Raw genomic sequence first — 144,179 nt, 5'->3', positions numbered from 1 at the left:
ACACAAAACGAAAAGTCGATTTCATGTTCTTAAACCTAGCACCAATTACATGCAAATCCTATAAGTGTCGACCCAAATAAGATAAACATATAAAAGTTTTCTGTAAAGCAAATTCAATCGAACAATCACACATAAGCAACTTTGGAATCACAACATAAGAATCGAAATTCTTATTTAAACATAGAAATTGGGCTTAAACTTTGCCCTAAACATTATTGTTAACTAGAAACAAGTTCATACGAAATCAAACAAGGAAACCAAAAAGGTTACAAGGAAAAGGAACGAATTACACCGTGAGTGGAGATGGAGATGGAGAGCGAGATGGTTGGATCTTGAATCTTGGAAGCAAGCCTTCAAGGTGGATGATGGAGGATATGATCTTCACGGCTCCTTCTTCTTCTTCCTCTCCTTGCTTGAAAATGCAGAACTTTGCAACTAGAGAATGGAGAAGAAAACTAGAGAATGAAAAAGAAATATGGAGAGGAAATGGAGAGACAAAGAAGATGAGATGGATGAAGGAATGTTTTAGAATGAGAGGAGAAGGTGTTTATATAGGGAAGAAAAAGAAGAGTGAAATGATGAGATGAAGAAAAATAATGAAAGTGGAGTATGAAAGTGGTTTGTAAAATATGTAAAAGATGAGGTAATGATGAAAGCAAAGCATGAAGGTGAAGAAATGTGGAAGTGATGATGATGTTTTAGAGTAGAAAAAATGTATCCAAGGAAAAAGAAATGCTTTCTTCATATGGGTGGGAAACATGAATATGTGGTGTTGAGCTGTTTTCAGGTCAGTTTCTTCCCCTTTATTCCTTCAATTATTTCTCCATCAAAACTTCAGAATGAGCCTTCGACTTCTTCATAAAAACTGTTCCACTATGAGTGTAGATCATCCTGAAAAATTTTCAGAGCTTTATACCATGTGGTTGGGCCGGAAATGCTGCTGGACCTCTTACAGGTCCAGTTTTCCGGTTTTACTTCTGTAGAAAATTGGGCTGATTGTTTGAAGGCCTTCCACTCATATTTTTCTCTGGAACTCTTCATAAGAAATGATCATTTGGGTGTCTAGAATGGATCTGCAGAGTTTCAGCTCATTTCGAGTTCATTTGGTTAGGTGGCCGCTCCTTCTTCCTTGCTTGGCTCTGATTCTCCTAGCCGGAGTAAGAAAATATTCAAGGTTGACTTTTTAGTGCATTTTCATTCTTCTCCATCATTTCTAGGTAATTATGGACGTAACACTCATTTCTTCTTCATCTACTCCAATGTACCTAAAAAATAGAAATTGAGTTAAAAAAACGATTCGTTAAGGAATTAACTAAGCAAAATGTGAGGAATTAACTATTAAAATACCGCATTAAAATGCTCCTATCAAATTCCCCCACACTTAGCTTTTGCTAGTCCCTTAGCAAAACAAAACAAAAAAAATCCAAAACAGAACAAAGACTTGACAAAAAGCAAGTAAATGACTCTATTACTCCTAACTGTTGTCTCAGAGACTCCAAACTCATGGCTTTCACGTTAAACACTTAATCAAAGTCACAAAGATAATTTCATGGTTAATAAACCTGTGACATTCATATGACTAAGCAAGATATGGAGAACTTAAGTTATACAGTGAATGATAGCATGTTTCGAACAAGTCCAATCCAAACTCACAGGGCATACTCTCGATTTTTCTCTCAGAAATGGCTATGCTTAAAAGCTTCACACTCAAGTATATGTAAGAGAACAAATTGTAAGGCAACAAACAGCTTGCATATTTCATCAATAAACACATTTTGTGAAGAATTTTTAAAGACCTCATGAAATGACTAAGTGCACAAATGGACCTAAACCATAAGCTCGACTGCGTAACTGACTCCACTAACCAAAGACTGCCCATCTCAAGGATCAAGTCAGCACTTAAAACAGGTTGTAATGGGGCTAAGCTAGGGTTTTTGAAATGAAGATTAAGGATACAAAAAATCCTAAGGACCTAGCAGAGTATATAAGGACCACCTTATGTCATCATTTTTGTAGACCAAATATCATTGTTTTGGGCCAAACCTTCACTCTAACCAACATGGGAATGGACAAAGGCATAATTTTCAACTTTGAGCCTTCTACAAATTTGCAAGTCCAAAACCACACTTCAACATTTTCCCAAGAGTTTTCTTTTCAATTTTTCTTCTCTTTTGCCGCTTTTCTTTCTTTCTTTCTTTCTCTTTTTTTTTTTTCAAGGCAAAATTTTTTTTTTCTTGGATTTTTCCCACCCCATACTTGTCTTTCATCGTCACCCCTACATACTATGTCATGCTCTACTAAGTCCTTAAGACAAGGGTAGAGATATCCTGTACTAAGCTCATGGTAGGGTAGTGAGGGTGATGAAATAAAGGTTTTCAACGTAGGCTCAAAGGGGTTCATTCTAAGGAGTCCCACGACGGGCACAATTGGGGACACATGCTTGTTTGGCTTTGGTGGTTACCCTAATGCCTTCTATCCTATCCAGGATCAGTGCATATTATGGCATACAAGTTTTGACAGTCACAACAGCCGAGTTCTAGTACTCTCTAGTCCATTAAAATCTATGGCACATGATCATTGGATTTTCAAAGAAAGATGAGGTTTTGCAAATACAGCCATGAAATTCTGAAATTATCAGTAAGCACTCAAAAAGAAAGTATTTTAGCTCAACAGCTCACTTGGGTCAAATGAATCAGACTTAATCCTAGCATGCTTAATGAACCAAGTTACAATCCTATCTCAAATCTTCATACAAGCATCACAATGTCGATTAACCACATAATTCAATTAAGTCCTATTTTGATTGTGAAAACCTTCAGCCATGAATTCGGAGACATGTTCATCCTAGACGTTAGGAGCATCCTAAGACTCAAACACACAAAAACACTCTAAAACCAACATTTTTTTTTTTTTTACAATTTAATTAATTTCAACACTTAGGTACGGGAACAGGGAGTCTCGATGTGCAATGGGACTGAAACAGCTACCCTTTTTCAAGACTATGTTTAATCCAATATACCTTAGTGTATCACAACATCAACTAAAAACACAATAAAAACACAATCCAACATCAACTTTTTTTTTTTTTTTTTTTATACTAACTATTATATACTAACCACTAAAAACACAATAAAGCAATAATCCTTCCCCATACTTAATTCATGCATTGTCCTCAATGTATAACAAATATAAATCATGCAAAGCATAAATCAAGCATAGAAGAGAAAGTTAACACAACGAAACCTAAAACAACTTAAAATTCATGAAAATAAAATAGAAGGAAGAGTTCAAGAAAGCAAATCTGCGTTTGATGGCTCCTCCACAGATACGGTTGAAATGGGTTGCCTCCCATGCAGCGCTTAATGTTTAAAGTCTTTCAGCCTAGACTTGTACCTCCATTTACTCCTTTGGAGGAGCGGTATGCGGGCGAGTGGCAGCCCTCTTGCTGGTTTCAGCCTTCGGAGGCGGGTCCTCATGTTGTGATGCAGTAGCGTCCTTGCGAGGAAACCCAGGAGGATAACTCTGCAAGTTATTGACTTCCTGAGCAAGCTTGTTTATTGCAGTGTGACAGCGGATCAAAGAGCAGTTCATCTCAGAGATGTAATCGATCATGCAATTGACTCTCCAATCTGTCACCATAATACCATCGCGGAGAGAGGAGCGCAAATCATCAATCGAATCCGACAAGCTTTCCAGGGTGGCCATAGGCCGAGGAGCACTAGCAGCTGGTGAGGAAGAAGACTCTCCGGGATGCAGTCTGGGAGAGCGACGAGGCAGAGGAGGGGGACTGCGGGTACGCTCACGGATAGGACGATGGTCCCATGGACGAGTAAGCCCAGCTCTAGTGGCCGCTTGACGACCTTCTTCTTCCAAAGAGAGAACACGGCGTTGATTGACGCCCCTGCGAGGGGTAACCTTGGTTCGAGCCATGAGGAAGTAGAAGGAATTTGAAACTGCACGCTTAGACAAACCTTAGTAAAATCTGGAGGAGACAAAAAAGGATGTATATGTAAAGCACAAAATAGGGTAGAAATCTCAACAGGCACACGGTTTTAACAAAGCTTCTCCGGGAAGGAGAAGTGTTATGACAGTTCACGGCCCAAGAAACTCCCCACGTGTAAATATTCCTTTCTTTTCCTGGATTTATGGCATGCTTTCGGCTATAGCTTGTCTGTCACGGATCCTCGAGATTCGTTTGATTCCCCCACGCGTCCTTTCTTTTCCTTGATTCACGGCAATTAAACCTGCTTTCTGCTGTAGCTTGTCTGTCACAGCTCCTCGAGATTCGTTTGGTTCCCCCACGTGTCTTCCACGCGGCAACAGCTTTTCCGTGTTTGCGGGTGACTTTAATCCAACGCCTAGATTTAATCTCAGAGGTCGTCCATCCAACGGTGGAGATCTGCTCACTCGTTCTATAATTAGGTGCATTCTGAGGGAGCGACTATTCACTCCAAAAGAAAATTCTTCCGAGTTCCATCATTTCTCTCTCAACCCTTCAGCCTTTCTTTCGAAACTCCAATCCTTTCTTCATCAACATGGAACCACGAACTCTGCAACTAATGGAGTTACAAACCCAGCAACAAATGGAATTACAAGCCCAGCAACCAACCGAGGAGGGAGGAAGCATCCAAGCAGCCGGGAGTAGTAACCGGTGGGCTCCCACACCGCCTCAACTAAGAATCCTCAAGGGCCTTTACTATGATAAGGGTTTTAAGTACCCAACTCCAGAGCAGATTCAAGAGATCTGCCTTCATCTGAAACAGTATGGGCAGATCGAGGACAAGAACGTCTTCTTTTGGTTCCAGAACCTCAAGGCTCGTGAGAGGCAGAAGTTGAAGGAATTTCGGAACGTTCCGGTTGGTGGATCTCTCAATCTCAATTTTGGATCCACTAGTTCTACTGATGATGGTAGATCCATTGATCTAAACTTTGGCTCACGTGTCGGCTATGGTGTTGATGGATCGATCATGGAACAACGAGGAGAATATCACCAGGAGATTGAAACCCTTCCACTGTTCCCCATGCATGGTGAGGACATCTTTGGCAACATGAAGACTACTTCCGAGGGAGGTAGCGGCTATGGCGGTGACTCTCGCATTTCCCTTGAGCTCAGCCTCAACTCCTACGGAGATGCAGACATGGCTTAGTATAGTGTATGAAATTTTTTTTTTTTTTTTTTTTTTTGTAAATAGCTAAATTTAATAAGACTGAATGAATGCAGTTTTTTTTTTTTTTTTTAATATATAGGACTCAAAAATAAAAGACAAAAATATATATAGGACTCAAAATGAAAGACAAAAATATAAATCCCTTCCCCCACACTTAAATATTGCATTATCCTCAATGTAATCAATTAAAAGCATGCAATGAAATAAGTAAGCATAGATAGAAGACATTTACGAAAAAAAATCCTAAAATAAAAACTAAAGAGAAAAATTGAAAAATAAAAAGAAATAGGGAAAGAGAAAGCAAATCTGATTATATTTTGAATTGGGTTGCCTCCCAAGTAGCGCTTGTATTTTACGTCTTGCAGCCAGACGGTACCTACGTTAAATAAAGTTAGTAACTATAATTAACAAAGAAATACAAAATAAAAACAAGTATAACTATTAATTACAAACTACAAGTATAATTAACAAGTATATTGTACAAAAGACACAAGTTAAGTACTCAAGTGAGTATAAAACGTGAAAAGTATTTTTACAAGTTTAAAGTGTGAAACAACAAAATAATTTACACGTATAGAGTATTCACAAGTATTTCTTTTATTATAAACATTATTAATATCGAATCAAATTCCAAGTGGTAAATCAAGTGAACGTGCGGCCCAAGTATAGTCGCCTAGACACAAACTCCCTTTCAAATCGTTTGGGCAACCTTACTGAAATGGCCAGGTGGGGGAGGGCGAACACGAGAGGAAAAATCCATTTTGGCATGAGCTACTCCCACATTGTGGTTTATGCCCATTTGCAAGCACTTCTGGATTCAAAAACCCGTCATGAACGTTGTCCCCTTCCTAGACACCATTCCACATAGGCTATACTTACTAAGATGAAAAAGTTCATAAGTGTGAAGACAGTTCAACAAGTGTTAATAAAGGCCGCCCTCAACCTTAAGGGACCTGAGCTAGGTACCAATAAGGGGTTTAGGCCAATATTAACAAAAGAGACTTCACCTATTCCTCTCAATTTACAACCTACAATTAAAATTCGCGTTCAATAATATAAATAATAATTTAAACTAAGTTTTAAACAATTTATATACAATAAATATATACAATAAATGACACAATTTAACAAGTGATTTTTCAATCCCCGGCAACGGCGCCAAAAATTGACGCGCGCAATTTAACCCTGAAATATCGTTAGTAGTATAAGCAAATAGGGATCGTTCTATTCCGGGGATTGAGGGTACACTTGTAATTGTGAAACAAATAAAGAAAAGTATTATTTACAAAAATAAAATAAAGAATATAAATATATACAATTGTATAAACAAATGAAGAATTAAAATAACAAAGTATTATTTACAAAAATAAAATAAAGAATAGAAATATATACAAGTAACAAAAATAAAGGGGGGGGGTTTAAGAATTATAGAATTGAAAATTAAAATAAAGAAAATATAAAAACACATGTACAAGAATGAAACATAAGAAACAAAGATTAAACCCAAGTTTATCATTGAATTCGAATTAACCCTACATTGTTCTTCCAAGTCATGAGAGAGGAGTTGATCATGTGAAACATTCGAAAGCAAATGATTTCCCATATTTTACTTTTCAATGCTAATTAACCTAAGCGAAAGCACCTAGATTAATCCTATCAAACATGCAATCAAGCCCTAGAAAGCTAGTCAATCATGACATGTTCAACGCATTAGACATAGAGAAAGGCTATCAACTCAAGTGTACAACTTAGTTATGGAAAAGTCCACCTAATTGCAATCCTCTTCAATTAAATTCGATTCTTGTCCAGAACCTTTACTACTTTTGATTCAAGTTACACAAAACGAAAAGTCGATTTCATGTTCTTAAACCTAGCACCAATTACATGCAAATCCTATAAGTGTCGACCCAAATAAGATAAACATATAAAAGTTTTCTGTAAAGCAAATTCAATCGAACAATCACACATAAGCAACTTTGGAATCACAACATAAGAATCGAAATTCTTATTTAAACATAGAAATTGGGCTTAAACTTTGCCCTAAACATTATTGTTAACTAGAAACAAGTTCATACGAAATCAAACAAGGAAACCAAAAAGGTTACAAGGAAAAGGAACGAATTACACCGTGAGTGGAGATGGAGATGGAGAGCGAGATGGTTGGATCTTGAATCTTGGAAGCAAGCCTTCAAGGTGGATGATGGAGGATATGATCTTCACGGCTCCTTCTTCTTCTTCCTCTCCTTGCTTGAAAATGCAGAACTTTGCAACTAGAGAATGGAGAAGAAAACTAGAGAATGAAAAAGAAATATGGAGAGGAAATGGAGAGACAAAGAAGATGAGATGGATGAAGGAATGTTTTAGAATGAGAGGAGAAGGTGTTTATATAGGGAAGAAAAAGAAGAGTGAAATGATGAGATGAAGAAAAATAATGAAAGTGGAGTATGAAAGTGGTTTGTAAAATATGTAAAAGATGAGGTAATGATGAAAGCAAAGCATGAAGGTGAAGAAATGTGGAAGTGATGATGATGTTTTAGAGTAGAAAAAATGTATCCAAGGAAAAAGAAATGCTTTCTTCATATGGGTGGGAAACATGAATATGTGGTGTTGAGCTGTTTTCAGGTCAGTTTCTTACCCTTTATTCCTTCAATTATTTCTCCATCAAAACTTCAGAATGAGCCTTCGACTTCTTCATAAAAACTGTTCCACTATGAGTGTAGATCATCCTGCCAAATTTTTAGAGCTTTATACCATGTGGTTGGGCCGGAAATGCTGCTGGACCTCTTACAGGTCCAGTTTTCCGGTTTTACTTCTGTAGAAAATTGGGCTGATTGTTTGAAGGCCTTCCACTCATATTTTTCTCTGGAACTCTTCATAAGAAATGATCATTTGGGTGTCTAGAATGGATCTGCAGAGTTTCAGCTCATTTCGAGTTCATTTGGTTAGGTGGCCGCTCCTTCTTCCTTGCTTGGCTCTGATTCTCCTAGCCGGAGTAAGAAAATATTCAAGGTTGACTTTTTAGTGCATTTTCATTCTTCTCCATCATTTCTAGGTAATTATGGATGTAACACTCATTTCTTCTTCATCTACTCCAATGTACCTAAAAAATAGAAATTGAGTTAAAAAAACGATTCGTTAAGGAATTAACTAAGCAAAATGTGAGGAATTAACTATTAAAATACCGCATTAAAATGCTCCTATCAGTAAGTTTAGGACATGACATGCTAGCACCACCCATTAGACAATCAGTGCTCACAAATGAGAGCAAGCTTATAACTATAAGAAATCTAGAACCCAATACAGAGGCATAGTTCAACAAAAAACAAAAATCTCTCCTTGCTATCCAAGTTAGGCCTAGGAGGATTGGCTAATTCCAGCCTCCTGGATCCCAAATTCGAAACCCCATAGAACCAGATTTCAAAACATTGGGCTTTAAATCAGGATTTAACTGCCGCATCCAACTCTGTTTGGGCACCGAAAAGAAATCGGACACCTTAACACAATTGGGCTTCCAAAGTGATTTAGGTGCCCGAATGGATCTGAACACCCAAAACTTACGCCATTCAACAAATTTGGGCCTCCAATTCAAATTGGGCCTCAACCAAGATCTGGGCACCCAACTCAAATTGTGCACACCTAATCTTGCATTGATCGTTGTCACGGCCATCATGGCCGCCGCACCTACGAGATGTAGGCGCTCACATCTCCACCCTGGATCATAAGACATTTCTCTCCACATTCTCACAGACTGAAGAGCAGTAAGCCGCCAAGCACCAACAATCTTCTCTATTCTTGCCGAACCAGCCGCAATTCGAAACCCGTGCCCCAACATCAATGCCCAACTCAAATCCACCGCCAAACCAGCAATTCGGGGCATGATATCGCCCACACCCTCAGATCTGATCATCTTCCTTTGCTTCCAGCATGTATCAAAGACAAACAGGATCCACCCTTTCTTCCCTGGTCTGCAATTGTCAGAAGCCATTACGGGCCCCCTCTGTGGTTACATCCGACCTAATTCCATCCTTGACTGCCACCTTGAGAGGCCAGCAGCAGCGACATCATTAGCCTCTTGGAGTTTGACCCGGTGAGATGCATTGAAGGGGAAGACCGATGATTCCTTTGTTGCAGAGAGACGTTGGATAACTATGCTAAGGCAGCGAGAGGCAGATGATGTTCGTCTGCTTAGTGTCGGCGCCGTGTGCCTGTGATGGAGTCCTAGGCCATGGCTGCTAGTTGCAAGCAATCTTAACCCCCACAGCAAGGGCGAGAGTTTGAGAGCCATTTTTTTACTTATATACTTTTGTGATTTAATTTATTCACAAAGTCTTTTAATCTTTCAGGTTAAATTTGTCAAAATTTTTAGTTTTGGCTAACAAAACCTCTTCTCTTAATACTAGTATAAATTAGTTATTTATTCACATTTTTACTAAAAAAATATTATTTACTCACTACGCAAACTTTTTGTGTAAGTAGGGTTAGGTTGGGTTAAGATGCATATAATGATTGGTTTCCTAGCGAAGAAGAAAATGATGGATTTGGATTTGAATCTACAGGAGTTCAGTTGTTCGTTTTTGAAGGAGAAGTATTGCAGAAATATATGCATTTTGACTCTATTTTTTATCTGAAAAATGAATAGAGAACAAATTATAACTAAAAATCTCTTGCACATTCTAGGTTAAAGCAATCAAAATTAAAGATAAAAACCACTTCTCTCTCTCTGACCTAGAGTGCCGCTCCTCTCAATTTCTACAGTAAAGGCTTATGCCCTGTTCGACTGCACGCCCTTGCGGCGGCAGCAACGGACTGGCCAAAGGGGACCTCGTGTCCTATGATTCGCCCAGTCAATGGAAAGGCAGTGTGGGAGATGTTTCGCTGGTTAGATCGCTTGGGGTTTTTGTCAGGGAGAGGAAGCGATGGCTGGTGGTGTGGAGAACGGAGTCTGGCAGGTGGACTGATTGGATGACGCGTGATGTGATGTCGCCGATTGGCGATGAGCGTGTGGCGGCATTGTCGGGATCTGCGGTGCGTAGATCAGATCGGAAGACAGAGATCTGGTTTGGGTTGCTAGGGTTTGATCCGAGGATGGGGGATGGTGGTAAGGATGGCGCTCCTAGCTGGCGGTCCGAGAATGATGGTGGGATGGAGGGATCTCGGCGCAAGGCAGGGGAGGCCGGTGATGCTACCAATGGTGGGACGACAAGGGATCTGTAGGCAGGCTGGTGATGCGGCAAAACTCACGTTGTTCACTTTAGACTTGGGCTTGGTAGTTTTTGGCCCTAGGTCTTGGATTTGGGCCCATGTTATTCTTTTGTTATATTTTATTATCATTTACTTATAGTAAGTTGTGGCTTTATACCGGCAATAATATCCTACTACGCTTTGGTATGCACACTCACTGTGCCTTGTTTGGCCTAGAGAGGCGGTGAGCTATTTGCTTGGTCAAATGAACTCAACCTCCTAGTGGCAGGATGAAATTGAGTGCCGCCAGATTTATTTATGTGCGTCAACATAGTGAAAAAGCTGTGCTATTTGTAATAATACTTCTTTGTTATAGAGTTATCTTTCTGGTATGTCATCGCTATGTCAAAACAAATGGAGTAAGGTTTCGTGCACTCTTTGCTAATTGGTGCTTGTTAGAATACATAGATTTTGTGGAGAGTTCTGGTATTATTTCCGAATATTCTCTTTATGTTTATTGTAATCTGGGGTTCAGACTCTATGTCCCCTCTTGTATTCTGCAATTTCATTAATCAAGTCTTGAGGGCTGCCGCACCAGCCCTATTTTCAAAAAAAAAAAAAAAAAGCAATCAAAATTAAAGGTCGAAAGTGCACTAAGGCCTCGTTTGGTTGATAAGAATGTCAAAATAGGAAAATGATTTATTTTCCTTTTCAGATCGATATGGAATGGTTTTGGTATTTCCTTGTAGGTGTTTGGAACATTACTGGAAATTAAATTCTGGAATTAATTTCTCATTCTTATACGTAGTGTTTGGTAAGTCATAAGAATAAAATATAAAATTATATTAATGCCCTTTTACTAATTAAAGTACAAATATGACATCAACTTATAAACATCAACTTATAAGGAATATTGGTGGGGGAATATAAATTTTTTAGAGGAATAATTTATGTAATTTTGCCTTTGATTGTGGAAAATGGAATTAAAATATCACCCCTGATTTCCAGTTAAATCTCATTTTTTATTTCATTTCCAATATCTAATTACAACCAAACACCACATCTAAATGGAAAATGAAATTAATTCCAATTCCATATCATGATTTCCTGCTATCTAAACAAGGCATAAGTGGAAGACCTCATTTTTTAGTTCTAAGATCTACTTTCTATTATGGTACTACAAACAGTTCCTTTATTTTATTTTATTTATTATTATTATTATTATTTTATGTTTCCTTATCTAATGGTTTTGCATGTGAAAGCACGACTAAGGCAATGACTTTGGATTAAAACTCAACTTTCCGTCACTGGTATAACATGCAAAGCGATTTTGGATTCATCGAAAACGGGCAATTTCAGTCGTGTCATTGATCACTTTTTATACCCAATTACATATACCCTTGCCCATCAAGACAGTAACAAATCCTTTTCAAACTTGACCAATTCAAAAACCTCCACTTGACAGAGAAAGTGACATTTATTAATATTGAAAATTAATATTCTCAAGCTACTTGCTTCCCAAGATAATAATTCACAAGTTATGTACCAAAAACAGATATACAGGTTGATAATTGTTTTTCTTGAGTGGAATTGATGAAGTATCATTGAAACATTTCTAAATGTCCTTAGGATTAGGACGTGAAGAAATAAAGGCTGATGAATCTGGTCCGTAGGCCTTGAGTTTTGGAGAAAAGCTAAACATACAAACTTACAAAGGTCTAGAGTTCAAACTTTCAAATATTTCATGTTACATTTTTAAGATATAGTTTACTCGGTTTCCCACTCATATTTAGCGAAATTGCTAATTCTCAATTTGTATTTGTTCGATCAAGAATAAAATGCAAATAACCTATGAACCAATCTCATCCTATCACCTCTACTGATTAGTTTTACATTGGATACCTGCATGATTTCGATGGCCATAGTTAGTACCTCTTTTCATGCCGTTTAATATGTGTATTGCAAGACTTATGCTTATATAGGAATTGATTGGCTTTGTGAGAATTTGTTGGAGAATTGAATCTCAATTTCAATTTCATAAAATCTAAGCCTTTAACAATGTAATTCTAAACTTCTCCATCGCCCTATTACTAATTGGATTGGTATTGAAAGCCTAGATAATCACCCTATAAACAATTTTTTGTTTTTTATAGCCGGTAAACTGTGACATGTTGGTAAATTATAATTTTTTTTTTTTTTTTTAGATTGAAAGGACCATTTATTCCATAAATCAAAATTACATAAGACGGGAATGACCGGTGGTGGACATAAGTTCCCCACTCTCCTCCCTATTAACAACCTCAGTTACGGGTCCGTCATCACCAATGACATCCATGAGCCAAACGGGCCCAACCCCTAACCAACCTAATCGCCCAATTAATTGAGCTACACAACAATACCAATCCCAAGAGTTACGATAATTCTTTGTCACCAACACATACCGTGTCCCAAACCAACCAGACCACGTATAAGGATAAATTGCCGCCATGTTGACCACAAGAAGACACCGATAATATAACATATAGTCCTCGAGAATAACGCCATAACAATAGCTCATCAGACAACTTGACCCAGAAATCTTCATACCTCCTCATAGCCAATCTCAAGAAGAAAAAAACTCTCTTCAACACCGTAACCCAAAATTGCCAGATCACGTGCAAGAGCTCTTCCCCAATACCTCGACCATAAGAGGATACCAAGAATAAAGCCATCAGTCCCTAGGAGCGACACCGTAACAATGGCACAATCGTAACACCAAGATCCCCAAACCCTAGCTCAAATGAGTAGGGACTACATTGCCCTAACCAAACAACTAAGAAGAAAAACCTAAATAAACATAAAAAACAAAAACAATAAAAAGAGATACCGCCGTCAAATTTCCTCTTCCACATCAAATGCTCTGACTCCGGCTAAAGAGAAAGGAACGCAGTGAGGTTGGTGCCCATAAGAAAAGGCTGCAGCTGTTATACAAAACCCCTTCGCACATCCCCTCTAGCAGACCGTGATACGTGCAAAAGCAATCGCCAATTTAAACCCTGAAAAATGTAGTTGTTAGTATAGAATAAGCAGGGATCGTTCAAGCCGGGGATTGAGGGTGCTAACATGTGAGAAACATATAAAGAAAAGAATTTACAATTGATACGAAAATTAGAATTCAACAAGTTACAAGCATGCATAAAATTAGAACAACAAGAGTTAGAGAAAGAGCACATACATGTTACGAATTAGAGAACAAAGGAATGAGAGAAAGAAACGAAATTCACAAGTATATATATATAGGCAAGGACGAAATTAGAGAGAAAACAAGTTAGAAAAGGTTTTGGAATCCTACTCCTATTTATACACAATTTACAAGTCCATATCACATTGGGAATCCATATACAACAAGGATTACTAGTTATATACTAATTAGAATTACTTAATTATTAAGAAAACAAATTATTTACCAAGTCAAACACAAAATACTAAGTCAAAACTAACTCTAACTACTTTCCCTAAAATTTAGGAACTAATCCCTAAAAAATAGGAGCACATAACAAACTCCTAAAAACCACCAAATTAATTCCTAGAAAACACCAACACATATTTACTATTCACGGAGACACTATTCACGAATTAAAAACATTTTTTTTTATTTTTATTTTATTTTTTTATTATCTAAGTTAACATGCTACCTAAAAATCTAAGTTAATTTTATTTATTTACACAAACAAGAAAACATAAAGATGGGGGGTTTTTGAAGATTGAAAACATAAATTTCCAGAAAATAATAAAAGATTAAAACGTTTTATTTACATAGGTGAGAAAAGAAGAATCTTTGAAGAACAATTTTTCAAGAACAAATCAAGATCAACATATTCATGCATCCCTTAATCTTTATTAATTGCCAAGAACACCATCAACCAAGAAACAAAGATCAACGCAACCAATGTCCCTTATTTTACTTCCCTTTACTTAGTCAATTAAGCAACGCACTTAATCCAACTTATTTCGAAAACAAGTATCACACAATCAACGCAACTCATGATCTCATGCATTCGAATCATTAAGAACAAGTAAAAGTTTGGTCAATGAACATGCAAATCCAAGTACATCCACGCAAGTCAATTCATCACATGCATAATCTGATTTCGACTCAAAGCAAGCCTTTACTACTTATTTCGAATTAAGGTTCACAAAGCATCAACCCTAATTACTAGCAAGTTACATGCAAGTCATACTAATTGTTTGTCAGACTTAGAAAATCGTTGACATGTAATGAAGCATAAAACCAGATTATTATTCTTTAATTTCGGCAACTAAACAAGATCAAGAACACATAAACACATCAAACATGAAAAGAACCATCTAAATTGCATCCAAAAATCAGAAAGTTACTCATGGTTTCGGTTTTACACAAAGAAAATCAAAACAGAAAAATACAACTACAAGAACACTAAACCGTGAAGAAAACATGATGAAGATGGTAAGAACAACCCTTAGACACGTCCCAAGGTCCAACGCAGATCCAAGGCGGCGGCACAAAGTGAAGATCACGGCAAAGATGGAGGATGGCACGGCTAGGAACTTGTAGAAGGGAAAACCTGAAACTCAAGAGCAAACCGGTGAGAAACGAAGTTGTGGAGAATAAAAATTGTCACCCCTGAACGTCTAATACACAAGGTATATATAGTAGAACGTCTCAAGGCACTCCCAATTCGTTTCTACTTGGTTTCTCTTAGTTCGTGTTGATTTAGGACTTCTTTGGCTCAAAACAGATTTCCGGCAGGATTGACCTCAGTCCACTAAAACGGCCATAACTTCCTCTAGAAAATAGATATTGATGAGATGTAAACATTTCTGGAAACTAGACATCCGTAGCTTTCCAACCATATAAAGATCATAATTTTCTGAGCTCTGAGAGATTTTTGACACTCCGTTGAAGTTGACTGATATGCACAGGCAGATTTCCGAATCTGTAATGGATTTGACTTTTAATGCACAAGTTGAGTCCAATTCGGTTTTCCTTCACATCACATGCCTCTCACATGTCTTCCACGCCTATTATGAAGTAGAAACATCAAGAACTCCCTAGAACCTTCAAGAATCTCACGGCAATTCCAATCCTTACTCAACAAGAAGTCCAAATTCCACATTGCTTTGTAATTCGAATTCCTTGTTGCTCCCAGTCCATGTGCACGGCATATGACCTTCTTGAGACTCTAGATACTTCATGATCGTTCCATGGCTCTCCTAGTATGAGTAGAACTCCATATGCAAGTAGGTTTCCTAGTTGAATACTGCTTCCTTTTCCGAGATGCTTCTACACTCTTCCGGAACCTTCTTGAGTAATCCTTATCCAACAGGGACTCCTTGTCACACTAGGATTCCTTATCTGAGTAGAATTGGGTTTCCTTGTCCAAGTAGAACTTCTAATTTCCGCGACTTAAGAGTTTGAATCCAAGTCAGCTTCTGATTCCTACTCCAACTAGGATTCCTTTTCCTAGTCAAACTGGGAGAACTTCCATTTCCGTATTTCTTTCCATTTCTGCGCCCTTTGTGCATTCCTTAGCCATTTTCGGACCTTGAGACTCCATTTTACCTGAAAAACACTAACTAAGTTAAATTGATCAAGATAAAGGAAATAACTTAGCAAAATATAGGGTTTAAACATTATAAACGTCGCATTTTATGCTCCTATCAGACCGCCACTCAATTCGCTCAAAAATCCAGCCAGTCCCCAACATTCCAGACCTGGATCTGTACAAACCCGTATAGGTTGAACAGACCAAACCCAGAAGCTGGTGAACTCCCAACCATGACTCACCAGTCCGCAGTAGAACACCAGACCACCACCACGACCTCCCTAAATCCGTCTGAGAAGAAAAGAAAACCAAAGGAAGCATCTCCCACCGACGACCACCACCTGACAACACTATAGCCTGTCCGGCCACACCATTCTCACGCCGCCTAGGCAAGGAGCCGTAGTGGTCGTGGGGGTGCCGCCGGACAAGCGAAGAGGCAGCCTCTGTTTTACCCAAACCCTAGAGTGCTCCGACTTATACGGAGCGAAATATGAGAGTATTCCTACTTGTTAAAGAATGAGAAGGATTGGTAAATTATAATTCCAACATTATAATGTCACGATTCATGAGTTCGATTCTCACTAACATATATAAAGGTTAGGTGGGTTAAAAGGTTTTTTTTTTAAAAAAAAATCTTATTTTTTATAAGTTTCTTTATCTAAAGGTTTTGTATGTGAATGCACGACCAAGGCAATGGCTTTCGTGGTCTAAAGGTTTTGTTTGTGTAACTTTGTTTTTGGATTCATCGAAAACGGGCAATTTCAGTTGCGTCTTTCAAGGTAATTACTTTTTAGGGGAATGCTATATACACACGCAACACTCAGCCATCTGTCACTTTTTCATTATAAAGCAGTCACAAAACTTCTCTCTCCCCATGTGCTTTTTTTTTTGGGTCAATTTTACCCTCTGTGTCTCAGAGCCAACTCTACCTCCACCACCACTCCCTCCGACTTCATCAAACCTCATGCAGCACCACCACCTACCCCGCCCCCATACGCCTGGTCGTTCGTCAACAAGCCTTCTCCCCTAAAAGTTATTCTGATTTTTTTCTTCAAAAAGAAAACAAAATTATATGAAAAGGAAAACCCGGCACTCGTCTCGATCTCATTCAAAGTTTCACTCTGATTTCCATTTTTGATCCAAAGAATTCCACCATGAATTCCGATCTGGATCTCGGATCCAACCACCCCAGATCACTCAAACGACAATTTTTAAAATTTGAGCTCTACTTCATACTTGCGTGGTTGGTTCAGGCTTGTTAGCCTTATGACAGAGATTTAATCTTGCTGAAAGAGAAGGCACAAAATTAGAATTTAGAAGAGAGAAGGCAATGAAAGATGAAAATTTGTTGAGGATTTCGTTCTGGGTAGGAAGAGAGAGAGAGAAAATTTGCTGAGGATTTCGTTCTGGGTAGGGAGAGAGAGAGAGAGAGAGAGAGAGAGAGAGAGAGAGAGAGAATTTGCTGAGGATTTCGTTCTGGGTAGGAAGAGAGAGAGAGAGAGAGAAGAGAGAATTGGGCCGAAGAAAGGAAAGAACTTGGCTGACCAGCCCTGGTCAGCCCATCCTGACCACAACCACTAATAACTTGACACCTGTTCCCCCCCCCTCCTTCTTCAGTTCTTCCTCCTCTGTTCTCCTTCCTCTTCTCCACTCCCATGGTTGCCCATCGACTCTGCTTCGATCTCATCTCCGCCGTCGCTCTCTCAGTTCGGCGTCTTGGTAGCGTAATGAAGTCCATGGTCGCCTCCGCAGCCTAGAAGCCATCTGAGCCGCTCCACTGCTTCGATCTCATCTCCGCCATCGCCGAAGAGCCCAAGGTCCCGCTCCTCTGTTATTGTGGAGATGGTGAACTGTAGGAGTCGAAGAAGGAGAACGGGGGGAAGAACTGAAGAAGGAGAAGAGAAAGGGAAAGAGCCCAAAAAATAAAAGACAGATGTCAAGTTATTAGTGGCTGTGGTCAGGATGGGCTGACCCGGGCTGGTCAGCCAAGTTCTTTCCCCGAAGAAATTTTGACACATAAGGGAGACAAATGGTAAAATAGACCGAAAGAATATGGTATATGAGGAGAGAGAAATCTGTTGCTGCTTTATTTCTTTATCAAATGAAAAAATGACAGATGGCTAACACACACTCAGCTGCGTGTGTATATACCATATAGCACTTCCCTACTTTTTATACCCAACCCTTGCCCATCAAGACAGTACTTTAACAAATTCTTTTGAAACTTGACCAATTCAAAAACTCCACTTGACAGAGAAAGTGACATTTATTAATATTGAAAATATTGTACCAGCTACTTAGAGCATCTCCAACAGAGTAGTTAAATTTAATTTTTAGCTATATTTAACTATTTTTGAAGCAAAATTCAGCTCCAACAGACTAGCTATAGCTTAGCTATATTTAACTTTAGCTAAATTGGCTAGCTATATTTAGCTAGAAAATCCTACATAGCTAAAACAAAAGTTATATTTCTCTCTCATCTTTTGTCCACATGTCAGTTTACGATTCGATAAAACATAATATATCACTTACAAATAGCTATCATTGATGGAGCAACATTGTTAAATCAATAGCTATAATTCACAAGTTTAGCTAAATTTAACTAAAAAATAAATTCTACTGTTGGAGATGCTCTTACTTCCCAAGATAATATTTCACGAGTTCCGTGTTGATAATTGTTTTCCTTGAAAGTATCATTGAAACATTTCCATTTTTAAACGTCCTTAGGATTAGGATTCGGTTAAGATTAGGACGTGTAGAAATATATGCTGATGACTTTGGTCCGTTGGCTTTTGAGAAAATCTAAAAATGCAGAGGTCTACAGTTCAAACTTTCAAATAATATTACTATAAAATCATACAAGCTTTCGTTTACTAAATCTTACACCGCAGGAAACCCTAGGTCTAGATAGCAGTATATTTTTAAGATTTAGTTTACTGCGGTGTAGGACTTAAAGCCTACAAGCTTTCGTTTTGCCATAAAATATGCGAATTAAACAACAAAACAAAAACAAAAACTGCTGCAAAGAGGTACTAGCTAGTTTTTCAACTTTGAGGTGCCGCCCACAGATGCCAGAAAACAAATATATCACAGTGGTTTTATTAGTTACAAAGAGCTTTCGACAAACAAGGGGAAACTCAGACCAGTATTGGCCTCTGCGGAAATCGAAGTAATTGAGCAAAACTGCATTAAGAATTAAATTTACGACAGCTAAAGCACTTGACAATCCACAAGGTTAATACCGTGGTCGATTCGACGAGTATGGCAAGACTTTATAGAAATTGCCAATGAACCCTTGCCATCGGGATCCATGACTTTTTGGGTATCCACCTCAAACTTCAAGCAATGAAGATGAGACTGTTGAGATTGAGCGGTGGCTCCAACACTGATTTCAGTATCAGCCCAGATCAAGCAAAATAGATTCGATTCGACATGTACCAAACCAGGTGTGAAGCGATATGTTCCCAGAATTTCACCATCCCAACTCCCGTCCACCATTCCTTGGTACCACATCTTCTTATTTAGATCGTAGGCCTTAAGATAGCCAAGCGTAGTGAACCAGTAAAGAATCCGATCAACAACCACAGCTTGACCAGAACAAGAAGGATCTAGCTTATGACCTCTCAATATACTCCATGAATTACCTGTATTTGGGCTATAGCTGTAGAGAACATTGTCTTTGGCTGAACCGACGAGGATCACCCTGTCAACCTCTAGAACTGCACATATAAAACCAGAACCATAACCTTCAGAAAGAGTGTTTGGAGGCTCCGGCAAGCCTTCCCAGGTCTGCCTCTGAGGGTTAAAGACCTCGGCCCACGGTTGTGCCTTTGTTACTACTACTTCTCCGTTCATATAATTTTCGTCCAGATGCTTCTTCTTGATAATCATCCAGGATTCTTGCATCCACGATTCTTGCAGTAGTCCATCATCGCCGATAGCAGACATAGCAGAAGCATCCCATGGAAGTGAATCTGTTACCTCCATTGGTCCTACGCCGGGAACCTTACCCCTTGCTTGCGGCTCATTATCGTCATCAACACAATGTTCATGGCTGGAAGAAAACGACGAAAGCGGCCCTGATGCTAGTATCGCCTTTTGTTGTTCATCATCATCATCAGCTCTAGCTTCCTCTAGATCTATTGATAAATGGAGCTTGGAAACCTCATGACTTGCTTCTAATGTCTGCCGCTCATCCTCATCAACAACGCCGTCATCAATAGCAATACTAGTGTCATCTCCATCATAATTGTCATTGTCATCATCAGCAAGATAAACTCCACCTACCACATATAAAAGTCCGCCAAGAACCAGCGTATGAGGTGCCTTCCTACAAGTCAACGTGTCCGGAAGAGCCTCCGAGCAAGGGAGACCACCCGGCGACGTGGCCTTCAAGTTAAAGAAGAAAACTTTATTTTTAGCCTTCCCTGCATCGTCATCGATGTGCAATTCACGACCTTTATCGATAGAAGGACTAGAAGGACGCTCATAACAGCCTACACAGTACAAATGGGAATCCGGGAGCACCGCCCAGCTTGCGAATCTGGTCACTTGACAAGACACCTCAGGCATGAGCTTCACTTGATCATCGCTACTTCCGTGGTGGCAATACTGATCACCGTGTAAGCAACTACCACAATAATCTCCTCTTCCTCTACTTTTTCGTCCATCTTTTTTTCGTTTGCTGTAGATCATGTCATATTTGGTGTCCATTGCATCAAAGATGAACCACTCTGTGGCGTCTCCCTCATTGGTAAACACCCGAACGCATATGATCTTGGGATTAACCTTTATCTTCTTTATCGTTCTCAATGATTTGAATGAATAATCCATGGCTTGGATCATGTAAAACTCACAAGCAATCCAAGATTTGAAGTTACCTAGGATGGGGCAGTCAATGGTGTAAGTGAACAATCCATATATAATATATATGGAAATATATGAAAGAATGCTTGGATCGGAGATTACAATATGGAAATATATGAAAGAATGCTTAGATCGGAGATTACAATTACAAGGGGCCGGGAGCTATGACTTTAAAATGATATTATAAATTAAAAAAAAATATATGAAAAACATGGTGCAGTAATGCAGTATACAACTGGCGACCATTTCAGGTCTAGAAGACAATAAATAAATGCTGGAAATTTTTTTATCAAGCAACGACAAAACTAGTTTGGTGTGGGATTGCGACGTTTCAGAGGATGTGCAAGCAATGTCTAAATTTACTCACTTAATTTGGAGTTTGGTATGAAGTTTTTCTATTAGAACTTTCAAATTCACTCACTTGATCTCTATACTTTTTACACCTCTTATCAAATTTTCAAAGACTAAATTTACTCACTAAACTTCCTCAAATAACCTCACGCATATAATTTGCAAATAAATTATTATCTTTAAAATAAAAAATTTAGTTATTTCAATGATTTAATCAATCTATAAATCTTAACTAAATATACATTTCTTAATCAAACTTGAGTTTCATAAATTAATGTCCAATCAATAAGAAAATGTCATGAACTATTATGTTTTGTTTTTTTGTTTTTTCTATTTGATCAGTACAAAAAAAAATTTAAGAAATCATTGTTGTAGAGAAACTGAAATTAAGAGAAATTCGCTGTGTATTCTCATTGATAATAGGGGCCTCTTTATATAGAGGATTACAATGCATAGAATCTCAATCATACAAGGAAAGTAATCGTACATTGAATGGGAATCTAGATCCTTCTAATTTAACCCTATTACCACTAGGTCAAGTAACCTAGAGTTTGGGCCAAACACAGAAAAGAGATTTCCTTAAACACTCCCCCTTGTGTTGCCCAAACGACGTGCTTCTCTCGTTGCCTCGTTAAAAACCTTGCCGAGTAACAAAAACCCAGTGAGACAAAAATAACCTCGGTCGAAAGGGAAAAAGAGCACAACACACCCTTCACGTTTCGAGATGAACATGTAGACATCTCCCCCTGATGTCTGCGTCTCCCCTTGATGACTATGATCATGGGAGTTCAGATAATTTCCGCAAACGATGCATGTTTCTCGAAAGTGGAATTTAGGCAATGACTTAGTGAGCAAGTCTACCATACTGTTCTCAGATTGAATCTAGTTCAAATTGATCTTGAGGAGAGTCTGTTGTTGCTGATTATCCTTGGTGTTGTCGCTTTTGATGTAACCTTTGCTTCATTTGTTCAAAGCAAGCAGCATTATCCTACATGCTCATAGGCTCATCTGTGGTAGACTTCATACCACAATTAAACGAACATGCGTAATTATGGATTCAATCCATATACATTCACGAATCTCTTCGTGAAGAGCAATAGTCCCTGCATGGTCCGAAGACATAGCGACTATGGTCTATTCTGTAGACCTCCAAGATATCGCAGTCTTTACCCATGGTGAACACTTAACCAGTTTGGGAATGACCTTTGTGTGGGTCAGAGAGATACCCAGCATCAGCAAAACCTTCCAAAACGCTAACTTCGTTTTCGGATGGGGAGAGGGGACGCAGACCAGTGTTGGCGGGGTTCCTGGTGTGTGATGGGTCCGAATCCATCATCTCTCTGCAGGGATAAAGCATGCCCATATCAATTGTACCTCTCAAGTCCGAAAGATATCTTTTACACTAATCCAATGATATCGCGTTGGCACATAGCTATACCTTAGCTAACAAGTTCACAACATATGAGATGTCCGCACTACACCAATTTCGAAATCAGACAACACATATCAGACGACAGCAAACATTTTAACTGTCGTCTGAAATAATCAGACGACAGCAAGAAATATTATGTCGTCTAAGTTTTTGAATCCAACAATAGTTTTTTCTTGGCTCTTGTGCAAAAGCATTTCAGACAATGGTCGATTTTTTTGATGTTGTCTGAATGAGTCAATTCAGACAACAGTTATTATGTGATGTTGTCTAAGGTTCATTTATACAATGGTTTATTTTTGCTGTTGTCTGATTATTTTCAGTCACACAACTGTTTTATTTTACTTTAGGTGTCTGTTGTCTGATATCTTTTAAGTCAATGCCTGGTGAAAGATGTTGTCTGATTGATCTGATTCACACAACAGTTTTTTAGTTGTCTATTGTGCTACTCTCTTTCAGACAATGTACTGAAATTGATGTTGTCTGAGTTTTAGGGTTCAATATGCTGGCGCGCTGGTTAATTGACTCAAATTTTTAGCCAAATTCTAATTTCTCTCCTAGAAACTGACGCCAAATTCTAACATATCTTTCTAGAGTCCAGATCAACTCTCCATTCTTCTCTTCTTCTGAGTTTTAGGGTTCAATATGCTGGCGCGCTGGTTAATTGACTCAAATTTTTAGCCAAATTCTAATTTCTCTCCTAGAAACTGACGCCAAATTCTAACATATCTCTCTAGAGTCCAGATCAACTCTCCATTCTTCTCTTCTTCTGTGTTTTTTTTTTTTTTGCTTCTCAGTCTCCACTAAAGATAGAGAAAAAAAAACCAAACCCTCACCCCCTGCCTTCGATTAACTATGCAAAAGCCAAGCCGGTGTCTTTTCCAGATTTGAATATATGCAAGTCGACGATAACCTAAACCGGCTTCAATCTCTTCTCTTCAGAACCGAACTTGCTGCCGAGAGAAAAGACTTCTCCTCCGCTCAGATCTGCAGTCTTCGTCCCACAGTCCCACTCGATCTCAGCTCGACCATGCTTTCGTCAGCCTTATTCTCTGCAAAGCCGTCTCCAAGCTCGGTGAGGCTCGTTGTCCGCGCATTTCTGATTCCGATTGGTACGCCTATTTCTCTTCCCCTCTCAAAGCTTCGACTCTCTTCACGGTACTATTTTTCAAGTTGTTTTTTCCTTCGCTCGCTTAATTATTGCTACTGATAGTGGGTTTGGCTTGGAATCCTTGGATTGTTGATTATGGATTTTGGGTTCTGTAATTTCATACCAGTGAGTTCTTGTTTCCCCTAAAATTGTTAATTTTTGATATGATCTTTATTTATTGTTTAATCGTGTATATTAGGTTTATATTGATCTTGTTAGGGATTTGAGTGTGGAATTTTGGGGAGCGGATTCAGTTTACGACTGAATGTGGAATTTTGTTAGGTACGACTGAATGTCAGCATAGGAGACTCGAGTCCCCGACATCTTCCCCCTCATGGCATCAACAGCTTCAATTAACTTGAGTGTCTCGGTGATAGTCACCATTTCAAAAAAAACAGCAGTCCACACCACCTCTTGGTGACCCAACCCGGAGATGAGTTCCGGCACCCACCGACCTCCTTCACCAACTCGATCATTCAAGCAACAGACACTCCGAGATTCAAAAAAAAAAAAAAAAAAAAAGATGATTTGCTCAGGACACCTTGTATCTCAGCACCTTCTTTAAGTACCCTGGACAATCATCTCGGTGACTTCCTGCAAGTCCACTAGTGACACCAACTTCGCTTGCAATTGCCTGGAAACTGGGAACACAACAACTAAAACAAAGCTAAGCTATCTCAGCTTCTCAGTCTTACTTATACCATGAAACTAACTTATTCCTTCGGCATATATATACATTATGACAGCTCACCAAGCATGAAGTGTATGTACTACACCACACATCATTGCATGCACAATTATAAATAGACATGTGTTCTTTGCTAGTCCCTTATGCTCATGGTCATCATTATAGTCAACTTCCTTTAAAAGTAGAGTTACAACACATTTCGTATGCCTGTGATCTATATATGCCACTGCCAATACGTGTTGCAATAGGATACTTTGGCTCTTAATTGATATTATGTTCAACATGCACACGTCCAACTTAGGCTCTATGGCACAGTTCATAGATGTCAAGTGTACATCTTACCATTATATAATTAAATATGATACATGGTATTGGCAGAGCACATCTAGTGCACATCAATATAGCATATTTTCTATATCTACATTTTACTTCTTCAATTCCACATTAAATTTGTTGCTACTTACCTTGCCATGGCTACCCATGATTATTATGAACTTGTGATCAGTATATATCTCCCATGCACCAAAGCCTGACACCCCAAGGCGCAACTTCTTATTCTTAACAACTGCACCAGCATGCTAATTAAAGCATTTTCAATTAAACATCTTTTGAAAGTGGCATGACCTAGCTAGTGTGGAACTTCACTACCACTTGAAACATCATGAGTGTTGCGGGTATACACATGCTAGCATACTACCGGTACCACGCATCTACATGCATGGTCAAATATGGCTACTATTTGCTAGCTCGGGTACATGCCATGCATGTATGTGTTACATTTAATCCTCACCACATGGGAGCTGCATTGCTCACCACGTACTCTTCAAGTATAGTGTACATATTGCTTTCCTGCTAGTATGCAGACACTTATCATAGAGGTCTATATCTCATTCATTTTAAGGTAACCACCATCATGTGTTGCACACAAATTTAATTGTTTTCACATGTTCTTTTGGGCGAGGGAATTGATATATTCATTCTAACGTGCATACCGTTCACACCACTCTGATCGAATTCATAATTCGCCGATCACATAATAACTTAATTTGTGCCTATTCCATGCTACTTATGTTCCAAGCAACAGACACAAGAACTTCATGAGGCCTTTGTTGGAGCTGTCAAACAGCTAAAATAATTGTCTTCTTTATTTCTTTTGTTTCTGTTTTCGCATGTTTCTGTGCTCTGTTTTCTTTCTCTGTTTTCTTTTAATTAACTAGAATAGCAAATGATCTCCACAATCCCTAAAAATTTACCAGTATCCAGTTTAGTGTGTTAGCTTAGTGTTTATAAAATTTCATTGAAATCGGAGTAGTTTAAGTTAGGTTTTAAGTCTTAATTTTGGTTTATGGTCATAGTGTTAGTTAATCTGTTATTTAATAGAAGATTTGTTGATGGATGAATTGTAGCTTCATTATGCAAGCGAAAACTCGAGCATTTCTTTAGAACAGATTATTTACCATAATGCAATTTTTACTCCTTTGGTTTCAGGGGCAATGACGGCTTAATTTTCTTCGAAATCTTGATCATTGCCTCTCAAGCTATTCATCTGTAAGTTCAATTCATCTCTTGGAGTTTGAGAATAAACCGTTGTTGATATGTATGGATCAAAACAGAAAATATAACTAGATCTTAGAAATGTTGATGAAATGAATTATCTCACGTGTTTGTAGGTTATACGAAAATCCGAGATAGAGGATGCAGAGGAGTGCTTCAAACTATTTTCTTTGGAAGAGGCGGCTAAATTTGACGAAGTGACCCTTGCCAATGTGAACAACTTCAAAAAGCGCTCAAAAAGCCAGTCACCTAATGCAATCCACAAAGAATATGTAGTGGTAAGATCCAGATCAGTCTGCATCATTTCTATTGTTTTGATTTGAGTTGGCTAGTTCTAGGATGGTTCAGCACAGAGGCTTGGAAATGTTATTCTTTTCTCTGTCGTTGAATTTTGATGATCAGGTTACAATTCTGGTGGCTACTGAAGGAGAACAGAAGTTGCCCACCATCAGTGGCACTCGTGACTTGAAGAAAGCATTACATAAACTTGGAGCCATTTCCTCGAACAAAATAATGGTAAGAACACAATTACTTCTAGTGGTAACTTGCAAGTTTCTCCTTTAGATAGGTTTTTATTCTCATTTTGGTTTCTGCTCAAGAAGAATTGTCAATTGCAAATAAACTAGAAAAAAACATAACTGGATACACCTTTCATTTGTCAAATCTAGCTCATGTTTCACTCCCTGTTACACTCTTTCTTTTAGTTTTCTCATTGCAAAAGTTAACAGAGTAGAAATTTCTTGTTTCCATGAATAACACAATTCTGGTTATTGTTGCTGGCAGATGATTTCTTCCAAGGAAGCAAGTTGCTTGTCATAGAGGAAAAGCAAGCCCTGCAAGCTGACTGCTTCCCATATATGGAAGAATTGTTATATTTATACAAGTCCAAATGTTGTTCATCGTAGTTTCATTGTCTTTTTTTTTTTTCGATGCTATTGCATCACCCCATGTACTCTTTACTTTCATTTAATAAAGATTGATGTTCTTCCATACAAGAAAAAAAATGTCATAAGAATCACTTTCATACCACTCTTAACTAAGTAGAAACAGTTGTTAGAGAGAGCTAAACACAACTAAAAGGATAACAAAAACTGTTGTTGGAGTCATTTTAGCACAATAAGACTACGTCAAAAACCATTGTCTAATAAAAACTCAAACAACAGCTATTTAGAGAAACCTATAGTATCAAAAGTGGATAGCCAACGCCATTTTTAGCAGTCTGCTGTCTTGTTTAAATTCCATCAATAGAAAAAAGCTAGTCTTTTGATGTGGAAGCTTCGTAGAGACAACAGCAAGCATATATGGTGCTGTTGTTCTTTCTGGTGCTCAGACAACAGACAGTTTAGTAGTCGCTGTTGTAGTAAACTTTATCAGACGACAGTTTTCTGGTATTGTCTGATTCATGTATCAAACAGCATTGAGATAGACAACAGCAGACTCTATACTCAGATGACAGTGAAAAACTGTCGTCTGATTGAAAAATTGGTGTAGTGCCGGTCTATGCATTGGGATAATTACAATAATGCGCCTATTGTACTAAGTAAGGCACTTCTGCCTCTAGCACATCTTCGTCATCATCCTTTCGATGAAGATGATCATTTTCAGGATCAAGACTATGGACGATCATGGGGGTGCTTGAAGGCTTGACCTTATCAAAATGCCTAAGCATTTATCGACACGATGCTCAAGTTCCAAACCAAGACATAATCGTGTTTTCCCAAAATCCTTCATCTCAAACTCGGATTTCAAATGTTCAACGGTTTCTCTTAACTCTTTAAGGACTTCCAATGAGGATGTCCATCATGAACCGTTATAGAATCCGAAACTTGTTATAGAAACGTGTGGGTATATCCCTTCCCAATCAAGTAGTCACTTTAGTGAGCGTTTCAATCTTATTGTAAACGCGCTCCGTGGTCTAGAGCCTCTTGATTTGGGTAAATGAAGTTCACCATGAACCTTCATGTATATTCTGTAACTAGATCCCCATAGAGATACGTAGTGACCACATTTGTAAGCTACATGTTCAGTTATTTAGAAACTACCAAACTGACAAGGTAGTGGAGTGCAATGACATCCATTACGAGAGAATATGTCTCATCGTAGTCGATTCCAGGGCGTTTTGTGAGAAGCCTTGAACCATAAGGCGAGATTTCCATCTCTTTTTCTCATCAAGCTTTCTAACAAAGACCCATTAATCAATAGGTTTTATGTTAGGAGGTGTTGGCATCACTGGCTCAAAAATCTTCCTCTTCGTTAGAGAATCCAACTTAACCTGGATCACATCTTTCCATTTAAACCAAATCTCTCTACGTTGGCATTCATTCATCAACGGAGCGTGGTTCGATATCATCTGACTCAATAAACTCATGCGCAACGAAATGAGCAACTACATCATCAATTATGATGGAGTTTCTATCCCACATCTCATGTACACTAGTGTAATTATCATAGAGCTCTATATTCTCAAGAATAGATTCTGACGTTGAGGCGTCCCCCAACGATAACCATAACCCCAAAGATTCTCATGAGACGGATTCTGGATCTTAATGATCAAAGGATTGGAATGTGCCAAAGTATCCATCGAACCCACGGGCCTCCCACGCATCCTAGCTGGGGCCATGGCCTATAACGCCAGAGTGCCACTCTCTTTGGCATTGGCGCCATGCCTACCTCCATGTAGGATGGCGCTACGTCCTCTCGTAGGGACGTATTTCCTTGCAGGCATGTTTGTAGCATATTTGTGTGATCTTGTCACTTTAACAGGGATAGAGATGAGACATAGTGAGGACAGGCCACGACAATTCCTGTTGTTCCTACTGAACATTCATGTTCTTATCTCCCCCTAACGATGGGAAGATTGTCTTATCAAAGTGACAACCCGCAAATCTAGCGGTAATGAGATCGCCTTGTAAGGGCATTAAATGGGGGACGATTGTCGGATCTCAAATCCAACATAGTTGCTTCCAAGAAATTAAGAATTTCCGAGCGTAGTCGCTTCTAAGAAATTCAATTCCAAGAGGGGTTGGATTAGATCGAAACAATGATGTTTGTGGTCGATCGTTTTATCTCAACAAACTCTAATTTTGGAGAACTCTACAAGCTCCAAGCTTGGAGTGAGCACGAACCCCCACAATTCGGCTTTATTTGGTCTCCCTTATGATAAAGAAAGGGGGGTAGAAGAAGGGAGGTTGCAAGTCCCCGAGAAAAAGAAGAGAAATTGAAATAAAAACTCAAAAACGGGAACTTTTAGTAAACCATACCTCTTAGGATTGCGGATCATATTCGATCCTCATTGTAGGATTGCAAACAAGCTTCAGTCCTAGGCGAATCAAACTTGTTGAAATTCGGAGCAGATTCGCTTCTGAACAGCTCCCACTCTGATTGGCGTGTAGGTCACAAAATGACCCCAATAGGGCTATTTGGAAGTCAGATAGAAGAGACAGAGACAAACAACTTTAATGAAGGAATAATTTTGATCTGAAGTTCCGAAATATAATTTTCGGTTTTCGGGGCTTGCAAACTAACTGATATGCACATGAACGAACATGCTGAACAGCTCCCACCTTGAATACTGTAAAAGTCTCAAAATGATTCCAATAGGGCTGAAATTTGGAGTTCAGATAGAAGAGACAGAGATGAACAACTTTGATGAAGAAAGTATTTTAATAAGATGTCCAGAACAAGACGTTTCGGGGCGTGCAAGCAGGCTGATCTGCACACGAACGAGCGAGCTGCTATGCTGCAGGGGCAGCAGGAGTGCCGCAATGCTACATGGGCAGTAGGTGGCACATGGGTGCGCAAGGGCTGCAGGGGCAGCTTACGGCATGGTTAGCAAGAGCTAGGAGCTTGCGGCTGTTTTGGTGAGAAGAGTTTTGATTTTTAAGGCTAAGGTTAGGGCTCGTGCTGATAACGTGTTATAGAGAAACTGAAATTGAGAGAAATTCGCTGTGTATTCTCATTGATAATAGGGGCCTCTTTATATAGAGGATTACAATGCATAGAATCTCAATCATACAAGGAAAGTAATAGTACATTGAATAGGAATCTAGATCCTTCTAATTTAATCCTATTACTATTAGGTGAAGTAACCTAGAGTTTGGGCCAAACACAGAAAAGAGATTTCCTTAAACAATCATTTGTTTTTTAATGTTTTTTTTTCCTGTATTTTTTGTACCACATGATTAATTATTTAAATATTTTTAGTTTTTTTTTAACTGCTAGTTTTTTTTTTGGCAAATATAATAGATTGACTTAGATTTAGGTCATAAATCATAAGAGGATTTATTTTGTTTCACTCACCAATATGCGTTCAACATATATATCATACGTTTTTATGTCACATGATCTTAATCATATTTTTAATTCTTATTAAATATATATGAATGCTTTAATGAGTATGTAGTGAAATTAGAAAATGAAAATAGATAAGGAAACTAATAAGAAATACAATTTAATATTATTGAATCGGAAAATCTACATAATATAATATTTTTTGGTATAATTATTGTCCTTAATAGTCATTTTAGAATAAGTTATAGGATTAATTTCAGTTTACCCCCTTGATGTTTGGGGGTGTCATCATTTCACCCCCTCAACTCTCAATTTCACTTTTTTACCCCCTGAACTTTATAATTTTTGTCTTCCGTGCCCTTCGTCTCATTTTCCGTCCAAATTGAATGCTAAATCCGATAATATGGCCAATTTCGAAGGCTAAAATAGTCATTTTATGACTCAAAAAAAGAAGAAAAGGATTCGACTTTCTCCCTAAAACCATCTCTCTCTCTCTCTCTCTTCTGCTCCCTAGCCTCGACCAGCCATTTCTCCTCTCTCTCTCTTCTGCACCATAGCCTCGACCAGAGACGACGACCCAATGGTTCTCCACCGTCCGGCCACCTCCGACTGAAAGTGTGGTCGATCTAGAAGACGCGAGAGAAGCTCGAAGCTTCTGATCAGAAAACCCGTCGACGACCCGAGGAAGAACTCCGACCAGAACGCTGTCCTCCGGCCACCTCTCCGAGGTGAACCACCGGCAATAGCCTTGTCTTACCGTCGCCTACGTCCCTACGGTCTCGAATCGTACATGCATCGACGGTGAACGTAGAATTGATGATTGGAAGCTCCGAGACTTCTCCGGCGATTTTCGCGAGTTCCGGCGACTCTGGCCACCTTCTGGGCTGCATTTGGTATGAAATCTCATCTCCTCGTCATACTCTACAAGCCTGTACAATTAGATTTTGAATTTGATCGAGTTTTGACAATTTCATTTCTGGGTTCCTCTCGGCTTCGACTCCATCACTGACGCCGGTGACTTCCCCGACCTTTCTGGGCTTGGTTTCTGGTTTGACTGCTTCTCTGGATGAGGCCTAACTTCGATTCAAAGCTAAAGTCTGGAAATTTTTAGGTGGGTGTTGTTGAATCCTCAGTTCATCGTCATTCAAGTTTCTGGAAAACGTTTGGTTCCGAGATCGAAATAAGGTGAGTTGAGTTACATCTGGTTTTGGTGAATTTCGACTGTTGTTACATTGTTAATGAACTGAGTTGGTTGGTTTAGTTGAAATCAGATTATCCTGGTTTTGTGTGAGTTGAGTTTAATTTTGAGGGAGTTGGAATTGTGAGGAATCTGTTATGGGTATTGCCATTTTAGACTGAAATTGGTTTCTATGTTGTGTACTCGCTGTGAATCGGAACCTTGCTGAGATTGGTGAATTAGATTGTTGTTATTCCAGTGAATTGGTAAAAGATGTGAATAGGTAAATGGTTTGTTTGTGTATGCTGAGATTGGTAAATGGTTTGTTTGTGGACCTTGAGGGCTATTGTGGTAGTGGCTAGGGTTGAATTGTGGGCGGATGATGTTCTTGGCGGCGGAGGAGGAAGAAGGGGGGGGGGAGAGAGAGAGAGGGATTGGTGAAGAGAGAGGAACCCTCGAGCGTGAAAGAGAGAGGGTTTTTTGTTTTGTTTTTTTTTGTCATGAAATGACCATTTTAGCCCTCAAAGTGGGCCCCATTATCGAACTTAACGTCCAATTTGGACGGAAAATTAGACGAGGGGCACGGAAGACAAAAATTAGAAAGTTCAGGGGGTAAAAAAGTGAAATTGAGAGTTGAGGGGGTGAAATGACGACACCCCCAAACATCAGGGGGGTAAACTGAAATTAATCCTAAGTTATATATATTATTTAATAATTCATAACAGAGTGAGGTCAAGTAGGCAGATTTGGAGGTTCTAATAGAAATTATCTTTTGAATTTGTGTGGACCCCTGTTGTTTAATAGCCATTATAAATTAATCCTGTTTCGAATCCAGTACTTCCTATTTTATTTTATTTCTATTTTTGCTTTTAGTAAAGTGGTCAGCCAACAGCACACAACGTGCTTTTTCTTCTTTTCTACTTTCCTTTTCGTTTTTTCTAACGTGCTTTTTCTTCTTCTTCATTTGCTGACGTCACTAGCACATGGGCTTTTCTTTCTCTCTCTTGCAAAACGACCAGCCGCCCATTGCAAACCCATCTCATCTTCTTTTTCGAACAACGCCGCATCACCCGCCGAGACACCACATTCATTTTCTACTTTTTTTATTTTTGTTATTTTTTTTCTAACGTGCTTTTTTCTTTTTCTTCTTTTGCTGATGTCACTAGCACATGATTTTATCTGAACTCCTATTTGAATTATTTAACCTCTGGTTTTTATGTATAATATGATCATGGTTTGGACTAAAATCAAGGTATAATTTATTGATGTTTATTGAGAACCAATTCAACTAATCAGATCAACAAACCACACTCACTTCAATTATTCTATATGAATAAAGTTATATGGTTATAAGCATGAATGAAGCTCTAGTCTGAAGTGTTAATTAAATACCTTAGTATTAGTTAATATAGAAAGGCTAGCATGAATTTAGTAGTAATGACATTACTTTGGTTCTCTCTCGCTTCCAAATGTACTGTTTTACCTTTATTAGAAGTGCTTATGTTGTTTATGTGGACTCCACTTGTGCAGGTAGCCACAGATAGTGGATAATAAGTTGGATTGATAGCACATGACAGCTATCAACTGCATTTGACTTCACAACCAAGGGAGTGTTACTCCAAAATTGCTTGATTTCCTAGATAAGAGTTTCAAAAGCCATGCTATTTTTGGGCCTAAAGCAACCTCCATGCTTTGGTGATTCGAGGTTAGGTTAGGTGGAGCGGCAGATCTATAGTTACGTTCTCTGACGACGACAATGGTTAACCTATAGGGATGTTGTTCATGGACTCGAAAGCGTTTAAACTGAAAGTATTCAAAAGAAACAAATTATTCAAGAGCGAGCGCGGCCCTTTCGCGCATGCAGGAAGGCTAGTGTATGTATGTATGTGTACATATATATATATATATATATATATATATATAGAGAGAGATATGGGTTTGACTCGACCCGAAACCTACACCTGGCAGGTCCTCTTCCTTCTGGCACCATAGGCTTCGAAACTGCTCAAAAAAAGACCGCACCGTTCTCCTCTGTCGATCCATAGTCTTCATTTACATCGATTGGCCCTCTACAGTGAGAATCAAGGCTGTGAAATCTGACAGATCCGTGTTGCATAACCCGGTTGCATCTTCCTCCTTCGACCACCACTGACCGCAGTTCTACTTGGGCTTTGTAACTCTTCAATCGCTGATGAAAACCCTCAAGTGGTTTGGATCAATTCAAAGCATGGAGGCCGTACCATCAAGGTAAAGTTTCAGGTACCAAAACTTCTGTGGTGATTCTGGATTTCTCGTTCAGATTTTGGTGTAGTTGTAATCAAGGTTCTAAATCTTTGCGATATTTCCGATATATCCCCAGATATCTCCTTTTTTCGACGGACCGATATATCTAGGGGGTAAATATCTTATCTATCACCATTTCTGCGAAATTTCTCCGACATCGTCAAGTATCCCCGATATATTAGATATTTGCGATATATCCCGATAAAGTGAAGAAATATCTGTAAAATTTGAGGTAAAAAAAAAAAAAAAAACTCAGTAATTCTCTAAATGAAAATCTGTGTGAAGAGAGATTTCCTAAAGGCAAATTTGAGTGAGGAGAAATCCCTCAAGGTGAATCTAGGTGAGTAGAAAATTCCCTCAAGGCGAATCTAGGTGGGGAGAATTAGATAAATACCCTCAAGGAAATTTTGGGTGAGAAGTAATTCTCTAAAAGTCTAAATGCAAATCTGTGTGAGGAGAGATTTGGTACTGTGTAGTCTGTGACTATTTCTGTAACTCTGTATGTAGTTTGTAACTCTGTAGTTGAATAATAGAAAGAAGATAAAGCCATAAAGGTTCAATTATTCAAATGAGGCCAAATGACATTGCAGAAGGAAGTCAAGGAACCATATATGGATGACATGATGAGAAGAGAGTGCAGAGTATGGAGTATTAAATTTTGGATATGCATCTTGAAAAAGTGAGGAATAACGAAGCTACTGTGTAGTATGTGTCTTAAACTTGAAAAAAAAAATTTGGAAGTTGTCTCTTGTTTTAGTGGATCAACATAATTAAAAATAGAAAGAGATATATGATATGAAGCAAACTATAGACGGTTAAATAGTTAAATGTAATTCATCTTTTTTATTGATTTTATTTTATTAAGTGCAATGTTTATAAAACTATACAAAGTGCCCCAAATTGATCAGGGAAGGAAATTTCCTACCAATTTCCCATAGAAATTATTGGTGGGAGACTTGAATAATAATTTGGTGGTCAATGAAAACAACTATACAGATCTACTTCATGTTGCAAGCGAGCCGCTTGATAATGGCATTGATCCACTTCATGATTGGATTATTGATACACCCAAAATAGACGCTCAACTTAACCCTACAAGATGTAGTCGTTAGCAATATAGAGTAAGCAGGGATCGTTCAAGCCGGGGATTGAGGGTAACTTTATAATTCACACAAAAGAAAAACAAACTAAGTTAAACTAACTAAAGCACAAAACAAATAACAAAACTAAGAAAAACAAAAACGTCAAAGAGGGAAAAAGATGGCAGGACAAGATGGGGATAGAAGGGTGTGTTGCAATCCTAAGTTGAAACAGATTTTGTGTTTTTATGTTCCTAAGAAAATAAAAGGAAAATAAGAAAGAAAACAATTTTAATTTTTGGTTTTCAGAAAAACAAGATGGAGAACATGTTAGAGACTTGGAAATCCACCACCAATTACTTTCGAACAATGTTAAGTTAACCTAGTTTCAATTACTAAGGTGTGAACAGAAACCAACCAAGAAACAAGTCGGAGCAGATCATGTCCCTTATTAATGTTTTCCTAATTACTTAGTCTACGTGAACGCACAATAGCTAAGCCTATCAAACATGCAATCAAGGTATAGAACGCTATCCTATCAACAACACATATAGTGTTAACACATTTGAAGCATTAAGATCTCATGGAAACGATTGATTATAGAGTTGCAGTCTAGTGTGGAACGCCTACCTAGCATGCTCTTCTAGTTGTTTAAAAATGAGCTTTTGTCCAAAGCCTTGCATACTTGTGGATTAGAAAACAAGACAATTAGGTGAATTATTTTCTAAATCCTAGCTCCAATTACATGCATATATCCTAAGTGTCGACCCAAAGAACATAAACACATAAAAGTTTTCAATCAAGCAGAAATAAACAACCAATTCACACCAAAGATCAAGAAACTAGATTTAAACAAACATATGTTCTACATAATTGGGGCTTCAAACCTTGCCCCTAACAAAAAGATAGTTAGTTATACATTGTTTTAAAAACCAAAATAAAACAAATAGAGAAAAAGAAGAAAAAGATGATGGCGGATGAATGAGAAAGAGAGATAGAAGAGAAGGTGAAAGGCGTGGTTCTCTTCAACGTGTGCAGAATCTCAATATATATAGGAGAAGTTCAGCCCTAGTTTCCTTCTTCAACAATGCTTTTAAAACCTTCCCTTGTTGCTTGAGGATTCTTTTAATTGGTGCACAATTAAATGATTTTCAAGCCATGATAATCTTGTTGTAATCTTGTAGAATTATTCTAGGACTCTCCATAATATTTGCAGCAGCAATAACCTTCCAAAAATTCCCTGGAAATCCGTCCAAAGAAGAACCTCGGCCAAAATGCCCTGTTTTGACTTGGATTCAATTTTTGTGTCTGAAGCTTCCTTCTTGGACAAGGAACGACTTCGTCTTGACAAGTTTCTGGATGGTTCTTGACTCCCACGTGTTCTATGACATCACATATTCTATATTGATCAACAATCTTCTGGAAAAACGCCGAGAAAATGGCCGGAAAAGATCTTCCAAAAAGCTTCGTGAAAAACTGACAGTTTCTGCCTTATCGGGAAGCCTTGTTTGCACTTGGTTTCCTACTGTCTAGTTGATACTTCTGACCGGTTCTTTGGCTCTTGTTAAATTATAACATCATATCTTCGAGGTTCGTTGGCCCTTTCTGCATATATTCATCTGGAATGATGCAAGAATTTCTCCTCAAAACCGTTCCCAGAAAGCTGATTCTGAAACTGCAGTTTCTGCTTTGCAGCAACTGTTTTGCACAACGATTCCCATGGACTACCCTTGTAATTTCTGACCAAATTGCTGATCAATGTTGATCCTCTGCATCAGTACTTCATGTTAGATGGCTTAGTTTCTCCCTTTAAGCTCCTATTTCTCTTTAATCACTTCACGAATAACCTAAAAAGAAAACAAAGTTAAAACTGACTTTTACAAGGAATTAACTAAGAAAAGTGTAAGGGATTTCACACTATATTCGTAGCATTTATGCTCTTATCAATTATGCCTGCACACCTCGATGATGAAGCTGGAAGACCTCTTCCACAAGTTGTAGAAACTGCAACTAATGCTGGAATCAACGTAGAGAGAGTCTTATATGAAGAAGTTGTTAAAAACCCAGAAGATAATTTAGATAGTGATGATGCGTGGGGTGGTACAGCAACTCCAGATAGTTCTAATGATGGTGGAGAGGGTGGAAGCGGAACATGTGGTAGAGGTGAAAGATATGAATATGGACAATCTTCTGTGGATGGAGGATTCCAATTTACCTGTGAAGGTAATTTTGATCATGCCACCCAAGATGAAGACCACGGAGTGAGAAGAGCTGGTCATGGTGCTCAAACGAAGACCCGATATGGGAGGAGGACTAGAGGTGCAACTGATGATCAAAGTACCTCATCTGATGTTTCTTCAATTGCCTTAAGTTTTGACTCTATCAGTTTAGGCACAGAGCGCAGTGGGATTTCAAATGAATCTCATGAAGCCAACAATCAATTTGGTTATGATGCTTATGGATATAATCAATATGGAGAAGTCTATAATCAGTCATCTAGTTGGGTTCATCCTTATTATCGCCTTATAGGGAAAACAGTCGGCAGCTCTAAAGAGATCTATAACTATCATGTTCATCACTACAATTCGCACTATATTGGTCATATGTCTTGGTCTGATTATTGCATTTTCATAGACCAGCGAGCGGCTTTTCAACCGCCTAGAGTCTCTTTTTGGATGTAGATGAAGTTTACATTCATATGTATTTATATGTAGTTCTAAATTTCTAATAAATTGACTTTTTTCAAAAATGATATTTTTGTACACTGTATCCCCGATATATCCGATATCTCCTTTTTTCAAAGTACCGATAGATATGAAAGTACCGATATTTAAAACCTTGGTTGTAATTGTTCTTAAGCAAGAGTTGAGATATATAGTTTGGCATAGGATTCAGTCCCCGATTTATGTTGGAGTGTCAGCACGTGGGGGCGTGTGCGGCCTCTTCTGGTCTCTTTTTTTGTTTGTTACATAGAGCTCAATGTTAGGAATGTGTCTTTATGATTTTTAATGCTAGTGTACCTTTTGGAATTAATCAGAATTTCCGTTGTTTCGGAAATTTTGGATTTCAATTTGTGACAATCCGACCGTTGGATAGTCGTGATTTTTTTCTTAGGCTATTCGAATTATTAAATTAAGGAAACTATTGAATTTCGAGCCAATTCCAATATAAGGTTGGGTTTTCAGAAATTTAAGACGAATGAATAAAAGAGGTTTCAAAGTTTTTGTCTTGAGCTTGAATTTAGGGTTTATAGTTTATTTCTAATAGAAGTTGAATGCTAGTTTCATATATGACATACGATTTAATTGAATGTTATTTTATTTTCAACAAGAGTGTCGAATGTGACTATTTATTTCGAGATTCGATTTTTCAATGAATACCTCGGATTTGAATTTAGATTAAGATAGAGAGATACTAAATATGTGATTTGATTATGATTATGTTCCTCCCCTTGAGACGTAAGAGATTAGATGTGAGGAATCATACAATTTAGGCGTATGGTTTATGTTATTAAGGAGGTTAAGTAAGGAGGTTAATTATATTATCAAGTGCATGCATGCCTTATCAGATCAGCAGTACCCTCAAGAATATATATCCAGTCGGCAGTACCTTCTGATGCGTCATTTAGGTGGTAATACCCTCCAGATTGTAGGAAACGGTTGGTTACCAGTACTCTCTAACCATTGCCTCCTACTAATCCGGTCGATAGTACCATCCGATGCGTCATCTGGTCGGCATCACCCTCTAAATAGCATGAGATGGTTGGTCAGCAATACCCTCTAATCATCGCCTCCTAATATTCTGGTCAGCATTACCCTATAATGCGCCATCTGGTCTGCAATACCCTCCGGATGGCATGAATGACTAATCGACAATACCCTCTAGTCATTGTACATATTGTATGTGTTATTTAGATACTTCAGATACATTGAGAAGAGTATTCCGGTCAGTAATACCCTCTGATGCGTCATATGATCGGCAGTACCCTCTAGATTGCATGAGATGTCAATCAGTACTATAGATATTCCAGCTAAAGTGAATAGTGGTATAGTGTAATCTGTCCTTCTGGCATCTTCCATTTAGTGACAGCCTAGTGAGTATTACTTGCGAACTGATCTTAGTAGCTGACTGGTGAGTGCTACTAGTGATATGATCCTAGTGACCATCTAATGAGTGCTATTAGTGACATGATCCTAGTGATTGTCTGATGAGTGCTGCTGGTGACATGATCCTAGTGGTCGTCTGATGAGTATAACCAGTGACATGATCCTAGTGGCCATCTGATGAGTACAATTGGTGACATGATCCTAGTAGTCGTTTGATGAGTGCTACAAGTGAGTTAACTCAGCTAGTAACCACTTGGTGAGAGCTATGAATGAAGTGCTACATTAATGAGTACTACAAAGTGCTACGGGTGAAGTGCTACAATAATGAGTGCTAAAAGTGCTACATTATTCATGAGTTCTAGCATTTGGAGCCTCAACCCCCTTGGAGAAAATGTACACACCATTGTCTCTCTTGTTTGAACTGTCGTCTATTTTTAGGGCTTCAATGAAATTCTATTTTCATAATTTTGTCTTAAAAAAAAAAAAAACACTTCAATAAACCCCAAAACTTCACCGAGAAGAATGACAACTAGTAGGTTCTTAGACCATCTCCAGTGGATGTGTTAAAATCCACATGGCAGCCCAACAGCTATAAATGACTAATGAAATTACTCTCCAACCCATATGCCATTTCCACCGTGGATGACAGATTGAAACCAAACTGTCAAATTTGACAGTCCTATACTCATCTGTCTTTTCTTTTTTTATTGTTTCTTTATCCTTCTCTCTCTTTCTTTCGCGTCTCTCTCTTCTATTCTTCTTCCTACCCAGATCGACCAAAGCAAAACTCTCTCTTCTTCTCCCTCTTTCCTTCTGGTCTCTCTCTTCCTAATTCCCACATCTCACAAAACATCAAAATCCCAAATTAATCAAAACAGGTAAAGAGAGAAAGGAACAACCTCTACAACATCAAAATCCTAGATTAATCCCAGATCTTCTTTTAAAATTATTTTTCACTCCTCTCTGATTCTTTCTCATCCCTCTCTTTCATCATATCTAGTACCCAAAATGAAGCAAGACTTATAGTCTTAGCCCAAGTTTCACAGATAAAATAAGAAAGCAAGAAATGTCTCACACCCATTCCTCTCCCTATAATTCTTCGTTTTTGGCTTCTGGGTTTTCTGTAATAGTCCCTCTGTGATCGATCTGATGAAGAAGATGAAAGGGGTTGTTGCTCTATCTTAGAATTCAAGGGCCATATTTCATAGATTTGGATGTTTATGTGATCGATCTCCCTATAATTCTTCGTTTTTGGCTTCTGGGTTTTCTGTAATAGTCTCTCTGTGATCGATCTGATGAAGAAGATGAAAGGGGTTGTTGCACTATCTTAGAATTCAAGGGCCAGATTTCATATATTTGGATGTTTATGTGATTGTATTGAGCAGCTGGATTTGAGCAGAAGAATGAGTCATGGGGTTTGGATAGAGATGATGAAGCATGAGAAAGATAGAGATCAGGAGCAGAAAAAGGAGGATGAGAAGAAGAGAAATAGAAGGAGATGGAGATGGTGCATTTTGTGATTAATAAAATATTCATAAAGTTAATAAAAAAATACACTTATTTTAACTGATGGATTGGAGGGTAAATATAGTAAAATTGTCAAATGCCACCTCATCTGTCAAATTCAAATTTGACCCAAAATTTTTAACACATCTGCTGGAGATGCTCTTATCTACTCATATAGCTAGCTTATAGATATCATGAGCCAACAAGACCCAAACTCTAACCATAATGAGCTACTGATAGCCAACAAATCCTGAGTGTCTGGATACGACTTCCCAACCACGTCAAGAGAAACCACTTCACTTTCTTAAATTCGTATTCGTAATCAGGCTTTCAAACAAATTCCATTTACTAATTGTCTCTTAAAAGATACGTCTTGAACCATGACAGAAGGTTCAATCGAGAGACAATAAATAGCTCTCTGCCTGGATCAGAATGATCAATATTTATTGTTGAAGATGTTATCTGGTAATAATCTTCTAGGCTATATATGTATATAATTTCTCTTTTTAGTTTCTCCAGTTGCATATATGCATTAATACTCAAACGTAAGTAGCAAATTTGTGATGGATGTTTCTTTTCCAGTGGTCTTTAAAGCCTTTCTTAAGATTAGCCAAAAAAAAAAATCAAGTAGATTGTTTGATAGGATAAACTAATGAACAAAATTAGCTAGAGTTAGAATTATTTCCTCTTATTTTTGTGTTACAGAAAACTCAAATTAAATGTCAATCATTTGTAATCCAGATTTTGGATTTTTGGAGGATCTTTACTCTTTGATATTGCTGAATATCAACCCATGACTAATTTTTCGTGTGGTTATCATAGCAATCTTCCACAATTGTGCATAAATATTAATCAAGATTTATGTATCCTCTAAATACAACATAAGAGTTTTGTCAAGTAGAGCCGCCTCCCTTTCTCTCTACTAGGGTTAGGGTTAGGGTTCTTTGTTTCTCTTTTTCAACGTAACCATGAGTTCCGTTGATGCCATGGCCGTAAGGCTAGCTTCATCCCTCGCGATTGCTGCAGGAAAGAAACAGATTGACCTCCGTCCTACGCAAGGTCAGGGTTTGCGCCAGTCGGAGGTTTTCATGGTGGGGAAGTTGCTCACTGCTCGAGAGTATAAGACCCGATCCTTCCTTGGGATGTTCCGCAATGCATGGCGGATCAATGGATCCCTGCGTGTGGAGGGGACGGACGGCCAGAGAGTTCTTCTCACTTTGTCTGATCCTTCGGATAGAGTTCGTGTCTGGAAGGGCAGCCCGTGGGGGTACAATCATGCACCGGTGGCGCTGGCATGTTATGATGGTGTGACGCCCGTGGAAAAGGTTCCTCTGAACACGGCCTCATACTGGATAACATTGCAAGGTATTCCTCCTGCGTTTCGGTCTGAAAGAGTGATGACTATGATTGGTTACACACTTGGGGACTTTCAGGAGATCGATAAGACGGGGAAGAAGGCCGGGAAGCTTCGCATTCGGGTGGAAATCCCGCTGAACAAGCCACTACCATTTAAACGATGGTATTGGGTGGAAGATGAGGTTGAATTCCTCTGCAAATTCTAGTATGACAAACTGTTTGGCCGATGCTCCATCTGTGGATTGGTGATACATGTAGGCTTGCCTTGCTCAGGGCCGGCACTGGAGGAGGATGATGACGGGGCTGAAAGGACGGTGTTGGGATCGCAAACTGCACCTGCACCGCCAGTGACTTTGATTGGAGGTATGCAGATGCAGCCGGGAGCTTCAGCTTCAAGTTCGGGGATGAAAGGAGGCAGCAGCTCGGGTTTGAATGATAGGGTTTTGCTTCATGGAAAAACCTTAGTTTTTAAGACCCCTATCCTTCAGCCAGTTGTGGAACCTCCTCTGAGTTCTTTCTTGAACAAACCTCGGAGACAAGTGGTGATCAGAGAGCTTCAGGAAACTACTCTGACACCGGAGAGAATTACTGGTAAGCGTAGAGGTCGATCTGAGGAGGGAGTGACTATCTCCCCCAAGAAGCTAAAGCTTAACTTGGCTATAGGCAAGCGTAATCTGCATTTGGAGCCAGAAAACCTAGGGCTGGTCTCTTTGCCGGAGGAGGGAAATTGTAGTAGTGGAAAGAGGAAGCGAGGTCGTCCGGTTGGTAGTAGGAATAAGCTGCCATCTGGGGAGAAAAAGAAAGGTGCAACAAATGAGGCTGGGCAAGTGCATAAGGCTCCCAAGATAAATAAGATGCAGACTACATCTGCTGGTATGAGCTCCAACTCAACCGGGAAGGAGCTAGTTATGTATTAATTTTATTTCAGGTGGGTATGAGCCTGTGTGAGATGGGGCAAGCTTCTATGAGTCTTCTATGACGTTTCTAGTTTTTAGTTTGTACCACAATTGCGTGATTGGCAAGCTAGGGCTAGTTGAATGATTTCCTTTCCGTAGGAGGCGGGGTTTTGTCTTTTTCTTATTTAGGCTCGCTTAAATGTGAGCGTTCCAGAGATTTTAAAGAGTTTGCTTTGGTTTAGATAGGTAGTTCGGATTTTCTTGCCGGATGGCTTATGTAAACTTTGTAGACTTTAGCCTTTGGCTGTTGATCTAATGCATTCAACTTCTATTTCAAAAAAAAAAAAAAAGATTTATGTATCCTCTGTACGGTTTTATTATTCGAACCACATCACATGCTTGCTTGCACAAATTATAAATGACTAAATGCAAGAGACTAAAGGGTTTATACCATATCTGGACTTGTTCCTCAAACCCTTAATGTGACTCTACAACATAACTGCAAATCAGATCACATACTTCAACACACTGTGAAAAAGATGAAGGGCTCACATATATATCTCTCCTTGCAATCTGCTTTGCATTCATCAAAGCAGGATGTATTCAACTGTGTCTTTTTATCGGAAAGAAAAGGAATTAGGTAAGACGAAGAAGATGGAGAAAGAGGGCAGTTTTCTTGTGAATCAACTGAAACTAGTATAATCAGCATCAGCATGCCAATCACAATCAATATTCTATTTTCATCCATCCTGTCTCTTTTTTTTCCTGGCAAATCGAGAGTGCTTAACTACAAAATTTATATTAATGCATATTTTCCTTTTTACTTTTGTTCGTAATTGAATAAGATCAAACCAAAATTTAGTTTAAGATAATTTAGTTTCCAGTGATGGCCTTTTGCACAGATTAGGGAGGCATTTAATTTAATAATGCTTACCACATAGTCAGGTATAGGATCATTATCGAACTATACATGAAAATCATCAGGAGACACAAGCTAGCCAAGAATATTGCTGCCTTGATTACACTTGGAAAGAGCAAATTAACAAACAACAGTATTGAGGAACCAAAATGTCAGACACAAATTTAAGGTCTTAGATATTTCAAGACTAGGATATATATATATATATATAAATGCAAAGTTTTAAATAATAAGGATCATATTTTGAAGATAAGGAGGGCGGAATCTATGATAATCATAAATAGCTCCCTTCCTTATCAATTTTGTAATACGAAGAGAGAAAAAATTATATGAAGAGAACGGGTAAAGCGAACGTTTTATATACATGTTAAACATGTTGCTCAACAAATATCCAGTAAAAGTAATTCAACAAGTACGTCATTGTGAACAAATGGTCACTAGCCAGTAGCCACACCCTAACTAATACTGTAGTAAACACATCCGTACATACTTAACTACATAGAAAAGAAAAAAGAGGAAGAATATACAGAAAAGTATATGTCATTTGTGAAGGGACAAAATACTCCGACAAGGAGAAAGGAAGAAAAGTACTATCGACTACTGTTAATGCCACTCTCTTCCAGGAAGCAGCAGATGAAGCCTTGGATACAGAATGCAACAGAGTGAGCAACTAAGCTTCAAATCGAAACCCTCCATCCAGTAAATCATACTCGTCATTCTTCTTTTGTTCCTGTATTGCATCAAATCCAAACTCTCCGTCCAGTAAATCAAAATCATTCTCCAATTCAATCTGTATGAAGAGGAAGAGAAAAAAGAATTACAAAACATACATAGAAACAAGATCGTAGATATAACTCAGATATATACCAAGATCATACGTTGCTAACTAATTCAGAAGTACTTTTGCCTGTGCATTGAAGATAAGATTTCAAATGCCATTTGAATAATATGACTTATCATAAGAGAACAAAACCACATCAAACAATAATCATACCTGGTTATCCAGTGATTCAAGACTATTTTGAACCAAGCCATCATTGGACTTTGCTTGCTCTAATAATATGTGATCCTCATTAGGATCAATCTTTGTATGCATGGTCGAATTCTCAACCTCAAGGCGCTGTACGATAGTTCTATTTCCCCCATTAAACTGGTCAAACAAAGATGAATTTATGCTTCTACTGCAAACTGCATCATTTTGGTCCAAGGTTAGGCTTAGTGGATCTACAACACCATTGCTAGAAACGATGGAAGAAAGGTTCCAGTTGTGGTTGTAATCTTGCTTATGATCTTCCCACCATTGATTTGGCGTGCAATACATGGTTGGTACAGCATAGCCTTGGTTTTTTATATGTATGTTTTCTCTTGGTTCCTCCACAGAAGCTGAAAGTGCACTTAAAGAAGAGAAGTCATTTGGAGTGTTCCCGATCTGAGGTGTACTTGAAGAAACACCCAAGTTATTAGCAGGAAATTGACCAAAATTGGAAGCCTCACTCCTGAGCAAAGAAGTTGATGGAAATTGGTATAATTGACCACAACCCTGCATACCACCCTGCCAACTTTCACCATATCCATCGTTATCCAGAAAATTGGATGATCTACAAAGGGAATTGTCAAATGATTTGGGATTCAATGAATTCACTCTAAGAGAAGACTGATTTCCAAACTCTAGCGTCCCATGTTTTTGCTGTGGATTGCCTTGTAACATTGAAGTATTACAATCATAACCGACTGAGCTGCCAGGCAATCCTTTATATGGAAAAGTACTTGTGGAACCATTATTATTGGGAGTGGACTGTCGGATGTCAATGGTAGAATTTTTCTGCTGCAATTGATTTTGCTCTACTGGTGCCTGAGATACTTGAAAAAGGTTTCGGCTTTGGTTTGTAAGCACACTTGGCTGGAGGTTTGCTACAGTATTGATAGAGTTGCACAAATTTTGGGACTGACCAGGTCGCAGCAGATGAGAAGAAGGATTAATTCTTGGCATGTTAAAATCAGTGGGGGAGTTTGATCTCGAAAGCATCTGCGGAGGTATGTATGAGGATAAGGGAGCAGGATTTGAAAGCCTCCCTCCAGATTCATCAACTGGACCCGTGTGCAGCGTGTAAGAAGAATCTTTTCTCCCCAGATCAACAACCATGGTAGCTCTCTGCTTTTCCTTCTTACTGCCGCCTTTTTTAAGTTGTTCCCTAAACTTCTGCAAATACAAAGTGAGAGAGTAAGAATGGAGGCCGCAGTGGCCATTGTTACCGAAAGAAGTCAAACTTGTTTTCATGAAGAAAAAATTTAAGATAATCTTGCTGAAAATATACATGATTGTTCAGAAAAGTAAGGGAGGGGAAAGATACCTGCAGATGGCTGGCCACATTACCCCTTGAGAGATCTTCAACATTCATCAGCTCAAGAATTTTCTTTGGTACAGCCTCTGCATGTGAGTTAAAAGAGGAAGACATCAGTCAACATAATCTCAATCTAAAATTTAAAAGCATGACATTATTAGTTTGAAGCAGAATACTCACTTTCCGGTCCCAGATAATAGAAAACGTCAAGAAACTTTTTGTGCAGCTCTTCGGACCAAACTATCCGACGCTTCTTCTGGGTTGATGGTTCCTCATTCTCATCTTCATCATCTTCGCCTTCTTCATCATCTTCCTTTTGGTGCTTCCTTTTTCTTTTGTGTTTTCCATTCTTATCTGAACTACTTGCTGCTGACATCCCTTCTTCACTTTCTCCTGTTCCTTTGCAGACCTTGTCTTGATCGCAAGACTTACATTGATCCTTAGAGTTCAACTTTTTTCTCCGGAAGACATGTTGCCAAATAGTCTTGAACACTTCAATGTTAACAGGTTTCACCAAATAGCAACAAGCACCATGGGAGATTCCCTTCTTCATAAGCTCAGTATCACCATTGCCTGACACCACTGCAACCAGCCATTTTAATACATAAAAGTGATTAGAGTTGGTAATTAATTTATCGCCTGACAACATTGGAATCAAAGGAAACTTGATGGTATTTTCTTCTCTTTTTTCAATCAAGTCCCAATCAAACAAGATTAGGAAGCTATATACTAGGCTTTTTTAAAAAAAAATTAGAGTATAAGTTGATGCTTACTGATTACAGGTAGGTCCATTTCGTGCCCTAAGAGCTTTAGGAGCTGAAAGCCATCCATATCTGGCATCTGTACATCACTGATTACCAGGTCAAACTTGTTTCTGTTTTCCCTCAAAATTTGGAGTGCCTCGTATGCATGATTAGCGGTAGTTACTGCAATGTCAAACCCAACAGACTAAAATCAAACAAGGTCCATATGTACCACCCTAAGATAAAAAATGCAAAGTTCATCACAATTACAATTCGAGCATCTAATAGTTTTGTAAAAGGCAAATCATACTCGAGCATATACCTCAAGCTCAAATAGTGTTTAAGAACATACTTTGGAAAAGCCGTTTAGTAAAAGGGAACAGCCAATAAGGGCCGGGTTAGGATTTAAGGAGTTGGCACTCCAAAGAGCTTCAATGCCTAAATCCTAAATCACAATTACAATTCGAGCATCTAATAGTTTTGTAAAAGGCAAATCATACTCGAGCATATACCTCAAGCTCAAATAGTGTTTAAGAACATACTTTGGAAAAGCCGTTTAGTAAAAGGGAACAGCCAATAACAGCCGGGTTAGGATTTAAGGAGTTGGCACTCCAAAGAGCTTCAATGCCTAAATCCTAAACCCTAATAACAAAGTTTGTTAAACAAATTGAGGGAAACAAAAGGAGAAGAGAAGAAACAAACCCTCATAATTGCATTTACGCAGCGTAGCCTCCAAGAATTTGAGATAAGTTAGGTCGTCATCAACCGCCAGGACACGCATACCATCCGGAAACCGATCCATATCCCCATTCTGATCACCAACAGAACCTCCCAGTTGGTCCTTCGCATCCATGATGACTAACCAACTATAATCACGATCACACAGTGATGTTTATGAATTGTAGAGCAAAGTTGCGATGTTAATTTATAACATCAGCCTTTTATGCACGATCAAAGAAAAGAAAGCACTTAAGCCTATAGGGTTTAGGAAGAACCAAAACCTAACAGTTTTAGGCCTTCATTAGTGACGAAGGAATCGAGAGGGACCAACTAAGGTAAGTAAATTAGAGATAACAGAATAGGAAAGAATAAATTAATCCAAAAATTAACTGAAAGAGAAGAATTAGGGATACCTCGATCTATGTAGAAATCTTCCATTTACATCTTTCCTTCCATGAATAAGAACAGGTCTTTTCTCTGTGAACTCTCTCGTTCAATTATCATCTTAAGTTCATAGCTTTACAGGCGTTGGTGTATAATTATCGGCCGACAAGATTTAGTTTTGATATTGGTTTAATTATCTGTTTATAAATTTTCTCTGTTTGAAAGGCTATTGCATTATCCAATATTTGAAAAAGAAAAATCATTCAGTACGTATAAGTGTCTAACAGAATGAAGTTAAGTACAGATAACTGGATAAGAAAGAACTCCTATCCGAAATCTGTTGCTTAATTCAATAAATATTTTTTAATCCTTTAGAGTTTTGATTTTGAATTATGACAGGCCTGGTGAAAGTTTGTGAGTGGTACACAGTACTGATGCATTAAGAGCACTACCACTACAACAAAAATAGCATCTAAAACTACGGATTATCACCTTCATTGGAAATAGGAAAAAGATTTACAAGTGCATCATCATGTGATTGCCTTAATAATCTCATGAGGACGGCAAATAATTGTTGTTTGGTAAAGGGAAGAATGGTTCCTTCATAATGTTCTCTCAGTTGGAATTAATGCTTTCCTGGTCCAACCAGAAAACTCCAGCAGAGTTCGCTGAAGTGAGTCCACCCAAGTCAGTTCGTTGAAGAATCATTCAGCTGAGCAATAGTTCGCTCATGTTTGCTGCTGAAGAGTTCTTTGATTCTGATATTTTGCAGCGTTTTGCGTTACTGTTTGTTCATTCAAATTAGCTAGATATTTTTGTATCTAAACTACTTTTAATCTAGTTAATTCAGCTTTCATTCTAGATATTTTGTAGGTTAATCTTGTACCCTATATAAGGGATAAGTAGCACAGTTCACAAATCAAAAGTGAGAACAAAAAGATTTTGAGTAAAGCTAAGCAATTTATCGATAATGGTGTTGTTCTAATCTACCCAGATATTATTCATAAGAATGAGGCTCAAGTGATTCAATCGCTACTCTAAAATGCATATTGACATGGATGATCAAACGCATACTTATAGCAATATAACCTAGTATGATTACTAATGATGGCCACCACTAACAAATACACTAGATTAATTAATGATAAATCAATGAACCAATAAACATCATAAATTCAAGAAACATATTAATAAACGTCAATATCATAAATTACATCATGTCTAGGATTGAAAGCAGCCCCTAACTACGGGAAATTTAGCTACTCATAATGTTATTAAAAAAAAAGTCATGAGTTTGAAAGAGAAAAATCACGAATGGGATGAAGAACAGGATGAACGATAGATCGCCTACAACCAAAGATCAATCGTTTCTAGTGCTCCGGAATTCTGCTTCAAAAGTTTCTTGCTTCTCTTGCGCGTCGTAGGTTTTTGATTCTGACGTCCAAAAGTCTTTTATTTTGTTCCAATACATTTCTTCGTTGTTTCCTTGTGAATCACTATCTAATTTGCTTCAAATGAAAGTCTCAATCCAATATTCTGATTGGTCCATCAATGATTGACATCACTCATTCAATGAATTCTAGCCAAACCAGTGAATTTGCTGAATAAATTTTTTTTTTTTTTAAATAGGGCCAGTATAGGCCGCCTTCAAGCCTCGACCATTAACGAAACATCAAAATATATACATAGGGGGGACATGATACATGAACCTCAGGTTACAATAACCATAAAGAGAACATTCCGAGATAATAACGGGAGTCTCTACCAAAAATATGTATTCTAATATGCAACAATTAGCGAAGAGTGCATTTCTAGCTACTCGATTCATTTTACAAAGGTGGTGACATACCGGAAAGATATTGCTCATGCGAAGCCGTAATTATTAGTAACTATCAACTTTTCCACTATGTTGTCACGAAAAACGAATCCTATGACACTTAGTTTCATCTTGCCACTGGGAGGTTGCTACTATTTGACGAAGTGAGGAACTTGTTGTCTAGCCAGAGCAGACAAGCACAGAAGGTGCGCAGTCCGGGACAGAGCCCACGTCGCCCTACCACAAAACGGTAGGGACTTATTACTGGCATAAAGCCACTAGTAACTAAAAAATAAAAATAACAATAAAATAATACCAGAAAATAAACTATAGACTAACAAGGGCCTAAGGTCTAGGTCCAAGCCCAAAAGTTCAACAAGGAAGCAAGGAGACATCTCCAGCCCAAAACAAGGCCCAATCCAAAACCAGCACCAAGCCACCATCGTTCCCTTCATGCCACTCTAGCCGGACCACCACCACCACCATCAGATGATCCCCATAGCCACCCCACCAATGTTGTACCTTTATCAAAGGCAGACGCCATCTGTCACAACCACCATCCCCCAGCCCATATCCCTTAAAAACAGAAACAAGGCACCCATTATTGGAAGACCTTATTCAACCATCACCGTCATCAGCCCTTGATGAATTGCCACAAGCTAGCTTGACCAACTCAGGGATAGACCGATCAGGCAAACCCAGATCCAGTGTGAAACTGAATAGATCCGACCTGAAAGCAATCTGATCCGCCAATCTAACCATCCAAATAGGGGTGTAAATGGGACGAGTCGGAGTGAATACCAAGGTGGTCATGTTCGGCTCATTTGCTAGTTATCGAGATCGAGTCGGGCTAAAGTTTGAATTTTTTTTTTTCATGCTCAAGCTTGGCTCGGCTAGGCTTGAATATTTTTCTTAAGCCCAAGCTAAGGTCGGCTCAGCTCGATTTATTGGACGAGCTCGAGCTTGAATAAGCTCAACTTGGCTCATTTGACTTTAAATTTAAAAAATAAAAAATAAAGAAAGAAAGAAATTTTAAAATAAAAAGAATTGAAAAAGAATAAAAATTAAATTTATTGTATTGTTCTTTATTGTAATATATTTTAGTTAAATTCTTAAAATCTCTTCCAATTGAAAAGGAATGTAATAAAAAGAATTAAAGATTTGAGGTTAAAAAAATTATATTTTTATTTATACTATAAATTTTCATGAGTTGAACTTTAACAAACCAGCCGAGCTTCAACAAGCTCAAGTTTCTCATGAAAATTACGAGCTACTCACGAGATAGACGAGCCGAATATATCCTTGTTCAAGTTCGGCTCCTTTTTTTGTCGAGCTTAATATTGAGCTCAAGCTCGGCCTATTTATCTTATGAACACGAGCCGAACGAGCTAAAATTGACCAAATACGAGTCGAACATGATCTGTATCGAGCCTATTTACTGCCCTATATCCAAACACCCCACCCCATCCCCCACCCCTTGCCAGTCACTGGGAAAACTCCTTCCTTTACCAATGTTGAGATTTTTGTACTTGGAACCGTTGCCCATCGCTGACTTGACGATAACGGCATCAAATACTGGCCCTTCCGATGACAACATCACAAGGATGCGCCGTTGGATGGAGAGAGCAAGGAATAAATTTTGGTCGATAGCACGTTCTAGGGTTTTTCTCTTTATTCTTTTGATTGAAATAATTTTAAGGAGCTATTTGTGTCAATTAAATTCCATCTTTATATAGCTTCATGGATTGAGCAATCATTAGTCATCAAAAATTCTTGATGCAATAAAATTCCACGCAATTTCCGTTGATCAGGTAATGGTCTGAATATGTTAATCTGTTTATTTAACGGATCAAACACGGATTTAAGGTGATCCGATCCGTTAATGATTTTGTTTACTTTTATAATGATTTAATATTATCTTAGTGTATTATAAAAAAGATTTTGGTTATTTAATTCAACATTCTGTGATACTTTTAATTTTGTTTTAATGTTATCTTAAAGTTTTATGAAGTATCACGATAAAAGATTTAATAATATAATTTAAAAATTAAGAATATGTTCAAGTAAACCCTGATATCTCGCACTTACGCATTTTTGGGTGTGTCATTTATGTGCCTATTATGCTGCCACAGCGTACTAAGATGGGTCCACAACGACGAATGAGCATTTACGTTGGATATGAATCTCCAACTATTGTCCGCTACCTTGAACCCTTGACATGCGATCTCTTTACCGCTAGATTTGTGGATTGTCACTTTGATGAGACAGTCTTCCCATCGTTAGGGGGAGATGAGAACACATATGTTTAACAGGAACGACAGGAATTGTCGTGGTCTGTCCCCACTATGTCTAATCTCGATCCCCATACTGCACAGTCCGACCTTGAAGTGCGAAGAATAATCGAGCTCCAAAAAGTAGCAGACACTCTGCTTGATGCATTTTCTGATCTTGCCAAAGTGACAGGATCACACATACCTGCTGCAAACGTGCCTGCAAGGATTGATGTCCCAAATAATCGACATAACGCCACTCCTGTGACACCAATAGATGGCGCCATTACCCAGAATGGCAATGATGTGGCGTCTATGGCCGCAGGTCCCTCAAGGAAGAGCGGTAGACCAATTGGTTCGAAAGATACTCGCCCTAGAAAGAAAGCGAATGAGGCACAAACAAATCCTTTGATCATCGATACTCAAAATCCGTCCCATGAGAATGTTCCGGATTATGGTTATGTCCAAGAGACATAATTGGGGGACGCCTCAATGTCAGAACCTATCCCTGAGAACGTAGAGATCTCTGTAAATTACACTAGTGTACATGAGACGTGGGAAAGAAACTTCGAATCATCATCATTGATGATGTATTCGCGTATTCAGTGGTGCATGAGATTATTGAGACCGATGACATCGAACCATGCTCCATTGATGAATGCCAACGTAGAGCTGATTGGCTGTAAGACCTCGAAAATTTGTTATTAATTCCTAAATATTTCCTGGGATTAATAAGGTGTTCGTTTGTACGATTTCGTGGTTCGAGGGTGGACTGGATTTATTTTCGGATGAATTATTATTTGAAGTGCTCGTTTTAGGGGGTTACGAAGTTTGACTTTTTATACGTTTAGATTCTGTGAGAACTTCCTTCACAAAAGTTGTAGAATGCATCGATACGAGTTCTTGGGCATGTGGAATGCAAAAATTGGAGTTCGTATGAAGAAATTATAGCCATTGGAAAAAGTTTTCATTTTGGTATATATGGGATTTTTCCGAAAAATTATCAGAAAAATAAGAGTTTCCATTTTGGGAAACTTTTCTCTCTCTTCGATCCTGACCCCGGTTCGCCCCCTCACCTTCGCCGCCGTCATTCTTCCTCCTCCGGCCACCTTTTGCTTCGATTCCAAAGGGAATCCTGCTCTCCTAAGTCCCCTCTACACGTCTGTGGTGGTGATTTGTCATGGGAAGCACCGTGCATGACGCTACAAGGCCAAGAAGTCCCACGGTGGAGCTGCAGATCGCCCAGATCGGAGATCACGTTTCCGGCCACCATAGTCGGTGGTCCTTGGGGGCTTTTGAGGTCCAAAGGACGTAGATACTCTCCACAAAATGGCTTGCAACGATTCAACCTGTGGAGCTCGAATTTGGAAGATTGGGAATCTAGGGTTCATCGGTTTTCAAAACTTGCGAGGTAAATTCTGGCCAAATGGGTTTGATTCAGACTTTGTGCTAGTTATGAAAGTTTCCATTGGAGTTGAGATAAAGATCTTTTGTGTTAGAAGTTTTGTCTAATTTTGACTTTGGGTGGGCGGCGGCGCCGCCACTGTGGTGGACTGGTGGTGGTTTCCGGTAGGTTCCGGCCACCTTAGGGACAGTTTTTGTTCCTAATTTCGATCTACACATCGATACGATCATTTCAATATATAGTTTGTAATTTTTATAAATCGTATGAGCAAGTTATGGATTTTCAAAGTTTTAGGGTTTTCGGTTCGATCGATGTTTGATCCGTGAGGATTCGGCCGTTCGATCGACTTGTAGTTTTGTTTTGTCGATTGTAGAAGTGTTCCGAGATAGTTGGATGGTCTCGGATGATGATCTGACTGTTGGATCGTCGTATAATTGTGTTTTGTGAGTTGTGTTGTATTGAGTGTGACCTTTATGTGATTAGGTGATTGACGGAATTGTGTGAGCGGAGTTTGGATGATTTGGTGCTTGTCTTGGTTTTGTGTGAAGACGTAGCTAGATTAGAGGTGAGTAAATCTCACGGTGTTTTGGTCGATAAATTAGTTATGTTTAATTTAGTAGATTTAATTGTTACTATGCAAAATCATATTTATCAAAATAAATTATTTGTTTTAAAAATATATGAACTTGATCGACAACGGTTCATGGGTAAGTTAAAACAAGGTTTTGATATAAAATGATTTTCGAGTAGTTAATTTGTAAAACTATAGTTGGTATTAGTGGCATCCCTGAGTGGGTGACTACGTGTGTGTGTGTGTGTGTATATATATATACATGGAATACATATATATTTGGAAGGTGTGGCATGTGATATGTAGACTTTTGATGATTTATATTGTTGAAAGAGTGATTTGGAGTTGTAATGTGACAATTGTGAGTCAGAAGGTTGCAGTGGTAAACCTGGGTATTGTTCTGAGGGCTAGGTGGTCCGAAGTCCGAAGATTACAGTGGTAACTTGGGTGCACTGATATCGTAAGGTTGAACCTCGGCTGAGGTGACAGGTTACAATACAGTTAGGGTGTAAGTCATCGGATGCTTGCACCTTGGTCAAGGGGGCAGGTTATGATACAGTTATCGGATGCTTGTACCTTGGTGAAGGGGGCAGGTTACAATACAGTGGGATGTAGGTCATCGGATGCTTGCACCTTGGTCAAGGGGGCAGGTTACGATACAGTTATCGGTGCTTGTACCTTGGTCAAGGGGGCAGGTTACAATATAGTTTGAGCTCTAGTCTGTCATAGTTCAAGGAAGGTTTATGGGATTCTTTCTTTAGTGTTTACGTGAAATTTGGGATTTCCATGAATTCTATTGTTTGATTTAATTGTAATCTCCTGAACTAAACAATATACAGGGATTACTATGACTTGTATTGATTGTTTTTAATGTAATCTCCTGAACTAACTATACGCATGGATTACTATGATGTGCTTGATGTGCTTTTGATGTGATCTCCTGAACTAATTCACATGCAGGTATTACTTTATGTTTGATTTTGAATTATACTTGCTTTACATTTTCAGGAAGTAGTTGTTGGGATGTCAATGTTTTTGGAAGGTCACTGAGGTGACAATGATTCGGTTGAGATAAAAGGAGCATGATTTTGGATTACTGGAGTATTGATTGTCAGTTAGATAGTTGTGAAATTAAATGCATGAGTGAGTCAGAGCACATGTTGATTTTGATATGAGTTAACCTACGTGAGCATGATAAGATATGATATGAACTTGATGTTTGGTTGTGTTTTGTGAAGTTAAATGTTGTTGCTTTAATTTATCTCACGAGTTGAGAAATTATAAGCATGAGTGACGTGAGTCATTTTAATTGAGTTTACTCATACGAGCTTAAAAAGCTTACCGGGTTTGTTTTGTTCAACCCGGTGCACTATTCTATGATGTAGGGTTTATTGTGCAGGTTAGAATATCGATTAATCGTCGTCGAAGCTAAGGGGTACGTTCGGTAGCGTGGACGTCGAAGGGTAATCTTAGTTTTAAGTCTTCTGCTGTGTAGTGAGTTATGGTGGGTGTGTTTACTTATTTAATTGTCATTCAGTTTAATTTGTAAACTCTCGGTAATGTAATATGTGACTCTAAAGAACGAGTCGGTATTGGCATTGTGAGTTCATGACATATTTACTTGTTGTTCTTTAAAGAAAATTTTTCCTAGTGTTTAGTATTGATGTCTCAACCATCACGCCCTGTGTATTTACTCTGATAATTAGTTGTGATTGAAAATCGGGGCGTGACATTGGCCAAAATGGAAAGATGCGATCCAGGCAGAACTTGATTCTCTAGCGAAAAGAAAGGCATTTGGCAAAGTTGTACCAATACCGCCCAACACCAAACCAGTTGGTCACAAATGGGTATTCGTTAAAAAGCGTAATGAGAGAAATGAGATTGTAAGATACAAAGCTCGCCTTGTGGCGCAAGGCTTCTCACAACGCCCTGGAATCGACTACGAGGAGACCTATTCTCCCGTAATGGACGTCATAACGTTCCGCTACCTAAACCACGAAGCGCGTTTGCTATAAGGTTGAAACGCTCACTATATGGATTGAAACAATCCGGACGGATGTGGTATAACCGTCTAAGTGACTACTTGATTGGAAAGGGATATGTCAACAATGAACTATGCCCATGTGTGTTCATAAAAAGGACAAGTTCTGGATTTGCAATAGTAACGGTTTATGTCGATGACATGAACATAATTGGCACCCTTAAAGAGTTAAGGGAAACCGCTGAACACTTGAAATCCAAGTTTGAGATGAAAGATCTTGGGAAAACACGGTTTTGTCTCGGTTTAGAACTTGAGCACCGTAGAGATGGTATCCTGATTCATCAATAAGCTTATACCCAAAAGATGCTTAGGCGTTTTAACACTGACAAGATTAAGCCTTCAAGCACCCCAATGGTCGTCCGTAGTCTTAATCTAAAGAAGGATCCATTCCGTCCAAAAGATGACGACGAAGAAGTTCTAGAGGCAGAAGTGCCCTACCTAAGTGCAATAGGCTCATTTTTGTACTTAGCACAATGCACAAGACCGGATATCTCATTCGCTGTGAACTTGCTAGCTAGATATAGCTCTGCACCAACACGACGCCATTGGACTGGTGTTAAAGATATCTTTCGATACCTAAGTGGTACGATTGATATGGGCTTGTTCTATTCCTACAGAGAGAAGATGGATTCGGACCAATCTAGTGTCAGGGACGCCACATATGGTGGACTGTGTTCCCTCTCCCCATCCCAAAACGATATAAGTGTTTTGGAAGGTTTTGCTGATGATGGGCACCTCTCTGACCCACACAAAGGTCGCTCCCAAACTGGTTATGTTTTCACCATAAGAAAGACCGCGATATCTTGGAGGTCTACAAAGCAGACTTTAGTCGCTACCTCTTCGAATCATGCAGAGATTATTGCTCTTCACGAAGCAGTTCGTGAATGTATCTGGCTTAGGTCCATAGTTACGCATGTTCGAAGCAATTGTGGTATGAAGTCTACTACAGATGAGCCAACTAGCATTTATGAGGATAATGCTGCTTGCATTGAACAAATGAAGCAAGGCTACATCAAAGGCGACAACACCAAGCATATATCGCCCAAATTCTTCTACAATCAGCAACAACAGAAACTCTTCAAGATCAAAGTGAACCAGGTTCGATCTGAGAACAATGTGGCAGACTTGTTCACTAAGTCATTGCCCAAATCCACGTTCGAGAAACATGTGGCAAGAATTGGCTTGCAGAAATTATCTGAACTCCCATGATCGTAGTCATCAGGGGGAGGCGCAGACATCAGGGGGAGATGTCTACATGTTCGTCTCGAATCGTGAAGGGTGTGTTGTGCTCTTTTTCCCCTTCGACCGAGGTTATTTTTGTCCCACTGGGTTTTTGTTACTCGGCAAGGTTTTTAACGGGGCAACGAGAGAAGCACCGCGTTTGGGCAACACAAGGGGAAGTGTTCAAGTAAACCCTAATTTATGTTTGGCCCAAACTCTAGGTTACTTGACCTAGTGGTAATATGGTTAAATTAGAAGGATCTAGATTCCTATTCAATGTACGATTACTTTCCTTGTATGATTGGAATTCTATACATTGTAATCCTCTATATAAAGAGGCCCCTATTATCAATGAGAATACACAGCGAATTTCTCTCAATTTCTGATTTCCTAAAACAAAATATTCATTATAATAAATGGATCGGACTAGTGAACCAGTTATCCATTAATCCGCCGGATAAGGATTTGGATTGAGCTATTATCGATGTGCCCGGCTAACGGATCTAATCAGAAAAATCGCATTCCACCAAGAGTTTCTAGGGCAGTTTTATCTATACTATTATTAAGAGAAGATGGTTAGTCAAAATCTAAAATTTTGATAGAAATGACCCTAGAAAATTAATAAACTTTGAGAATTAATTAAATTACAAGGACAATTATGACATTTACAAAATATATTTTTATTAAAAGAATAACAAAAAAAGAACCCATAACCCATTTTTCTCTCCCACTATCTCTTCTCTACAATAACCGTTTTCTTTTTTATTTTCAAAAAAAAAAAAATACTTGCACATATGTATGGAGAAAGAGAGAGGATTCTCTTCTAAGCAAGCTAATCACCTGAGCTTCCTAAGCTTTCTACCAAATGACGACAAGTGTTCATTTTTAGATCTAGTGGTCTACAATTTCTCTTTCTATTTCCCTTCTCTCACTACAAAAAAAAAATTGCAATCGCCATGGCACCTTGCCGTAGCAAAAGCCTCTTTTACCGTCGCAAAAGAGCATTGGCGATGGCTATGCGACGACAATGCTTACATCGCGAATGGTGGCGTCGCAATGCTATTGGCGACGGCAATTGAGCGTTCGCAAGAGCATTAGCGACGGAAAACGTTTGCCATCACAATATTATTATGACGGCACAATTACCATCACCAATAGCATTGGCGACACCACCAACTGCTACCAAAGCTTTTTTCCGTTGCCAAAAATCATTTGCGACAGCAAAAATGCCATCGCAAAAGTGTTTTTAGTGTTAAAAAAAAAATCTGGCATGCATGCCTTTTTTTTTTTTTTGATAAAAGTTGTACAAGAAGTTAGAGATGAATGAATCTTATATAAAAGAAATGTTACACTAATTTCATACATCTTAGCAATGTTCAAAATTCACAAAATTAAAATACAAAAAGCTCATCTTTGATAGGCAAAGTATATATACTGAGGTGCAAACTCTGAATACTTGGTGATTGGAAAGCTTCTTTTCCTCCATCTTCACTAGATTTTGGATTTAAGGCAACCAACTTCGTCAGATTCTTTACCTCTATTGAGCTATTGGAATGATTGAAGAGCTTCTTTACCTCCATCTTCGATAGATTCTAGAAGCATCAGACTATGAATTAGTACAACCACACTAAATTTAACTAGATAAACTTTCACACTTGTGTAGTTTCAGTAAAAGAAAAATAACTCAGGTGATGCTATAGCCAAAACACCAGCAAAAAAAAAAAATCAAACATAAAACTCTACTAATTGCAGCAAGCAACAAATAGAACCGTAACCAAAAACAATTTCAAACAAGTATAGCCAAATGGTAAAAAGAAACTCAGACAAATCACAGACCTGACTAGGAGATAACTTCCTGCTCAATATAAGACAGAGACTCTTTTAATCCACCCAAAGGAGTTCTTGGTCTTGGACAAATCATCATCATTCTCTATTGAAAATAGAGCCTCTTATATCATCTGTCATGCTTGCACAAATGAACTGTACAATCATTAGTAAGAAAAGGTAACACAAATCAATAAATAGCAAGTAGAATATGTTAACATATTGAAATTATCATTTAACAAAGACTCAAAAATCTATGCAGATATGAAGACTTATTAAACTAGGATTCGACCAATTAATACCCATGCACTCAACCCTTGAAACCAAAAGGAGGACACATATACAAAAACATCAATGTGAAATCAAACTTACAAGCTGATACTGTATTTCAAGAAGTTGAGGAAATTGCTTTCTAAATTGGTATTTCTATTGATATTGAAAGACAACCAAAAGCATTTCGAACGACAACAATTTAAAACCAATATATTTCCATGTAAATATAATTCCAAGTGAAAATGCATATGATCAGTAAGTTTTAATTGACAAACAAGACATGTATAGAAGAGGCAACTATGCATGCAAACATTAAAGAAATATAGTGTTAGCAATATATGAGTTTGAAGTTGCTTTGTGACAATTACAATCTTTATGTTTCTTGATGAGAATTATGTGGGGATTTATAAAACTTGAGAAGTGCCATCACTTGGACTAGTATTAACACCCACAGTCAACTCTTCAACTTGAACAATCAAAACCTATAAAAGAAAGAGAAGAAGAGATAAATTACCTGCATCCTAGCCTCATCCCGAGTTAATCCTAAGTCCCAAGACATCTCCATATAGTTAAACCTAAAACATGATACCAAGAGAATTAGAAAGAAGAGGGAAAAGATAAAAGCAAGAAACATGCCGAGGACACTAGAAGTTGTCCGTAAAATCATATTGCTACCATAATACCACTACTGCGAAATCATATAGCAAATACATATAAATGCATCAATAGCATATCAATCAAAATTTGAAATAGAAACATTCCCAGATCTCATGAATTCAAGAAAGCCCTGAGGAATTGAAGGCACATAGGGTTTGCATATCTAGCTACAATGATTTTGGCCACTCCAAAAATTCCTTTACAAAACTGTAATCAAGTTTGGAGCTTAATCTTATTGTGGTAGGAGAACATATACAGGCATCAAGTTAATTTAGGCATAACTCAAGAGATTAGGTGGTGTCAGAATGTAAAGGAGAGACTAAATTTTACCCCACCTCAAGTCCATTCCATAAGAAAGCAAGATCCTTCTTGTCTGACAAGGATATAAGAGCTTGCTTATCACCTGAACAAGAAGAAAATTACAAGGCTCCACTATAACCATAAGTACATATGTAAACAAAATAACACAAAAGGATTTAAAGCTATACTTGTGTATATCTCCATGAATATCAAAATAGAAAGTAATAGATATAGCCAATCACTTGACATCAAGGCACTTTTTGTAAAGAAAGAATATAAACAATACCTTTGAACATTTCCAGTGTAATCGACCACTGCAAAAATAGAACTTTGTTTCTTTTGTACAATTTCACTATGCATACATGAAGACAAGACCATTCCATTACATACATTACTATAAGAATATAATATCAACCTCTCATGCCCCTTGGTATGCAAACCTGATTTCACATGGTAGCATACATTTTCACATGATATACCAAACATGTGGGAAACAAGAAAATCACTAAAAACAACTGAAAATCATGTATCGAAGAAATCAAAATAAACACCAGGACAACAAAATGAGGCTCCAAACAAGTAGAAACAAAGTATAGTTTCAATAACATCTGTAAGAAATCAAGACCCGTCAATTGCTTAGAGGCATCTTGAAACTTCAAAATGACCAATCATGAACAATTAAGACAAGCCCATTTCAGAGCTCAAAATGTAATATAATATGAGGAAACATAAGTGCCAATAGTCATGGGTTCAGAGACTGTAAAGGTCCTAATCCCAAAACAATTAAGATACCAAAAGCTCTACTGGACTAGTGGACACAAATTGGTTCTCTTCTCCTGATGTTTTACTACGGAAAAGTTGAAGGGAAAAAAATACAAACAGTACCCAACCTAAGGCCCACTCCGAATTTCTATACCCAAGTTTATGAAACTATCACAATGGTACCCCAAATACCCTGCCCGACCCAACCTTCATACCCGTCGTTCATGACGGCGTTAACTATCATGCCACGTGGCATTTTCTTAGGGGTAACATCGACCCTTTGTCTTTACCTCCACCATTCCCAGTTCCCACCATGTCATTTGTGAACCAAACCCTCCAAAGTCCACCATTCTCAATTTTTTCTTTTCTTTTTGATATGCTGTGAGTTATCACTTTGCCATCATCACACAGACTCCTCATAATTTATCTTTCCATTACCAATTCATCATCTATTGTTTGTGTACGGAGAGAGAGAGAGAGAGAGAGAGAGAGAGAGAGGGGGGGGGGGGGACCTTGACTTGTTTTTTGCATAAGCAGGGATTAAAAGAAAAAGATAAATAAGTAAAAATTTAAGAAAATAAATAGAGTCCGTTGGATGTAGTTTTATACACGTGTCGCTATGTCATCGAAAGTTTAGGCAGATTAGGTAAAATTGGAGCTTATGAGAGAGGCTCTATGGAGAAAGGCTAGTTTGATAGAATAGGTTCTAGGTGCCCTAAAGGTACCTGCTTGTATTCTTGTTTATGTTTCTTATAAAAAAAAAAAAATTTGATCGGGTTAAATTTTATTGTTACTAAACATATTTGAAATTAGGTTGATCCGATACAAATCCAATTCATTTTACCTACTAGCTACTATTAGGAAGAGTAGTAGAAGAAACATCCCAACACACCAGATCCATCACACTTCAGATCTTGTAGGCCATGGCTCAATGTTTATTTTCCTGGGTTCAACTTTGTTATTTTTCTTTTGTTCAACCTTGTTAAAAGGGTACAAAGGTATTTAACTCCCAAAGCTTGGTTTTTAACCAACAAACCTCGTCAGCGAAAGCTACTGAATTAGACGCGTTGGTCTCGCCCTGCAAACTCAAGCGCAGTCACAGCTTAGACAACCATATGGCTTCTTGTCTGCAACTCAACGCTAAGCCCTTCACCCCTCTTGTCTCTCCGAACCCCCTCTCCAAACACACCTTCAAGCTTGGCAGGGTCCGGTGCTCCGCCGCCTCACCCTCCAAACGCTACACCATCACTCTGCTTCCCGGCGATGGCATTGGCCCCGAAGTCATTTCAGTCGCCAAAAACGTCCTCAACCTCGCTGCCACCATCGAAGGTTTCTTCTGTTCCGCTTTTTTGGTCAATTTATGTTTGTTTTGCTCTGCTTGGTTGGTTTCCCTTAAAAGAAAAATGAAGGCCATTTTTGCCTCTTTGTTTTCTAATACTTTTGATGGGTAGTGTTTGGCAATAAGTTTATAGTGTGTATAATGAAGTGATCTTTTTGTAGGAGTGAAAATTCGGTCTTTTTCGCAAGGTTTCTAATCATGTAACTAACTATGTATTTCCATGAATTAGGGATTGAGTTTAAATATCAAGAAATGCCTGTGGGTGGAAATGCCTTGGATTTGACTGGAGTGCCGTTACCAGAAGAGACCCTTTCGGCAGCTAAGCAATCCGATGCAGTTCTGCTGGGAGCAATTGGGGGGTAGATACTATTCTCCTTCACTTTGCCTTGTGTTTTTTTAGCCTTGTTCATTCTTTTGTAAATAGTGTAGTTTACTTCAGGTGAATTATTGGTCTTTTTAAGGTACAAATGGGATAAAAACGAAAAGCATTTAAAACCAGAAACTGGGTTGCTTAAGCTTCGGGAAGGTCTTAAAGTGTTTGCAAATTTGAGGCCAGCAGTTGTTTTACCGCAGGTATGGTCTGTTATAATGGAAATTTATTGACAATTTGGTAAAATATATTACTTTATACCCTGACGTTATGAGTTCATGAGTTTGTGGTGCACCTTGATAGATTAAGACCAACATTTATGACCTCAGATACGTAAATGTTATCATTATGTATTTGCATATGTTATCTAAATTTTAATTGAGTTACTGAGGAGTGTGCATTATTCAGCTGATTTCTTAAAGCCAGTCTACCTTTATTTCAAAATTGTCCATGAAAAAATGTTATGTACTCTTTCAGTTGGTCGATGCCTCTACTTTGAAGAGAGAGGTCGCCGAAGGGGTTGACCTTATGGTTATAAGAGAGCTCACTGGTGGTTAGTATTCTAGATTTAAACTAGCAATCCAACTATTGCACTTTTGCCACTCAAACTAATTATGCCATTATTTTTCTTGGAAATAGGTATATACTTTGGACAGCCAAGGGGTTTTGGCACTAATGAAAACGGTGAGGAGATTGGTTTCAATACCGAGGTGTATGCTGCCTATGAGGTTGTTTTCATATTATTCTTAAACTTGCTAAGTATATTTCTAATGCTAGCAATCCATGATTTTGAACGGGACATCGTATTTAGGGTGATTTTGCATAAATCTAATTTTTCTCTTCATGTTCACTCAACAAAGTCAACAAACTACCATTTTATCCTATTCATACAAATCCCAACTACCATACCTGAGCTTTCTTTGTAAATGGCTCAAATTCAGATTGCAGCTTTGGGATAACTTTGTTAAAGTTTCTCCAAAATTGACCTCTGGAGAAAGAAATATGGGAGGATCATGAGTTTGGTTTCCTGGGCGTTTCTTTGACTTGTAGTAGGGGTGAGAGGTTCTGTGGGGTAGCTTTGGGTTTATAACTTGATACAGAGTAGTTTTTTTGCTATACTACTGTGTAACCAGATTAGTCGTTCTTGCTTTGATGCTTTCTCTGCTGAAGAAATCACAAGAAGTGGTACACTGAGATCAATATGCTTCATTTAGTTGAATAGGGAACTCTTTAATTCCAAGTTTTTATTTTTTATTTTTTTAAATGAATGATATGTAGAATTTGTTTAGCGACTTTTGCATGTTTTTTTTAGTAGTTTTATACTTGATTGTTTAAAAAAATATTCATAAACTAAGCTTTATCTAGAAAGAATCTATGATTAACTTATCTTCTCGCCAGATTGATCGTATTGCTCGAGTTGCATTTGAGACTGCTAGGAAGCGGCAGGGAAAGCTCTGTAGTGTTGACAAAGCAAATGTATTGGAGGTACTTTTTTGTTGGAAGAACCCTTTCTTTCTTTGCCTCATTACTTGAATATAAGGTACATAACTAACTTGTCAGGCCTTGGTTTTAATTTCTTTCAAACCAAAGCTGTGAAAGTTTTCTTTTGTTTTTAATGCCATTTTATGCTATGAGACTATAGAGTCTTATTCATTAGATTGACGATGGCATAGTGGATTGATCGTGCCTAACTGCTCTGCTGCATAAAACTATAAGTTTTGCTTGTTAAATACCAGTGGTTTCAAACTTTCAACAGATGTGTGATTTATGTGGCTTGATTTGTTTTGCCTCAGCTTTTGTCTTGATTAAGAAAAAAACATATAATCTTACTGGTTCTGCTCATCTAGTACATTTTTATTTTTGTTTTTCTAATAGTAATCATTTTCCTTATAGAAGAAGATTAATTATGGTGTTTAACAGTAATATGGGTTTAGCTAGGAAGGCCAGGCCTGTGGTTCGAACCCCTCACGGTATCTACCCAGCTGTTTGCTAGAGTTTCCTGTCTCCTAAAGATTGTAGGGTTCGGTAGGAGGCTTCAGTTTTGAGACCGGGTCAGCAAAGTGGGTTTGGGGATGCATAGGTTCAAAAAAGAAAAACAATTATATACAGATGATACATGTTCTCTATAAGCTAACACTGTCTGCAGGTTAAAATGTGAACCTTCATAATGATCTACCTTAGATTCTCGCATCTGTGATAGGTGTCTCTCTTTATATTGTGCATGTGATACCGAAAGAGGCAATAGTTTGACATGCCATGCATAAAAGTGTTAAATAGCAACAGATTTAAAAAAAAATTATGTTATAATATGTGCTAAAAATGATCCGGTTTATCTCATGACAGATTTTCAATCTGATCGGTGCCTTTCAAGATCTATTAGCCAATCTATTGCACTGAAGTATGGCTGTTTTTAGGTCTAACGATCTGTAGATACTGTCAAGTATAAGTTTGAATTACTGGATTACAGACAAGTGTCCTATGATTGTTTCAAAAAAGGAAATGTCAGAAATATGTAGAGTAAAAAAAATTGTTTTACTTGCATATATATCTCTGGCCGTTCTTTGTTTTCAGAAATGCTTAAGTTGCATCATGAGTTTATTACATGTCTTGTAGTATTGATATATAGCATTCAATGGATATCCAGGCATCAATGTTTTGGAGAAAAAGAATCCTGGAAATAGCCTTGGATTATCCTGATGTTGAACTCTCACACATGTATGTTGATAATGCGGCAATGCAGCTTGTTCGTAATCCAAAACAGGTTTGTCTTTAGTTCCATTTGAGTTATCTATCTTTCCTTTATTCTAGGACCAAAATATGGATGAGTAGAGCAAAATTCTGAAGTGTACTAAATGAAAATTGCTAGTCTCACTGTGTCTTCCCATTAACAATTGCAGTTTGATACAATTGTAACAAACAACATATTTGGCGATATATTATCTGATGAGGCCTCAATGATTACTGGAAGTATTGGGATGCTTCCATCTGCTAGTCTTGGAGAATCAGTAAGGCAACTTTCTTTTTCGATGGTTCAAATTTAGCTCTATATGTTCAACTGTGTGAGGAATCTGTTTTTGGTAGAACCTTCCAGCCTTTGCCTTTTTGTTTTGAGGTATGTTTAGATTTCTTTTGATCTGAAAACATTATAATTCCCATTGGCTCAGGGTCCTGGACTTTTTGAACCTATACATGGTTCTGCTCCTGATATTGCTGGACAGGTTGGTTTTCCCGCACATCAAATTATCTTGTTCTTGGAGTACAATGTGATTTAAATATGAAACGGTCCAACATGCAGGATAAGGCAAACCCATTAGCAACGGTTCTCAGTGCTGCTATGCTTTTGAAGTACGGTCTTGGAGAAGAAAATGCTGCCAAGAGAATTGAGGCAGCAGTCCTAGATACTTTGAACCGGGGGTTTCGAACGGTTGATATCTATTCGTCTGGAACGGTATTACATTTTCAGTTTCTCGTGTTTTCTTTTATTTGTTCTTTTTCATTGGTACCAACATATTATAATGCTCTTGTGTGAAACACAGACATATGACACTGTTTACTTGTTGGAAATCCTGTTGCTCATTCCTCTAGTTACCTACAAGAAAAAAATAAATAAATAATAAAATAAAATCTTTGTTAGCATTCTTTAATAAGTGGCTTCTCATGTAGGAACATTTTTATTAGATGTTTAGCTCTTCTTTATGTTCGATGTTATCTTTTTTAATTTGAATATGATCGACCAGCATTCCTTGGGTAGGTGTGGATAGTTACTTGCAAAGATAGTCAGTGATAGTCTTAATGTCTCTATAGGCAGATGCAGATTAAGAGAGATGTTCATGAGAAAATGACTTTCTTCTGGTTTATAGCTTAAATCATGATTATTTCCAACAAATCTTGAATTATGGAAAGGGAATCTGTTAAAATCGTTGTTAATTATTTCAACAGCAGTAATTCCCTAGAGTCCAGTGTCAAGTTATCTAGTTTTGATTTGACTGACTATCATGGCTAACATTTGCTTTATACAGAAGTTGGTAGGATGTAAAGAAATGGGTGAAGAGGTATTGAAGTCAGTTGACTCTCTGGTTCCTTCTCCGGTATGAAGATAGTCATGCCAACGTAACACGATCTTGGGAGTAGGGAGCCTTTGTGAAATAAGCTGAAAAAGCAACTCGTATATCTTCTCCAGTGATAGTTTCCTTTTTTTTGTTTCTTTAATTTGAAGGGCCTGTTTTATTGCTTCTCAATTTTCAGATTCATTTTCTTTAGGTGAAACAAAACCATTTTCATGTGTGCCAGAATTTTTATTTATGCTCGCTTTTTACCTTTTGGCTTGGTGCTTAAAATTATCATGGTTTTGAAGGATTGTTGTAGCATGGGAATATTGCTTCTGTAATTATCTTCCATGTAATTATCTTACAAATAACGGGGAGCAATATAGAGAGTTTCTAATGAGGACCTTATGATAAGGACCAAGTGAAGATTTTCAAATTAACGGCCAAGTTGACAGACATGTTAAAATTTTAAAATATTATCTAAAGTCATCCAAATGTTCATTTGAAAATCCTCACTTTGTCTTTATTATAAGGTACTCATTAGAAGCTCTCTCTATTGCTCCCAGTTATTTGTAAGATAATTACATGGAAGAGAAGTTTGGCTAATACGTGCTGTATTTTGTTTATGAACTAGTTGAATCCCTAGGTTGGTAAGCTTGTCTATCAAGAGGGTTGAAATCCTTTACGACTTGGAAATTGAATGTAAATTTATGGTCAGTGGCAAGTGTTCAATGCATTCCACGCTCCTAGTTCAGGACAACGGGAGGAAATCACCTGTCCCTAAAACTCCTATCCCCATTCGGTCTGACTAATAATATATCCCGTTGTGTTTTTCCATTAGTAAAACCTTAAAACTGTTAACTTGTATTATTTTTAAACAATGAAAGTACACAAACAATTAAACCATCTGAGATAAACGATTTAATGTAGTACCCAGAGGCTGCTCGCAGTGGCAGATCTAAGCACAGACTAGGACGGGCTTGAGCCCGTTCGAGATTTTTGGGCCTAAAAAAAAATTAGATGTATATTTTTTTTTAGGTGGGTATTGTCCAATGTCCATAGTCGGATAGTCCAGATTCTAGAAGCCCAGGCCAGCTGAAGTAATCCCCACTCCCGACACTTGGGCTATGTTTTGTATGGCTGTGCTTTTCAGAAAAGCTGGCTTATATTTATTTCTGAGAATAAGCGGCTGAAAAGCAAAGCAGCTGAGTGTTTGGTAAATTGGCTTTTTATAAGTGCTGTCAGTGGCAAAAGCAGTGACAAAGTGTTTGGTAAACTCAAACTGGCTTGTGCTTTTTGTTTGTGGAATGACCAAATTAGACATGAGATATTATTTTGCCTTAATTGTTTGGTAATATAATGTTGTTCAAATGCTTTTCTTATTATTTTTAATCTTTATTGTGTCCTTATTAATTTTTGTTAACTTTCAATTGTTATAAATCATGGTAACCATATGAGGCATATATATGTTATCCCCCATTATCTCCGGTGCAACACTATTAAATTCATTCTCCAACGGCTTGATTATTTCTTTACCTAATTCACAAAAATGATCTAGTGCTCTTTTTATGATGAGTTTATTTTTCATTATGTCCATGTAAATTATTCTTTAACTATCCATTCTTATAGATTGTGGTAACCATATGATTAATATTAGACCGTTTTAATATGTTAGCATAATATAAATTTCTAGAAGGTAAAACTATTCAATATAATCAACTGAACTTGTAAATTACAATGGGAAGAAAATCTTTCAATCAATTTGACTATGATGACTTTAATTAAATTGAGGAATCCAACCCAATCAACTGAATTGATTTTTATACACAAAGTATTCTCCTGATTTTGAAGAGCTCTGATCACTCTCGGTTTGTATCTTTTGATGGCAGAATCAAATGCTTCCTCCAGTCTGTCCATAATTCCAAATTCCATTTGTCTGCTCACAGCCTCAAGGTTTGAGCATGGAAGAAAAACCTTGCTTAAGGAGGAGGGTACAGGTTCTTAACCAAGACCAAACCAAGATTTTCCATCAAATTAATGGACATGAAATCTTAATCAACAACATTATTCATGATAATTAGACCCTAAAACACAGAATCAGAATTATAATTTGAGCCTCTCTTCGATACCTCCAAGCATAAACAACCATTAAGCATTCTGTCCAGGTTGATCTTAAAAGCTTCAGGTGATTCCTGGTCTACAATTCTAGCACAAGCACCCTGAAAAAGTACAAACCCCCATTACACAAAAACCCAAAGTATCAATCTTTGGTTATGAAAAACAAGGGAAAAAAATCAGAGCACCTGAGATTGGGGCAAGTCTCTCCAATGGAAGCAAGGACATGATACGACATCAAGGAGTAGCACAGCACGTTCAGTTCTTGGAGATGCTTGCCCAGAAAAACCGCCAATGACGAGTCGTTTAGGTGCAGCCAATTGAGGGTGAGGCTACTAAGACCTCCGCACCCACCAACAATGCTACTCAAAATCTGGGGATTTGCAGAAAACGTCTACCAATGAAGCTCTCTTGTTTGACATAAATCAACACTACTGCAGCTAAGAAGCATCAGCAGTTCTTTGAAGGCATGAGCAGATGAAAAAGAGTCTAGCAATAGTGTCTAGCTGGTGAAGGGTGTATTAGATATTCACTTCACCAAAAAAATTAGGGAAAAAAATACAAACAGTACCCAACCTATGGGCCACTCTGAATTTCTATACCCAAACTTCCGAAACTATCACAATGGTACCCCAAATATCCCGCCCGACCCAACATATATACCTACCGTCCATGATGGCGTTAACCCCTATGCCACGATGCGTATTTTTAGGGATATTTTGGTCACTTCATTCACTTAGACTTTTTTTAATATTTTTTTCCTCTCTCAATTTTTTTTCTTCAAACCCAGTTATATAACCTCTCTCTCTCAGATATATAACCCCCCCCTGTCTCTCTCTCGTCCTCATTCAAACCCAGACAACCCTCTCTCTCTCTCTCTCTCTCTCTCTCTCTCTCTCTCTCAGATATAACCCCCCCCCTCTCCCTCTCTCGTCCTCATTCAAACCCAGACAACCCTCTCTCTCTCTCTATAACCTCTCTCTCTCAGATATAACCCCCCCCTCTCTCTCTCGTCCTCATTCAAACCCAGACAACCCTCTCTCTCTCTCTCTCTCTATAACCTCTCTCTCTCTCAGATATAACCCCCGCCCCCTCTCTCTCTCTCGTCCTCATTCAAACCCAGACAACCCACTCTCTCTCTCTCTCAGATATATAACCCCCCCCTCTGTCTCTCGTCCTCATTCAAACCCAGAGAACCCTCTCTCTCTCTCTCTCTCAGATATATAACCCCCCCTCCTCTGTCTCTCGTCCTCATTCAAACCCAGACAACCCTCTCTCTCTCTCTCTCTCTCTCTCTCTCGTCCCCATTCAAATCCAGAAACCCAGAAACAATCAACAATGGTGGAGCCTACCATAAACCCATTAACGATGGTGAAATGGTGAATTAATAGCAAAAATCACTTTCTGACACCCAAAGAAGTAGCAATCAGCAGTGGTGGAGTCTAAGCTCTAACAGAGCCGATCGAGAGACCTCGACAACCTCTTTTCTGTTTTCCTCTAATTTTTCTCACAATCACTTTCTTCACACTTAATTCCGTTTTGTTTCATGCTCTTGTTTTCGTCGTTGCGTGTAAAAAAGGGGTTTGCAAGAAGAAATCTGGGGGAAGATAGTGTTTTTATTAGCTCTGATTGTGTGCTTTGGGGCTGATTGTTTTTGGGTCGGTTGATTTTAGGCAGAGCCGGCCCTGGGCATAGGCCCAATAGGCGCAGGCCTAGGGCCCCCAAAAAAAATATAACCCCTTTTATATATATGTTAAAAAAGTCCATAATCTTTATTTTGTTCTGAAAAAAAAAAAAAAAAAAAAAGATTGGTTGTTCCTGACTTTTGTCCTTCCGCCGACAGCTGCTCTGAGTGTTCTCCCAAATCTATCTCCTCACTTTCAGACGAAAGTCACGAAATTCGTCCATAAATTTCTCCAGGTAATTCTCTCTTGCTCGAATTCCATGTCTCTTCTAGTTCTTCAATTGGGTAGAAACGAAAGGTCGAGATTTGGGATTCTGGGTGATGATGATTTGTGTTTGGGTACTGGGTGATGATGGTTTGCGTTTGGGTACTGGGTTGGTGAGTGGGTTTGTAGGATTGTAAGAGATGAAAGCCTCTGGTTTATTCTTTAATTTCAAATTGATTGTTTGTGCTACTACTGTGCTTCGTATCTCTTGGTTCATTTGTGCTGATCTAATCTTAATAAGAATAATGTTCTGTAGTTCATTTCTAGGTTGTCTAGTTATGATCATTGTTCTGTACATTCATTATATGTTTATTATTTTCTCATTGTTGGTTTGATACATTTTTGTTCTGTTTTATCTTTTATAGATTATGATGGCTCCGATTAGGAAGTATCCTTCTGGGGTTAAAAAAGAAAAGAGAAGCAAAAGAGAGAGGCATTGGTTAAGCTTCAAGCCGGATGTACTTCAACGCAAATGATGAACAAGTACAAGAGAATGAGAATGATAATGTGAATGAGAGTCCATAAGAGATTTTTTTTTATTTTTATAAAATATATTTAAAGGTAGGGAGCCCCAATTTTTTTTTTCCGCCTAGAGCCCCGGAAATCCCAGGGCCGGCTATGATTTTAGGGGAGATATGAAGTGGATTGTGAGAAATTTTGGGTTTTGATCAGCTTAAAGGTGGAAGTTTGAGAGGTGCCGATTTCGGCCTCAATTGCGAACACCAGAAGGTCCTCATTCCAAAGCTATAAATTCAAGCGGCATGGAGGAAGGTGTTCCTCCAACTGATGGCAGTGGTGCTCAAGGTTTGAGAGCTGAGCATAGAGACCCAAAAGAGAGAGGGTAGGTCTGTTGAAATCATCAGAAGAAAAAAATAAAATTGAGAGAGGATTCTGGATTTCATTCTTTTGGCAATGGTCTGGAGAAGATGATGGGAGAGTTGGGAGGAAGAAGAAAATTAAGAAAGCTAGAGGAAGAAGAAGAAATCTGGTGAAAGGACGAGAATATCCCTCAAAGTTTAACAGTTGACTAATTCCGTAACATCTAACAGTGTTTTAGGTACTAAAGTTAGGTCGGGGTCCGAACTTCAGGTACCAAAGTGATAGTTTTGGAAACTTGGGTACAGAAATTCGGAGTCGGTCATAGTTTGGGTACTGTTTGTATTTTTTTCCCAAAAAATTAATTGCTTATAAGCAGGGGAGCTAAAAAGCCCCCCCAAACGCACCCTTAGTCTTCGTCTCCGTCAATTTCAAATCCAGCCTCAATTTCCTGAAGGAATAACTCATTTCCCAATCTCCCATTCTCGGCTTCTCCCAAGCCACAATCTCTTCAGAAATCATTCCTCCAGTGCATGGCCATTTCTTAATTTCCTCTTCAGCCTCTTGATTCAAGCAAATTCTAGTTCATGCGGAAACTCATCGACTGATCGACTACGGGCTATTGAGCTATTCGAAGTTTCGAACTGGAGAATCGTCTCTCACAGTCTCACTCTCTCCTCCTCCGCCAGTGCCGCCTGCGGGTCCAATTCTAGCTCCTCTCTCGGTGGTGTTGAAAGGGTTGGTGGGCTGGCGCTGGTTAGGTCCGGCAGTTGCTTCCCTGCTCTCAATAGCTGAGTTGTTTTATGGAGGTAAATATATATGAAATCATGGGAACTCTGTTTTGTGTTAGATTATTACATCAAGAACATAATTGGGTAAATTAGTTTTTGTTTCATGAAACTGGGTTTTTGTAGAGATTAATCGCTAAGACTAATGAGTTTGTTTTTCTCTAGACTTTCATTTGTATATATGATATAATTCTCTTTGTTAGTTTTTGTTCAATACATCTATTCTCATATTGTATTGGATTTTTGAGCAATGATCTGTTTGTGTGCAAATCAAATGGGTCTTCTTTATGCAATTTATTGTTTAATTGATGTGGGTTAAATGTGATGCACTGATGTGGGTCTTCTAATCTTCTTTCTGCTGCAGTGTTGTGCAATTGTTGTGGGTTTAATTGATTATTTGATTGATTTTGTCAGTGGGTTAACTGGGTTTAATTGATTTTGTCAACTTATCAAGGTCTGAAGGTCGATCAGTTCATTCAGTTTTCTTCTTTCTGCTGTGCAATTGTTGAATTTGTTGTGGGTTTAATTGAGTTTGAATTTGTTGTATAACGATGCTTTGCTAAAGTGCTAATCAAGTTTGAGATTAATTAAAGTTTTGTGCTTCAAACAGGAGGCTTCTTTATGTTTGTTTGTTTAATTGTGAATGACACTATGAATTGGAACTACAGTTCGTAGGTCTGGAACTATGAATTGTGAATGGCACTAGTCAGGGGTAACACTCACTACGTCCCCCTGACTATGTGTACCTTTTTTTTTAAATTAATAAAATTCTCTTGCACCCTCAATATTCTCCATAATATAAATATATATATATATATATGTATATTTTTTTTGTTTAAGAAATCTTAGCCCGTCCAAGATTTCAATCCTGGATCCGCCATTGGCTGCTCGGTCTCCTTTTTTTTTTTTTTTTTGAAACGAGGGCTTGGTGCTGCTCGGTCTCTATATGCATAGAGTTGTGGTTTTTCTCTGTTCTTATCGTGTTCAACGTAGAAAAGAAATTGATGGCTTTCCAAGAAATCCAAACGGAGATTTTCCTCTTATCAATCCCATGCCATGCAGCTTTTCCCTACTCTTTAAGTCTTTCACCATCAATCTCTCCTATAACTGCACCAAACACGCTTGATTCCTCTCTCCAACATTTTTTCATTTTCGTTTTTCTAATCCTCGGCAGTCCGCAAATTGAAATTCAAGCTCAAAATTCCCAAGCAGCGCCAATTGACCGTATCCCTCCTCCTCCTCTCTCCAGACACTAGTGCACCTTGTCCGAAGCCGAGGGCATAAAACGCCTTCTGGATGAAGATGCTGCAGATATACTCCAATGAGGTCGGCAAGCGCATCCTGGAGATCAACTCCAACAACGCCGCTGCTTCTGCTGCTGAAAACGGCGCGTCGGAGACCGCTGAGGCTCCCAGTGAGGATGTCAAGACTCAAGACTGACCGAGTCAACCTGATCTGCAGCAGTGTTAGGCATTTCTAGCTTTAAATATTAGTATTGAGATCTATTTCCTACTGATTATGGTGTTCTTCTATTAATTATAACAACCTTAAATATTTAGGTATTTAATGCAATGTGATTCCATTTCGGGTACTACAAGATTTCAGTACAGAAATGTTCTTATCTGTTTAAAAATTTAGGTATTATTGCAATGTGCTTCCATTTTCTCTGTTTTATATCATGTGGTGGTTTGGTGTTGGCTTTGTTAATAGATGCTTGTGCTAAAACAATGTAATGAAAGGGATATGAGTTCCATCTCGAAAGAGAAGGAGCTATCTATTGTTTAATTGTTCTGCGTAGGGTTATAAGCTGACATGAGGGTGATTCAATTTTTATGAGTCTTCTATGTCGTTCTGGTTTCTTACATGTACCACAATTGCGTGATTGGCAAGAGCACTAGTTAATGATTTCTTTCCATAGAAGGCGAAGCCTTGTTACTCTTGGATAGGCTTGCTTAAATGTGAGTTTCCCAATGTTTTAATTAGTTTGCTTTAGCTTGGATAGGTTTTACCTGATTTTCTTACCGGGATTCTTATGTAAGATTGTAAGTTATGGCCAATTGGCTATTGATTATTGAATAACAATCAACTTATATTTCATAAAATAAAAAAAAATGTAATGAAAGGGATGCATTCTCAATTTTGGAAATTTTGAAAAATTTTCATCTACTACTCCATATATCTACTGCTAGTGTGTTGTTGTTGTACTGCTTAGCCTAAATTACAATGCTGAATCAAATAATCTGTTAGTATTGTGGTTATATTATGAGTCTTCTATGACGTTTCTGATTTCTTGCTTGTACCACAATTGCGTGATTGGCAAGTGAGGGCTAGTTGAATGATTTCTTTCCATAGGAGGCGAAGCTTTGTTACTCTTGGATAGGCTTGCATAAATGTGAGCTTCCCAATGTTTTTTATTAGTTTGCTTTAACTTGGATAGATTTTACCGGATTTTCTTGCAGGCATTCTTATGTAAGTTTGTAAGCTATGGCCAATTGGCTGTTGATTATTGAATAACAATCAACTAATATTTAAAAAAAAAAATGTAATGAAAGGGATGCATTCTCAATTTTGGAAATTTTGAAAATTTTTCGTCTACTGCTCCATATATCTACTGCTAGTGTGTTGCTGTTGTAGTGCTTAGCCTAAATTACAATGCATAATCAAATAATCTGTTAGTATTGTGGTTATATTATAAGAATATCAGGGAAGGAACAAGAAGAACGTTAGCTGGACCTTATGTTCTTTGGATAGCGACCCTATTGAATGTGTGAGTTACGGGTGTTTTGAGTGGCTACTTCACTGGTAATCAATTTGAGTCTTGCATGATGATGATCCTATGAGGTTAGCTTCTTTTCGGTATAGTAGGATTGCAATGGTATAAGAGTTTCTTACTTGAGCTTGTCAAGTTAAGCTTTTTGGTGAAAGGGATATTGGCCAATGTTCCTCGAAGCATTCTTAATTTCTTATACAGTTTATTTCTTGTTCATGCATGTTAAAACTGGTCTGTGTTCATGCTTCTCTACTTTTGTATCCCATTATGCTGTATCAGTTGTAGCTGATCGGGAAAGGAAAGGTGATTGGTGTTTCATGGTTCACTCGAATTCCACCTTCATTTCGTGTTAGCAAATTTTGTCTCTTCGTCATCATATTCGTGCGAATTCTTTAGTTTCTAAGCAAATGCATGTAATTTCCAGTCTTGTTTTTCGATTGCTTCTATATTATGATGAGGAGGTAATGAAAACACTTAAGAGCCACTTTAGCAAGAAGTTCCAACTTCAGGGCATATTCAGCTGCTCTTATCTGGTTCTCTTCATTTGCAGATGCTCCAATATCCATCTTCTCGTTAACCCGTGAAACAAGCAACTTTTTCTGTGTCTCCCATCCACCTTCTAATAAAGAGCCTTCTAATAAAGAGTCAACACTTTCTTTATCATCTTCCCTGTGAGCATTTCCAGGAGAACAATCCTATAGCTCTAAACATCCACTTTTGAAGTGATGGGCATGTTATGAACCCGGCCACTCCGGAACCTAATTCCGTGCATGAATAGTTAAATTTTTTAACTTCTGATAATACCCAAAGTTAATTAAAACCCCACATATATACTTTTTTTTTAATAATGGAAATCCATTGATAATAAACGCATGCCAAGAAGACCATTACATACCCATCCGCTGACACATAACTATGGCCAGACAAGAATTCGTGGAGGAGCCACAGTGGTACATATGATAGACCCAGAGCCGGCCCTGGGCATAGGCCCAATAGGCGCAGGCCTAGGGCCCCTAGTTTCATGGGCCCCCAAAAAAAATATAACCCCTTTTATATATATGTTAAAAAAAGTCCATAATCTTTATTTTGTTCTGAAAAAAAAAAAAAAAAAAAAGATTGGTTGTTCCTGACTTTTGTCCTTCCGCCGACAGCTGCTCTGAGTGTTCTCCCAAATCTCTCTCCTCACTTTCAGACGAAAGTCACGAAATTCGTCCATAAATTTCTCCAGGTAATTCTCTCTTGCTCGAATTCCATGTCTCTTCTAGTTCTTCAATTGGGTAGAAACGAAAGGTCGAGATTTGGGATTCTGGGTGATGATGATTTGTGTTTGGGTACTGGGTGATGATGGTTTGCGTTTGGGTACTGGGTTGGTGGGTGGGTTTGTAGGATTGTAAGAGATGAAAGCCTCTGGTTTATTCTTTAATTTCAAATTGATTGTTTGTGCTACTACTGTGCTTCGTATCTCTTGGTTCATTTGTGCTGATCTAATCTTAATAAGAATAATGTTCTGTAGTTCATTTCTAGGTTGTCTAGTTATGATCATTGTTCTGTACCTTCATTATATGTTTATTATTTTCTCATTGTTGGTTTGATACATTTTTGTTCTGTTTTATCTTTTATAGATTATGATGGCTCCGATTAGGAAGTATCCTTCTGGGGTTAAAAAAAGAAAAGAGAAGCAAAAGAGAGAGGCATTGGTTAAGCTTCAAGCCGGATGTACTTCAACGCAAATGATGAACAAGTACAAGAGAATGAGAATGATAATGTGAATGAGAGTACATAAGAGATTTTTTTTTTATTTTTATAAAATATATTTAAAGGTAGGGAGCCCCAATTTTTTTTTTCCGCCTAGAGCCCCGGAAATCCCAGGGCGGGCTCTGGATAGACCTACTCTATTCGAACTTATCGCTCACTTATTTAAGTGAGCCTATAACTATGCCAGACATTTCACATAGTGTATAGGCTAAACAAAAGAAAAACCCTATATCTGCTCCTTGCCCTTGAAGCTAGGGCTTGGAGGTTTGCCTGAACACAGTAGACTCAGGACATCTTCAGCTGGAACTTGTTTTGTTTTGGGTGGATTTTTGTTCTTTGCCCCCAAAGGTCGACTGATAGGAGCATTTTAATGTGATATTTTAATAGTTAATTCCTCACATTTTGCTTAGTTATTCCTTAACGAATCGATTTTTAACTTAATTTCTATTTTTAGGTACATTGGAGTAGATGAAGAAGAAATGAGTGTTACGTCCATAATTACCTAGAAATGATGGAGAAGAATGAAAATGCACTAAAAAGTCAACCTTGAATATTTTCTTACTCCGGCTAGGAGAAATCAGAGCCAAGCAAGGAAGAAGGAGCGGCCACCTGACCAAATGAACTCGAAATGAGCTGAAACTCTCCAGATCCATTCTAGACACCCAAAGGATCATTTCTTATGAAGAGTACCAGAGAAAAATATGAGTGGAAGGCCTTCAAACAATCAGCCCAATTTTCTACAGAAGCAAAACCGGAAAACTGGACCTGTAAGAGGTCCAGCAGCATTTACGGCCCAACCACATGGAATAAAGCTCTGAAAATTTGTGAGGATGATATACACTCATAGTGGAACATTTGTTATGAAGAAGTCGAAGGCATATTCTGAATTTTTGATGGAGAAATAATTGAAGGAATAAAGGGGAAGAAACTGATCTGAAAACAGCTCAACACCACATATTCATGTTTCCCACCCATATGAAGAAAGCATTTATTTTTCCTTGGATACATTTTTCTACTCTAAAACATCATCATCACTTCCACATTTCTTCACCTTCATGCTTTGCTTTCATCATTACCTCATCTTTTACATATTTTACAAACCACTTTCATACTCCACTTTCATTATTTTTCTTCATCTCATCATTTCACTCTTCTTTTTCTTCCCTATTTAAACACCTTCTCCTCTCACTCTCAATCACCAATTCCTTCATCCATTTCATCTTCTTGTCTCACCATTTCCTCTCCATTTTCCTTAGTCACAAATTCCTTCATCCATCTCATCTCCTTGTCTCACCATTTCCTCTCCATTTTCCTTAGTCACCATTTCCTACACCAATTCCTTCATCCATTCCATCTTCTTTGTCTCTCCATTTCCTTTCCATTTTCCTTAGGACCAATTCCTTCATCCATCTCATCTTCTTTGTCTCTCCATTTCCTTTCCATTTTCCTTCTCCATTCTCTAGTTGCAAAGTTCTGCATTTTTAAGCAAGGAGAGGAAGAAGAAGAAGGAGCCGTGAAGATCATATCCTCCATCATCCACCTTGAAGCTTGCTTCCAAGATTCAAGATCCAACCATCTAGCTCTCCATCTCCATCTCCACTCACGGTGTAATTCGTTCCTTTTCCTTGTAACCTTTTTGGTTTCCTTGTTTGATTTCGTATGAACTTGTTTCTAGTTAACAATAATGTTTAGGGCAAAGTTTAAGCCCAATTTCTATGTTTAAATAAAGTTTTCGAATTCTATAATTGTGATTCTAAGTTGCTTATGTGAGTTTGTTCGATTAAATTTGCTTTACAGAAAACTTTTATATGTTTATCTTATTTGGGTCGACACTTATAGGATTTGCATGTAATTGGTGCTAGGTTTAAGAACATGAAATCGACTTTTCGTTTTGTGTAACTTGAATCAAAAGTAGTAAAGGTTCTGGACAAGAATCGAATTTAATTGAAGAGGATTGCAATTAGGTGGACTTTTCCATAACTAAGTTGTACACTTGAGTTGATAGCTTTCTCTATGTCTAATGCGTTGAACATGTCATGATTGACTAGCTTTCTAGGGCTTGATTGCATGTTTGATAGGATTAATCTAGGTGCTTTCGCTTAGGTTAATTAGCATTGAAAAGTAAAATATGGGAAATCATTTGCTTTCGAATGTTTCACATGATCAACTCCTCTCTCATGACTTGGAAGAACAATTATAGGGTTTGAATCAAATTTGATTACATGGAATTGATTTTGATTTTTGTTCCTTGCGTTCCACCCTTGTATATATGTTTTTACATTTTCTTTATTTTATTTATTTTAATTTTAATTTTAAGAATCCTAATCCCCCCCTTATTTGTGTTTACTTGTATATATTTATTCTTTATTTTATTTTTGTAAATAATACTTTATTATTTTAATTCTTTATTTGTTTATACAATTGTATATATTTATATTCTTTATTTTATTTTTGTAAATAATACTTTTCTTTATTTGTTTCACAATTACAAGTGTACCCTCAATCCCCGGAATAGAACGATCCCTACTTACTTATACTACTAACGACATTTCAGGGTTAAATTGCGCGCTTGCTCTGAGCGACATCAATTTTTGGCGCCGTTGCCGGGGATTGAAAAATCACTTGCTAAATTGTATCATTTATTGTATATATATTTGTTGTATATAAATTGTTTGAAACTTAGTTTAAATTAACTAGAATATTATTTATATTATTGAACACGAATTTTAATTGTAGGTTGTAAATTGAGAGGAATAGGTGAAGTCTCTTTTGTTAATATTGGCCTAAACCCCTTATTGGTACCTAGCTCAGGTCCCTTAAGGTTGAGGGCGGCCTTTATTAACACTTGTTGAACTGTCTTCACACTTATGAACTTTTTCATCTTAGTAAGAAAGCCTATGTGAAATGGTGTCTAGGAAGGGGACAACGTTCATGACGGGTTTTTGAATCCAGAAGTGCTTGCAAATGGGCCTAAACCACTATGTGGGAGTAGCTCATGCCAAAATGGATTTTTCCTCTCGTGTTCGTCCTCCCCCACCTAGCCATTTCAGTAAGGTTGCCCAAACGATTTGAAAGGGAGTTTGTGTCTAGGCGACTATACTTGGGCCGCACGTCCACTTGATTTACCGCTTGGAATTTGATTCGATATCAATAATGTTTATAATAAAAGAAATACTTGTGAATACTCTATACGTGTAAATTATTTTGTTGTTTCACACTTTAAACTTGTAAAAATACTTTTCACGTTTTATACTCACTTGTATACTTAACTTGTGTCTTATGTACAATATACTTGTTAATTATACTTGTAGTTTGTAATTAATAGTTATACTTGTTTTTATTTTGTATTTCCTTGTTAATTATAGTTACTAACTTTATTTAATGTAGGTACCGTCTGGCTGCAAGACGTAAAATACAAGCGCTACTTGGGAGGCAACCCAATTCAGAATATAATCAGATTTGCTTTCTCTTTCCCTATTTCTTTTTATTTTTCATTTTTTCTCTATTGTTTTTATTTTAGGATTTGTTTTCGTAAATGTCTTCTATCTATGCTTACTTATTTCATTGCATGCTTTTAATTGATTACATTGAGGATAATGCAATATTTAAGTGTGGGGGAAGGGATTTATATTTTTGTCTTTCATTTTGAGTCCTATATATATATTTGTCTTTTATTTTTGAGTCCTTTATATAAAAAATAAAAAAAAAAAATATATATATAAAAAAAAAAAAAAAAAAATTTTGCATTCATTCAGTCTTATTAAATTCAGCTATTTACAAAAAAAAAAAAAAAAAAAAATTAAAAAAAAAAATATATATATATATATAATAATAATAATAATAATAATACTAAGCCATGTCTGCATCTCTGTAGGAGTTGAGACTGAGCTCAAGGGAAATGTGAGAGCCACCGCCATAACCGCCACCTCCCTCGGAAGTAGTCTTCATGTTGCCCAAGATGTCCTCACCATGCATGGGGAATAGTGGAAGGGTTTCAATCTCCTGGTGATATTCTCCTCGTTGTTCCATGATCGATCCATCAGCACCATAGCCGACACGTGACCCAAAGTTTAGATCAATGGATCTGTCAGTGGATCTATCATTACTAGTAGAACCAGTGGAACCAAAATTGAGATCGAGAGATCCACCAACCGGAACGTTCTGAAATTCCTTCAACTTCTGCCTCTCACGAGCCTTGAGGTTCTGGAACCAAAAGAAGACGTTTTTGTCCTCGATCTGCCCATACTGTTTCAGATGCAGGCAGATCTCTTGAATCTGCTCTGGAGTTGGGTACTTAAAACCCTTATCATAGTAAAGGCCCTTGAGGATTCTTAGTTGAGGCGGTGTGGGAGCCCACCGGTTACTACTCCCGGCTGCTTGGATGCTTCCTCCCTCCTCGGTTGGTTGCTGGGCTTGTAATTCCATTTGTTGCTGGGTTTGTAACTCCATTAGTTGCAGAGTTCGTGGTTCCATGTTGATGAAGAAAGGATTTGAGTTTCGAAAGAAAGGCTGAAGGGTTGAGAGAGAAAGGCTGGAACTCGGAAGAATTTTCTTTTGGAGTGAACAGTCGCTCAGAATGCACCTATTTATAGAACGAGTGAGCAGATCTCCACCGTTGGATCGACGATCTCTGAGATTAAATCTACGCGTTGTATTAAAGTCACCCGAAAACACGGAAAAGCTGTTGGCGCGTGGAGGACACGTGGGGGAACTAAACGAATCTCGAGGAGCTGTGACAGACAAGCTACAGCAGAAAGCAGGTTTAATTGCCGTGAATCAAGGAAAAGAAAGGACGCGTGGGGGAATCAAACGAATCTCGAGGATCCGTGACAGACAAGCTATAGCCGAAAGCATGCCATAAATCCAGGAAAAGAAAGGAATATTTACACGTGGGGGAGTTTCTTGGGCCGTGAACTATCATAACTCTTCTCCTTCCCGGAGAAGCTTTGTTAAAACCGTGTGCCTGTTAAGATTTCTACCCTATTTTGTGCTTTACATATACATCCTTTTTTGTCTCCTCTAGATTTTACTAAGGTTTGTCTAAGCGTGCAGTTTCAAATTCCTTCTACTTCCTCATGGCTCGAACCAGGGTTACCCCTCGCAGGGGCATCAATCAACGCCGTGTTCTCTCTTTGGAGGAAGAAGGTCGTCAAGCGGCCACTAGAGCTGGGCTTACTCGTCCATGGGACCATCGTCCTATCCGTGAGCGTACCCGCAGTCCCCCTCCTCTGCCTCGTCGCTCTCCCAGACTGCATCCCGGAGAGTCTTCTTCCTCACCAGCTGCTCGTGCTCCTCGGCCTATGGCCACCCTAGAAAGCTTGTCGGATTCGATTGATGATTTGCGTTCCTCTCTCCGCGATGGTATTATGGTGACAGATTGGAGAGTCAATTGCATGATCGATTACATCTCTGAGATGAACTGCTCTTTGATCCGCTGTCACACTGCAATAAACAAGCTTGCTCAGGAAGTCAATAACTTGCAGAGTTATCCTCCTGGGTTTCCTCGCAAGGACGCTACTGCATCACACCATGAGGACCGTCCTCAGGAGGCTGAAACCAGCAAGAAGGCTGCCACTCGCCCGCATACCGCTCCTCCAAAGGAGTAAATGGAGGTACAAGTCTAGGCTGAAAGACTTTAAACATTAAGCGCTGCATGGGAGGCAACCCATTTCAACAGTATCTGTGGAGGAGCCATCAAACGCAGATTTGCTTTCTCGAACTCTTCTTTCTATTTTATTTTCATGAATTTTAAGTTGTTTTAGGTTTCGTTGTGTTAACTTTCTCTTCTATGCTTGATTTATGCTTTGCATGCTTTATATTTGTTATACATTGAGGACAATGCATGAATTAAGTATGGGGGACGGATTATTGCTTTATTGTGATTTTAGTAGTTAGTAAAAAAAAAAAAAAAATGTTTATAACAAAATAAAATGTTGTGATACACTAAGGTATATTGGATTAAACATAGTCTTGAAAAAGGGTAGCTGTTTCAGTCCCATTGCACATCGAGACTCCCTGTTCCCGTACCTAAGTGTTGAAATTAATTAAATTGTAAAAAAAAAAAAAAAATGTTGGTTTTAGAGTGTTTTTGTGTGTTTGAGTCTTAGGATGCTCCTAACGTCTAGGATGAACATGTCTCCGAATTCATGGCTGAAGGTTTTCACAATCAAAATAGGACTTAATTGAATTCTGTGGTTAATCGACATTGTGATGCTTGTATGAAGATTTGAGATAGGATTGTAACTTGGTTCATTAAGCATGCTAGGATTAAGTCTGATTCATTTGACCCAAGTGAGCTGTTGAGCTAAAATACTTTCTTTTTGAGTGCTTATTGATAATTTCAGAATTTCATGGCTGTATTTGCAAAACCTCATCTTTCTTTGAAAATCCAATGATCTTGTGCCATAGATTTTAATGGACTAGAGAGTACTAGAACTCGGCTGTTGTGACTGTCAAAACTTGTATGCCATAATATGCCCTGATCCTGGATAGGATAGAAGGCATTAGGGTAACCACCATAGCCAAACAAGCATGTGTCCCCAATTGTGCCCGTCGTGGGACTCCTTAGAATGAACCCCTTTGAGCCTACGTTGAAAACCTTTGTTTCATCACCCTCACTACCCTACCATGAGCTTAGTACAAGATATCTCTACCCTTGTCTTAAGGACTTAGTAGAGCATGACATAGTATGTAGGGGTGACGATGAAAGACAAGTGTGGTGTGGGGAAAATCCAAGAAAAAAAAAAAAATTTGCCTTGAAAAAAAAAAAAAAGAAAGAAAGAAAAGCGGCAAAAGAGAAGAAAAATTGAAAAGAAAACTCTTGGGAAAATGTTGAAGTGTGGTTTTGGACTTGCAAATTTGTAGAAGGCTCAAAGTTGAAAATTATGCCTTTGTCCATTCCCATGTTGGTTAGAGTGAAGGTTTGGCCCAAAACAATGATATTTGGTCTACAAAAATAATGACATAAGGTGGTTCTTATATGCTCTGCTAGGTCCTTAGGATTTTTTTGTATCCTTAATCTTCATTTCGAAAACCCTAGCTTAGCCCCATTACAACCTGTTTTAAGTGCTGACTTGATCCTTGAGATGGGCAGTCTTTGGTTAGTGGAGTCAGTTACGCAGTCGAGCTTATGGTTTAGGTCCATTTGTGCACTTAGTCATTTCATGAGGTCTTTAAAAATTCTTCACAAAATGTGTTTATTGATGAAATATGCAAGCTGTTTGTTGCCTTACAATTTGTTCTCTTGCATATACTTGAGTGTGAAGCTTTTAAGCATAGCCATTTCTGAGAGAAAAATCGAGAGTATGCCCTGTAAGTTTGGATTGGACTTGTTCGAAACATGCTATCATTCACTGTATAACTTAAGTTCTCCATATCTTGCTTAGTCATATGAATGTCACAGGTTTATTAACCATGGAATTATCTTTGTGATTTTGATTAAGTGTTTAACGTGAAAGCCATGAGTTTGGAGTCTCTGAGACAACAGTTAGGAGCAATAGAGTCATTTACTTGCCTTTTGTCAAGTCTTTGTTTTGTTTTGGAATTTTTTTGTTTTGTTTTGCTAAGGGACTAGCAAAAGCTAAGTGTGGGGGAATTTGATAGGAGCATTTTAATGTGATATTTTAATAGTTAATTCCTCACATTTTGCTTAGTTATTCCTTAACGAATCGATTTTTAACTTAATTTCTATTTTTAGGTACATTGGAGTAGATGAAGAAGAAATGAGTGTTACGTCCATAATTACCTAGAAATGATGGAGAAGAATGAAAATGCACTAAAAAGTCAACCTTGAATATTTTCTTACTCCGGCTAGGAGAAATCAGAGCCAAGCAAGGAAGAAGGAGCGGCCACCTGACCAAATGAACTCGAAATGAGCTGAAACTCTCCAGATCCATTCTAGACACCCAAAGGATCATTTCTTATGAAGAGTACCAGAGAAAAATATGAGTGGAAGGCCTTCAAACAATCAGCCCAATTTTCTACAGAAGCAAAACCGGAAAACTGGACCTGTAAGAGGTCCAGCAGCATTTACGGCCCAACCACATGGAATAAAGCTCTGAAAATTTGTGAGGATGATATACACTCATAGTGGAACATTTGTTATGAAGAAGTCGAAGGCATATTCTGAATTTTTGATGGAGAAATAATTGAAGGAATAAAGGGGAAGAAACTGATCTGAAAACAGCTCAACACCACATATTCATGTTTCCCACCCATATGAAGAAAGCATTTATTTTTCCTTGGATACATTTTTCTACTCTAAAACATCATCATCACTTCCACATTTCTTCACCTTCATGCTTTGCTTTCATCATTACCTCATCTTTTACATATTTTACAAACCACTTTCATACTCCACTTTCATTATTTTTCTTCATCTCATCATTTCACTCTTCTTTTTCTTCCCTATTTAAACACCTTCTCCTCTCACTCTCAATCACCAATTCCTTCATCCATTTCATCTTCTTGTCTCACCATTTCCTCTCCATTTTCCTTAGTCACAAATTCCTTCATCCATCTCATCTCCTTGTCTCACCATTTCCTCTCCATTTTCCTTAGTCACCATTTCCTACACCAATTCCTTCATCCATTCCATCTTCTTTGTCTCTCCATTTCCTTTCCATTTTCCTTAGGACCAATTCCTTCATCCATCTCATCTTCTTTGTCTCTCCATTTCCTTTCCATTTTCCTTCTCCATTCTCTAGTTGCAAAGTTCTGCATTTTTAAGCAAGGAGAGGAAGAAGAAGAAGGAGCCGTGAAGATCATATCCTCCATCATCCACCTTGAAGCTTGCTTCCAAGATTCAAGATCCAACCATCTAGCTCTCCATCTCCATCTCCACTCACGGTGTAATTCGTTCCTTTTCCTTGTAACCTTTTTGGTTTCCTTGTTTGATTTCGTATGAACTTGTTTCTAGTTAACAATAATGTTTAGGGCAAAGTTTAAGCCCAATTTCTATGTTTAAATAAAGTTTTCGAATTCTATAATTGTGATTCTAAGTTGCTTATGTGAGTTTGTTCGATTAAATTTGCTTTACAGAAAACTTTTATATGTTTATCTTATTTGGGTCGACACTTATAGGATTTGCATGTAATTGGTGCTAGGTTTAAGAACATGAAATCGACTTTTCGTTTTGTGTAACTTGAATCAAAAGTAGTAAAGGTTCTGGACAAGAATCGAATTTAATTGAAGAGGATTGCAATTAGGTGGACTTTTCCATAACTAAGTTGTACACTTGAGTTGATAGCTTTCTCTATGTCTAATGCGTTGAACATGTCATGATTGACTAGCTTTCTAGGGCTTGATTGCATGTTTGATAGGATTAATCTAGGTGCTTTCGCTTAGGTTAATTAGCATTGAAAAGTAAAATATGGGAAATCATTTGCTTTCGAATGTTTCACATGATCAACTCCTCTCTCATGACTTGGAAGAACAATTATAGGGTTTGAATCAAATTTGATTACATGGAATTGATTTTGATTTTTGTTCCTTGCGTTCCACCCTTGTATATATGTTTTTACATTTTCTTTATTTTATTTATTTTAATTTTAATTTTAAGAATCCTAATCCCCCCCTTATTTGTGTTTACTTGTATATATTTATTCTTTATTTTATTTTTGTAAATAATACTTTATTATTTTAATTCTTTATTTGTTTATACAATTGTATATATTTATATTCTTTATTTTATTTTTGTAAATAATACTTTTCTTTATTTGTTTCACAATTACAAGTGTACCCTCAATCCCCGGAATAGAACGATCCCTACTTACTTATACTACTAACGACATTTCAGGGTTAAATTGCGCGCTTGCTCTGAGCGACATCATCGACCTCTCTTCTTTTTTCCACCAGATAGCTCAAATTGTAAAGGTTTTGGCATCATACCCTCTACAGGCACTAGCATACCACCTGGTGTGTCCACCAAACCCAGAGATTTTGCATTGAATTTTGTAGGGAATTCAGGCTTTTTAACCTTCTTTGATGGAGCAATAGGGCTTGTTTTACCCTCCACCAAATCAGACATCATAAATTGCAGTTTTTTGGGAGATGGAAAGGGCCGATCTCTCTTAGTAGGCGGTTCAGTATCCACGGGTATCAAAGCCAAAGCATTGTCTTCAGTAGTATGTGGCTTTCTTACATGACGAAGAACAATGGGTTTGCGTACCTTACTAGTCTCAGCACCTCCAAAAAGAGACCTTCCCACAGGTGGGAGAATGGGGGTGGAAAGCCCTTTGAAGTGAAACAATCCATCATTGAACTGATGTTCCTGAAAACCTAAGAAGGGGCCATTGAGATGCAATTTTTGTGCCGCCGGGTTGGGAGCATCCAGGACCACCTGCACATTGTTTTCAGCCTGACAAGCTTCCCCCTTGTGATACACACAAAGGCAGATACTGCATTTGCCCACAAGATTCTCAAAAAAGAAGTGAACCTCTTGCTCTACCCCTTTGCCAAATTTTAGGGTTTTGTGCATGAAGAAGGGTTTTGAAAGTGCTTGAGAAACCCTAACCCTAATTTCCCGAGTTGCATCAAATAGCTTTTGATCCAAATGAAGAAATTTACCCGCAATAGAGGCAACATTGGCAATAGTGTTCCTTTGCTCGTATGCTGGCGGCATGTTAGTGATGCGAACCCAAAAGAAAAGATCTTCCATCTCCACAGATTGCAGAGAAGCTACTCCATCATATGGTTGCATGACAACCAAAGCGCGATTGAAACTCCACGGTCCTCCCATCAAAACTTTATTTCTATCTCCCCGAAGATCAAAGGAGAAGAGGAATCTATCCGGCGCTTTCGGCTGAACACTGAAGCCTTTATTTAGCACCCATATTCGACGAAAGTGTCGACGTAGATCAGAAGCAGTTGTTGGCTTTGAGGACTGAGGCCTTGCCAAGAGGTAAGACTGGGCATTCCGCTGCGCCCCCCCATTCTCCATGGAGGAGATGTCTACAACCTCATTGGTCATGATAGCTAGTGAGGTTGCAAAACTTTTGGTGACAGAATCAATACTAGCCATTGAGAGAGCTAGATGTAGTGCTGCAAGGATTCAAGAATGGTAGAGATTGGTGGCAAAGAAGGCCAACTTTGGCTTAGGGTTTTGGTGCGGCACAGAGGATGCCGCCTAGGGTTTACTGGTGAAGAAAAAAACCCCACATATTTACTTAATTAATAATGTATAAAGGATATGTTGCAGCATATACTCAATTATAATTTCTCCCCTTTATTCAAGTGGTGATTAAGTCTCTCATGCTTGAAGTGTTTTTCCTTGAATTTTCTTCAAATCGATGAGGACTAGAATAGGTGGGTGAGTGAAAAGAAGAGAATGGAAGAAAAATGGATGTGGAGGGGTTGGTGTGAACTGTGAAGAGAGTGAGAATCGGTATGGTGGTAGTTGGAGCACGTGTTAATTAACTCTTTATTTATTTTTATTTATAAAAATTTATTTTATAAGGGACTAGTATACTAGAGAACAATTTAATGAGCGTGTGTCAGTTGACTAGTATAAATGTATAATAAAATTATAAAAGTGAGAACAATTTAAAACGTGTACTAGTATCCATTATCTCTCACTCTAATTGAAAGCCCAATCGATTAGTGTTAATTAGACCTTTTTTTGTGTATGGTACATTATTTTGCCTTGGATACTAGTTGACTGATTGATATATCAAGTGGGTCCTGACCCGACTCTTCCAGAACTAAAGAGTGATGCATGCATGAATCAAAGTTTCTGAAAATTAATGCACCGAAAACAAACAAACTTTCTGAAAAAACAGTCATGCACCGGTACATGTTGTTCTAGCTAGCTCTTGATGCCGCAATCATCTTCCTCCCTCCTTTCTCTGTGAGGTTCAAATACTTGCCATCTAGACATTTGATATCTGAAAGCTTTGAATATTTTCTTTAACAAAAAGAAAGAAAGGAAATGATGAAGAAGAGGTATGTATAGTATTCAATTCAGAACAAGAACCTACTTCAGAATGAGAATACTAGTAAGCTATTTATACAAGAGTGTCAAGTAGATAGCAAAATACACTTTTACCGTTAAAACCTCCCCTCAAGCTGATGGGAGGGAACCTAGCATCAGATTGCAGCATATGAAAGAAGTAAGAAGAGAACAATCAAGAATGCTTGTTTCAAAAGCATCAGATTGCAGCATAGAAAGAAGTAAGAAGAGAACAACCAAGAATGCTTGTTTCAAAAGGTCAACCAGGAGGAATAAGTGGCGGAGATGGACATAGCACTATGCCAATAAAGCCTTCAGATGACATATGAGATCTGTCGTCTGATATGTAAATTATATGTTGTCTATTCAACTGCCATCTCTCACGGCATCAAACGACAGATATCCTCTGTCATCTCTTCTCACTCAGACAACAGAAGTTTCACAAGAGTCTATCATCTGAACAACCCAACACTGAAGGATTTGGGACTTTCTGTCGTTAATAATCACATACAACGACAAATTAATGTTGTTCAAATGAACTACAAACTACAATTTTAATAAAACTGCTGTTGTCTGACATGTAATAAGAACACATTTATATGTTGTCTGAAGTTACCAAAATAAAGGCTTCTTTAACAATATGTTGTCTGAATGCATTTTCAAAGACATTTGATTGTTGTTTGAAATTCACTTAAAATTGGGTAAATTATAACTCATCTGTCGTCTAAATAGTTTTAAGAATTTAATTTTATGTCTTTTGTCTTGTATTCCAACCACAGTTTTAAGTATTTATATTGTCTGATAGACAATATAACTATATGTAATCATGTAGTTGTGTAGTTTGATTGAGGTCAGAAACTCACTCTTCTGTTGTTTGATATAACAAGAATTAACAACAGATTTTGGTATGATTTAGTTGTTCATTTTCATGTTGAGACAACATATGTTGTAATCTTGTGTTGATTGTTAACCATATGGACATCATTCATTTTAGAACAATACAAAAGGCTTGTTATATCATCAAAGTCAAAAGGCTTGAAGCCAATTCAGAACATAATTTAAGAGAACACCAAGCAAAACTAGACTACTTCTAACCCAAAAATAAATAATTATAGAGTAATATTACTCCAAAGCAATCTACCATATATATATATATATATATATATATGGAATTGACATGGCGTTCTGCAAGCTCTCCTCTCCCAGTAAAATCGACACGAAAGAGTCAAAGCAATCTGCGTCACACATCAAAAGGGAGACATAAGTGAACTGGAATGTTAAAGCATGAACAACTTAGCTTTGGGAATTTATTAAAGTTCATTTGTACAGCGATGAACTTGAACTTTTGCAGACTCATAGTAAACATGTTAAGGTAGAACATACTGAATTTTCATGGAATTCAGATTTAGGACAGCAAGGAAAAAGATGAACAAATCTGACTGAACTGCAGGAGTCATATAAAAAAAAATCTCAGCAGCATGGTCAACTTAGAAAATTCACCAAAAATTCATTGTAAGTCCAATTGACATGAAATCAGTTTTGAAACAACTATTTGAAATGCATAATTCAATATACATAAAAACCAGAAGTTAAATGATTCAAATAGGAGTTCAAATCTCAACACAAAATCAGAAGATACTTTAAAAATGCTAGAACTTTCCCAAATGCAGACCAAATTTGGAAGAATCACTGAAAATTCACTTTGCTTCGGAATAAGATGAAACTTTCTAGATCCTTTGTTAACTAACAAAACAGAAACATGTCAAAATTTCAGTATATTTGAAGATGAGTAAGTAGGGTAAAACAAATACCAAAGAGAGCTGTGCTACAGGGCAGTTTCTGCAGAAGTCCAAAAAAGTTAGCACCTATACATGACTGCTTAGACTACAATTTTATAAGAGATTAAAAAGAACAAAATCACTCACAAGTCCCAACTCCCAACCCAAAGATTATCAATTCCTAAAGCTTATCAATTTATATAAAATGGATGCTAATACAATAGAGAAGGTCATGAAGCAATCTAGAAACTAACAACTACTTGACTGCACTATGTGATCAATTTTGTTTATATATTAAGTTTACAAGAAAGGGTATTACCCATGGAAGCTTCCCAGCGGTTTCAACAGCAGAATACTTGATGGTAAGCCTATGGGACTGGGAGTTAGAGGTAGCAATTTCATGGGTGATGGATTGTCTAATCAGAACTGTTTTGCTAGTAATTGAGTTTATGGTCTAGATAGTTATTCTGAGAACTAAATTCTATGAGCATAAAATTGGTTGGTTCCTAAATTGTCGTTTAAGAAGAGAGTGACAGCAATTGAAATTACTGTCAGAATGACCTATAGTACTAAATATACAAGTGACGAGCAGCACCGATCTATCCTTACCGTTCCTCCACCAACACCAAGTCCTTGTCTACTTGTCATGAAAGTGATACCCTTCCACTTTGCAACATAATGAACCTGCAAACAGAGATGCATAGTTAAATTGCATTCATCGTACTTGAATTACTCATATAAATATTTGGTAGTTTGAAAGACTCTTGAATTACTCATAGATTTTTGGTAATTTGAAAGACTCTAATAATGTGTTTTAGCAACCTTATATGAGGTCAAGTTTACTTTAAAATCTAAGACAGAATGTATCCATTACATGCTTAGTTGATTTTTGAGGATGCAACTAATGAACAACTCTAATCCCAGAAGATATATGAGGGCTTACTGATATGGATACGAAAAAAATTTAAATAGAATTGAAACATAGCAAAGTAAATCCAGAAGAGCAAAATCAGAAAAAGAATAAGCAATTACCGAAATCTGTGAACCTTTTCCTTGGAAGGTGGAGAAACTCCGCATATTCTTTGCAGCCTTCATCAATCTTATGAGGCTGGAACACTAGAGGATGCCGACTAACAATTCCTGCAATTATTTCCCCATGTGTCATTTCCCAAACATCCAAGAAGCTAGAAACATCACCATAAATGAAAACATCCTAAAAATGAGTGGCAAGAATAGCCAAAGTCTAGCATTTGATATCTACATGACTAAACAAATTAATATGGCCACTCTATCGACCAAACCAAGCCCTCACAGATGACTATGAATCTTATCAAAACCATGGGGTAAGAAGTCCTTCCCGATAATGCTCTCCAAGACAGAAGACTTCCCCAAATTCGACCCCACAAAACTGAAACATAAGTAAACAATATCCATTAATATCACAATAAATTCATTTTTCATGAATTTTCTTCTCAAATACACCTTTCAAATTAATACACATGCTTCAGCTAACATGAGCAAAATTCCACTTTCACCAAAATGCATAAAAGGCAATTTGCTTCCGCTACACAGCACAATAACTAGAACTAGTCTAGCGTCTAAAAACTGGTCCAGAATTCGACGAATCTGTGATTAAGCACAATAATCAAGCATCCAAGATTATATATAACATTGATCACTACACTTTTGCTTTGGAAATGCTTCTTTTCTTTCGCTCAAAATGGATCTATTTTTGAAAACAAGCCATCTGAGTATACAAGAAATTGCAGGCCAAGTTTAATTATATAAAAAACCATATATTAGTTAGAAGAAGAACTTATTCAGTCTTCCAACAGGAAATCGTTCCCTGCTTTCTGTTACTACATGTAAATAATTGACCTATCAAACAAGTGATGAGTAGTAAGGCATGCCTCCAAATCTTACTAAAGCATGTCTTGCAGCATAGAAATAACCAGCAGAACCCAAGCTATAAAAGTAAATTGGACACCAATATTTATCCTTTTCCCACCACTAACATACCAAAGGTAGAGGAAGCAGCTCATAGTACACTCTGTAAAACGGACTATGTTAGGATTGCTGATAGCTTGAAAGCTATTTCAATGCTTCTGCTTAACACAATAATCATACTCTCTATCTTCATCGCTAAGCAAATTATGCAATAGACTTCAATCAAGCAAAGCATTCACACAGCATCTACTATGAACTAGGTTATACAGCTGACCAAAGCAGAGTCAGAATAGCTAGATCAATCAGAGAGAAAAGAGAAGGTGGAGGAATGAACCGGGAGCTGACCTGGGCACCGATGGCAGCGATGGAGGGAAGTGAGTCCCAAAGAGTCGGTAATGTGTGGGTTTCGCCGTGGTCACCGAGAGCTGTGCAAGCCCTTTGGATTTTGTTCACCAGCGAGATCAGGTTCTCCATCCAAAACTCAGCGGTGACGGAGGGAGCTACGGGCGAGGTGGGAGTCAAATCGGGTGGATTTGAGAAAACGTTCACCATTCTGAAAAGGTAGATCTGCTATTGGGATTGTGACGGTGATGAGTCGGCTAGACAGAAATAGAGAAAGGAGGTGTGGGGATGTTCGAGAGTATTTGAAAACTTAGACCTGAGCTGCTAAAAAACCAGCAGAAAGTTATGAAAATCAAAAGCCCAAAAAGAGAATTGGAATAGCAATTTGGTATGCAGATGAGGGAGGCATGATAGAGAAATTTACCCACTGCAAATGTTGGAGGATAGGCTGTTGGTTCGACATCAACTGGTGTTTTTGGCCATGTGAGTAAGGATGAAGCGGGAAATTTCGCAAGAGAGACGGCAAGCTGTGAGTGTTAGGTGTCTGAGAGGAGAGAGAGGTTTCATTTTCGATTAGCACCTTTATTTCCTTTCAGAAAACAAAAGGAAAAAAAAAGGTGGGAAGTTTAAGTTTGGCAACAAAAATTGAGCGGGCAACGTACACAGTTTGGGTATACTTTTTCTCCATTTACTCAGACAACATATAAATGTCATCCCAATTTTCAATATTTTAATGAGAAATCCTCAGTCTTTGAAGACAACAAATAACTGTTGTCTTAATTTTCTAACTTACAAAAAAGATGAAAAAACCAAAATAGTATGGATTCTCATGCTATTCAGACAACAGAATTAATTTATATGTTGCCTGAAGAAGTTTAAAAAATTCAGACAATAGAAAACAACAATTCTGTCGACTGAAATGTATTGTCTGAAGGCATTATTGGCATAGTGTAGCTTCACTGGATGAGAGGCCTTCCTACAATACAGTGTAGTTTTATTTGAAGGTGTAGACATGAGCTGCTTGATGGGTTGATGCTTTTTAGACAATCTTCGAAATTCTTATCTTTAGACACAATTGAAGGGCCTGCTGAGGCAAAGAGTGAAGAACTTCCATTATTAGATAGACCAAGACCAGAAGGTAGAGCATTTTTTGACTGAAAAAGTGAACCTGAGCTACTCCTCAATGCAAACCCATCCTTGGAAATAAGCCCAAAAGAAATAGTGGAAGTGGAAAACCCAGTTCCAGAAAGATTTGTGAAGGCATTTTGGCTACTCAAAAACTTCTGAAATGAGTTCAAAGTGACACCTATACTTGGGTCTGCAATTTCATCTTTCTTCTCTCTCTTCTCGTCATTTTCAGTCTTCTCAATATTTCCGGTCTCCCCATTAGTTATAGTCTCATCAGTATCTTTTTTCATAATACTTGCAAGTGCTTGGACTGTGGCTGAGGCAGATGAAACCGGCACAATTGAACCACTGTTGCCTGCTCCTTCAATGAAGTTGATAGACTTGGGATGATCAGATGCAAGGTTGTCAAAGCTAAGAGAAGCCCCATTGTGAAAGAGTGTGAACTTTTCATTTCCAACTTCGTTGCTCAACAAGTGTCCAGAATTAGGTGCAGACTCTGGAATACCAATATTTGGGGTGAATGGAACCATTTGTTGATAGTTTGGGGCAGCAGTAGGCACATTAAGAACTGAACTGGATATCATGTTGTTCTGCAGTATCCCAAAATGTGTAGTGGAAACAAGTGATGGTGCATAATAATGATGAACATTGGAACCAGAAGATAATGTGTTGAAATGATTATAAGCAGGTATACCAGATAACACACTAGTATTGGTAACATTAGGCAAGAAACCATCATTTAATGCATCATTATGTAAAGCAGGTGCCATAGAACAATTAGCAGTATACTGAGATGACAAGATTGCATGAGATGGTATTCCAGTACTTGAAATTCCATATTTCATAGTTCGAGATGAATTGTTACTGTAAGTGCTAGCATTGGAAGACATGGTATCTTGAGTTTGAAGCACCAATGTTTCTTCAAAATCTCTCTCAATAGCCAACAATTCAGATTGAAACTCTTCCATAGAGAAGAATTTGTCCATGGTTTTAATAACCACTTTGATGGTGTTATACTCGGGAGGCAGACCATTGAGACCTAAGATGATAATGTCTTCATCAGGAAAATGTACACCTACAAAAGCCAACTCGTCTTTCTCTCATAGGCACAAGTCGCAGGTGAGCTCCGCCGTAGCACAAGAAGAAGAGTCAGAAGAAGAAAGCAGTAGCGAGAAAAATGGCGATGGCAAGCAAAGTGAAAGATGTGTCCCCTCACGAGTTTGTCAAGGCCTACGCTGCTCATCTTAAACAATCCGGCAAGATTGAGCTTCCTGAATGGACCGATATCGTGAAGACTGCTACATTTAAGGAGCTAGCTCCTTATGACCCTGATTGGTATTATATCAGAGCTACATCTATGGCAAGGAAAATCTACTCGAGGGGTGGTCTTGGTGTTGGTGCCTTCCGTAGGATCTATGGAGGAAGCAAGAGGAACGGAAGCCGCCCACCACACTATGGATAAGTAGAGCAAAATTCTAAAGTGTCCTAAATGAAAATTGCTAGTCTCACTATGTTTCCCATTAACAATTGTAGTTTGATACAATTGTGACAAACAACATATTTGGCGATATATTATCTGATGAGGCCTCAATGATTACCGGAAGTATTGGGATGCTTCCATCTGCTAGTCTTGGAGAATCAGTAAGGCAACGTTGTTTTTCAATGGTTCAAATTTAGCTCTATATGTTCAACTGTGTGAGGAATCTGTTTTTGGTAGGACCTTCTAGCCTTTGCCTTTTTGTTTTGAGGTATGTTTGGATTCCTTTTGATCTGAAACATTAGAATTCCCATTGGCTCAGGGTCCTGGACTTTTTGAACCTATACATGGTTCTGGTCTTGATATTGCTGGACAGGTTGGTTTTCCCCCACATCAAATTATCTTGGAGTACAATGCGATTTAAATATGAAACGGTCCAACATGCAGGATAAGGCAAACCCATTAGCAACGGTTCTCAGTGCTGCTATGCTTTTGAAGTACGGTCTTGGAGAAGAAAATGCTGCCAAGAGAATTGAGGCAGTAGTCCTTGATACTTTGAACCGGGGGTTTCGAACAGTTGATATCTATTCGTCCGGAACGGTATGTACATTTTCAGTTTCTCATGATTTCTTTTATTTTGTTCTTTTTCATTGGTAGGTGGACATGATAAAATCCAACATATTATAATGCTCTTGTGTGAAACACAGACATATGACACTGATTACTTGTTGGAAATTTTGTTTCTCATTCCTCTAGTTACCTACAAGTAGCTCCTAAAAAAAAAGGCAAATTACCACTACCTACATTTTTAGCCCATAAATTACCATTAGCAGACTTGTTTTTTTTGAATTCCCAAGCAGTACTGTGCAAGGCCCATGCGGTCAGATTCCTTCACTTTTTGAATTATTTCTATTGGCATGTAAATTACAAATCTGTCATTGTAGGTTTGATAATATGAATTAACACTGCTGAATGTCAATAGCATTATGAAGAAATAATAATTCTACATTCCATCTTTGTTTTCCTTAGAAACAACTCATTTATTTAAAAATTCTAAAAACTATTTATAAATATTACAATATGAAACTTGAACTATATATCATTTATCTCTGGCTTTTTGCTACTTTCACCTACAAGTTGCTTTGAATTTCACATCTTCTCATGGTGAAGAAGTTTCTCCAGTCCTGGAGTACTAACCCTCAATAGTATACTGACCTCCAGTAGTATACTAGCCCTAGTAGTATACTGACCCTCAGTAGTGTACTGATCCCCAGTAGTATACTAGCCTGGGCTTCTTGTGTTTGCTCACTTCAGCATTGCTTTCATTACCTCCATCATGCAAGTCACCCGGCAACACAGAGCATAAGGGATGACAAAGTGTGCCAAAAAATACTTTGGCGATTACTACTCTAATCGTTTCTCTTCAAAAATCATAGCATTTAAACACATAAGAACTTTAACTAAACTTGGAGCCTAATCTCTATAGTTTCTTCCACTTCTTTCTGATATAAAAATTGAAAAAGAAAAAAACAAAAGGAAGTAGAAGATACAAGTAGCAAATTTTGCAACTAATCCATGAACTTGCAAGAACACATAACCAAAAAAAGCAGCAAATTTTTTGTCAAACTAACATAAACATAAAACTAAAGCATTACACAGCACCACCAATCCCATAAGAAACTAACGTAAACACAAAACTAAAACTATTGACCCCCAATATAAAATTGAAAATCAGACTATAGCTAATGATCTGCAAACAAAATGTTGCTGAGTCCTGCAGAAGTAACAAACAAATTAAGATCAGTATAGCTCCACCAAATTGCTAAACAAATAAACAACACACAGTCCATTATAGCTTACCCAAAACCTGTGACATCATACACAAATGCAAAGAATGCAACAAAAAATATTTTTCTTCTCATGTGTAATAACCCAAACCAACACTCGAATCCTAGGAGGTACTCTAGACTTCAAAAAGGCAATTGAGGGAGATTAAATGTCTAGAATTTACAAGAGAAAAAAAATCCCTAAAGACTCCTAAACACTATCTATTTGAGATATTAAAGACATGTGCATGACCCACCACAAAAACTTGGCCTTATTCACTAAGCAAACAAGGTAACTGCACCAATCAACAAGCTTTTCTTCTCCTTTGCTCAGTTCTAGCTCCCAAAAATGGAACATGCAGAAAAAATCCGTCAAAAAACCCCAAGTCCTAGCATTTTTCTATCTCCCTCACTATTACAACAGGCAAACCTAACCAAGCCCCAAACCACGACTCCCCATCGCAACAAACTCCACAAATTACAACAGAAAACAACTCTAGGGCACACAAATGCCAACACCTAAACTCAGATCCATCCAATACAAACTGGATTCTCTCCTAATCGGAAATATACCTCTTCTTCAAAGTCATCGTCGTTCTCGATCGGTGCGGCCTCGTCATTGGAGCCACAAGAGTTGTCCTCGGCAGCGTCTTCATCGTCGGAGTTGGCGGAGCGAGCGACGACCTCTATCTCTTCATGATCCTCTTCATCGTTGATCAGCTCCTCCTCCTTGGAATTGGATAGGGCTTTGTCAGAAGAGACCTAGGGCTTGGTTTTGGGGGTCAGTAGCCTTAGTAGTTCCTCTTCACCACTAGCTTTGCCGCGGCATCCTAGATTCCTAGATCTGTTGCCTCACCGCCGGAGCCTTGATTTGTTGCTTTACCGCCAAAAGCTCGCTTTGTTGCTTCGCTGCTTAAATGGAGGTTTTGATTTTGGGAAGAGTTGGATTTGAGAGAGAGAGAGAGCTGATGTATCGTGATAGTGAGCGGCAATTTTCGTAATTCCATAAAACTTTAACTATCCTTTATGTCTTTAATGCAAATGAATAGTGACAGCATGGGAACCACATCCTTAGCCTTTGCGCACAGGAAAGAAATATGAGAATTTGTAGTTAATGGTCATTACCTTAAAAAAATTAAAATAATTAATAATTAATAAAATAAAATCTTTGTTAGCAGTCTTTAATAAGTGGCTTCTCATGTAGAAACATTTTATTAGCTGTTTAGCTCTTCTTTATGTTCGATGTTATCTTTTTTAAATTGAATATGATCGACCAGCATTCCTTGGGTTGGTGTGGATGGTTACTTGCAAAGAAAGTCAGTGATAGTCTTAATGACTCTATAGGCCGGCAGATGCAGATTAAGATAGATGTTCATGAGAAAATGACTTTCTTCTGGTTTATAGCTTAAATCATGATTATTACCAATAAATCTTGAATTATGGAAAGGCAATCTGTTAAAATCATTGTTAATTATTTCAACAGCAGTAATTCCTAGAGTCCAGTGTCAAGTTCTCTAGTTTTGATTTGACTGACCATCATGGCTAACATTTGCTTTATACAGAAGTTGGTAGGATGCAAAGAAATGGGTGAAGAGGTATTGAAGTCAGTTGATTCTCTAGTTCCTTCTCCGGAATGAAGATAGTCAGGCCAACGTAACATGATTTTGGGAGTAGGGAGCCACTGTGATCAATGGCGGAGCCAGAATTTCATATTAAGTTAGGCACTTAGAATTTTTTTTTTTTATATATTCTTTTTAATTTGAATTCAAAATATATACCAAAACTTTAGTTAAAGATATTAAATTAAAATAAAATTACGGGAAGATTAATATTTTTCTTAAAATTATATACCTTATGAATAAAATTTATAGCATTAAATATTAGACAATTTCTCATTATAGAGACATAATCTATTCTTAACTTTAAAACTACAAGAAAATTATTCTCAGAAGAAAAAGAAAACAATTGAAAAAATAACTTCCCACATAATCTATTCTTAACTTTAAAACTACAAGAAAAACCTCAGTTAATGTTCTCAAAAGGAAAAGAAAACAATTGAAAAAATAACTTCCCAGCATGCATGTTTTGAACGTGGGACCATAAACCCAAAAACCATACATACTTTGCCACTACACCAAGTCGACTGACAATGGTTCATTATGAACTCCAAGCTATTTATCTTCGTTTTCATGTACAGAAATAAAAAAAATATAAAATTGAGTAGGGCACGGGACCCACTGAGTCCCCACGTGGCTCCGCACCTGATTGTGATATAAGCTGAAAAAGCAACTCGTATATCTTCTCCAGTGATGATTTCCTTTTTTGTTTCTTTAATTTGAAGGGCCTATGTTATTGCTTCTTAATTTGCAGCTTCATTTTCTTTAGGTGAAACAAAACCATTTACATGTGTGCCAGAAATTTTATTTATGCTCGCTTTTTACCTTTTGGTTTGGTGCTTAAAATTATCATTGTCATGAAGTTTGACTAATATGTATTGTATTTTGTTTCTGCACATGTTAGCTCTCTCTATTGCTCCCTGTTATTTGTAAGATAGTTACATGGAAGAGAAGTTTGGCTAATACGTGCTGTACTTTGTTTATGAACTTGTTTGATCCCTAGCCCTCAAGTTGATAAGCTTGTCTATCAAGAGGGTTGAAATCCTTAACGACAAGGAAATTGAAAGTAAATTTATGGTCAGCGGCAAGTGTTGAATGCATTCCACGCTCCTGGTTCAGGACAACGGGGAGGAAATCACCTGTCCCCGAAACTCCTAGCCCCATTCGGTCTTGCTAATATGTTTTTTCATTAATAAAAACTTAACACTGTTAGAGCATCTCCAACGGTAGGAATTATTAGCTAAATCTGTTAAATATAATTATTGATTTACCGATGTTGCTCCAACAGTAGTAACTATTTATAAATAATATACTATATTTTATCGAAGAGAAATTTTAAATACACACCCCTAATTACTTAATACACATCTCTATTATTTTATATTTTAAATCAAATTTTATAGGTAGGTTAAATGTCCAAAATGGACATCTATATATTAGAAGAAGAAAAAAATTCAATCACGCCTATATTCTTTTTTACGTCTCTTCTTCTAAACTCTGGACGCTGTAATTAGGGCTGTCAATGGGTCGTGTCGGGTTAAGGTATTTGTCATGTCGTAAGATACAAACCCAAACCCAACCCATTTAATAATCGTGTCAAAAATTTAAACTCAAACTCAACCTATTTATTAAACGGGTTACTCGTTTCCAACCCGCTTAACCCATTTAACAAATAGGTCGTGTCGTGTTAGACAAAATGATTTATTTAAGAGTTAATAATGCGACCCATTTAACTAAAAAAAATGCATAAATTGATTAAATTCACTAAAAACTCCACAAGACGAATAATATAAATAATTTTATATATTCATAAATAATTGAATCCAATAATTATAAAGCAAAATATTTCAAATTATCTAATCCTATGATCAAATACTCCCAATGTCTAAAATTTTAAGAATAACTATAGTATAATCAGGTTATACGGATTCACTTCGTGTTGGCAGGTTGACCCCTAGCCGACCCATTTATTAAATGGGTCATGGCGGGTTGACCCACGACCGACCCGCTTTTTAATAGTGCTGGTTCAACCCGCTTTATTTCGTGCGGGTTTCGAGTCGTGTTATCGGGTCGTGTCGGAATGGACAACCCTAGCTGTAATACATCTTTCTTCTCCACACTTTCATCATATCAATTTCGACCATTGACATGAATTCTTAATATCTCTCTCAACAATCTTCAATTATGTCTTGTTTGGATGAAATAATTATAAATTGTTGAGAAATTTTAAAACGATGGAATCTACCACTCCATCAATTAGAATTCCATAAATTGCAATTTCCATTGTTTGGTTGTATTTATTTAGAATTTGAAATGTGTAATAAATTAAGAAGATTTAAAAAAAAAAATTATTGAAAACGAAAATGACCTTGTTTTGGAAACTAATAAAATAAGACAAGTGTTTTAGGAAAATAGATTTGAGAGAATTGTCATCATATTATTGAGAATAGGAGCCCTATATATAGCGATTACAAAGTACTAGTTCTAATGTTACAAGGAATACCAATCCGTGTAGGATTGGGAAATCTAGAACCTTCTCTCCTATTCCTACTCCTAGTTTGATAAGGCACACTAAACTTGATTTTCCTTCAACACTCCCCCTTGTGAACTTGGTGGTGACGCTTCATCCGTTGCCTCGTTAAAAACCTTGCTCGAGTGAAAAAAAACCCTGTGGGACAAAAACACGCTCAAGGAGGAGAAAAAGAGTACAACACGTCTTCTACTCTTCGAAATCAAACATGTAGACATCATGACTCCTCCTGATGTCGATATCTCCCCCTGATTGCTACAATCATGGGAGTTCGGATAACTTTCTCAATCCGATGCTCTTCACATGTTTCTCAAAGGTGGATTTAGGTAGCGACTTAGTGAATAAGTCCGCTACATTATCCTCTGATCGGATTTGATTCACTTCAATCTTTAAAAGTGATTGTTGTTGCTGATTATAGAAGAACTTAGGCGATATATGCTTGGTGTTGTCGCCCTTGATGAAACCTAACTTCATTTGTTCAATATAAGCTGCATTATCCTCATAAATGCATGTAGGTTCATCTGTGGTAGACTTCAAACCACAACTTCCTCGGATATGTCTAATTATTGACCTTAGTCATATACATTCACGTACGGCTTCATGTAGAGCAATAATCTCTGCATGATTTGAGGAAGTAGCAACAAGGGTCTGCTTTGTAGACCTCCAAGATATCGCAGTGCTTCCCATGGTAAAGACATAACCCGTTTGGGAGCGACCTTTGTGAGAGTCAGAGAGGTACCCTGCATCAGCAAAACCCATCAAACCATCATTGTCATTTTGATCAAGGGGGATAGGGTGAGGCCGACCACCCTTGGTGGTGGTGGCGGCATTGGCGGCAACATGGCCGGCCAATTTGTCATGGTGGACGGTGGCTCCATGCCTAATGGGGTCCGATCCCATTCTTCCATCTTTCCTCTTCTCTCTGTAGGGATAAAATAGGCCCATATCAATCGTACCTCTCAGGTATCAAAAGATTGTCTTTACACCAATCCAATGGCGGCGTGTTGGCGCAGAGCTATGTCTAGCTAACAAGTTCACTGCGAAGGAGATGTCCGGTCTTGTGCATTGAGCTAAGTACAATAATGCGCCTATTGCACTTAAATAGGGCACTTCGGCCTCTAATGCTTCTTCGTCCTCATCCTTTGGACGAAACGGATCTTTTCCGGGTTCAAGACTATGACCGATCATGGGAGTACTCACAGGCTTTGCTTTATCTTCATTAAAGCGCCTTAGAATTTTCTGAGTATATGCAGACTTGATGGATCAAAATCCCATCACTACGGTGCTCCATTTCTAAACCGAGACAGAACCGTGTTTTCCCAAGATCTTTCATCTCAAATTCGGATTTCAAGTATTTAGCAGTTTCCTTTAACTCATCTAGAGTTCCAATTAGGTTCATGTCATCGACATAAACTGCTACGATTGCAAATTCGGAACTTGTTCTTTTAATGAACACGCATGGGCATATTTCGTTGTTATTATATCCCTTCCCAATCAAGTAGTCACTTAGACGGTTATACCACATCTGTTTGGATTGTTTTAATCCATATAGTGACCGTTTTAATCTTATTGAAAACGCGCTCCGTGGTTTAGAGCCACTTGATTTGGGTAATTGAAGTCCATCTGGAACCTTCATATATATATCTGAATCTAGATCTCCATAGAGATATGCTGTAACCACATCCATAAGCTGCATGTCAAGGTTTTCTGAAACTACCAAACTGACAAGGCAGTGGAACGTTATAACGTCCATTACGGGAGAATATGTCTCCTCGTAGTCGATTCCAGGGCGTTGTGAGAAACCTTGCGCCACGAGGCGAGCTTTATATCTAACCACCTCATTTTTCTGATTACGCTTTCTAACAAAGACCCATTTATGGCCAACAGGTTTTACATCTGGGGGTGTCTGCGTTATGGGCCCAAATACCTGTCTCTTTGCTAGTGAATCCAATTCAGCCTGGATCGCATCTTTCCATTTAGGCCAATCCGCTCTTCGTTGACATTCTTCGACAGAGCAAGGTTCGACATCATCATATTCTATGATTCCTTTTGCAACATGATATGCAAATGCATCATCAATTGCCATAGAATTTCTATCCATCATCTCATGTACACTAGTGTAATTCATGGAGATCTCTCTATTCTCTAGAGTTGGTTCTGACATTGGAGCGTCCCTCAATGATGTCTCTTGGACATAACCATAATCCGGAATGTTCTCATGAGATGGATTATTTTGTGCCAAACTCGCTTTCTTTCTTGGGCGAGAATCCATCGAACCTATTGGCCTCCCGCTCTTACTGGCAGGAGCCGTGGGCCTAGCCACAACGTCACTACCACTGTGGACGTTGGCGCCATGCTCAAGTGCCCTTGAGGTGGCGTCATGTCCTCTAATTTTAGGGACATCAATCCTTGCAGGCACATTTGCAGCAGGTATGTGTGATCTCATCACTTTAGCGATATCAGAAAATGCATCAGGCATCGATTCTGCTACGTTCTGAAGATCGAGAATTATTCGCACTTCAATTTCGGACTGTGCGGTTCGGGGATCAAGATGAGACAGAGTGGGGACAGACCATGACAATTCCTGTCGTTCCTGTTGAACATATATGTTCTTATCTCCCCCTAATGACGGGAAGACTGTCTCATCGAAGTGACAATCCGCAAATCTTGCGGTAAAGAGATCGCCTGTCAAGGGTTCTAAATAGGGGACAATTGTTGGAGAATCATATCCAACATAAATGCCTAATCGTCGTTAAGGACTCATTTTAGTACGCTGTGGCGGCGCAATTGGCACATAAACTGCACACCCAAATATGCATAAGTGTGAGACATCAGGCTCATACCCAGTCACCATCTGGGACGCAGAAAAAGGTTGAGTGGCAGTGGGCCTCCGACGAATAAGCACAGCTGCATGCAATATTGCATAGCCCCAAGCAGAAATAGGGAGATTGGTGCGTATTACCAATGCCCTAGCAACCATTTATAGTAGTTTAATGGCGGCTTCTGTGAGACCATTTTGGGTGTGAACATGAGGAACTGGATGTTCAACTTCAATCCCAATGGACATGCAATAATCATCAAAATTCTTTTATGTAAATTCCCCAGCATTGTCTAATTTAATAGGATGATCAGGGTGGTGAGCCCTTAACTTAATAATCTGGGCGAGGAGTTTAGCAAATGCAGCGTTCCTAGTGGACAATAGCATGACATGTGACCAGCGTGTCGATGCATTAACCAACACCATAAAATATCGAAATGGTCCGCATGGTGGTTGAATAGGTCCACAAATATCACTTGGATTCTTTGCAAGAATGGTATATTTTCTTTAGTGTCCTTTGCATAGGATGGTCTCGATCCTAATTTTGCTAAAGAGCAGGCTTTGCAGAACGAATGATGGGCTTTAGAAACAACCAATGAGAATTTTGGTTGAGCCACGAACTCACAATTGACTTTAGAAGTAAAATTTGGAGATGAAGGAGCCTTGGTGGCGTCAATGCCACCCTGATGCCGCAGGGGGATGGCGGCGCCAGCCAAGGGTGGCCGGATATGGGGGTGAACGGCGCCGTGAAGCGCAGGGACTCATTCGGTGTCCAAAAACCAACTTTTACTTCTTTTCGTTCTGAAAAATGGATGTCCGTGTGAAGTCTTTAATATACGGATCATCATATCACGACTTGGATGTCCCAAACGGTCGTGCCAAAGCCTATATGTGTCAGAATCTCATAAATCATCCCTAATAACATGATTGGATTCAATTATTCGAATAGTGGTTTCATATAACCCACTAGATCGACACATAAGTTTCTCTAAGACTCTTTTATTTCGGTAGTCATTAGACGTGATGCAAAGGAACTCATGTCCATTCTCACAATGCGTTTCCCCATGAAAACCATTGGCTCTTATATCTTTTAAGTAATCGATACTTTATTAATAATAGCCAATGATTATATCAAAGTTTCGTGACCATAATCTAATCCAAAGTAAAATCAAACATTAGACAAATTGTAGTCACTCAATTCGTTCGGTAATTCCAATAAAATATGACCAGGGAAGTAGAGAGAGATGTCGGTGGAGCGAAGCTCTCTTAAGTACCACTAATCTCAATTACTTTCCTAGACATCATACTTAATTGAGTACGCCTAGAGGAAAAGAGATAATCCAATAAGTCATTTTATTGATTAAGGCATAATTGCCATTACATAATTCTTGGAAATTAAAAGACTATTCTAAATAAAAATATGCGGCATACTATTTTTATCGCCAGATTTAAAGTCTTTTATAGCTCGATATCTTGATTACCATTGATCAGGTACTCCATAAAATACCATGAAGAGGATGCTCTCTTGATTGAGATGTATTGACACAATACATATGGTCCCTAGGACCAATGGCGTTGGAATAGTGCAACCATGGCCAAAAGTGGCGCCATGGTGTCCAACCCTATATCCTCAACGTCATGACTCCTATGGTCATGTTAGGGTCTTCTCAATCAATTTGTTCTTTTGTGTTTTTCACAATCATGCATCAATAATATGATGTAGAGAGCCTCCGAACAATATTTCATAACTCTTTCAAAGTTTACAAAAGCGGATATTATTCCATTATGCTTCAAAGTCCGGAAAATTGTGAATGTTACTAAAACGTTCACGAGGCGCAACCCAAAGGTTGTTAGTGTTATCCTCATTCATGTACTCAAACTGGAAGGCCATCTTCATGTGGGTCTTCATCAGGGTAAATGCCCTGGAATTATCTATCTCAGTTTGAGGGCCTTGAGTGGTTCTTTTAGAATAAGACTCTTGGATTGTAGGCAATAAATCAAGGGCAATTAGGTGGAGCTCAACATTTTGAGTCCACATGAAAATTCCGTGCCTGTAGAATCCAATGGAGTAAAATCGAGCTCGTTCAAGTCTTACATCCTAAAAAGGAAAGCAAGAATGTATTAGTTTCGAAGTCAATGCTTCCACGAAAACTAATATGAGATTTCTGAGCAGTAATGCTACCAAGAAATTGATTTCCAAGAAATTTGGATTAGACCGAAACAATGATGTTTGAATGGTCAAAATAGATTCTCACGAATGCTCTTAGTCCGTAGCTTACGAACGCTCTTAGTTCGTTAAATCGATGCTTACGGACGCTCTTAGTCCGAAGTCTTACGAACGCTCTTAGTTCGTTAATTGCGTGAATCCCCATGATTCTGCTTTTCAAGAATCGAACCCACGTTATAAGAAAGGTGGGATGTAGAAGAAGGGAGGTTGCAAGTCCCGGAAGAAAAAGAAGGAGAAATTAAAATTCGGAAAACAGGAACTTTAATTTAAAAACTTACTTGTTGAAAATTCGGAGCAGATTCTGTTCTGAACAGCTTGTACTTCGATTGGTGTACAGATCTCAATATAACTCCGATAAGGCTGAAATTCGGAGGTTAGATGGAAGAGACAGAGACGAACAACTTTGATGAAGAAAGTTTTTCGATCTGAGCTTCCGAACTAGATGTTTCGAGGCTTTCAAGTAGACGGACGTGCACAGGAAAGATGAAGGATGCAGTTGGTGTGTGTTGGTGCTGCAGGGGCAGCAGACTTGCAGCGGTGCTGCAGGGGCAGCAGGGATGCGTGGGCAGGGGCAGGCACGCAGGTGAGGCTAGCATGGGCTAGGAGCTGCGGTGATGAAGAAGATTTCGGGTTTTTGAAGATTTTTCTGTTTTGGTTTTTTGTTTTGTGGTTAAAGCTCGTGCTGATAACGTGTTTTAGGAAAATAGATTTGAGAGAATTGTCATCATATTATTGAGAATAGGAGCCCTATATATAGGGATTACAAAGTACTAGTTCTAATGTTACAAGGAATATCAATCCGTGTAGGATTGGGAAATCTAGAACCTTATCTCCTATTCCTACTCCTAGTTTGATAAGGCACACTAAATTTGATTTTCCTTCAACAACAAGTAAACTTTTGTAAGGAAATTCGAAATGATACATATTTTGATGGAAATTGAAGTGAAGAATTCGGACAATCAATTCATTCATTTCTTTCCATAGAGAAATTCATAATTTCCAAGTATAGAATGTCAAATGAGATAATTCATGTTAAGAAATTATGAACTGCTTATTTTGATTTTAAATATCATCTCTTTTTCCTTCATCCAAACACACTGTTGAGGTGTGTGTTCTTCATCTTGTTTATTATTCTCATTTTTAAATATTTGAAGGGAACAGTAATAAATTTTTAAGGAGTTCCCAATATTTAACATAAGTAATCAATATGGGCATTTACAAAACGTCAACCTAGTATGAATAGTAGCCTTAATATAGTCAAATAATATAATATTTCATGATTTTTAGATTAAGGGTATTTTAGATACTATGGGTTGTGTATTTAGTAAAATATTATAAGGGTAAATTAAATGAGTGGTGTATTGAGAATGGGGTGTGTATTAAGTAATTGGGGGTGTGTATTTAAAATTTCTCTGATAAATTGTAAACTAACATGTGGACAAAAGAGGAGAGAGAAATATAACTTTTCCTTTAGCTATGCATGATTCTCTAGCTAAATATGACTAGTCATTTGAGTTAAAGTTAAATTTAACTTAACTATAGCTAGTTTGTTGGAGTTGAATTTCGCTTTAAAAATAATTATATATAGCTAAAAATTAAATTTAGCTAGTCTGTTGTAGATGCTCTTAACTTTTATTGTTTTTATATAGAAGTAAACAAACAATTAAACCATCTGAGATAAACGATTTATGTACTGAAATCTTGTAGTACCCAGAGGCTGCTCGGTCTCTATTTGCATACAGATACAGTTGTGGTTTTTCTCTGTTCTCATCGTGTTCTACCTAAAAAAGAAATTGATGGCTTTCCAAGGAATCGAAACCGAGCTAGATTTTCCCTCTTATCAAGCCCATGCCATGCAGCATTTCCATACTTCAGTCTTCACCATCAATCTTTCCTCTAACTACACCATACACACTCGATTCCTCTCTCCAACATTTCCCCATTTTCGTTTTTCTAATAGAAAATTACACACAAGTGATCTTTTGAATCTTTAATTAGTCATAAAGCCACCTTATTTTTTTTTTGTATACATAACGCCACTTGTAGCTTTAAATTATTTTCAACCTGACAATTTTACCCTCTCACTTAAGAAACCCAATTCCATCAGCCTTACATCACAAATCTCTCTCTCTCTCTCTCTACCTGATCACAGTGTCTCTCTCTCCTCGACCATAGATTTTCACGTCTTTGGTCTCCGTCTCCAATTCGGGCGACCACCAGCACGGCGCTCTCTCTCTCCCTCTCTTTCCTTGATCACAGATCACGTCTTGATCTCTGCCTCCGATTCCCACGACCACCGGCATGGCGCTCTCTCTCTTTCCTTGATCACATATCACATGTTGATCTCCGCCGCTGATTCCGGCGATCGCTGGCACGACGCTCTCTTTCTCAGCAAACCCTATCTCCCTCTGCCAGGCTTCATCGTCTCCTCGATGCTGAAGTTTTCGCAGACCACTGCAAACCAGATTCAGTTCCTCCTGCAAAGCCTCAACGATGCCAACTTGGACTCTGTCCACCCAGAGCTGACTCAGGTAGTACCTCTCTCCTTCTCGATTTTTCTTCAATTCCGGCTCTGTTTGCTTCCGATTCTCATTTTGGAGCCCTAAAATTCTTTGTTTTGGTTTCGGAGTATTCGGAATTTGGACGGAACTTCCATTTTGTTTGGTTTCAGTTTTGGACTTTCAGTGAGACTATTAGAACTCAAAGCGGGGTTTTGTTTGTCGTTTTGGCTTGCTCAGTGAGCTTTTGAATTGATTTCTCAGTGTAGATTCGAACGCCGTCAACTTTGCCTCACGTTCTCATGCTCCTGCTTGGATCTCCAAGCCTCTGCTTCATTGTCTCCCTAATAATTCGCGTTTTTCATTTGATTTGATTTGAATTTGAATTTGCAGGTGCAAATTATTTTAAAAATCTCGATTTTGATTGTTGAATTTTCACGCATGGGCTTTCTCCTCTGATACCCCATTGTGCCTTTAATTTGGACTAGGGCTTTGCCCTTGGCCCAACCTATGTTTTAGTTTTATCTAAATTCATTAATAATTTCCTTGTATTAGGAACCTCGATCTCTAGCGCCTCTGACGTAGTACCAAAGGAGGATCTCCGCTATCTCTACGTTTTGAATGTCTAATAAGTAGGTCTATTTCTATGTACACTGGGTATTACAACTATCTTCTTGTCTGCCTATGTCCTTAAATAACAGCGGAAGGGTATGTAACGGCCTATTTTGGTTTGTGATGAATATATTATTCGGTCCCATGGGCTTGATTCAAAAAACTGTTGGATCATTCAATCTAACTGCTGCAATTAAATGACAACCATAACCTTTTTTTTCACCCTAAAAAAAAATTTGAAGGTAAAAAAAAAAATCTTAAATTTATTTTTAAAATTCTATAAATACCAATTCCCTCACCTTAATTTCTCACACTAAATTTCTGAAAATTTTACCTCTTCATCCATTTGTTCTTCATTTATTTAAATTTATCAAGGACTAAAAAATAGAAATTATCAGTGATATTTCGCCGATATTTTCATTTTTTTTATGGACAATATTTCCATGACCTTCCAAGAATATTTCGACGGATATTTTTGAAATTTCCCGAAATATCGAGAAAAAATTGCCAAATTTTGTGTAATTCCGGAACCTTCCGACTCTTCCCACTCTACCACCCTTTCTCACATCAGTCACATGCAAAGTCAACACCACTCTACCACCCTTTCCCACCACCCTTTCTCATATCAGTCACATGCAAAGTCAACACCACTCTACCACCCTTTCTCACATCAGTCACATGCAACATCATCATCACGTGGCTACATATAGTTGGCCTAAAATTCCAATCAAAAAAATCAACAAAGTGACCAAGACTCAAACCTTGGTCACTTCATTGCTCTTTGAGAGCCTCGGCCAACTCTGTTGCACCTGCACTTGTGTTTATCTTTGTAACATTCTAATATATATTTATTTTGCCTACGAATATGAAAACTTAGGTACATGTACAATTAATAATTAACATAGAAAAATCAATTACATTTTGAATTTTAATTACCAAATGTTCAAAAATTTTACAACAGCATTTCAATTTTTAACTTCTATAAATAGGGTATAGGGTTCCACTCATTCCTTGCACAGAAAAAAACAGAGTTTCTTTCTTCTTTCATCTACTACTTCTTTACTCTATAATTTTGGTAAGTAATAAGTTAATATTATTAACCATTTGGTTCTTATTGTTTATTTTATTGTTCTAATTAATAACATTTACTACTTTTAATATTTGATATCTTAATACATGCCTACATTATCTCAATACACTCCTACATTATATAGGAGATTAGTAAAGTATAATAACATAGTTTTTAGGATTTTGGGTTTAGGATTTAACTTTACTGAATTAATTACGAGCAGAAATTTTGATAAGAAAATACAATGGCTAGTGGCGAAAGTAGACGTGATCCTGCATGGGAGCACGGAGTTATCATTTAATGATTATTCTTCACAATACACTCAAGACTCTACAAATTAATAGAGATGATGAAGATAGTGAAGATTTTTTACCTCATAGGACTTCTACGTGGTTCTAAGTTACTCATGTAATTCAAGGTGTAATGTATGATATGTACAAAGAATGTATATCAAGCGTGATGGCCTAGCCTCCCATTGAGTTTCCAGCCATAAAAAAAAAAAGATGTTTATTTCAAAAATTTTAAGAGGTCAGCAATTCAGCATTTACTGTTTCATCTTAAATTATTACAACTCACTATATAACAATGTTTATTTAAGGTTTTCTTTTCCTATATAGCAGATAATTGATAAAACAAACATATTCAAAAGTTTCACTTAAAATTTCCATATTTTACTTCAAATTTCAGTTATTTTTCTTGATTATTTACCGAAATCGATATATCCACGATATTTCCGTCGAAATTTCGGTTTTCAGGACCATCGATATTTCCTCGAAACTCAATATTTTGGTCGTTGAAATTTATTCATTAACTTTTTTAGATTAATATTGTATGATTAATCTCATTATAATTATTTAATTAATTAAATCATAAGTTTAAAACTATTTTGAATTAATGAATTATTCAAATTTAAAGTGTGAACAGTGGATTGGCAAGCAAATTGCCTTTCATTGGTGTATTGTGTAAGCTGCAGGTAATTGCCAATTTTGGATAAATAACGAATTGGTTGTATCAATTTGGTTGGCAAATTAGCAATTGTCCTTGGTTCATGGGTGCATTTGCTCTAAGAGTGAAAATCATGCTCGATCAGAATAACTATTCAATAAAAAATGGTAAAAATATAATGGAAGCATGAGGATTCCCTGAAAATTACTTATGGACATCGTATACATATAAACTACCAGTGGGACCCACTAAATACATTCACACGGATAGACAATTCTACGTGTAAGTAGTATTAGCAACACTAGTAATATGTGCAAATATATATTTCGTCATTGTACCGTGTGTATTGACGTATTCACATAGATTTCTAGTGGAGTACTAAGAATCCGTGTGTGATGGACTGATGGATGATTTTTCTAGTAGTGTAAAGAGTCAAAACTTTCTTTATCATTTCCCCTGTGAGCGCATTTCCAAAAGAACAATCTTATTGTTGTAAACATCCACTTTTAAAGTGATGGGCATGTTATGAACCCGGCCATTCCGAAGCCATATAACCTCTAGTCTTTTTTTTTTTTTTTTTGAATGAGATTTGGAACCCAGCCTAGCTGGGAGGCTCAGCCCCACGCCCGGTTCTATTTATTATAATACTATTTTGCAATGGGGGGACATAAAAAACCTGAACCCCGTGCTACATGAAAACAATTAATATAATCCTTATAGAGAACATCATGAATAGTAGCAGGAGTCTCCTCTAACAATAAGTCATCCAATCCATTAATGCTAGTAAGGTGGGCAAGCCTATGTGCAACATCATTTGCTTCGCGGTAGATATGATGAATCCTACAAGATTGAAAAGCAGAAAAGTAATCTTTAAAATCATCTAGAACTTGGCTTACCTCTGAGAAATTCTCCTCCTCACTATTGAGTACAGCAATCAGAAGGGCAGAGTCGCTTTCGATGTCAATTTTTGTCCAACCTTGGTGTATACCAAGAAGAAGACCAGCTCTACACGCCTCGACCTCCATATTGGTAACCTAGTGTGCATGTAAAAAAGGCATTGCCATAGCTGCAATACCCGTGCCGAATCATCCCTGACCACACTCACTACAAAAAATAATTGCAACCGCTACCCCAGTTGGCGTCGGCATCCTTTTGCCGTCGCTAAAAATTGACTATTCGGTTCGGCAAAGTTACGCCGTCGCAAAACTTGCGACTGAATTACTACGCCGTGGCAATGGGGTAGCCAAAAGTAGCCTATTTTTCTTCGGCGAACGTTTGCAGTCGCAAACTTTCCATACTTGGCGACTGCGTCTACAATGCCGTCGCATGAGAGAACAGCTACGAGCCCAATTCTCTTATTAAATCTATTTTCTAATTAAAAAGCCCTAGCCTATTTCCCTCAATCTCTGTTCGATCTCTACCGCAACCCTCTTTCTCTTCCTCTTTGTTCTGGATCTAACCCAACAAATAACATCGCAGAACTTGGTGGCCACTGTGTTGGTCTAAATCCAGGGATTATTCTTTTTCGTTATTTCAATTTGGTTTTCTCTTCAGTCGTTCCTCTTCCTCTCTCTTTGAATCCGATTCAACTCAGATGCGTCCAATTTAATGGCTGGGTCATTCGTGAGAGATTCGTTCTGTCCGAGCGGAATTCATGAGGAATTTTGATTGAACTCGGATGCGTTCTCTTCTCTGTTCTCGGAAAGTTCGCATCTTGGTTAGTTCTCAATCTCTTTTGGCTTGGTTTCTGTTTTGGGCTTCTTGTTATTACTGGTGTTCAATTTTATCTTTGAGGTTTTCAGTTATGATCTACTAGAATGTAGAAATAAGTATAAAAGTTGCAAACTTGATGACCAATTTCCCTCTTTTCGCTGCATGTCAAATCCTTTTGTTTTTGGTTTGAATTGAAATGGTGTTTTAGGTTCAGCCAAGACATTGTTTTGCTTATGAAAGTTGGAAAATTTCTTTCTTCTAGTGACTTTTGGTTGCTTGTAAAGAATGGTATATATGTGTTGAACTACTTGATTGACTGGATTTCATTTTTGAGTATGCATATCCATTATAGAAGAAAAGGGTTCCTCACTATGCTTGAATTTGGGTTTCTTTTGACACTGGAATGTAAGCAAATAATGGCCTGGTGGTTGTTGTTGTAATGAATGGCGCTGTTGCTTTGGTGGTTGTTGTAATCTGTTTGGAGAGTAGAGTTGTTTTCCATTCTTTTGGGAGATACATTCAGGTGCCTCCGCCTTTGAATTACCTTTCGGTGACTACTACAATGCTTGGAGGTGCAGCTGGAGCTGGTGCCTATGCGCTAGGTATGATTTCTGATGCCTTCAGCTCCTTGGTTTTCACTGCTCTGGCTATTGTAGTTAGTGTTGTTGGAGCTATCGTTGTCGGATTTCCTGTTTTGGTATGCAATTCACCTCCCAAGATTTCTGTTTCATGTTTTGTGAACAATCATGCTTTATCTATTACATTAGGTAGATATAGGTGGTATAATTTTGCATTCTTATTTATAGGTTATTTCACTTAAAATATACTATAGCATCTGCTATAAATTTGTATTTTTTCACAAATCTTTTGTTCTTCAAATTCAGTAGTCCAGGTTTATTGGATGGTTTAAGAGTTTGTGTCGATCTGGTGACAATCACTGTACATTATATCTCTTACAATTTGCCAAACTAAAAGTTGAATTTAATTAGTCAACTGCATGAGGAATCAATGTACAATGATAGTTTATGGATACCCAATGAATAACGGATCTATAGCGCACATGATTTCTGGGAACCTTCACTTCACTTCTCATTGCACTTAACTCTGTCAACATAGTAGAACACACACTACCCACTTTGTCATTTCTTTGGGCTGTTGGTATGCTTGAGCTTGCTTTCTATTTTTACTCTTCAATATTTTATCTTTCTAAAACATCACTTAAATGAAGTGTGTTAGGCCATGGTAATCCTGTAATTCATTCTGCTGTTACTCTTCAATATTTTATCTTTCCTCTGTAGAAGGTCTTGATCGTCATTCATAAAACCATCTTTTCTTTCCTACAGGCTTGCACAGAAATGGTTATGCCAATGTCTAGTAGCCGAGATAGAAGCATGTTTCAAACATATGATTATAATTTCTCCTCTTTTCAAGAGTGGTGCTGGAAGCAGTTCAATGTGAAACCAAGGCCTACATGGATAACAACAGAGTTTGGTGGACATGTAAGAAAGTGATGCAGTAATTGTTTGTCTTTTCTACTAAATAGTGCATTCCTATTGTTACCATTTCAATAATGAATACTCATCATCTATGCCATACTGGTTCAGTGCATGATGATCTTGTCTTTCTCTCCCCCAGTGTTTGGTAAATGTCTTACATGTGTTACTCATGCTGTCATGCATTATCTAATTATCTTGGTACCCCATTTGTTGAAATCAGATGACCATGGAAAACAATGAGCCATAAAGGATAATTATTCTTTTTGGAATAATTTTCTTAGTTTCTGCTATGTACTAGTCTTGCAATATAATTTGAATCTTTAATCAACAATGTAGTAACTTTGGTTGATTACTGTACGGGAGGAAGCATTAATTTACAACCTGCTATTGTTTTAAGCTAGTTATTTTCACATTAATTTTTTTATACGGTTATTTTCACCTCAATTACACTTCTAAAATATTGACAGTAAAAAATCACAGTTAATACTTGGTAAGTGATGTCAATGATTGGTTTTTTATGTTTTTGTCTTTAATGTTCCTTGCTTAGTGTGGAGGCCTGTTGGGATTTTTGAGAGCTTTTATTTTTCCTGCCTGTGAATTTTTTGGAGATCCATGAGGAGACACATATCCTAGAATCACTTCTTCTTGCTTCAGATCTTCCTCTGATGAAAATTCGGTCTTGGCTAATAGATTTCTGATTGAATCTTAGGAACTAATGGAGTTGGTATTATTTTCATTGGTAGTCTTTTGTTTGTTTAGGTAATTTTGTCAAGTTTCATAGGTTTCTACCATTGCAATATTGGAATTTAAATTACATTTTAGTAGATACATTTGTGCCTCCTAAAAAGAAAAGTTCTTTTGAAGTGATCTCTCCATACCTAATATCCAGTATATATTCACAAACTGCTAATACTTTGGTTAAGTTTGAAATCTGAGGTAGTATAAAGAGTTTGGTATTTTGATCTTTGCTATATACTGGTGTGGCTGATTTGGTTGTTTCTCAAAATTTACCATTTCACAATTGATAGTTAGCTCAATTGTTCATGCTAGTTTACGAATTCTAATTAAGAACAGTACTTGACTATCCCTCTGTTTCTCTCTCTCAGTAGGACTTTGAATATCTCATCTCTTAGATATCCGTCATCTCGTATATCTATTCTACGGCCGCGAGAGAAGCTTGATGACTTCCATATTCCCATCTCATCAGCTTCTGGGTTTGGATGCTGTATACTAATATCTTTATTCACAATTACTCATCACTTTTACTATGATTCTGGGTATAAAAGTTTCAAAGTACGGAAGACATTAATCGGATGAGCAAAGAATTGAAATTTCATGTCTCGATGGTTTACAATTGCTTTACTGTGCTGAATCGATGCCAAAAAAACAAAGATTTGCACTCTTAGATTCAACCTTAAGGATGTCTTTTCACTCTAATTGTTGTTCATTTTAATTTTTTCTTTAATGGATATATCTCTACTCTGCTAACAATTTTTCTGATTTCTATTTATTATGGTTGTCTTGCAGTTGGCTACTATTTGGTTGGAGCGCAAGGATTCCCTAGCTGGTAATTTTTCTTCATCAATAATGTTTGTGTTGATTCATTGATTTGATTGGTTCCTTTTTCTCCATGCTCATGCCTGAAGGGTCGTGTATATGCAATTATGTGCAGTATATAGTTTGACTAATTGTGTATATTATACCCATTAGAAATCAGTGCTGTTTGGCTTTTCTATCTGTTTGGCAGCCATACGTTCACACACCCAAAAGCTAGGAAGAAACCTCTTATTTTTGTTATTCGATATTTTCCTTTTTGATTTACAAGCTCTTATGTATATTGTTTATCAATTTTCTTTTGCTATCGATTTTTGCTATATGGTAAATATATAATAATGGTTAGATTAGCCACTGCGAAGTTGGAATCTGTTTCACATTTATATTATGCAATTGGGTGCTTAAGTTGATTTTGATTAAATTTTTACCTGCGTAAACATACAGGAGCAGTACTTTTGGCGTTAAGGCAACATTGTTATGGAGAAATTTGAGAGGAGGGGCATGAAGTAACAAACCAAGTAGGGGAACATATCACCTCAAGTACGATTCCGGTAATGTTCAGAAGATACTTTTATTTATTTCTAGTCTGTAACTATGGAACTTATCAATTGTATTTGGTTTGCAATTGATACTATAGTGACGCTGCAGTTCGACTATGCCATTTTAAAAACAGTTGGTCTACGTTGATGCAGTTGCATAATTTACTATTCCTAGTGCATATGAATTGAATAATTTTTCGTGTTCCTTCAGGATTACTCGCAGCAGCCCCCTATTCAGGAACTAATTGGAAGGGATCTTCATGATATATAATGAATGGAAATTCAGACATATTGCGAGGTAAGTATGGAACTATGGATTTAGCATTCTTCAAATCAACTACTCTAGCTTTAATCGTAGAAAGACTTGGATTTAGCACACTTGCTGACTCAAAATGTCAAAAAGTAATTAAGAGTTCAAGTGAAATATTAATTGTATGTACTGGTCTGAACAATATCTATGTCATGTGTACATCTCCCATTAATTTTCCAGCTTTTTGTTTCTTTAATGAATGGTTGAAGATTTCTGACTTTCTGTTATATGAGGCTTGCAACAACACTAGAGTAATTGGTACAAGAAGTAGATCGAGGAAGATCCCTGCAAAGTTCATCTTGAAGTAGAGGAAAATAACTAACTTGTAAAGCTTAATTATTGATCTTGTAAATTTTGGTAAGAGCTTCAATATTCATTTTGTAACATTTATGAGGAAAATTAAAGTGTAACACTTCCTTTTATATAAGCTTCATTCCTTTTTGTATAGTTTTCATTCATTAAAAAAAAAAAAAAATCGGTATGCATTTGCATGCCGATTTTTTTATTATTCTTAAATAATTTTTTTGCGAATGACTTTTGGCGACGGCAAAAAACTTCAGTAGCGGTTGGTGGCGTCGCCATTGGTATTTGCGACGGCATTTTTCCGTCGCAAAATTCTTGCTACGGCAAACGTTTGCCGTCGCTAATAGTCTTGCAACGGGGAATTGCCGTGGCAAATAACATTGGCGACGCCACCAACGGCGTCGGAAGCATTGCCGTCGCAGAGCCGTCGCCAATGCTCTTTTGCGACTGCATTGCGCCATGGTCATTGCAATTTTTTTTTGTAGTGACTCCAATGCCTCCAATCCCACAATCAACTCTAAGCACCATCAACATTAATTTTAAGTCTGCCCTGAGGGAGGTACTCCCACTTTGCCTGCGGTCTCCTCATAATACCCATAATACCTCTAGTCTCTATTAATTAAGCTAACTTTGTGATGAATGATTAAATTTTCAAACTACTCATAATACCCAAAATTAATTAAAACCCTACATATACATTTAATGCATAAAGGATATACTGCAACATATATATACTCAATTTTAATTTCTCTCTTTTACCCAAGTGGTGATTAAGCTTCTTATACTTGAAGTGTTTTTCCTTGAATTTCCTTCAAATGGATGAGAATTAGAATAGATGCGTGTGAGTGAAAAGAAGAGAAAATAGAACGAAAAATGGGTGTGGGGAGGTGTTGGTATGGAGAGAGAGAATGGTTGTGGTGGTAGTGTGGCTGATAGATGAAGATGGATGGGATTAAGGGTGGTCTGGTGATCAGTTACTGCCGCAAGGGTAATAGAATGGGAATGGAATTTTATTAAGGACCAGCTGGTAACTTATAAAATATCAAAAACAAAAACAAAAGTCAAAATAAAAAATAAAAGTGCAACTGTAACGTTGGTTAAAATTTTTACAATTGCAATTGCAGTTTGTAAATTAAACAAAAGAAAGAAAAAGTAATTACTTGAAGAAAAATTATTAAGAAAAAATTGCAAAATTAATTTTTATAAATAAAAATAAGTAAAGGATCAATACTAGTATCCTAAAAATGATAATAATTTAGTGAGCGTGCGCGTCAATTGACTGGCATAATAAAAGTGAGAACAATTTAAAACGTGTGCTACTATTCATTGTTCCTTACTCTAATTGAAAGGCCAATTGATAAAATAGTTTGATACTACGCGTTCATTAGACTTTTTTTGTGTATATATATAGCACATTATTGCCTTGGATATTAGTTGACGTCAATCAGTATCAAGTGGCACCTGACCCGACTATTCCAGAACTAAAGAGTAATGCATGCATGCATGAAAGTGGGTTGGTGGGGTGGGCATGATTAATGCCCCGAAAACAAACAAACTTCCTGATAAAACAGTCACCGACTCACCTAGTACATACTGTTCTAGCTAGCTCTTTGATGCCGCAATCATTTTCCTCCCTCCTCCTCTGCGAGGTTCAAATACTTGCCACCTAGACATTTGGTATCAATGGATGCGGTTAGCTTTTGCGTTTGTTCGTGAAAAATAGGATAGGGAGAAGCTGTCTAGTTTATCGTCGTTTATGTAACTCAATGATTGTATTTGATGATTTAATTATTTATCAAGATGAAACCATCACTGCAACAAATCGACGTGGGTGGAAAGCCAGAGCTTATAAGTAGGGGGGAACACGCTCTAAATTCACTAACAATAGTAAGATTTACTGGGTTTACAAATAATTAAACGAGTACCCAAGATCAACGAGAGAAATCAAGAAAGACCAAAACAAAGCATTAGGTTGTAAAAACTCATCAAAGGGGTAAAGGTTAAGTCTTCTTCTTCAATCATTTGCCACAAAGGGTGCATAATTGCGAGTAATATATATTGGCCCACTTATCTTATCGCTAATAAGCTAAATCCATGCATGACTCCGATTTATCTACAATGCATGCTGCCAAAACGTAGATCCGTGGTCCACGTTATTATGGACTCATGGATCTCCCTTGATTGAACAATGGATCTCGCCAGAAGAAACACGTTTCCATTATAATTAGTAGTAAATATTTTTATCATCAAGAAGATGTCGGTACAATTTTTTAGCTATAAATAGCCCTCACTGGCCTCTTCATTTCTCAAACACTGAGTTTAGATCGAGTTGAGTGAGAGAATACTAATGAGTTTCAGAAATATGTTGAAAGTGAGTTTCTTAATGTTGCTTGCCATGGCTTTGGCAGCAACAAATACTCATGCTCGCTTAGATCTATTTGGCCACCAGCTGCTTACCTCCAAGAGCCAACCAGATCCCAATTATGGTAATTTCTTGTACCAAATTAGCTTGCTATATAAATTAATTAGTTCAAGTCCAAGATTTACATGTTTATATTATTGTTTGTCTATATTTCTACATGTTATATTATATCAGAATAGACATACAATACTATTGTAATTGATTAACTTATACTCACGTTATTGTTCAATTACAAGGAGGAAAATTCCATATCTAGCGTGCAGCCTGTTGAAAATATATACATCCCACATGAGAAAATAGTACATTGTCTATGAATTTATAAGAATTTGAGTCATTCTATCCATTGTCAATTAATTTTAAACGTACACTCTATATTACTTTATCACACTTTTATTTGTGCCAGTTGGGTCTGTGACAAGCGTCCACCTGAGCTTGCAGAGTGTGTTTGCCCGTTGTTTTCCATCAATATTGTTGTTGTAGTTGTACGTCAAGTTGACATATGGTACTATTGTATATAATTCATCTGAAAAAATATAAGTACTATAATTATATATCCACATATATAGATGCGGCAAAAGCATGCATCAAATCAATGAGGACTAACTATTTGAATGGACCCCTGCCTCTGACATGTAATTGAAATGGCCGGTACCTGTATGCGTACGTAAGTGTATTTCATATGGAACGTACAGAAAGTGCTCGGTAATTAATTCCAACAATTTTTTTGCCGAAAAAATTAAGAAAAGAGAAGTGTCTCAAATCAGAATTGACGAAGAGAAGAACCGGTGAACCAATATACTAGACATTACCAACATTTGGGGACATCCGATTAAATGGGGATGATTAATAGAAAAAAAAAATAAAGAAAAAGAAATAAGTTTTGCCATGCTTAAGATTTATGACACTTGTAAATTGAGAAAATATACAAATTTTATTGATTTACTGATTACTTGTATTAGTAAACCATTTTGTTGGGTGCAGAAGAAGCAGAGATGTTCAAATCAGCAACCACTAAAGAGGCCGGTAATTTACTAATATGAATCAATAGTCATTAATTTCTGTCTTCATCAATCATACTAAATTTCTTTTTGTGTTACTAAAATGCGCATATATGCAGAAAAATTGATGAAGGCAGCAGCTGTAGTCCAAGAAGAGAAACCGAGTAGCAGCAAAGTAAAAGCAGATACAATTCCATATTCAGAATGCCAGGAAAACTGCAACTATACATGTGTTTGCACACTTATTTGGCCACCTGAACTATCACAGTGCATCTGTGCTGGATCAAGCAAATTATCAACCACTAATGCGGCCGGTAATTAACTAATATGAATCAATAGTAATTATTACTGACTTCATCAACCATACTAAATTTCGTTATCTGTTCCTAAAATGCGCAAATACATATGCAGAAAATTTGCTTAAGCCAGCTGCTGTAGTCCAAGAAGAGAAACCGAGTAGCAGCATAGTGAAAGCAGATACAATTCCATATTCAGAATGCCAGGAAAGCTGCGAGTATACATGTGTTTGCACACTTATTTGGCCACCTGAACTATCACAGTGCATTTGTGCTGGATCAAGCAAATTATCAACCACTAAAGCGGCCGGTAATTAACTAATATGAATCAATAGTCATTAATTTCTGTCTTCGTCAACCATACTAAGTTTCTTTATGTGTTACTAAACTGTGCATATACATATGTAGAAAATTTGCTTAAGCCAGCTGCTGTAGTCCAAGAAGAGAAACCGAGTAGCAGCAAAGTGAAAGCAGACACAATTCCATATTCAGAATGCCAGGAAACCTGCAACTATACATGTGCTTGCACACTTATTTGGCCACCTGAACTATCACAGTGCATTTGTGTTGGATCAAGCAAATTATCAACCACTAAAGCGGCCGGTAATGAACTAATATGAATCAATAGTCATTAATTTCTGTCTTCGTCAACCATACTAAATTTCTTTATGTGTTACTAAAATGTGCATATACATATGTAGAAAATTTGCTTAAGCCAGTTGCTGTAGTCCAAGAAGAGAAACCGAGTAGCAGCAAAGTGAAAGCAGATACAATTCCATATTCAGAATGCCAGGAAAACTGCAACTATACATGTGTTTGCACACTTATTTGGCCACCTGAACTATCACAGTGCATTTGTGCTGGATCAAGCAAATTATCAACCACTAAAGCGGCCAGTAATTAACTTATATGAATCAATAGTCATTAATTTCTGTCTTCGTCAACCATACTAAGTTTCTTTATGTGTTACTAAAATGTGCATATACATATGTAGAAAATTTGCTTAAGCCAGCTGCTGTAGTCCAAGAAGAGAAACCGAGTAGCAGCAAAGTGAAAGCAGACACAATTCCATATTCAGAATGCCAGGAAACCTGCAACTATACATGTGCTTGCACACTTATTTGGCCACCTGAACTATCACAGTGCATTTGTGTTGGATCAAGCAAATTATCAACCACTAAAGCGGCCGGTAATTAACTAATATGAATCAATAGTAATTATTACTGACTTCATCACCATACAAAATTTCTTTATTTGTTACTAAAATGCGCATGTATGCAGAAAAATTGCATAAGGAATTGGACTTGGTGTCCAAACCAGTTGCAAAATTGGAAGGAAGCTTTCTTCCATATCCGGAATGCATCGAAAAATGTGATGAGTGTGTAATCTGCACTAGAGTTTATCCGATTGAGGCGGCATATTGCTATTGTGGCATGAATCCATCAATTCAGAAATCGGGTAACAATCTTAATTATTTTAACACGTGCTTAATTAAATTTGATTATATAGCTGCTAATTACAGTTACTTGTTTCTTTTTTGTTACTGGAGATGCAGGCATAGCCCTCCCAATCTAGCTTAGCTGCTAGCTGTTCTTCCCTGAATGGTTGACTTCAACGATGAATAAAAGGGCTATAATTTGTTTGATTTACTCCTGTTGATGCCTAGAGTTCCTTTGAGTTGTCTTAATGGTGTACGTGTGTTAAGACTTAAGTTTCTCTATAGAATAAGCTTGCTATGCCTATATGCATGTAAGCGGTCTTCTGTTGTACGCTGGTTGTCAGTTTCGATTGACTAATTAGCTTGTAATGAAATAAAGTTTACGAGCTTTAGCATTACATACTAGTCTTTTACAAGGTCATTGTGAGCTGTTTCTAGCATTATTTTAAGAATATATAAAAAAATATAATAAAAAAAAACCTATTTTGATAAGAAAACAATGTATATACATCACTAAAATACCCACATCATTATTAAGGGAAAACTATTAATAATTGAGACGTTTACAGAGATGATACAAAATTACAAATAACACTGAACTCTGATGGAAAAAGCTCAGGCTAATTCTCAATTATTACCGGTAATATGTGATGCTGAAACCCCTTTACATTATTTCTTTGAAAGGCTAATCGATAGAACCGGGACAAATTTGTCACTTTTGAGTACTATACATTAATTAGTCCTTATTTTTTGTAGCATATTCACCAAACATACATCATTGTCTTATAAAGAAAAACGTTATCCATATTACCATCATTTGACATGATGTCAAGAGCGGTGAAAATTCTGACCCGACTGATCTGGACCTAATATATATATATATATATATATATATATATATATATATATATATAGGGCTTCCACTAAGGGATCCCTTTTTTTGGTCTTTTATAGGGATAGGCATTATACCAACTTTTCGATCATATTTTCACATCTTAACCGTTCAGTTTTTAGGTCCTAATGTATAGATCACTTCTGCAAATTTTCAGCCAAATTGGTGATCGTTAAGATATCCAAAACTGCAATTTACACGAACGGACCGAATCTGTCGAACCGGAACCGTTCGTGTTTATAATGGTAAATTGCAGTTTTGGATGCCTTAACGATCATCAAATTGGCTGAAAATTTGCAGAAGTGATCTATACATTAGGACCTAAAAACTGAACGGTTAAGATGTGAAAATATGATCGAAAAGTTGGTATAATGCCTATCTCTATAAAAGACCAAAAAAAGGGATCCCTCATTATAAGAGCCATATATATATATATATATATATATATATCCATTAGGGAGAATTCCACAAATGGTCACTCAACTATGACTCATTCGACACTTTGGTCACTGAAGTTTCAAATATATCACTTTAGTCACTCAACTATTACACTGTCAATCACTTTAGTCACCTAAGGAGTTTTTTTTTTTTTTTCACTTTAATCACTTCTCCCAATCATCCTAATACATATTTCTCAATTTTTCACAATTGGTTGGATGAAAATATCATTAATATTGTAGCAAATAATTTTTTGTAATGAAAATATTAACAAAGTGACTAAGGTGATTAACAGTGTAATAGTTGAGTGACCAAAGTGTCGAATGAGTCATAGTTGAGTGACCATTTGTGAAATTTTTCTATCCATTAAGAGATTCTTTTTTTGGTCTTTTCTAGGGATAAGGCATTAGACCAACTTTTCGATTACATTTTGCATTCTCAACCGTTAAGTTTTTAGGTCCTAATGTGTAGATCACCTTTGCAAATTTTTAGTCAAATCAGTGATTGTTAAGATATCGAACTAGATTAAATCAATGGACAAACCGAATCTGTCCAACCTGAACCATTCATACATATATTTGCAAATTGCAGTTTTGAATGCTTTAACGATAATCAATTTGGCTGAAAATTTACAGAGGTGATCTACACATTATGACCTAAAAATTGAACGGTTGATATATCAAAATATGACCGAAAAGTTGGTCTAATGCCCTATCCCTAAAAAAGACCAAAAAAAAGGATCCCTCAGTAGAAGGGTCCTATCCCTAAAAAAGAACAAAAAAAAGGATCCCTCACTAGAAGGGTCCTCTGTGTGTGTGTGTGTGTGTGTGGACACACACATAATGCTTCTCTACTAAGGACCTCCACATATATTAAAGGGCTTTTATCAATTTACCCTATTTCTAGAGATTTTTTTCCCACTTACCCTATTAAGTTTTTTTAATTCCCTCTTACCGAAAACACTCTAAGGAGGTCTTCCCTAATACATTCTATTAAGATTTTTTTTGTTTTTTATTTTTTTTTTAAAACCATTTTACCCTCACCCCTTTGTTACTTATAGAGAGAGAGAGAGAGAGAGAGAGAGAGAGAGAGAGAGAGAGAGAGAGAGAGAGAGAGAGAGAGATAAACCATAGAAGACTTCGCCGAAGCCTGGTCACTGGCTGCCAGAATCAGGCCAACTTTTGCCTGATTCCAGTTATCAGCTGCCGCCCACCTGAATTTTATGAAAATCTCACCTGAAAAGGTTTTTTGCTCCTAATAGACCTCTATTGCCTCCCAATAGACGACTATCAGCTATGTATTGCCCCCCAATAGAGGTCTATTGCCCCTCAATAGGACTTTCAGTCTCCAGAATAAGAACTAATCTCCTAAAATTTAGACAAATAAAACTTTGATTACATAAAAAGGAGATTACATCTTTTAAACGTCTATTGCCCTCCAATTGACATCTATTGCCCCCCAATAGACATTCAAAACTTTTTCTTTTCTTTTCTTCTGTCCGGTTACTTAAAAAAAGAAAAAAAAAATATGTTTTGGGCACCCAGAAAATGATCTGGGTACCCATGTCCTCAATGGTAACCAGATCACCGGAGCGAGGAATCGAACAACTTCAAGGAAGAACTCAAACCCAGATCTCCACCACAGCACCACCAATACCCGTCGTTGTGTCAATCACTGAGCCTCGGAACGAAACCCCAAGCCCCGACTCCAGCTTCCTCACCAATTCAAAATTCAAACTCATCGTGATCTCCGTTGGAAAATCTTTGAGCTCAAATTTTGATTCCCTCCGTCGATCTCTATGAAGTGATATCGACGGAGGAGCTAAGCCTGCCCAATTATAGAGCACTGCAACAATTTTTACTCTAAAGCAGTTGTATTCCATCTAAGCTCCATCTTACTTCCAACGATGCTCCGACTCAGATGAAGAGCAGGTCCCGGCGATCTGTACGTACAGAGAGAGAAAGAAGTGTGCAGATCGGAGAATAGAGGATATGAGAGAGAGAGAGAGAGAGAGAGAGAGAGAGAGAGAGAGAGAGAGAGAGAGAGAGAGAGAGGACTGCATGTAATCAATTAATTAAATCAAGGGCAAAATTGTCATTTTACTTTAAACAGGGTAAATGGGAATAAAAATCTGTAGCTGGGGTAAGTGGGATAATCTTTGCTCATTTTGGTGCTTTGGGTCAAGGATCTTACATTAAAATATGCAGATTTCCTTGATAGATTCACTTTTTAATCGCATATCCATATCTTGACCATTCAATTTTTAGGTCCTAATGTGTAGATCATTTTTGCAAATTTTCAGCCAAATTGATAATTGTTAAGGCATTTATAACTATGATTTGCAATTATAAACATGAATGGTTCAAATTAGATAGATTCAGTTTGCTCATTGATTTAATCTAGTTTGATATCTCAACGATCATCAATTTGGCTGAAAATTTGGAGAATTGATTTATACATTAGAACCTAAAAACTGAACAGTCGAGATGTGGATATGCGATTGAAAAATGAGTCTATCAAGAAAATATGCATATTTTAATATATGTGGAGATCCTTAGCAGAGAATCACTACACACACACACACACACACACACACACACACACACATGCATATGCCTACATGAATCAACGTGATATATAGTGCTATGGAAACAAACAAACTATCTGACGATGGTGGTGACTGCTTCATATGAACTTAAAATTTGTTGGATGTATAATCTGTAACAAGGACATGACTCATGTGTGTGTGTGGTAGGTGATTCATCAACATGTCTAAGCTTTGCACTACTTTCAGTTTGTTTGGTGGGTTGAGTCAATTGATAGCATATATTAAAAAGTAGCCGTTGTAGGGGCGGAATTAGGATTTGATATTTGGGGAAAGGGGGATTCAAGACATAGTATATAAATTTATAATATTAAATTTCACAAAAAATTAATATTTTGTGTATTTTTCTTGTAGAAGATGTTCATCTTCAAATCAAGAAAATGTATAAACTCCTAAACTCATATAAAAATTATAAATGTTCAAGTAAAGAAAGTAATAACTTATTCATTTATTATTTTACGTTTTCTTGGTAATTTAATTACTTACTATTTATCAAATAACAGAAATCAATAACTTTACTTATTCAGGTATATAGACCAATGATGAAGTAGTGTTAGCTCAGTGGTTAGAGTGCCCACACTACTACACAAAAGGCTTCACACGACGGTTTAAAACTGTCGTCTCACGTTTTGCATTTTCGTGGTCTATCAAGACGTCGTCTGATGAAACGTTGTCAGACGACGGTTTTCAATCGTCGTATACCGATCATTGGGTCGACGGTTTGTAGCTGACTCCGTCGTCTGATGGATCGGCAGATCTGCCGAGATGCTGTCGACAGAAATATGTCTTGGTGTGACTTCTACTCATACCACGGCTTTAGGATTCCAACGTGGTGTGACTTCCACTCATACCACGGTTTTAGGATTCCAGCGTGGTGTGACTTCTACTCATACCACGGTTTTTAGGAATCCAGCCTTGTCTCTTTGTTGTTCAGAAGTCAGTTTTTATTTTTAAGACGTTGTGTAAATTGTATATACACGACAGTTCTTCCAGCATAAAATGTGGTGTGATGACTTAAAAATTCAGTGCAAGTGTGCTTTCACACGACACATATAACTCGAACTATTGTACCATGACATTTGAGACCATGATATCAATACAAACCGTCGTCTGAATTGTAGAAATTTTGTTTGATTGTACCCTAAAAACCTCATCAGATGACATATTTTCCTACTATTGTTGTAATGGTAAAATTCAGATTCTGGAAGCAAAAATGACCAAAAGAAAAGTAATTTAATCATAATAGAAAGCTGTTATAATCCCATAGCAATCTAAATAGATCCGATGTATCCACAAAATAAGGGATCACATCTTTGAAACTCTTATAGCAAAATACATCCACAAATGTACCTAAAAATGTCACATAATCACATCTATAGGAGAACTGCAATTAAGGCCAACCCAAAAAAGACCAACTTCTAGCCTCAGTACAACTTCTAGCTAAACAAATTTCTCTTTATCACTTCAAAAGCTTTCGTCAATGCGCCACCTTCCACATGATTGTCCAGTTTATAAATAGCCTTCAAACTTGGATCATTGTTTTTAGAACAAAACCACCACGACAAACTTGGCCAGAAATGTGCTTTTTAAAGATAGGTTTCCACTTCTCCCTGCAGAACAAAACCACCACGTCAAACTTCATGCCTCAAAAGGATACTGAATTGTCACATTTTCCTTTTACCACCAAGGTTCTCATAGCAATGTAGATTGCTGGAATTGTGCATCTATAGATTAAGAAACAGTTTGTGGTACGCACTGATCTAAATTTTTTTTTAACTTGTGATGATCCAAAAGACAGAAATAAACTAGTGCCAGCCTTCGCCGGACAACAATATGAAATCAACATTTGAATATCCGTAATATAGAGATATTAGCATCCAAATATACAAAAGACAACAGAACAAACTAGTGCTAACCTTCTGCACTTGAAAAGATGATTTCCAGAAAGGGAAAAGAACAAAGTAAAAGTCCATACAGTCTATTCTAAAAGGGAGATAGCAATTACTATTATGGTTCATGGCTTTATACATGCATTAGCTTCGTAATAGTCCATATACGGATACATGGACAGAGTTATGAATCTGCTCTATCATATGCAGACTTGCAGAGTGCATATGTATATTAGTTGAAGCATTGCCTCATCCCCACAGAGTAATGAGTATAATTAGTTTTATACAATTGTTGGTAAACAATGCTACCGAATGTCATTATTTCAAAGGAGATACATAACCAAAGGTTCATTATAATAGAATAATTAATCTGAGCATACAAGATTACAACCTGTCAATTGATTACACTCCCATTCACAAAGGCCAAAAGGAGCAATTCAATTAATCAAGTCCTATTATTCTCATAAAAAAAAAAAATTAATCAAGGCCTATTATTCTCATAAAAAAAAAAATTAATCAAGTCCTATCCAAAACTGCTGAATATCATTATTTCAAATGAGATACATACATTAAGCAAGTAGCAAACGAGCAAAGTTCCAAACTCCAGGAGGACCAACACAGAACAGTCCAAAAGTATTTAAATAATGTCTTCAACAATCAAAGAATCAGAAACTTACGAATGAGAAACACAAGACAAAACAGCCAAACAGCTCCAAGAATCAGAAACACCAAAGCCCAGCAACATCTTCAACAATCAAAGAATCAGAAACTTACGAATGAGAAACAATTCAGCTTATTATGAAGTTTGAAGAGTACAAAATTAAAAGGGCATAAGTGTGCTAATATCTGAGACAGCAGTATAGCCAAATAGCTATACTTTAGTATAGAACTTCTCTATGTCTGAGACAGCAAAAATCATATCAAACCATCAATTTCTTTCCTACTAGTCAACGGTTCTATATACTAATCAAAACAGCCAAATAGCTCCAAGAATCAGAAATACCAAAGCCCAGCAACTTAACAAGAGATTCAGAGACTCACTGAGCTTGAAGAACCCAGAAATTGAACCAAGTCTTCTGCTTTGTTGCTTGATAGCTTGAAGAGGAGTCAAAGCGAGCAAACTAAGAGTGAAGAGCGGGCACCTTTGACTGGAAAGTGAAAACCCAGAGAAAGAGTTTGTGAGATTGTGAGAATCATGATTCATGAAAGCCAGAAATTCGATTGAATGTTCTAAAACCCAGAAGTTCGACTTACCAGCAAGGCAGTAAATCAGCAATGTCACTGTTGTCACGGCGTCACCGGCGACTCGTAGTCGGAGAAAGGCTGATAATAGATGGCCCGTGCGGCCGTGATGTAGAGAGAGAAAGGAGAAACGAACTTCATCACACCCAGAACCCTATCTTCGATTTGGGTAAATTGGGATTAAGTATGAAGAGTTAAAATATAAAAAAATAAAAAGGGACTGAAACGCCTAGTCGCCGACCCGCCCAGGACCGCCCAGCAATGCCTAGGCCGCCTAGGCGGCCGACTTTCTGCCCAGCGCCTAGCTTGCTCGACTAGGCCAAAATCGGAACGGGCGCCTAGGCCGATTTTTAGAACCTTGTTAATTATCACTCATCAAGACTTACTATAGGATAGGATCCAGAGGCATGATGGGTACTTGGGGACTTAAATACCTTCAAACAAGCAAAAATTCCTTAAAGGCCATAGCTACAACCCAGCTGAAAGAATCACCAAGTGCATAGATTAAATACCAATCAACCAATAAACAATCAACAAAAGGAAGCTTAATAACAGAATAGCACCAGGATGATGAAGCTTATAGAAATCACAAACTTCCTGGAATGAGAATGTAATAAAATTTGTATACAATAGACATACCTTAAGTACCCTTTTTCCTCTAAAGCTCAGTTGCCCATCTTGAATCTCATGCTTCAGGACATTAACAAGATCAATAGAGCTATCGCAAGATTTCAGATACCCTGCATAGTAACTGAATCTCCAGTTTTGAGCTCAAATCGAGCAAGTTGATAATCCTTTTAGAGAGTAGAAACTAGAAAGAGATAAGAATAGTAGGAAATAGACATGAAGACAAATAATAAAAGCTTTGAGACAAATAGAGTGCCAAGTAATTTACAATCACCTTATGAGCTTTTCTCTGGGGCATTTTCACGAACACCTTTCGGTGCATTCTTCAAGTTTCTTCCCCACAGCCTCTAAGTCTTCCCTGACATCTGGCTTGTACTCAAGATTCAAATCCAACTCCGAAACTTTCAAAAAATTCAATATCAAAGCCCAAAATGCACACACAAATATGAAACAACCTGATCGGTTTCCTCCCATTAAACACAGCATCTGGTCTCACAAAAAAAAGGTTTTTCCACGACTTAATGCAACCACCGAATAGATACACATCTGCCTCACTGCAACCCAACAAATTCAATTACCATCAGAATAAAAATCTCAACTTTTCATTCCCATATGCAAATTCAGCTACACATTCAATAACCAAGGAGGCTTACTATTTGATGTCAGTAATCACTTCTGCAATCACGCCTAAAAGCCAAAATTGCGTAAAGTCTGCCGAACTCTTACCCAATTCCTGCAAATAAAAAATGTTAATCATATACCCAAAATCATTGACAACCCGAAACCAAGCTCAAAATGCCCAAATTTTTACCCGAAATCAACACCCAAATTTTGACCCCAAATCAAACGCCCAATCGAAGTTACCAGATCCGAGAGGATGAGAACTTACCAGATTCTAAGACAAATCGTGGATTATTCAGGGATTGGTACTAGAGAGATCTCAAAGGCGGTAGATTCGTGGCTTAGGGCTTCAGGGATGGGTACCAGAGAGATCTCGGAGGCGGTGGATTCGTGGTCAAGGGCTTCGGAGTCGGGGATTGGGAAAGAGAGTGTCAGAGTAGCAGTGGAGTGTTGGAAAGAGAGTGAATGCTACCACGAGAGTTGGGTACCAGAGAGTCGGGGTGGTTGTGGAGTGAGTCGGACAGCGAGAGAGTCAGAGTGAGTTGGAGAGAGAGTCGGGGTGAGTCGATCTGTGGGGTTTTGTGGAGTGAATGCCGTGTCGGGGTATAGGTGTGGGCTGGTCTAAGCCAAGGCATTAGTTTCGGAAAAAAGTCTTCTCTAGCCTTCTAATAATTTGGTCTGAATGGATATATGCTAGTGTAGTTGTCTAGCTAGCTAGGACACGACCATTAATGTTGATTCACATATATGTACGAGGCATCAGACCATGGTTTTCCACATATATGTTGTCTGAATGCCACTTTAAAATTTTCAGTTTTGCCGCCTCTTGTTGCCCGGTAAGAGGTAAATGGATTTGGGGGGGGGGGTGAATGGAGGGAAATGTTAGAGGTAATGTTGGTGGACATGTTTTGCACTTGCAAATCTATGAATTCATACCACGGTTTTAAACAAACCGTCGTATCACCACTACATGCTGAGGAATACCAAATTGTGAGAAACTTGCTGCCTCTATAATAATTTAACCTGACACCACGCTTCCATTTATAAACGTCTTCTGAAGCAATACATAATTCTAGCATGAAAAACACCCGTTGGTTGAATTCATATTAGAAGACGGAAATTTTACAACCGTCGTCTCAATAATGAGAAATGATTCACACCACGGAAAATAGTGTAGCGTCGTATGAGAGGTGTCGTGTGATTTAAATAAAGAGAAAAAAAAATTGAATCGTGATGCCATTGGATTAAGGAAAATTGAAATTTGGAGAGAATTGAATCGTGCTTTCATTGATAATAGGGGCATCTTTATATAGAGGATTACAATATATAGAATCAGAGTTGTACAAGGAATGTTAATCGTACAATTAATTGGATATCTATGAATATCTTCAAAAATATCTCTAATTCTAAACCCTATTACAACTAGGTCAAGTAACCTAGAGTTTGGGTCAGACACATATTCTGGATTTACTTGAACACTCCCTCTTCTGTCGCCCAAACGTGGTGCTCCTCTCGTTGCCTCATTAAAAACCTTGCCTTGTAAACCTCGGTCAAAGGGGAAAAAGAGCACAATACACCTTTCACGTTTCGAGACCATACATGTAGACATCTCCCTCTAATGTCTGCATTTCCCCCTGATGACTACGGTCATGGGAGTTAGGATAACTTCCGCAAGCGATGCTACTAACATGTTTCTTGAAAGTGGAATTTAGACAATGAATTAGTGAGCAAGCCTGTCACACTGTCCTCAGATTGAATCTAGTGCATTTTGATCTTGAGGAGAGTCTGTTGTTGCTGATTATGCTTGGTGTTGTCACTTTTGATGTAGCCTTGCTTCATTAATTCAAAACAAGTAGCAATATCCGAAATGCTTGTATGCTCATCTATGGTAGATTTCAAACCACAATTATTCGAACATGCGTAATTATGGATCCAATCCATATACATTCACGAACCACTTCATGAAGAGCAATAATCTCTGTATTGTTCGAGGATATAGAGACTAGCTAGGGTCTGTTCTATAGACCTCCAAGATATCACGGTCTTTACCCATGGTGAACACTTAACCAGTTTGGGAATGACCTTTGTGTGGGTCAGAGAGATACCCAATATCAGTAAAACCTTCCATAACACATGTCGTTATGGGATGGGGATAGAGGACGCAGGCTAGTGTTGGCTGCGTTCCTGGTGTGTGATGGGTCTGAATCCATCATCTCTCTGTAAGGATAGAACAAGCCCATATCGATAGTACATCTCAAGTACCGAAAAATATTTTTTACACCAATCCAATGGCATCACGTTGGTGCAGAGCTATACCTTAGCTAATAAGTCCATTGCAAATGAGATGTCTGGTCTTGTGCATTGAGCTAAGTACAATAATGCGCCTATTGTACTTATGTAGGGCACTTTTACCTCTAGCACATCTTCGTCATCATCCTTTAGACGAAGGGGATCCTTTTCAGGATCAAGACTACGGACGATCATGGGGTTGCTTGAAGGCTTGACCTTGTCAAAATGCCTAAGCATCTATTAACACGATGCTCAAGTTCTAAACTAAGACATAATCGTGTTCTCCCAAAATTCTTTATCTCAAAATCAGATTTCAATTGTTCAGCGGTTTCCATTAACTCTTTAAGGGCTTGCAATGAAGATCATGTGCAACATGAACCGCGATAGAATCCGAAACTTGTTATGGAAACGCGCGGGAATATCCCTTCCCAAGTAGTCACTTTGGTGAGCGTTTCAACTTTATTGCAAACGCGCTCCGTGGTCTAGAGCCACTTGACTTGGGTAAATGAAGTTCACCATGAACCTTGATGTACATTCTGTATCTAGATCCCTATAGAGATACGTAGTGACCACATTTGTAAGCTGTATGATCAGTTATTCGGAAACTACCAAACTGACGGGGTAGTGAAGTGCAGGGACATCCATTACGAGAGAATATGTCTCATCGTAGTCGATTCTAGGGTGTATTGTGAGATGCCTTGTGCCATAAGGCGAGATTACTATCTCTTTTGCTCAACACGCTTTCCAACGAAGACCCATTAATCAATAGGTTTTATATTAGGAGGTGTTGGCATCACTGGCTTGAAAACCTTCCTCTTCGTTAGAGAATCCAACTTAACCTGGATCATATCTTTCCATTTATACCAAATTTCTCTACGTTGACATTCATTCATCAATGGAGCGTGGTTTGATATTATCGGACTCAGCAAACTCATGCGCAATGAAATGCACAACTACATCATCAATTGTAATGGAGTTTCTATCCCATGTCTCATGTACACTCACTACAAGAAAAATGACCTTTTGCAAGGAATTTTTTCCTTGTAAAAAGCTGGAAATTCCTTGCATTAACCCCAATGCAAGGAATGTTCCTTGCATTTGAGTCCTTGCAAAAAGGCCCTTGCAAAAGAGCAAATACAACAACTTGAAAATTCCTTGCATTTGAGTTCAAAAATGCAAGGAATTCTGAGCCTGAGGTTAACTCTGGTTAACTGATATACATGGATAATTCCTTGCATTTAGTATTTAAAAAATTGAAACTGAATAAAAGAAAACGCACAAATAGAGCTCCAGATTTTTTTTTTCTTCCTTGAATTAAAAACAATTAGTTTATTTGTACATCAAATATGAGGCTACACTAATCTAGAACAAGATAGCAAAATGAAGATACATATGCACAATAGAGCACCAGACCAAAAGTTAGCAAATGCAAATCATTGAAGCTTGGGGTGAGTATATTCTAGTATGGGGAAAGTCATCCAAACTCATCTGCTCCCGAGTTCCCTTCAACAAAACTTTCAAGTGTCCATTTCCTTGCTTCAATATGAGAATACTGGAAGAAAGCCAGTTCATTAGAGTTCAGAGCTTAGGTACCTTAGAATTGCTAACTGTATTAAAACAATTCAAGCCATAAAGCAAACTCCATCTTGATGATCACATAATCTAATTAAGAAAGATGCTCAGTCACATGAAGAGAGTTAATTGCACCTAAACTAACAAATCATCAAACACTGAAGTTCAATCATGCAAATGAAATTATGTGGCTTCATGGAGGAACATCTATAGGTGCTTTACATATATATTCAAGCCAAAATATTAAGTACAACTACAAGATTTCATTTAGGCATAGCCAGAGTACTTTGGTATACAGCTCAAGCAACAAACTCATCATACTACCATTTATACCATAACAAAATTAGTTGATTACAATACAACAGCTAATTTCAAAATATGAGATATAAAAGTACAGCAATACAACCACAGATTGATGTAAAGTAGAGAACCAAGTTAATCTATCCATTGTCCAATAATATGTTCCATCAATTTCCTCAACTGCTCACCTAACTGCATCAGACGATATAGTCCATCACGCACGTATATAGCATCGGCTGAGTTCAGATAATTTGTCTATTATGGAAAGGTTGAGTCCTGAAAATGACAAGCAATTAATGTAAGCAGGGAAAATACTCAAAGTTGATAATGAAGGTGACAAGCTGAAAGATAAGATAGTTTTTCTTTAGATTTAAGGAAAGCATAAAATCCTTAGATTCACACCTCAAAGAAAATAAGAGAGATTAAAAACAACCAAAGTAACCACATATTTACTAGCATTTGACAGCTTACCAATATAATAGAGTTGAATGATAGATCCAAAGTCACCAAATCTATTTTTTGTGGGGGTCCAAGAGGGTGTCTTAAATTTGTCTGTTCTATCACACTCACACATTCATCCGTTCGAATTTTTCCCACTAACTAATAAAAGCTAGCATTTATAAGCAATAGAGAAATAACAATAACAAAGAAGAGAATAGAAAGCCCTGCTCCATGACCTCTAGGGAAATAAGATCAGCCCTGCTCCACCCCTTGGAAGTAAACATCGTATTATTGATCCCATTAGTCATTCATAGTTACAACTGATGAATATAAAATCTAGAATTCAAAACCTAATTAAAGACTAAGTTACTGAAGAAACTAAAGTATTTTCACTGTCTGTTAAACATATGGACACATTATTATACTTGCATAGCTGCTACTGAAGCCATCAATGCTTCACATTCAACAAGCATGGCTTTCTGCTACACTGCTACAACAAGTTCTGAAACCGAACTATTCACTCCCTCCACCTGCTCATATAAATATAAAGTTTCAAACTATTAGGTACATTCTTTGGTGAAACTTAAAGCTCACACAAACTCTACCCTACAAATAATGAATTAGTCGCTTGTAGATAGGCAAGCAGGGGTCATTACCCACAGAAGATGGAATAACAACTAAACTAATAAACACAAATCAGATTAACTATGACTCTGACTAGAAACCAAAACGAAAATAAAAACCAAACCTAAACTACTCCGGTTTCAATGAAATTTCATAGACACTAAGCGAACACACTAAACTGGATACTAGTAAACTTTTAAGGATTTTGGAGATCATTTTCTATGCTAATTAATTAAATGAAAACAGAGGACAGAAACCTGTGAAAACAGAAACTAAAGAAATAAACAAGAAAACAATTTTAGGGTTTTTGGTTTTGAGAAAACAGTCAAAATAAACAAGTTAGAGACAACCTATCCACTCCAAAAACAATCAAGCAATAAAGCTTCACAACTTAGTGAACTTAACATATATACACATTGAAATAGATATGTAAATATGTTATAGTGGGCATTCTAGTGTCAAATTACCAGAAGGACTAAAGAGATATAGGGGACACACTACCAGAAAAAAGGTTGTCCAAATATATATGAAGAGCCTACAAATAGCAAATTGAATTAGTTCAAAACAATTCTCGACCAGAATACTCAAATTGCATCTTCAAATATTTCATAACCAATTTAACTTTTGCACAATCAAATAACAAAGCAAGTGAAAAGCAGATAGAATGCAATTTATCAAAGTACTTACATCCATATCTAGTCATCAATTTCGGAGGCAAACGCTCAACAAACTTAACACTAACCCTAGAAGCAATTTAGCCACAACTTGTATTCCCAGTAATCCACTTTCAAATAGATAAACAATTAAAACAAAACTAGACCCACTTTAGCTATTTAAATCAGTAATCCAAGTCCTCCACAGACTATCATTAAAGGGCGTCACTTTATGACCTCCCACATTGACCCTATGCACAACTTGAAGAGCTTGCTTATCCAACCCATTAAAACCCACAACTTTCCCATCACTCATATACATTGCAGTATTAGCAACAAGGTCCTTAGGTGCAGAACGACCTCAATCGCATTCATAAACGCAAAGCTTGAATTTTCAACAAGAACAAATCGAATTACAAGCTTTTCAGTACTTACCCAAATCAAGTACTCTCTAACCATTGGACCTAATACACCCCAAAATCCAAAGTTACTGACTTTCAGAACCACAAACCCATTGACCAAGACATGAAACTGAGCACTATTCCAATCAAAATTACAAGAATTGATGCTCTGGAAATCGAGTCGTACCATGTGGGTGCCCAGGTCGCGGATCTAGAACTCATACTAGGGCGGCCACCGGAATACCTTAGCGGTTTGGTAAATTTGGGGGGGGGGGGGAATTGGGATTGGGGTTTTGATTTCTGAGTGAAATTGAGCGAGCTAAAGTGGATGAGTCCTGAATGAAGCGACGGCCATCGTCGAAGGTGGAGTCCAAGGTGGAGCTGCAGTCGAAGATGTAGTTGTCGAAGGGAGAGAAGGCAGAGAGGGCGAGGGCGAGGGAGAGGGTATAGAGAAAAAGAGCGTGAGGTTTGCGTTTGGTTTTTGAGATCGGAGGAGGTAATTGGGGCTGAGGTGTTAGGGTTTTTGATTTGGGTATTATAGATTTTGGGCCTAGATTGGAATTCAAAGGAAATGAAGCAGCATGTGAGAGACTGAGAGAGAAGGATGGCGAAGATGATGGTGAAGGTCTAATTCAGATTTGGTTGTTTTGTGTTTGGTGTGTTTTTCGATCTGATTTTTTAGAGTGAGAGCTACTTAGAGGAGAGATGAGGAAGCAAAAGGTTAGAGAGAGAGAGAGAGAGACAAAAGAAATAAATAAATAATTAGTCTGAGCGCCAAAGATCCCGCCGATCAATGCAAGGAAATGGAAAGTTTATACAATGACTTTACACTTTTTCTTATTTTGGTTACCCAAATGTGAAGACTTTATCTATTCCTTGCATATCCCTCAAACCAAAAGCAAAGACTTGTACAATACTTTGTATAAGCTAACCAAATGCAACGAATTGTCAAGTCCTTGTAGATCACTTCGTTGTATTAGCCCATATTTCTTATAGTGACTAGTGTAATTTTCATAGAGCTCTATACACTACTAAAAAGAATTGCTTTTACGACGCCTATTTTGCGACGGAAAAAAGTTTTCGCGATGGAAAATTGAGCCTTTTGCGATGGAAATGTTGGCATTGCAATAGGTGGCGTCACAAAATCCATTTGCGACAGTAAAATGCCGTCGCAAAAAGTATTTGCGTCGGAAAAATGTTGCGGTCGCAATGGCTAAACTATTTGCGACGGATACTTTACAGTCGCAAAAAGATATTTCATTTAAAAAAAAATTGGGGGTGAATTTGTTGCGACGGATAATTTGTCGTCGGAAAAGAATATTTCATTTATAAAAAAAAATGGTGTGAATTGCACACCAGAGCTATTACCATCTGCAGCAAATATCATAAATTGAAAAATATTATGAAACCCATCATCTATAACCAACCAACAATCACAATTCTAAGACCAACCAAAGGTTGTTAAAAAACAAAGATCAGCCAAAGCTTTCTCAACTTTCTTTCAACTTCTAGCTCATCTTGCTTCATCAAGTCATCCATTTCTTGCCTATCCAATTGCTTTTCATACACCAACTCTTTAGCCTGAGAATGATCCATCTGTACTTGCTCAGCACTTTAAATAGATACTCATAAGAGTCCTGCACACAAAAGCCACAACAAAAAATTTAACAATTTGGGTTAAAATCAAGGGGTTTCCATCCTGCACAAAGAATTATGCGAGCATATAGAAATATAGAGCATATTCAAAGTAGTCTAGAGCTATAGAAAAAGACTAAACCTTTAGCAAAGAGCTTGCATCACAAAAAGTAACATAAATATAGAGCATATTAAAATATAAGTTTTGCAGAAAACACTATCAATCAAAAAGAATATCCTACTATCATGTAGAGGAAAAAACTTATAAAGCTGAAACCCCTATAATTAATTCCTTGTCTTATATTTTAAGGAAGCATGAAATAATTTAAGAAGAAAAAATCTATTGTAAAATGTGGTGTTAATGTTGAAACTCGTAAAAGTGGAAGGAAACAAATACAATAAGTTGATAACAGCAAAGGAAATAAAGAGATCAATACCAACATCTTGTTATTTTTCAAATTGCGAAAGGAAAATAGAGTATAAAAAAGAAAAACTCTTCAAAAAAAAAAGCATTAATCTAAAAGTGATTTGAAGGGTCTCCAAAACATGCAGCAAACAGAAAATCTATAACAAGCACTGTTTTGATCATCTCCAAACATAAAAAAAAAAAACGTAACAATTTCACCTCAAAAGCACGAAAACTTGCAAGATAACAAACACATCCTAATGTTGATCGACAAAAACTGGAAATAATGACATCCCAGCAACAAATAACATAAACAAATGAAAAGAAAACAACTAAAAAGTAAAATCAAATACAGGAGGGGATTCAGTCACCATATTGGATTTAGCTTGATGTCACTCACACAGAACAATATATACTCAATCTTTGTCCACTAGCAGGATTTGTGGTCCATCTTTTTTCATTCCTTTAGTTCCAAAAGAATGTACTACCATTTAAAGAATAAATATTAGCACCATTTTATATACCCAAAGCTCAGATTACACCATACAATGTATATCATAAGCTACACAGAGACTGTCCTTAAACCATTTCCAACTTCAGATTGAGATTTTTCTGAGTAACCAATGAATCAAGTACCTACCTCAGAATATAAGAAACAATTAACCATAGTAAGACAAAATGAAGAAACAAAATTATACAAACAAAAGCTTTAGTTTCCTGCATCTAACCTTTAGATCTGACCATCTAGTGATCACATCATTCCCCAAATGTAGATTCTGGACTTTCTTATTATGAGCCAACTCAGTTGGGTGACCCTGAACCAAACATATTCATTATGCTAATGAACAAACAAAAGTAGATAGATAATGAACAAACCATGCTTCAACAGAAAGGTAAAGAGGTAAGCATTTGAAAATTACTAAAAACAGTTGGAAGCAAGTATTTACAATTATAGAAAGCAAAATCAGTAATTGCAATAACTAAGCAAAAAGAAGGATTACAATAAGGAAGCTTCATATAGAATTTACATTTTCACAAAGAATGTTTTCCAACACGCATATGACTTGAGCATAGACTATATACGCTGAAGTCGGCATAGCCTTTAGCCTCTTTACATAGATCAATCAGATCAATAGATGCCAAATGTTCCAATGCTTCCTAAAACACAGCGAACAATCTCATAGTCATACACTTCTATATTTCTATGTATGCAATTGCACAAAAATGTTTCTTTTATGGAATAGGCTCTCAAAAAGTTCTGTGAGATCATCCCAGCAAACTAAACCAAAATTTGAAAAAGACGAAGATCTGTTTAATACTCTACTCAATAAAAGAAACCGAGAACCTTGCCACCAACATTCTTTCTCCTAGCTTCCTCGTGATCCATGATTCCAGCAGATGTTGTCAACACAATGTATCCAAACTGCAAATGTATACTCCATTTATAAGCAAAAACTCAAAACGGTATATTGCAACAACCAAGGCAAATGAAATTGTATCAACTGGACAAACCATATTTAACATATACAACACTATGGTAACCTAACATCTAATACAGTGATGAGCTAACAAGGGAAAACCTGTCTTGACGGAAGAAGTCTAGTCGTCCAGCCTTCAATCTCCTTGACACCAACATCAAAGCGAGGACTGATAACCCCACACTTGTTCAGCCTCCCATTGAGTTCAACCACAATCTTTCCAGATCTGTGGTCATCAACATACTCAAACTCTCCAATATAACCTGCAGAATTTCAGACCCAATAATCATACAACCAAACAATTCCAGACCCATTAATCACATAATCGCCAGCTTCAGAACCCATAATCAGATAAGTTGCTAATCTCAGACCCAGTAAATCATCTAACCAAACAATTTCAGACCCAGTAATCAGATAACTAAGCAATTCCAGACCCAATAATCACATAATTCGATCAGCACAACACACAACTGCAAAAGTACACATGATATAAAGATTCAAGCTTTATTTTTCAAAATACAAAAAGGAGTGAAGATATTACGAACTGTGCTTCTGCATAACGATAAGGAACCTGATGATGGCCTTGGACGAAGGCCTGATCATGACCTGTCTCTTGCCCCTCTTCTCTGCATTGTACATGCTCTTCAGAGCATCGTTCAAAACGCTAACTCTCACCATTTTTCCGCTTCTTTTAGATCTGAAAGCACAAGAGAATCAAATTCAGAGTCAGAAATCGTGATGGGTCAGCTGTTATTAATCGATTCGTGCATTTTGTGGAGATGGGTGGAAAACAAAATCCAAACACTCAGAAAAGTATCCATCAGATTAATCTACAAACCATCAATCATAATGTAAACTTTATGATCAAAATTGCAAATCTGACATCAAATCAAAGAATCAAAATCTCAAATTTTAATCAAATCTGGGGGATGAGATTTGAAAACCAAATTTTAATCAAATCTGGGATATGAGATTTAGCCGAAAGGAGAAAGAGAGACAATAGAGAGATGGAGAAAGACAGTGAAAAAAAGAGAGGATAAATTAGAGCAAACCTAATGAGCGCCATATTTGGTTCAGGCCGGCCTTGGAGGACCCGGCCGAGGGTGCTTTCGGGTCGGGATTCATGTAGTGCTGATCGATGAAGAAGACCGGGTAGAGGAAATTGGAGGCCTTCGAGGCGTGCTCGAGAGCAGGGTTGTCGTGGATCCTCAGGCCCTTGGAACCTGAGTTTGGATGAAGATAGAAACCCAAGTTCTGAAGAGAGAGAGAGAGAGAGAGAGAGAGAGAGAGAGAGAGAGAGAGAGAGAGAGAGAGAGAGAGAGAGAGAGAGAGAGAGAGAGAGAGAGAGCTTGGGAGAGAGAGAGAGAGAGAGAGCTTGGGTGAGCTTGGGCGAGAAGAGAGAGAGAGAGAGAGAGAGAGAAAGCGCTTGGGCGAGATAGAGACAGAGAGAGCTTAGGTTAATTAGGGCTACAGATCGAGATGTTAGCGGGGAAATAGAAATAAGTTATGCGACGGTAAGAGGAAAAGGCGTAGCAGTTGATTACAAAGTTACTACGGCAAAGATTTTCCGTCGCAAATGATAAGACTTAATTGCGACAGAGCATTTTCCGTAGTAATAGAGTCTCAATTGCTACGCAAATCAATGTCGTCGCAAATTTCCGAAGCGAATGTAATTGTTTTTAGTAGTGATATTCTCAGGAATAAATTCTGACGTTGAGGCGTCCCTCAATGATAACCATAATTTGGAAGATTCTTATGAGATGGATTTTAAGTCTTGATGATCAAAGGATTGGAATGTGTCAAAGTATCCTTCAAACCCATGGGCCTCTCACGCATCCTAGCTGGGGCAATGGCCTGTAACGTCGGAGTGCCAGTTTCTTTGGCATTGGCGCCATACCTCCGTGTAGGGTGGCGCTACGTCCTCTGTTAGGGAAGTCAATCCTTGCAGGCATGTTTGCAGCAGATATGTGTGATCTCGTCACTTTAGTAGGGATCGAGATGAGACATAGTAGGGATAGACCACGACAATTCCTGTCGTTCCTACTGAACATTCGTGTTCTTATCTCCCCCTAACGATGGGAAAACTGTCTCATCAAAGTGGCAACCCACAAATCTAGCGGTAATGAGATCGCCTTGTAAGGGCATTAAGTGGGGGACTATTGTCGGATCTCAAATCCAACATAGTTGCCCATTCGTCTGTAAGGACCCGTCATAGTGCGCTGTGGTGGCGCAATTGGTACATAAATGGCTCACTCAAATGTGCGTAAATACGATACTTGTACCCACTCACTAGCTATAACGCAGAGGAAGATTGAGTGGCGGTGGATCGTAGATGAATTAGCATAGGTGCATGCGATATTGCATCACCCTAAGCGGATATAAGGAGATTGGTGTGGATTACCAATGTCTAGACTACCATCGTAGTCGTTTACCGCGAGACCATTTGGGTGTGTACATGAGAATATGATGTCCAACATCAGTCTCAGTGATATACAATAACCATCGAAAGTCTTCGATGTAAACTCTCTAGCATTGTCAAGTCCAATTGACGGAATAGGATGATCCGGGGAGTGAGCCCGTTGTCATATGATATTTGCTAGGAGTGTAATATAAGCAGCATTACAAGTGGACAATGGTACAACACTTGACCAGCGTGTTTGCGTGTCAACCAACATCATGAGATATTTAAACGTCCGCATGTTGGTTGAATCAGTCCATAGAATCCTATTTAAATGTCACGAGATTCTATGTAAGAACAGAATGAGTATTTTCATATCCTTTGCATAGGACTGTCTCAGTCCTAATTTCCCTAAAGAACGGGCTTTGTAAACCGAGCGAGAGGCTTTAGAAGCAACTAATGAGGATTTTGGTTTGGCATAAGCATCTGAAACGCTATTTGAAGCAAAATTGGTGATTGCAACATCACTTGGGGCCCCATCACCATGATGGATGCCATTCATGGTGTCATGGATAACAATTGTGCCAGCCTTAGGCTGGTGGTGGATGGCGGCTGTGCCAAAGGCAGCAGCAACGGTCACACTTAGTCCGGGATTCAACTTTTGATTCATGCTTCGTTTGGCTCGAGAAAATGGACGTTCGTGCGAAGTCTTTAGTAGACAGATCATCATGACTAGGATGACGTATCCTGTCATGACAAAGCCATTATGTGTCTAAATCCAAGAGATCTTCTCTCATGACTTTATTGGATTTAATAGCTCAAAGAGTGACATAGAGTCCACTAGAGAGACAGGTAAACTTCTCTAAGATGCGCCTTTGTTCGCAATCGTTAGAGGCATTGCAAAGGAACTCATTTCCGTTTTCTACATGCATTTTCACATAGAATCCGTTGGCTATTAATAGGTACGATTTGCCCTAGGAGCATAGAGAGTTTCTGTGA

At 37.8% G+C, this 144,179-nt stretch overlaps 6 protein-coding genes and 2 long non-coding RNA genes across 21 annotated transcripts; 5 read left to right on the top strand and 3 right to left on the bottom strand.

Moving 5' to 3' along the window:
- Nucleotides 1-25,664: 25,664 nt before the first annotated feature.
- LOC112189415 lies at nucleotides 25,665-26,185 on the top strand. Its single transcript, XR_002931916.2, has 2 exons — nucleotides 25,665-25,945; nucleotides 26,068-26,185. It is a non-coding gene; the product is annotated as an uncharacterized LOC112189415 (long non-coding RNA).
- An 18,048-nt stretch (nucleotides 26,186-44,233) lies between these two features.
- LOC112184471 (two-component response regulator ARR12) lies at nucleotides 44,234-47,501 on the bottom strand. Its single transcript, XM_024322733.1, has 7 exons — nucleotides 47,351-47,501; nucleotides 46,679-46,831; nucleotides 46,086-46,487; nucleotides 45,879-45,991; nucleotides 44,558-45,763; nucleotides 44,465-44,470; nucleotides 44,234-44,353 (listed from the first exon to the last, which is right to left on the bottom strand). Exons 1-7 carry the CDS (start codon nucleotides 47,499-47,501, stop codon nucleotides 44,234-44,236), a joined length of 2,151 nt encoding a protein of 716 aa, XP_024178501.1.
- A 14,420-nt stretch (nucleotides 47,502-61,921) lies between these two features.
- On the top strand, nucleotides 61,922-98,948 carry LOC112189403 (3-isopropylmalate dehydrogenase 2, chloroplastic). 2 transcript variants are annotated; one of them, XM_024328739.2, is made up of 11 exons: nucleotides 61,922-62,221; nucleotides 62,461-62,590; nucleotides 62,693-62,804; nucleotides 63,079-63,154; nucleotides 63,241-63,329; nucleotides 64,000-64,086; nucleotides 65,246-65,362; nucleotides 65,499-65,606; nucleotides 65,766-65,819; nucleotides 65,897-66,049; nucleotides 98,848-98,948. In XM_024328739.2, exons 1-11 carry the CDS (start codon nucleotides 62,008-62,010, stop codon nucleotides 98,920-98,922), a joined length of 1,215 nt encoding a protein of 404 aa, XP_024184507.1. In that variant the 5' UTR covers nucleotides 61,922-62,007; the 3' UTR covers nucleotides 98,923-98,948. The 2 variants fall into 2 exon arrangements, with proteins under 2 accessions (XP_024184507.1, XP_024184506.1); XM_024328738.2 differs by lacking the exon at nucleotides 98,848-98,948 and adding an exon at nucleotides 66,621-66,922 and having other exon boundaries at nucleotides 61,924-62,221.
- Nucleotides 95,110-95,444, top strand: LOC112187631 (40S ribosomal protein S19-3). The gene has a single exon (XM_024326506.2). It carries the CDS (start codon nucleotides 95,160-95,162, stop codon nucleotides 95,442-95,444), a length of 285 nt encoding a protein of 94 aa, XP_024182274.1. The 5' UTR covers nucleotides 95,110-95,159.
- Nucleotides 98,949-113,100: 14,152 nt separating the features above from the next.
- Nucleotides 113,101-117,212, top strand: LOC121051776. 7 transcript variants are annotated; one of them, XM_040515033.1, is made up of 6 exons: nucleotides 113,101-113,317; nucleotides 113,837-114,010; nucleotides 114,657-114,812; nucleotides 116,337-116,376; nucleotides 116,808-116,914; nucleotides 117,114-117,212. In XM_040515033.1, exons 1-5 carry the CDS (start codon nucleotides 113,279-113,281, stop codon nucleotides 116,852-116,854), a joined length of 456 nt encoding a protein of 151 aa, XP_040370967.1. In that variant the 5' UTR covers nucleotides 113,101-113,278; the 3' UTR covers nucleotides 116,855-116,914; nucleotides 117,114-117,212. The 7 variants fall into 7 exon arrangements, 6 of the variants coding, with proteins under 6 accessions (XP_040370967.1, XP_040370966.1, XP_040370965.1 ...); XM_040515032.1 differs by having other exon boundaries at nucleotides 113,666-114,010; XM_040515031.1 differs by having other exon boundaries at nucleotides 113,648-114,010.
- A 2,602-nt stretch (nucleotides 117,213-119,814) lies between these two features.
- Nucleotides 119,815-123,067, top strand: LOC112185997. Of its 6 annotated transcripts, none has more exons than XM_024324350.2 (9): nucleotides 119,815-120,001; nucleotides 120,922-120,960; nucleotides 121,055-121,249; nucleotides 121,347-121,541; nucleotides 121,640-121,834; nucleotides 121,933-122,127; nucleotides 122,226-122,420; nucleotides 122,513-122,689; nucleotides 122,781-123,067. In XM_024324350.2, exons 1-9 carry the CDS (start codon nucleotides 119,863-119,865, stop codon nucleotides 122,804-122,806), a joined length of 1,356 nt encoding a protein of 451 aa, XP_024180118.1. In that variant the 5' UTR covers nucleotides 119,815-119,862; the 3' UTR covers nucleotides 122,807-123,067. The 6 variants fall into 6 exon arrangements, with proteins under 6 accessions (XP_024180118.1, XP_040371114.1, XP_024180120.1 ...); XM_024324351.2 differs by having other exon boundaries at nucleotides 119,816-120,001; nucleotides 120,919-120,960; nucleotides 122,787-123,067; XM_024324349.2 differs by having other exon boundaries at nucleotides 119,816-120,001; nucleotides 120,919-120,960.
- Nucleotides 123,068-127,921: 4,854 nt separating this feature from the next.
- On the bottom strand, nucleotides 127,922-130,762 carry LOC121051278. Of its 2 annotated transcripts, none has more exons than XR_005805444.1 (3): nucleotides 130,637-130,762; nucleotides 130,375-130,486; nucleotides 127,922-128,214 (listed from the first exon to the last, which is right to left on the bottom strand). It is a non-coding gene; the product is annotated as an uncharacterized LOC121051278 (long non-coding RNA). The 2 variants fall into 2 exon arrangements; XR_005805443.1 differs by lacking the exon at nucleotides 127,922-128,214 and adding an exon at nucleotides 130,194-130,214.
- Nucleotides 130,763-140,567: 9,805 nt separating this feature from the next.
- On the bottom strand, nucleotides 140,568-141,460 carry LOC112190532 (40S ribosomal protein S15a-1). The gene is made up of 3 exons (XM_024329966.2): nucleotides 141,328-141,460; nucleotides 140,885-141,045; nucleotides 140,568-140,727 (listed from the first exon to the last, which is right to left on the bottom strand). Exons 1-3 carry the CDS (start codon nucleotides 141,458-141,460, stop codon nucleotides 140,629-140,631), a joined length of 393 nt encoding a protein of 130 aa, XP_024185734.1. The 3' UTR covers nucleotides 140,568-140,628.
- Between the last annotated feature and the right edge of the window lie 2,719 nt (nucleotides 141,461-144,179).

This window comes from Rosa chinensis, chromosome 2 (assembly GCF_002994745.2).
Source record: "Rosa chinensis cultivar Old Blush chromosome 2, RchiOBHm-V2, whole genome shotgun sequence".
Taxonomy (NCBI): domain Eukaryota; kingdom Viridiplantae; phylum Streptophyta; class Magnoliopsida; order Rosales; family Rosaceae; genus Rosa; species Rosa chinensis.
Note: the sequence above shows the minus strand (reverse complement) of the source record. Positions and strands in the feature narration are given on the sequence as shown.

Bases quoted from the DNA above. Each gene is read 5' to 3' on its own strand.
- LOC112184471 (XM_024322733.1), bottom strand. From the start codon at position 47,501: ATGGATGCGAAGGACCAACTGGGAGGTTCTGTTGGTGATCAGAATGGG. The intron at 46,488-46,678 runs GTAAGCATCAAC...GGCTGGTTGCAG, and splicing joins AATGGACCTACCTGTAATCA to TGGTGTCAGGCAATGGTGAT. The intron at 45,764-45,878 runs GTATATTTTCAG...TTGTATTTGCAG, and splicing joins TTACTTTTCTGAACAATCAT to AAGTTTAGGGAACAACTTAA.
- LOC112189403 (XM_024328739.2), top strand. From the start codon at position 62,008: ATGGCTTCTTGTCTGCAACTCAACGCTAAGCCCTTCACCCCTCTTGTC. The intron at 62,591-62,692 runs GTAGATACTATT...GGTCTTTTTAAG, and splicing joins CTGCTGGGAGCAATTGGGGG to GTACAAATGGGATAAAAACG. The intron at 65,607-65,765 runs GTAAGGCAACTT...CCATTGGCTCAG, and splicing joins CTGCTAGTCTTGGAGAATCA to GGTCCTGGACTTTTTGAACC.
- LOC112187631 (XM_024326506.2), top strand. From the start codon at position 95,160: ATGGCGATGGCAAGCAAAGTGAAAGATGTGTCCCCTCACGAGTTTGTC.
- LOC121051776 (XM_040515032.1), top strand. From the start codon at position 113,753: ATGAATGGCGCTGTTGCTTTGGTGGTTGTTGTAATCTGTTTGGAGAGT. The intron at 114,813-116,336 runs GTAAGAAAGTGA...GTTGTCTTGCAG, and splicing joins CAACAGAGTTTGGTGGACAT to TTGGCTACTATTTGGTTGGA. The intron at 116,377-116,807 runs GTAATTTTTCTT...GTAAACATACAG, and splicing joins GCGCAAGGATTCCCTAGCTG to GAGCAGTACTTTTGGCGTTA.
- LOC112185997 (XM_024324349.2), top strand. From the start codon at position 119,863: ATGAGTTTCAGAAATATGTTGAAAGTGAGTTTCTTAATGTTGCTTGCC. The intron at 120,002-120,918 runs GTAATTTCTTGT...TGTTGGGTGCAG, and splicing joins CCAACCAGATCCCAATTATG to AAGAAGCAGAGATGTTCAAA. The intron at 122,128-122,225 runs GTAATTAACTTA...ATACATATGTAG, and splicing joins ATCAACCACTAAAGCGGCCA to AAAATTTGCTTAAGCCAGCT.
- LOC112190532 (XM_024329966.2), bottom strand. From the start codon at position 141,460: ATGGTGAGAGTTAGCGTTTTGAACGATGCTCTGAAGAGCATGTACAAT. The intron at 141,046-141,327 runs GTTCGTAATATC...GAAATTCTGCAG, and splicing joins TATCGTTATGCAGAAGCACA to GTTATATTGGAGAGTTTGAG. The intron at 140,728-140,884 runs GTTTTCCCTTGT...ATACATTTGCAG, and splicing joins GACTTCTTCCGTCAAGACAG to TTTGGATACATTGTGTTGAC.